The sequence below is a fragment of the Homo sapiens genome, chromosome 4 (assembly GCF_000001405.40).
Source record: "Homo sapiens chromosome 4, GRCh38.p14 Primary Assembly".
NCBI classification, from domain to species: Eukaryota; Metazoa; Chordata; class Mammalia; order Primates; family Hominidae; genus Homo; species Homo sapiens.
This window is the reverse complement of record NC_000004.12, coordinates 126,915,874-127,037,769: the sequence shown is the minus strand read 5'-3', so window position 1 is coordinate 127,037,769 and position 121,896 is coordinate 126,915,874. Positions and strand designations below refer to the sequence as shown.

The window sequence follows — 121,896 nt, the reverse complement described above, 5'->3', positions numbered from 1 at the left end:
CCTGGATTGCCTTAGAAGTTTCTTTATGTTAATTTTCAACCTTATCTTGGATCGCACTGAGCTTCCTTGCATCCATGATTTGAATTCTTTATCTGTCATTTCTGAGTTTCCATCTTGGTTAGGGACCAGTGCTGGAGAGCTACTGTGATCCTTTGAGGTATCACGTCATCAAGATTTTTCATGGTACTAGAATTCTTGCCCAGGTTCCTTCTCACCTGGAGAGACTGGTATTTTTTAATTTTTGAATTATTCTCTTGTGGGTAGGATTATTTTTTTCTTTCTTTCCCTATAATATTACTATTTTTTCTTTTTTCCCTTTCCCTTTCCCCCACTCCTTAGAGGGTATGACTCTAGAAAATGCTGGGTAGCGTCTTTTGACTTTTCTTCCACAGCCAATGGACTTCTGCTGGCAGGTTTTATATTGGACTGTGCAGTTTGACCTACAATCAATAGATAGTGCTATGGGTGAGAGCTGACTGTGGCCAACACATGGCTGGGTATATACTTAATCCTTGTTTACCAGGAGAAGCTCTCTGTTGCTTCAGGCAAGAGGCTTATTTGTGGAGTTCACAGTGGTCTGAGCTCCCTGCTCAGCCCCAGTGGGATAAGGGGGAAGATGTGTAGAGTTGGACTATACAGGTCCACCTACAAGGCCCTGGTTGCAGGTACAAACACCAGGCCTGAGGACGAATCCAGTGGACAGCCACCAAGAGCCCAGAATTGTTCCTTGGCATGGAGCTGGAAAACCTCCTTGGCCCCAAGTTTGCTGCATGAGGAACAGGGGGTGGCCTAAATGACTAATCCAGGTGAGTGGGTGCTCCAAATGCTTGGAGATCTACCTGACTGTGGAGTGAAGAGGGTCTTATTGCACCAAAATCTATACCCAGGTAGTGGGGGTTAGCTCAGGCTGTCGAACCAGGTGAGCAGGTGCTCCTAATTCCTGGAGATCTGTCTGGCTATAGAGTGGCCCCTATGCAGAGGATCTCTGCACAGGATGAGTAGGATGACTCAGGCTGCTAGCCTGTGTGAATGGGTGCTCTGAATGCCTGAAGATGTGTCTGGGAGTGGAGCAAAGAGGGCCCCATTGCACCACAATCTATGTCCATGAGGGTGGGTTAGCTTAAGCTGCTGTTCCAGGCAAGTAGATGCTCTAAATGCCTGAGGTTCTGCCTGGAGTGGGGCAGAGAGGGTTTCTCTATACCATCTCAGGGGAGCAGGCTGAAGCACTCAACAATGACACACACAAACCAGTTCCAGGTCACTAACCTGGCCCTGGCTGCCAGTCGTGTCATCCAGGAGAGACTGTAGTTGTAGCAGCTCTCTTCCTGCCCCAGGCCTGTGATGGAGAAGAATACAATTCCACTGCCATTGCTGAGTCACTTTCCACGGTTCTGGATGTGGAAGCCTCTAATCTGCTTCAGAGCAGGTGCTCCAATCTCCTGCCCAAGACTGAAATGCCTGTGCAGCCACGGTGCCGGGTTGACTTTATTTGCACCTGGATTACAAATGGTGTCCTTCTCTTGGTCCTGGTCTAGGAAAATGTCTGCAGCTTTTCCGAGTGTCTTCCCCTCACAGCATCTTCAAGCCTCTCCCCAGGTAAGCTCCAGGGCTTGGGAGAAACAAAGTGCTTTCCCTCAGCCTGGATTGCTTGGATCCTCAGTGGAAAGGTGAGTCACAGAGGCAAGCTCTCTGTCTCTCTGATGTACTGGGGCTTCACTCACCTCTATCAGTCAGACACTGTCATGGGGTCTGTTTTCCCATGTTCTCCTTCCCAGGATCTGGGTGTCCTTCCTGATTCCAGTGTACTCCTATTTTCCTTCTTGACATAAAGCTCATGGAGTTGGTCTTTATGCACTGTCTTGCTATTTCCAAGTGGTTGAAGCATGCTAAAAGCCTCTAATCTGCCATCTTGAAACAACAACAAAAAAGAGCAAACAAAACTGACGTTCAATTTCAAAATGGGAGTGATTCTAGATTCTGCGGAGGCTAAAGCTTATACAATTTAGATATCTGTCCTTCCCCCTCAAACCCCTTTCCTCTAAGTCATATATTTAAAAGTTAGGTATAAAGTAATTATTTAGAATAAAAAAGAAACTACAAAAATTACTAACTTAAAAAAACTGACAAATCATAATCATCACAAATTCATGAATATAACATAATATTTTATTAACTACCTGACATACCTATATATATATATATATATATATACACACACACACACTGTTTCTTACATTTTTTGACCTGCATATGCTTCAAATGAAAACAATTTTTGTTATGTTTGCAACAGAGAGAATGAAAGGATAACTCAATACTTCCTCTAGCATGGTTGATTATATATGTGAAAAGTACATATATATGTGTGTGTGTATAATATATATATATAATATATATATATCTGAAAGAGGTTTTTCTAAACTGCCAATAACGTATATTGATAGTTTAGAAAATATACATTACCAAAAGTTTTGAAAAAACTATTTTATCTAAACAATTCATTATTTGTTATTTGTCATCAGTTTTTAAGATCACTGTAAAACTGGGAGAAATACTATCATAGGTTTGTGCATATAAAAACAATAGAGAATTTTTAAAAGATAAATTTAGAGATGACAAAAAAAGTACTCTAGGCTGGGCATAGTGGTTCATGCCTGTAATTCTAGCACTTTGGGAGGCCGAGATGGGAGATTTGCTTGAGTCTAGGAGTTTGAGACCAGCCTGGACATCACAGTGGGACCCAATTTCTGCAACATCCACAAAAAAGCCTGGCATAATGGCATCTACCTGTGGTCCCAGCTTCTCAGGAGGCCTAGGTGACAGAATTGCTTGAGCCTGGGAGGTCGAGGCTGCAGTGAGCCATGATTACAACAGTGCACTGCAGCCTGAGTAACAAGAGTGAGGTCCTTTATTATTTTTATTAAATAAATAAATAAATACAAGAAAGCACTCTTCATACCAGGAGTCTTTTTTTCCTCACGTGATTTAATCAGACATTCCTAATCTAAGGGTCTTTCCAAGTTTCTTCTGATGTCATAATAATTTTATTTTATACTGATAAAAATTCCAGAAACCTGTGATCACAGGAACATATTGCTAGGCTTCCTCCCGTATCTTTAGAAGGGGTCTGTGCAGGTGAGGGGTCCCTGAATGTCATAAGATTCAAGGTAAACCCTAATAAACCTACTTCTGGATCTTTGTCACTTTTCTGTTATTTCCGTCTAAGAAATCAACTGAATTTGCTCTTCCGCTCCCGACTGACATCTTCCACAAAGCACTCTGGGCCTACAATGGCCTTAGGGACTCTCTAAATGCTGGACCTTTTTCACTCTGTGGGCTTAACCAAAATTTTAGACTCTTCATCTAAAATTAGGTCTTTGATGTCCAGTTTTCATGTTGAGTATACACACAGACACATTATGGATTTGACCCATTAACCCTGCTTTTTGTTTGCAGAGACCATTGTAGATTTGGCCTTTTCCCCTACATTTCCTGAGATACAGCCCTCCCTTCCAGTTTCCCCTAAACAACTGTAGTCAGTGTAAAAGCCTGGGTTACCCTCATGCAACAGTGTCCATTGGCCAGTGAAGGGCCAGTTTGAGCTTAGCTTACAAAACTACTTTGTACATTTTGATTTGAGCTGTTGGCCAAGTTAACTGGGGTTAGCATTAAAGCAGGGTTTATCTCTTATACTTGGCTCTGTCCCCACTTTCTTCCCTTTTGCCTATATTTTTTTCCTTCTGGGATTTCAGCACACCACTCAGCTGAGAACCCGCATGTAATAGGAAGTTTGAAAAACAAAGAATACTCAAGTACATTCTGGAAGAAAAGTATGTGATGAAAGTATATCTATACTGAAAAGAAAAGATGTTTTAAAAGGAACAAATAACATGTACTGGGAATTTTTTTTTTAAACTGAAGAAATATGCCTTTCTATTCCCTTGAATCAGATGGTACTACATGGCATTACTGACATATTTATCTGTTAACAGGTTAATGGGAATAAATACTTCTTCCACCTAAACCTGGCTGATCATCATACATCTGGTTTGAGATTATTTAGTGTGAGCGAACAAAGGAAATATCTCAGAAAACTGTCAGAAACTAGGCCAGTAAGAATTCCAGACACTGTAACATGATAAATGGATGCTTTGTTTATTTTAGTTATTGGATGGGATGTTGGATGGCTAAGTCTTCATGTTGTGTGTGAAGGTTTCTGTTTTACATTTCTTTGGGTTTTGATCTCCTCTTTTGGTCTAGTTTCCCAATACGACAGACCTCAGGTTGTTCATAGTCTAATATGGTTCCTGATATTACTTGCATACATTTTACTGCTGTTAGGTAATTGGATTATTTGATACAGATGGTAGAAACAATATTCCTGCAAGATAAATTACATGTTGTAATTTCAGCCAGCTAGAGATGGGCCAGTACAGGGTAAGTTGCTGTATGTTGTGTTTCACACATTTTACCTGGTGTTCCCAGCATTCCAGAAGCTCGACTGAGTCTTACATTCTAGTACATGCTCAGTGGTATTCGGAAACTGGAAGCAATTCTCTGAAAGTGCACTGTAGGAACATGGAAAATATGGGATGTTATTTTCGTCTGTTTTCTGTGACTATAACTGAATGTGTGAGGTGGGGCGATTGATAATGAACAGATATTTATTGGCTCATAGTCCTGAATTCAGGGAAGTCTGAGATAGAGGGGCTAGCCTGTGGTGAGGCCTTTCTTGTGGTGGCATCCTATGGAAAAGACAAAAGAGTAAGAGAGAAGATGAGAGAGGGCAAGAGAGTGAATAGAGGACAAAACTTGCCCATTTATAATGAACACACTTTCGCCATAATGACATTAATCTGTTGATGAGGATGGAACCCTCCCAGCCCAATCCCATCTCATTAGGCCTTCCCTTCCAATACTGTTGCAATGGGGTTTCCAACACCTGCTTTTTGGGGGATATATTCAAACTATAGAAGACGCTAAGGAGTGAAAAAAATAGCATTAGTATGAACAGAAAGCTTCTACATATAAATTGCAACTTGAAACTGCAATGTGATAGCCTCTTTTCTCCTAATGAAATATGAACAAAATATTTGCTTAATTTTTAAAATATATCACTTTTCAAATATAGGGTTGTTAACTTTGAAAAAACAGGTTTTAAATTTCTGTTCTCTATCATTTGTATCAGGCCTCCAAAGATCTTCTTTAAAGATTCACGCCTTTTCTTAAGAAGGTTATGAATCTATGATTTAAAAAATTTGGAAACTTATATTAGCTTTTTGATTTGACAGATTTTTTTTGTCTTTTCTCCATATTTTTAAAAGCAGTAACCCCAAATACCAAATACATGTGTTTATGGCATGCAGGTCTTTCTGATGAGCCCATAAAAACTGAGGCCCCACATTTCCTTGTGAATTGATGATTTATTACCATAGTTGAATAGTTCTTTTCATTGGCATAGAATATTTTTTTCAAGGTGCATTTGATCATGATTAATTAGTCTCACAGAATCCTAAACCTCCAAAATCATAAGTATGTGATTTATCCTTACCAAGCGTTAATTACATAAAAAAAAACTGAATAAACCTTAATTTGTAATACTTTTCTAGAATTATACCCTAAGAAACTTTTCTATTAAATACAGATAAAGTGAAAAATAATCTTTTCTTTTATGTTATTTATAACTTTAAATGATTTTAAAATAATGATTATCAAAAGTAATTACTGTATGATACATGTGTGTAGAAAATTACTTATATGCAATTATCCATTAAATAAAACCATATTCAAGAATAAAGTTTCAATGTGGCTAGAGTAAATTTTGTAGATTACTGTCTCTCAAATGGTAAACATTTTTAGTGTATTACTTAATTTTAATTTTTGTGATAAATGATAGTGATTCCCAGTGGAACCTTTTTTGGCTTATTTTCTACTAAAACTAAAACACCATTTTCACAGGTGTAATAACCAAGAAAAGACAGAAAAAGGTCAAGCAAATTCAAATAATTATATCCAACAAAGTTTAATTTCTGTATTTATTTTGGCATGAATATTTCTTTATGGAAATGTTTTTGTTTTTGAAATGAGGTAAATAAAGAGTGCTATGTTCTGAGAAATTTCCCTGTGCTGCTAAGGTACAAAATATTTGGCTGTCTTTCACTTACTGGCCAGATATATAAAATAATAATATATCACAATCTATTTAGTTTTTATTATGTCTATGTAATTGGCCTCAAATTAGTGACATATAGTCATAACCATATTAACCTACATTCTAATGCTGTCTATTCTTTGGATGGTTTGTTGTACTGTACATGTTGTCCAATTGATAAAAAATGTTCTCTATAAAAATGACAAATATATTAATATAGAATTATACTTAGGATTTCTTAAAACTTTGTTCAATTTGAATTATGATCCATCTGAAAAGAAACATTTTTCAGGATTTCCAGGTTTGGTCCTTGGTGATTCTCCCGTCTAATGACAGAAGTCAAATTTTGTGCTATATTTGGATGAAAAACATTAAGCTATTAAAATTAAAAGAAGAAAGAACAGCAACAGATTTGAAAGGAGCATTAAAACATGAAGAAAGCATTTTCTAAAATCCGTAGTGGGGCTATTTACATTTTGACAGTAATTACTAATAAAACTAATATCTGAGAAGTTGAAATTCAAATGAATACTAATCAGTGCATATTTTTTGCGTTCCTATTTTAAGTCCATTGTTGATTTGGATATTGTGAAAAGAAAAAAAGTGGTAAATGTTACCATATCCACTTTCTAGGAATTTGATATCCATTTAGTGAGACAAAAGTAATCCATATAAAACAGCATAATCCACCTTTCGTGGGATATATAAGAAAATTGTTCACTATTATGGCAGAAGCCTAATCTTTCAAAACATCAGATCTTATCAAAGCAAAAACAAGTGATTACTTGAGGAGATGCATCATGATACAATGGAAAGAATCTGGAATTTGAAATCCAAAGACCAGCTGCATTAGACTCCTTTTATGCTGTTACATTTTTACAGCTCACGTTTATTTCTCCAGCTGTTGCCACAGCACTCAACTGGGGCAGGTGTAACCTGACAGATCCTCACTCTGGCTGAATTGAGTACCTGTCACCATGAGGCTTCTTAGCTGCCTCCAAGTCGAAGACCTTAGTAACCCACTCATCTCATCTGGTGTGTGCATAGCCCTGAAAGTGTGAAAAGTTAACACTGAGTTCTGAACCTTGGATTAATGGGGGACAAAAGCTGGCAAATAAATAATTCCCTCTTCTGTTCCTTGAATAGACAATTCTGAGATGCCTTCTCCACATTCCTTAGACATTATCCCGTGGGATAAGATCCTAGTTCTTTTCAGTGAGTACAGCTTGATCATAAATCCTTGGACTGGCTCCTCCTTCTGTTTTCATTATTCCAAGTCCCCTGTTCCTGCTTCTTAGGATCAATACTCAAAATGAACTACTTGCACACAAACGTTTTTCTTAGGCTCTGTTTTTATTGGGGGAAACACAGATTAAGACACTATTTTTGACATTTAATAAGTGTGCGAATGTGGAAAAGAAGACACTTCAAGTCAAGATGCACCCTAGATTGCCTGGGATCAAACTCAGGCTTTGTCAACGATTAAATGTATGACCTTAGACAAATTACTTTAATTCTTCGTATCTTGGTTTCCACACTTCCAAAATGGGTAGAAAGCTAGTACCTACATTATAAGTGTTGTCGTGAGGACTACATATAATATAAAGTAGTCCCTGACTCACGTTAGTGAGGCTAAAATTATTTCATTCATGCGAAGCACTTATGATAATGCTGGCATACTACTGGCTTAAGAGAGTGCACATTTATTATCGTACAGTATGGAGGTCAAGGTGTTGATAGGGCTGTCTTCCTTCTGGAGGTTCTAGGATGAACTCACTTCCTTGCTTCTCCTAGCTTCTGGTATTGCCCACATTCTTTGCCTTGGGGATCCTTCCCTGCAACACTGAACTCTGCTTCTCTTGTTACGTCTCCTTCTCTGACTCTTGAGTCTTCTGCCTCCCTCTTATTGGGCCCACCTGAATAATCTTCCCATCTCAAGAAATATATTTAATCTCCAAAGTCTTCTTTGCCATGCGAGGCAACATATTTACAGGTTCCAGGAATTATGATATAGATATGTTTGGGGAGCCATTGTTCTGTGTGAAACAAAGTGCTCAACAAAGTTGGCTTGATAAATGTCTCTAGGTCCCAATTACATTATCTATTAAAACCAGAATGATTACAATCAGAATGGCATGACTATGGTAAGATAAAACAAGAACCATCTCTATGTAGTATTTAGATTTGTATCATTACAAATTCATGCTTTAGAATTGGGCCTTCAATAATGCCTCTTAATCCTGTACTGTAATCATGGACAGCTCTAATAATACTTCATGTTAAGCTACTATAATCATGGACAGCCCTAATAATACTTCATGTTAAGCCCTGTACCCTGGTCATACTAAGAGATTTGTAGTTTCCCAGATGCTCATGATACTTAATGCCAGCCCTTACTGTGCTGTATTTTAACTGATTACTTCTCTTTCTCCCTTAGAAGACTACAAGATTCTTGAGGAGCCATGTCCTGTTTATCTGTGTGTGTCTCATATGCACATGAAAAAGTAATATTTCCTACTTTCTCTTGACTGATGGCGTTGCTGACAATTCATATGCACATGAGAGAAGGCTAAGCACATAGAAGAATACTTAAAGGATAGTTATTAACTCGGATATTATTCAATCTGTAACTATTGAAAGGGTCAATCATGAATCTTTTTGCATATAAACCCCTACACAGCAAAGATGTGACAATCAGTATCATATTGCAATTGTTTTAAATGTTTTGGTGGTAATATTTTGGATCAATGTGTCACAAGAAGTATTTTTTTTAAAGTATGTGAGCTGCAATTAACCCCTAAGTGCTGTGGGCAGAGCAGTTCGAAATCACCCAAGGTCAACTTTTCCCTGAGACGAGAAAGCAAATACAGAGCTGATGATCTCAGAATTTTATTGTGTGAGCACTGAAAAAAATACAAGTCCTTTGAAGTTTGAAGCCACTTATCGGGTAACATGCAAAAATGCAAGCAAATATCACTGTTGCACTCTTTATCTTTGTAGCAAAAATATGCAACTGTATTGGCAAATTAGGTGGTGCTCTTGGCAGTTTGGAATTTTGCTCAGAGTGCCTCAGGTGACATGAGGTTTTGATTATGCCCTGAAACTACCTGCCAGAATACTAGCAGTTTCCAATCCTAATTTTGTAATGAAATCGGGTGTGAATGTGAAGACTGCTGCAATGGATGCAGTACTATCAAATTTATATTTGACATTCATATGTTGTTTCTGGTTACACTAGTGACTTTCCCAATTTTCCTGCTCCTTGTCTGTAGGAAGGAAGCCATCACAGCACCATGACATTAGGCCAAGGCTCTCTTTCCCAAAGCTCAAATGGCATCTGTTGTAGGACACTGCAATATTTTGTGTGGGCCACAAATTCAAATTCAAGCCTTAATATCTCACAGCTGGTGTGAAAGTAGTGCGTTATCGAAATTGATTTTTCACAATCAGTTATTAATCGAACTCCTTGTTCTACCCTTTCCCCTCCTGTCACTACTGCAATTCACTAGTCTAAAATAGGGGCTTCATTTTACATTAGTGGTGTTGGTTGCTCAGTGGAATTGTGTTTATTATGGGAAAAATGTTTTTGTTTGCAATTATTCAAGATATGATATGTTCAGCTTTACAGAATCATTGAAACTTTAAGACACACTACTTAGGATTTAAGATGGCAAAACCAATTCACTAATTGGCCTTCTGTAATTTTCACAGTTTCTAAAATTTAAAATTTACGTACGAGCTGCTGTGATGGTTAATTTTCTTGTGTCATCTTGGGGAGGTTATGGTACCTAGTTGTTTGGTTAAACACCAGTCTAGATGTCACTTTAAGGGTAGTTTTTAGATGTGATTTACATTTAAATCAGTAGACTTTGAGTAAAGCAGATCACACTCTGTAATGTAGGTGGGCCTTGTATAATCAGGTCAAGGCCTTAAGAGAGAAAACTGAGATTCCTCTGAGAACGATGGAATTCTAGCTTCAGACTGCCTTAAGACTCAAGACTGCAACATCAACTTTTCCCTGTGTCTCCAGCCCTGGCCTGACTTGCAGACTTCGGACTTGCCAGACGTCAATCATCTGAGTCGATTCCTTAAAATAAATTTCTCTCTCTCTCTCTTTTGTTTCCCTGGGAACTCTGAATAATACAACAACCGACAGACTAAGAGAATCCACCAAGCAGGGTAAGGCAGAAAGGGAGAACAGGGCAGTTTTTGAGACGGAGTCTCGCTCTGTCGCCCAGGCTGTAGTGCAGTGGTGCAATCTCGGCTCACAGCAAGCTCCGCCTCCCGGGTTCATGCCATTCTCCTGCCTCAGCCTCCTGAGTAGCTGGGACTACAGGCGTCCACTACCACACCTGGCTAATTTTTTGTATATTTTAATAGAGACGGGGTTTCACCATGTTAGCCAGGATGGTCTTGATCTCCTGACCTCGTGATCGGCCAGCCTCGGCCTCCTAAAGTGCTGGGATTACAGGCATGAGCCACCGCACCTGGCCAAATTTCTACTTTTTAATTTAATATTTTGGCTGGATAATGCATACAGGTTAAAAATTTTTGAATGTACACAAAAAAGTAATGGGAATCGAATATCAGAGAGTTAAATATTATAGTATCTGGCAATAAGATGACTTTCCAAGATACTACTGTGAAATGCTGTAAATGTGCTACTGTATAGCTGTAGTGGAGAAATTAAGTATTATATTAGTTTTTTTCCAAAACAATTTTTTTTTATTTTATTATTATTATACTTTAAGTTTTAGGGTACATGTGCACAATGTGCAGGTTAGTTACATATGTATACATGTGCCATGCTGGTGTGCTGCACCCATTAACTCATCATTTAGCATTAGGTATATCTCCTAAAGCTATCCCTCCCCCTCCCCCACCCCGAAACAGTCCCCAGAGTATGATGTTCCCCTTCCTGTGTCCATGTGTTCTCATTGTTCAATTCCCACCTATGAGTAACAATATGCGGGTGTTTGGCTTTTTGTTCTTGTGATAGTTTACTGAGAATGATGATTTCCAATTTCATCCATGTCCCTACAAAGGACATGAACTCATCATTTTTTTTTTTTTTATTATACTTTAAGTTTTAGGGTACATGTGCCATGCTGGTGCGCTGCACCCACTAACGCGTCATCTAGCATTAGGTATATCTCCCAGTGCTATCCCTCCCCCCTCCCCCCACCCCACCACAGTCCCCAGAGTGTGATATTCCCCTTCCTGTGTCCATGTGATCTCATTGTTCAATTCCCACCTATGAGTGAGAATATGCGGTGTTTGGTTTTTTGTTCTTGCGATAGTTTACTGAGAATGATGGTTTCCAATTTCATCCATGTCCCTACAAAGGATATGAACTCATCATTTTTTATGGCTGCATAGTATTCCATGGTGTATATGTGCCACATTTTCTTAATCCAGTCTATCATTGTTGGACATTTGGGTTGGTTCCAAGTCTTTGGTATTGTGAATAATGCCGCAATAAACATACGTCTGCATGTGTCTTTATAGCAGCATGATTTATAGTCCTTTGGGTATATACCCAGTAATGGGATGGCTGGGTCAAATGGTATTTCTAGTTCTAGATCCCTGAGGAATCGCCACACTGACTTCCACAATGGTTGAACTAGTTTACAGTCCCACCAACAGTGTCAAAGTGTTCCTATTTCTCCACATCCTCTCCAGCACCTGTTGTTTCCTGACTTTTTAATGATTGCCATTCTAACTGGTGTGAGATGATATCTCATAGTGGTTTTGATTTGCATTTCTCTGACGGCCAGTGATGATGAGCATTTTTTCATGTGTTTTTTGGCTGCATAAATGTCTTCTTTTGAGAAGTGTCTGTTCATGTCCTTCGCCCACTTTTTGATGGGGTTGTTTGTTTTTTTCTTGTAAATTTGTTTGAGTGCATTGTAGATTCTGGATATTAGCCCTTTGTCAGATGAGTAGGTTGCGAAAATTTTCTCCAATGTTGTAGGTTGCCTGTTCACTCTGATGGTAGTTTCTTTTGCTATGCAGAAGCTCTTTAGTTTAATTAGATCCCATTTGTCAATTTTGTCTTTTGTTGCCATTGCTTTTGGTGTTTTGGACATGAAGTCCTTGCCCATGCCTATGTCCTGAATGGTAATGCCTAGGTTTTCTTCTAGGGTTTTTATGGTTTTAGGTCTAACGTTTAAATCTTTAATCCATCCTGAATTGATTTTTGTATAAGGTGTAAGGAAGGGATCCAGTTTCAGCTTTCTACATATGGCTAGCCAGTTTTCCCAGCACCATTTATTAAATAGGGAATCCTTTCCCCATTGCTTGTTTTTCTCAGGTTTGTCAAAGATCAGATAGTTGTAGGTATGCGGCATTATTTCTGAGGGCTCTGTTCTGTTCCATTGATCTATATCTCTGTTTTGGTACCAGTACCATGCTGTTTTGGTTACTGTAGCCTTGTAGTATAGTTTGAAGTCAGGTAGTGTGATGCCTGCAGCTTTGTTCTTTTGGCTTAGGATTGACTTGGCGATGCGGGCTCTTTTTTGGTTCCATATGAACTTTAAAGTAGTTTTTTCCAATTCTGTGAAGAAAGGCATTGGTAGCTTGATGGGGATGGCATTGAATCTGTAAATTACCTTGGGCAGTATGGCCATTTTCACGATATTGATTCTTCCTACCCATGAGCATGGAATGTTCTTCCATTTGTTTGTGTCCTCTTTTATTTCCTTGAGCAGTGGTTTGTAGTTCTCCTTGAAGAGGTCCTTCACATCCCTTGTAAGTTGGATCCCTAGGTATTTTATTCTCTTTGAAGCAATTGTGAATGGGAGTTCACTTATGATTTGGCTCTCTGTTTGTCTGTTGTTGGTGTATAAGAATGCTTGTGATTTTTGTACGTTGATTTTGTATCCTGAGACTTTGCTGAAGTTGCTTATCAGCTTAAGGAGATTTTGGGCTGAGACAATGGGGTTTTCTAGATATACAATCATGTCATCTGCCAACAGGGACAATTTGACTTCCTCTTTTCCTAATTGAATACCCTTTATTTCCTTCTCCTGCCTGATTGCCCTGGCCAGAACTTCCAACACTATGTTGAATAGGAGTGGTGAGAGAGGGCATCCCTGTCTTGTGCCAGTTTTCAAAGGGAATGCTTCCAGTTTTTGCCCATTCAGTATGATATTGGCTGTGGGTTTGTCATAGATAGCTCTTATTATTTTGAAATACGTCCCATCAATACCTAATTTATTGAGAGTTTTTAGCATGAAGGGTTGTTGAATTTTGTCAAAAGCTTTTTCTGCATCTATTGAGATAATCATGTGGTTTTTGTCTTTGGCTCTGTTTATATGCTGGATTACATTTATTGATTTGCGTATATTGAACCAGCCTTGCATCCCAGGGATGAAGCCCACTTGATCATGGTGGATAAGCTTTTTGATGTGCTGCTGGATTCGGTTTGCCAGTATTTTATTGAGGATTTTTGCATCAATGTTCATCAAGGATATTGGTCTAAAATTCTCCTTTTTGGTTGTGTCTCTGCCCGGCTTTGGTATGAGGATGATGCTGGCCTCATAAAATGAGTTAGGGAGGATTCCCTCTTTTTCTATTGATTGGAATAGTTTCAGAAGGAATGGTACCAGTTCCTCCTTGTACCTCTGGTAGAATTCGGCTGTGAATCCATCTGGTCCTGGACTCTTTTTGGTTGGTAAACTATTGATTATTGCCACAATTTCAGCTCCTGTTATTGGTCTATTCAGAGATTCAACTTCTTCCTGGTTTAGTCTTGGGAGAGTGTATGTGTCGAGGAATGTATCCATTTCTTCTAGATTTTCTAGTTTATTTGCGTAGAGGTGTTTGTAGTATTCTCTGATGGTAGTTTGTATTTCTGTGGGATTGGTGGTGATATCCCCTTTATCATTTTTTATTGTGTCTATTTGATTCTTCTCTCTTTTTTTCTTTATTAGTCTTGCTAGCCGTCTATCAATTTTGTTGATCCTTTCAAAAAACCAGCTCCTGGATTCATTGATTTTTTGAAGGGTTTTTTGTGTCTCTATTTCCTTCAGTTCTGCTCTGATTTTAGTTATTTCTTGCCTTCTGCTAGGTTTTGAATGTGTTTGCTCTTGCTTTTCTAGTTCTTTTAATTGTGATGTTAGGGTGTCAATTTTGGATCTTTCCTGCTTTCTCTTGTAGGCATTTAGTGCTATAAATTTCCCTCTACACACTGCTTTGAATGCGTCCCAGAGATTCTGGTATGTTGTGTCTTTGTTCTCGTTGGTTTCAAAGAACATCTTTATTTCTGCCTTCATTTCGTTGTGTACCCAGTAGTCATTCAGGAGCAGGTTGTTCAGTTTCCATGTAGTTGAGCGGCTTTGAGTGAGATTCTTAATCCTGAGTTCTAGTTTGATTGCACTGTGGTCTGAGAGATAGTTTGTTATAATTTCTGTTCTTTTACATTTGCTGAGGAGAACTTTACTTCCAAGTATGTGGTCAATTTTGGAATAGGTGTGGTGTGGTGCTGAAAAAAATGTATATTCTGTTGATTTGGGGTGGAGAGTTCTGTAGATGTCTATTAGGTCCGCTTGGTGCAGAGCTGAGTTCAATTCCTGGGTATCCTTGTTGACTTTCTGTCTCGTTGATCTGTCTAATGTTGACAGTGGGGTGTTAAAGTCTCCCATTATTAATGTGTGGGAGTCTAAGTCTCTTTGTAGGTCACTCAGGACTTGCTTTATGAATCTGGGTGCTCCTGTATTGGGTGCATAAATATTTAGGATAGTTAGCTCCTCTTGTTGAATTGATCCCTTTACCATTATGTAATGGCCTTCTTTGTCTCTTTTGATCTTTGTTGGTTTAAAGTCTGTTTTATCAGAGACTAGGATTGCAACCCCTGTCTTTTTTTGTTTTCCATTTGCTTGGTAGATCTTCCTCCATCCTTTTATTTTGAGCCTATGTGTGTCTCTGCACGTGAGATGGGTTTCCTGAATACAGCACACTGATGGGTCTTGACTCTTTATCCAACTTGCCAGTCTGTGTCTTTTAATTGGAGAATTTAGTCCATTTATATTTAAAGTTAATATTGTTATGTGTGAATTTGATCCTGTCATTATGATGTTAGCTGGTGATTTTGCTCGTTAGTTGATGCAGTTTCTTCCTAGTCTCGATGGTCTTTACATTTTGGCATGATTTTGCAGCGGCTGGTACCGGTTGTTCCTTTCCATGTTTAGCGCTTCCTTCAGGAGCTCTTTTAGGGCAGGCCTGGTGGTGACAAAATCTCTCAGCATTTGCTTGTCTGTAAAGTATTTTATTTCTCCTTCACTTATGAAGCTTAGTTTGGCTGGATATGAAATTCTGGGTTGAAAATTCTTTCCTTTAAGAATGTTGAATATTGGCCCCTACTCTCTTCTTGCTTGTAGGGTTTCTGCCGAGAGATCCGCTGTTAGTCTGATGGGCTTCCCTTTGAGGGTAACCCGACCTTTCTCTCTGTCTGCCCTTAACATTTTTTCCTTCATTTCAACTTTGGTGAATCTGACAATTATGTGTCTTGGAGTTGCTCTTCTCGAGGAGTATCTTTGTGGCGTTCTCTGTATTTCCTGAATCTGAACGTTGGCCTGCCTTGGTAGATTGGGGAAGTTCTCCTGGATAATATCCTGCAGAGTGTTTTCCAACTTGGTTTCATTCTCCACATCAGTTTCAGGTACACCAATCAGACGTCGATTTGGTCTTTTCACATAGTCCCATATTTCTTGTAGGCTTTGCTCATTTCTTTTTATTCTTTTTTCTCTAAACTTTCCTTCTTGCTTCATTTCATTCATTTCATCTTCCATTGCTGATACCCTTTCTTCCAGTTGATCTCATCAGCTCCTGAGGCTTCTGCATTCTGCACGTAGTGCTCGAGCCTTGGTTTTCAGCTCCATCAGCTCCTTTAAGCACTTCTCTGTATTGGTTATTCTAGTTATACATTCTTCTAAATTTTTTTCAAAGTTTTCAACTTCTTTTCCTTTGGTTTGAATGTCCTCCCGTAGCTCAGAGTAATTTGATCGTCTGAAGCCTTCTTCTCTCAGCTCGTCAAAATCATTCTCCATCCAGCTTTGTTCCGTTGCTGGTGAGGAACTGCGTTCCTCTGGAGGAGGAGAGGCGCTCTGCATTTTAGAGTTTCCAGTTTTTCTGTTCTGTTTTTTCCCCATCTTTGTGGTTTTATCTACTTTTGGTCTTTGATGATGGTGATGTACAGATGGGTTTTCGGTATGGATGTCCTTTCTGGTTGTTAGTTTTCCTTCTAACAGACAGGACCCTCAGCTGCAGGTCTGTTGGAATGCCGTGCCGTGTGAGGTGTCAGTCTGCCCCTGCTGGGGGGTGCCTCCCAGTAAGGCTGCTCGGGGGTCAGGGGTCAGGGACCCACTTGAGGCAGTCTGCCGGTTCTCAGATCTCCAGCTGCCTGCTGGGAGAACCACTGCTCTCTTCAAAGCTGTCAGACAGGGACATTTAAGTCTGCAGAGGTTACTGCTGTCTTTTTGTTTGTGTGTGCCCTGCCCCCAGAGGTGGAGCCTACAGAGACAGGCAGGCCTCCTTGAGCTGTGGTGGGCTCCACCCAGTTCGAGCTTCCTGGCTGCTTTGTTTACCTAAGCAGGCCTGGGCAATGGCGGGCGCCCGTCCCCCAGCCTCGCTGCCGCCTTGCAGTTTGATCTCAGACTGCTGTGCTAGCAATCAGCGAGATTCCGTGGGCGTAGGACCCTCTGAGCCAGGTGTGGGATATAGTCTCGTGGTGCACCGTTTTTTAAGCCGGTCTGAAAAGCGCAATATTCGGGTGGGAGTGACCCGATTTTCCAGGTGAGTCCATCACCCCTTTCTTTGACTCGGAAAGGGAACTCCCTGACCCCTTGCGCTTCCCAGGTGAGGCAATGCCTCGCCCTGCTTCGGCTTGCACACGGTGCGCGCACACACTGGCCTGCACCCACTGTCTGGCACTCCCTAGTGAGATGAACCCGGTACCTCAGATGGAAATGCAGAAATCACCCGTCTTCTGCGTCGCTCACGCTGGGAGCTGTAGACCGGAGCTGTTCCTATTCGGCCATCTTGTCTCCTCCCCGAACTCATTTTTTATGGCTGCATAGTATTCCGTGGTGTATATGTGCCACATTTTCTTAATCCAGTCTATCATTGTTGGACATTTGGGTTGGTTCCAAGTCTTTGCTATTGTGAATAGTGCCACAATAAACATACGTCTGCATGTGTCTTTATAGCAGCATGATTTATAGTCCTTTGGGTATATACCTAGTAATGGGATGGCTGGGTCAAATGGTATTTCTAGTTCTAAATCCCTGAGGAATCGCCACACTGACTTCCACAATGGTTGAACTAGTTTACAGTCCCACCAACAGTGTTAAAGTGTTCCTATTTCTCCACATCCTCTCCAGCACCTGTTGTTTCCTGACTTTTTAATGATTGCCATTCTAACTGGGGTGAGATGGTATCTCATTGTGGTTTTGATTTGCATTTATTCATTTCAGCTAGAGGGGTAAAGAACACACACATTCATTTATTCAATTGTATGTATAAATTTAAAAAGAATAGTTTTATGAGTATTGGACTATAGTTAATTCAGGTTTAGTGAGAGAAATTTTGTAAAAAAAGATTTTGTTTTTAGATAATGGAGAGTAAGAGGTAAATAAATATTTATGGATGTATAAGATATAAAAACAATACTGTAGCAAACAGTTAAGTGAGTGAATTTGGGAGCTAGGTTTGGATTCTAGCTATGCTACTTGACAGTATTGAGCATCATAAGTTTACTTAACCTTCTCATCTACAAAGCAAGGATAAGTACGGTAAGTAATACTAGAGGATCTTGAATATTAAATGGATCACCATGTGTGAAGACAATAGAATATTGGCTAGCACATACTAAATGTTCAGTAAAATAATGGTTCTCCTTACATCTTTGTACAGCTTTTAACACAAAATAAAAAAATTCAAAGGCTGGAAACAGGTTATTTTAATTTAGTCTGAATATTTTAAAAATGTTTAGCTAAAGCTGACAGTCCTGACATACTCTGTGAAAGTCATATTTGTGCTACATTGTCTAGAACTAGAAATGGAAGTATCAAATTGTATTGCATAAATCTTTCTTCATAAGCCTTTAAATCTGATTTTTTAAACTGTTAAAATTTTATAATTCCATTTTGGAATCCTAATCCATGTTGTTTTAATTGTTTATGAAATGCTAAATATGCACAGCTGCTATAAGGAAGACTGAAATAAAAATAAAGGAGATTGAGTACAATTCTCAAAATGCATTGGAACTCAGAGACATTAAAAATAAATTTGTTCAGGCTGGGTGTGGTGTCATACATGTTAATCTCAAGACTTTGGGAGGCTAAGATGGAAGGACTACTTGAGGCCAGCCTGGGCAACATAGTGAGACCCCAGCTCTATAAAAAATTGAGGAAACAATTAGCCAGGTGTGGTGGTGTGCAGCTGTAGTCCTAACTGCTTGGGAGGCTGAGGCAAGAGGATTGCTTGAGCCCAGGAGGTCAAGGCTGCAGTGAGCTATGATTGTGCCACTGCACTACAGCTTGGGTGACAGAGTGAGACCCTGTCTCAGAAAATAAAAATAGTAAATAAATCTGTTTGGAGATAGAAACATAATCTAGGTGTTAATATATTTCTCTCTTTATACTCAACACACACTGTATTTATGAACCTTCGTTCATCCTTTCATATCAGAATCCTCATGTATTTAGAATGCATTTTTGTTTCTGTACATTTTTGCAGAAATTACTGCATGCAAATGAGGGTGAATAATGCTATGTTCTGTTTTCATTTCTTACTAAGGACCTATAAGGCCAGAATACCCTAATGTGAATTACATCACCAATAGTACATTTAAAAAGTATATTTTGCCCCATGATGACCACTTATTGGTCTGACAATTTCACTTCATCCTTCTTCTTGACCATCTCTTGAATGGACCCAGTGTTTATGCCGGAATAATTTTCTTTGGCCAGATCAACTATGCATGTATAATTCTTCGTATAGGACTTCCTGCCATCTGTTTCAGATTTTATTTCCCATGTATGCTTTCTTGTTCCATCATCTGTATTAGTTTGGAACTAATTCTTGAGTAAGAAGTAATGTCCTTTCCTGAATCTGTTCTGAATTGCCAGGGGGTTGGGTATTTGAAAAACTTCTTATGTTAAAAAAAAAAAGAGAGAAAAGAAAAGAAAATAGTGAGCACTGTGACTATTAGTTAAAATTATTCTACATTGACTATTTTATGCTGAATTATCTTTCAGATTTATGTTCACTTGGTTTTAGACAGTGTTTACTAACATTGACCTAATTTGAAAGTCAATGTCTGTTTAAGAATATACAGGAGAATTACATGATTGCAATATTTCATAGCCATGGTGAGTTCACAGAGGGAAATTTGGAACTTATACTCAGATGTTTCATAAAGAACCATTTTATATCTATTAATGGGAAAAAAAAGCTGATAACCAAGGTTTTCTTCACCCTCCCTCTAAGAGAAAAACACAACATATTGTGGTATCTGCTTATAAGCAGAGAGGAGTAATAGATGACTGGTAGTTTCTTCACCTTTGCCTGTGGCATTTTTATCAAGAAATGAGACCAACCTTAGTGATTAGCCATGAGCATGAAGGGTAACTGGGCATTAGCAAGTCTATACTTCTTACTGAGTTATAGGTTAGCACACTAGTTATAGAAGTTTCCAGGTCAGTTTTTTGCAGTCTGTTCAGCTTCAGGAGACTTTTGGGGAAGTTTTACAGGATGCCAGTAAGTTTATGGCTTGAAGACTCGATGGATGTCTTTGTCTGCCTGAGTAAATTGGGAAATAATGAAAGCCAAGGACAGCATGTCCTTTGCAATTACCAGAAGCACTGATTGCTGGATATACTGGGATTTTCAGGAGGAGAGAGGAGTGAGAAGGATGCGAGCACATCCTTAGTCTTCTCTCTCTGAAAGGATGCCTCAGACTTTTGAGTAGAAGACGACACTTCCTCAGAGTAATTAATTTAAGTTTTACATCCTAATTTCAAAAGAAAATTAAAGATAACTTACACTCAAGGACATGTTAATTTTTTGCTAAAGTTGAACTGTAATAAAAAATTTTTATTAGCTATAGTCAGGTTTTTTGGGAATTTTCTGAACACATTCAAAATGTTCTACAATGTTTAAGACACCTGGATAAGAAGGAAACCTGAACAGTCAGTTTGGACTGTTTATGAGCCCCTGAACAGCAGAGAGTGCTGGTGAACCCAGGGCAACAATCTGATTGTCCCATGCAGGCATAGCTTCTGTAACCTAAAATCATGGCCATTTTGGAAGTAGAACCAATTTAGAAACAAAGGGATTCAGCCACCTCTGTTTCAATTAACTATATTGTGATATCTGAAGTGTCATTGTTTTCTAGTTAACAATGTGGATTTTTAAGAAAACACATTCATTAAGAGCATATATGACACCAAGCAGTGTGGTCTTGTTCATGAAACCTATTTCCTAGTAGAAAAAATAAGATTATCTTTGTTCTTGTATAATGTAAGAATTTCTCAGTAGTAAAGCCATCAACTCTAAGAAATGTTTAATTATTTCTGCATTAATTTTAATGAAATGTGCCACATTATAACCTATTTCTATACTCTTGACTGCTCCATCATTGAAAAACACTTTTTTTAAAAAAATGAGTTTTTCCTCCCTGTGCATAATTTGCTTAGCATATTAAACATACATTTTGTCACACCTCTGCTGTTACAGGATGCTTTCTTTGTTATGCAAAAGGGATTGAATGCTAAAATGATAAAACTGCTTTATGTAATTCAGCAAAAAATTTATCTATTTGTGTTTGGCTTAGGTGTCTTTAGAATAAATCAACAAGACATGCTACATGTGTAATTATTTCAGAAAATAAAACAGCCTTAATATTGTTCTCTCTATTCTCTTTCCTGTACAATTTCAACTGTTTCTAAGTTTCATAAACTGGGAGGCATAAACAGTTAAGTGTCTGCCTACAGGGTTATAGTCTTATTGGAACTCTCATAACTAATGTATATAGAAGGGCTCCTAAGTACTTATATACTGCTAATGGTTGTGAGCTAGAGGAGTGTTATAACAAGATTTGTACATATATGAGTACGTGTGTGTATATATATATACGGTACATATATGATATATATTATATTTATTTTTTCAGCTTTGCTGAAGTTACTAATGACATTTGTAATGTGATGAAGGGAGAATATACTATGCGCTGCTTTCCATAATGGCTAAGATAAATGACTATTACTTATAGTCCTCAAATGCAAGCCATCCCAATCCGAAAGCAGCTCTGCAGAAGAGGAATGCGCACCTCATTTTGGGGCAAAGAATTATGCAGAATGTGCTCAAGACACCTGCAGAAAATTAAAGACTTTACTTCTCTGTATGTGAAATTCTCATGAGGTAATTACCCTCAGTGTCAGACATAATACTGCTCCCATTAGATGGAACACATCGAGGGAAAATTGAATAGACTTTTTGTCGGGAGTGCTCCTAAGGATTAATAGGGCTGTCTACAGCAGTAATTGGAAGGTTTCCCTCCACTTTGCATGCAACCATCCTCACTTGTGTCTTTCAGGTTTATTATTAGGCCATTGCCATTCTATTTACCATGGAGGCTCAAGCGTCTTCCTTGTTAACGTCTCCTGCCAGCACCTTTGTTTCTTTGGAATGGGCTGCTGCCTTTAACCACTTCCCCTTTTGTGCTGGCCTTGCCTTGCCTCCCTTTATGTCTCTGCCTGGTCACAGTGCCAAGAGCTGGCAGGAAAGCAGCTCCTTTTCCATGCATCGCAAAGATGAAAGTGACCAAATAGGGCTTGATCAGCTAAAGCATCTCACTTTGTTCGAGGCCTCTTTCATCCTTCAGGGAACTTCCTCAGCAGGGCTGGAGCTGAAAGCTAATCTTTCTGACTGTGTTTTGGCATCTGTAACGCCAATATCCAGTTTATAGATCTATACAGCGAGTGGTCTCTTTGTTTGGATTTTTAGTATGTCTCTAATTATTGCATATGATTTCTGAGTTAAAAGGAGATTCAGAAATCTGCATCATATTATTTTCTTTACTTCTCTAGCATATGGGGCCATATTAAAAAGATTCATACTTGTCATGCATTGTATTATATTATTCAGTGATAGTGTTCTGGCTTAGGTTAAACTGAAAGTAGACATAAAAGGACTGGATATAGAATCAGGTTGCTGTATGTTAGAATAACTGATTCAGGTGTGTGGTGAAGGGTGTGTGTGTGTTTTCTCAGGAGGACACAGGGAGATTGGGATGAGGAATGAGGAAGGGGAATATTTATGTGGGCTAACGATTTGAGATTTTCCTTTTTAGGTATTGCATTTGGAGCTAGAGATTTTAGTTTATTAACTTTGCCTTTCAATGCATTTTTGCTGGCTCTTGTATTAAATGAAAAATACAAGAATAAAAAGTTTTCTGCCAATGAAAAAACCCAATTTGATGAATTGTGCTGAAATAAATCAATGAAAATAAAGAGACACCGTTTGTGTCCTCGCTTTATTCTTAGGGGTCAGTTTAGTGACTCAATATTTGAAACCACTCTGAATTTGAGTTGACTTTTGAGAACTTAGAAATATTAGTTTACCATTGCTGAAATATCAATTTAAATATATTTTAGATTAATTTTAAATACACTACCTTTTCTATTTAGAACTTAAAGAAAAAAATTCTGGTCAATTCTCAGTATCTTCTATTTGTGTGTTTTTATTCTTCTTAGTAGATAATAAAGTCCTTAAGGGTACTGTCTGATCTCACTTCTGTATAGCTCCTGCTTTCTTAGCACAGCCAACTTTCAATAAATATCTGTTAAATAGAACCCTCCAAAGTAAATTGTTTTTGTGAGACTAAGGGTAAAAAATAAAATGTAAATAATGGCTAAGAAAAATTTTTGTTTTAAATATTGACCATGCAATTTTTTTAAGGTTTAGTAAAATTATCATCTCTTAATATATAATACTGTTTTTGTAGCTAATTTCATTCATGTGTGAAATAACAGAAATAATTATTACATGATTATGTGTAATTATATAATAATTTAATTGATTATAACAAAATTATAAAATATATGTTCACTATATAAAATATATACACATGTAAACTATCTTTTATATATGGAATATATAATTATACATTATGATTAATTATAATACAGTTATAACATATTTTAAATATATAAATATATAAAATTATTAAAAATGAGTTGCAAAATATGATGAAATTAGTATAATGTAAAAATATATAAGCACATATATTTAATATTTAATTTATATATGTATATAAAATCAATACAGTTATGCTCCAGTTAGAGAGCAAAACAAGGACATTTAAGTTTAGAAACTGATAAGAAATCTTTATTGTAATCAATGGATTAAATAGAGAAAGTTCTTGCTATGTGTTTTAATATAATTTAATATTTTCAATTCAGACACAGAAGTACCAAATGTATAATACAATGCTTCATACATACTAACTGCTTAATAAAAATGACAGCTACTACCACTATTTTCTTTAAGTTGAGTCTGCTCTCGCTCTGTTGCCTAGTCTGGAGTGCAACTCACTGTAACCTTGAACTCCTGAGCTCAAGCGATCTACCTGCCCCAGCCTTCCAAGTAGCCAGGACTACAGGTATGAGTCAAGGTCCCTGGCCAATCAGTATCCTTGTTACTATGTTTAAGCATCTGTCATGGAGAAGATCCTACAATAGATTATTAAAAAAAATTCCACTTTTATTTTAGATTCATGGGGTACATGTGCAAGTTTGTTAAATGGGTATATTGCATGATGCTGTGGTTTGGGGTATGATTGATCCTGTCACTCAGATAGTATAGTACACAATAGGTTTTCAACCACTCCTTCCCTTTCCTCTCTAGTAGTCCCCAGTGTCTGTTGTTGCCATTTCTATGTCCATGAGTACCCAGTGTTTAGCTCCCATTTATAAGTGAGAACATGCGGTGCTTGGTTTTCTGTTCCTGCATCAATTTGCTTAGGATAATGGGCTCCAGCTGCAGTCATTGCTTCTGCAAAGGACATGATCTCATTCTCTTTATGGCTGTGCAGTATTCCATGGTGTATATGTACCACATTTTCTTTATCCAATCCACTATAGATGGGCACCGTGGGTTGATTCCATGTCTTTGGTGTTGCAACATTAGACTTTAACTTATGCTCAGAATATGTCCTGGCTCAGTCCTGTACTATCTTTGTGAGCTCAATTTTTTTTTTATTTCTGAAATTAAAATTTTCTACCTCTAAGGGTATGTGAAATCATTTGAAAATTGTAATATTTTGTATAAATGAAGAATATTATTATTTTGAGAACGTTATTTTCCGCCTCATTTCTAGAACTACATCTGTAGTGTAAACCAGTTGCCTATGGAGCACATCCTACTCGTCTACCTATTCTAAGATTCTGCTGATCTGTGGCTGATAGACTTTTGACCAGAATATACCACGACATATCATGTGAAATGTCAGCTGTAAAATTTATGGGACTGATTCAGACAAAGTTTTGTTCCTCAAAGCACCTACATTTGTGAAATTTCGTCCTCTCAACTAAATGCTGGTAGAGGAGCCAGACTGACAGCAATCCAAGGTAAAACCACTCTGTTATACTGGATGTAATGATATTTACCAGCTGGCCTTGGCCTGGAGCCTTCTGTTCCTACCTGGATAGGGCCACTGCAGGCCATGAATGGGCTGTTCAGTCTCCAGACCCTCTTGCTTTCTGGCTCCCTAGCAGATTTTAAGCAAAAGCCTAATTAGTAGTGGTGACACCTGCCCACCAAGGAATGATGGAAGGCCATCAGCTCATGGCTCAATGATCACCAAATGTGTAGTAAGTTGTGAAAATATTTGGTCATGACTCATTCACCACTTGGACAAGGTTCAAAGTGAGGAAAACTCAAATGTAAGAGACCTTATATCCATTTCTAGTTTCATCAAATGTCCAGCTGCCTTCTCTGAATAAAATCCATACTACCACCAAAAAAAGTAACTCTTTAACCCTCTGGAATTTGGGTCTTTTGGATGATTTTTTTTTATTATTGTACACACTTACATAAAGAATTGTTCTTTTATTATAACACATCTCTATGTATGTGTTTATTACATGACAGCAGTAAAAGATTAGTACATTTTTAAGTGCATTTATGTTAGAATATTATTTTCTTCTCTATTTTTCACACAAATGAAACATCATTTATGAAAACACAGGGTAAACTTTTTCCCTCATGAGTACTTGCAAACTGAAGTTAGTTATTTTTATTTGCTTTTTTAAGAAAAATACCTATTTTTCCCTCTATCTGTGTTTTTTGGAATCTTTAATGTATTATATTTTTGGAGGCAACATAAACTGGCATGTAGAAAGCAGTGTGCCAATTTTTTTAACACTTCGTTGAATAATTTCTTAATCCTTTCCACCTACTCCTCTGCTTTTTGCCTATTTAGAGCCCTTTTTTTTGGTAATTTTCGCCCTCATAATAGTTTTGTTAGATTTTTTTTCTTTTCTTCCTGGCTCAGTGATTATTTACCACTTCCCTACCTTATGTTGAGGTATTGAAATCATAATGTTCAAATGATCAGATAAAATTCATTGGTTAATTTTTTTCATCAACGATTTCCTATTTTTAAGGCATATGATATTTTCTTTAAAGAGATTTGGAAAATACACTATACATACAAAGGAGTACGTGAAATGCATACATGTACTGTAAAATTACAACAAATAAAATTAACATCCATGTGTCCACTATCTAGCTTAAGAAATAAAACATGATCGTGATAGCAGTGTATCCCTCTGAGATCACATTCCTTTCCCTTTCTATATTTTATGTCCAACCACATGTATATAACCTAAGAGTAGGATTAATTTATTGATATTGAATTTTATGAAAATCAAATAATAACACATGATATATGTATTCTATGCCTTGCATATGTTGCTTAATATTGAGATTCATTTTTATTGATTTATAAAGTACTATGTCATTTCTTTTCATCACTTTAGATGATTTCAGTATATTAATATACAGTAAGTTATTTTCTCACTTCTCATATCACACATAACTGTATGAAAACAATAGTACAACACACTTTGTTGAGCATTTGTTTTGGTAAACATTTGTGATTGTTGTTGTTCGGAACAATGTTGCTATGCATTTTCTTACATAAATCTTCTAATATATAAATATAAAATATTTTAGTAGTAGAATTACAAGGCTGCAGCATACACACATGTTCAACTTTATGTGACAAATAGTTTTTGAAGGGGTTGCACCAATTTACATGTACACTGGCAGTGACTAAGAGTTCTTCTTGTCCCATATTTTTACTAAAATTGACACTGACTTACTTTAAAATTTTGCATGAAATTGTATCTCATTGAGGTTTGAAATTGTATTTCCTAATTACTGATGAGGATGCAGGTTTTAACAAGTTTATGGTTCATTTGGCTTTCCTCTTTTGTGTAATGCTTGTTTATGTCTATTGCAATTTTTACTTGAGGTTATGTGTCTTTTTCTTACTGATTAAAAATAACTTTTATGTATCCTAAATGCTAATCCTTGTTATTTATAGATACAGCAAATATTTTCATTCAGGTGGTAGCTTGTCTTTTTATTCTCTTCATGGTGTATTTTAAGAAACAGAAGTTCTTAATTTTAATGTAGCTAAATATATCAATCTTTTTCTTTATGTTCATATCGTTTGTGTCTTGTTAACAAATCTTTTCTTACCTGAAGTTCATTAAGATACTATTCTATTTGACAAATTAGAGGTTTATAGATTTTTCTTTATAAAAAGAAAGTACTTCATGTATCTAGAATTTAAGATTACTATAGAGTGTGAGGTAAAGTTCATATCTTCTTTTTTCATATGAATAATAACTCTCCCAACATTTTTATTGAATAGTTAATCCTTTCCTTACCAATCTGCAATGTCAGCTTTGTTAAGACTCATTTATATATGCTTGGCTTTATCTCTATTATTTCTATGTCTATCCACTCATATTATTTCTATATACTTACACCTCTTATCTATTCTATTTATGATATAATGTCTTAATATTTGACAAGGCATGACATCTGACCTTTTTATATTTTAGGCATATTTCTGCTGTTTTTAAGCCTTAGGAATGCCATGTGGATTTTAGAATTACCTTTTTATATTCATAGAAAAGCTCTATTCAGATTTTGCTGGAATCGCATTTAATGTATAGGTTGATTTAACAGAATGTGCATTTAAGTGATTCTTGGTGTTCCTATATGAAAGCATCATATACCTTTCCAAATAGAGAAGATTTTCAAAAATATCTTTCAAAGAAGATTTATAATTTTCTTCACACATATTTTTTGTTAGACTTATTCTTTTACATTTCTTTTGTGGCCTTAAAGTGATACCTTCGTACATATTTTTTAATTGGAAAATACTATACACCAACCAACAAACAAAAAGTGCACAAAACATAAAGTTTAGCTTTTTATTTGAAAAGCTTCATTTTATTAGTTGAAATACAAACAACCATGTAGCTATATACCAGGTTAAAAAATAGAACATTGGTAGCTTTCTAGAAGCCCTGTTTATGTGTTTTCCTAGCCTTGTGTTTTCCTAGCTGGTGTTTCCTTCCAGCTACCACCCGCTCTCTCTCTTCTCCTTCATAGTTAAACATATGAAAAGCATTGCCTAAATCTGCTACTTCACTTTGTTTCTTCACTAATTTCTCAACCTTCTGCAGTATGGCTTCTGCCCCCACCCCAGCTGCCATCACCACAATTGGCAATGACAATAAATCTATGGAACACATTTTAGGTTATATGTATTTTTTCTTAGTACGATATAATTGACCATTCTTTTGTTTATGAAACCTTCTCTTTGCTCTCTCATGATCAAACACTCAACACACTGTATCCAATCTACTTAAGCCACATCTTCTTAAACTTTTGTTGTTGTTTCGCAAAATTCTCATGCTCTACCTAGTGGATTCCATTTTAGGCCCTTCCTCTCTGACTCTAAATATGCAACCTGGGGAATCTCATCCACTCCAATTCTAGCAACCACTATCAGCAGACTGAAAAGTCATCTTTATCTCCAGTCTCCTGGCCTCAGGTGGGCCTATCCAGCTGCATGTTCTACATGTCACCTGGATGATCCTCAGGTACTAGACAGTCAGTATGTTCTACACTGAACTCATCACTTTTTTCTCCCTAACCCGTTACCACTCCATGGTCCCAGTCAGAGCAAATGCCACCACATTCATTTCGTTTCATTTCATTTCATTTCCACTAACATTACCGTAGATCAGCCTCCATCATCTCCTCCCTGAATTTCTATACCAGCTTCCTAAGTAGTCTCAGTACCTCCAGTCTACTTTTCTTCTGTGCAGCCAGAGTAGTCTTTATACAGAAAAGCATTATTTTCTCATTTTTTATTTAAAACATATAATTTCTCCCTGTTTATCTCAATTAAAAAAACACAAAGAGTAATGAAACTTTTTACATGGCCAACACGGCCATGCATGACCTGGCATTGTCTCCTCTTTCCATTCTCTCTTTATTTCCCCTTTATAAAATTTCCTACCATGATCGTCAGGTCTGACCATAGTAGATATCACCTTCCATGGTAGGCTTTCCAGGAGACAGTCTCCATCTCCACTCCATCGTCATATCATGTTGCTTCCCTAACATGCTATGTTTCCTTTATCCTAGAACCCTGTTGTTGTTAGAAGTTTACTCGTCTGAATCTCCTCTTCATTTAGCTCTGTGAGTAGGATTGCAATTTTTTTTTAACAAAAATAATAACACTACAGTTTAAACTACTTTAAAAAATGTCATTCTATAGGAAATTCATTGACAATAATCTATATTATATCTGTGTTTTGCATTAGTTTGCATTGCCTGATTGTATATCATCATATAGTATACTTTATCTGGGGAGAGAAACTCTTATAGTCTGATATTTTTTCTTTATCTATAAATTCAAATATGAGTTCAAAATTTGCATTTGGCAAACTTTTCCTGAAAATAGATCAATGTCCATTTGTTTATTTTTGTGTACCAAGTGTCTAGCATGGGTACTTATTAAATAAGTGTTGAGTGAGTGAATGAATGAGATAATGTAGGAGAGGAAAACAAAATAATTGTGTTAATATTTATCTGGGGAAATTATGTGGATTACTATATATTTATAAAAATCAAACATACAGCAATAACTTGTTTATTACTGACCTCCTTTTCAAAATAGCAACTTAGTGAAAGTCTCACTTTTGAAAGAAGTTATTTTATGTAAGAATAGACATTTTTCACTTTTTATGATCAAGCTGTCCCTTTTTTCTTGCAATAATATTTATATAAAATTTCTTCCTTCATCATGCTAGGCATGCACCACCTCTGCCTCTACCTACCTCTGTTTGACAGGGATTACTACTGAGGCAACTGTAAATATTATCTGGATCCGTGGTAGGCAAACCTTATCTGCAAAGGATCAGATAGTAAATATTTTTTTAGTTTTGCAGGCCCCAGCATCTCTTTGCCGCTACTCAAATTTTGCTGTGGGAAAGCAGCCATAGACGATATGTAAGTAAGTGGGTGTGGTTGTGTTCCAATAAAATTTGTTTACAAAAGCTACCTGCAGGATACATTGGCCCATGGACCATAGTTTGCCAATACCAGCTGTAAAGGAAATATTAAAGGGAGGTGAAAGTTTTGAGAGCAAGCCTAAATTAGAGCTCTGCTGTATATTTCCAGTCATTATTCTTCTTTTATAAAGAGCAGGTAAATGTGAACAGCAAGTCCTACATCGTGGGAAGGAGGGAAGGCAATTGTGCCTATAATTCCCATTCAGCGCAGGCGATCTCACCAAACACGGCTTTGCATTTCCAACTTCCAAGGCGATGCCCTTGACGTTCAATTTGAAAAGAAACTGGCTTAGAAAAATAGTTTCTCTGAAATAATGGTTTCAATATTTATTTTGCATGAGCACGATATGTTTGAGATAAATTTGGGCTACTTCCAAGGTAACTCTAGGGACTTCTGTGGTATATCTGTAAGTGTTTACAAGACAAAGTTTGCAAATTACTTAAAACCAGGAATAGTTTGGTAACTGAATGCTTCCTCATTGAGAGGGAAATAGATTTCCCCAAGAAAAAACAACCACACTAAGAACAGTCTGACCACTTCAACAGAATGTTAATAAGTTCCAGCATATGTGGCATGTGGATGTGGCAAAGAAAGAAACTTTTTCTACCATATGTGTCTGCCCATGTGCTATATATGTAAATGTGTCAATACTGTGTCATCAGCACTATTATCTTGTTTGGGAAGAAATGTCAATAATAATTCTTAAACTAAATTCATATTTTATGTTGCAACATATTTTCAAAAAACCCTACCCCATGATGTTTATTTCTTGATACAACAAGAATTTAATTTTTTTTTCAAGTTCTATGCCTGGCAGGGCATTTCTCCAGCCTCTATCCATTCCCTTACTCTACCCATTTGGGTTCCATGACAGCCTATAATAAGAAACTGTTCTACTTCAAAAAAGATTCTGTAATTCTTCTTCAGGGGAACTATTAGATTGGTGCAAAAGTAATTGCAGTTTTGCCATTACTTTCAACCAACCTAATACATCGGCATCTGAGAGTTATGTATACTGAAGACTTCAATACAGTGAGAAAAAAATTGAAACGGTGGCTTTTAAAATTTTAGGGTATATAAAAATCACCATGTGAGCTTGTGCAGATGCTTGGTACTTGCCTCTAGAAATTATGATTGTGTAACTCTCAAGAGGTGCCCAGGAATCTTCATCTTTTATTCATCACTGCAGTTAATTCCAAGGCAGTTGTTTCACAAGGCAGTTGGACTTCACTTTGAGAAGCACTGCTCTTAAAGCTTACTTCAATTGTGCCTTATGGGTCTGCAGCAGATAGCTCATTGCAGTAGATGTTGTGTTTCACTTTGGGTTGCCTCCAAAGTGTTCTCTTGTGTATGAAAAATTTTATGATTTGAATTGCAGATTTCATTCAGCAAGGCCCCACTGGCTTACACATTCAACAATAATACCATGGAAGCTACAATAAAGAGGCAGATGCTTGGCTCCTGCTGTTCATGTGGTAGAAATGATCATATTCAGCAGCAAAATCCAGAGTGAGACTGGATGAAACTTAATCAGTCAAGTCAGTTTCCAGAACTATAATCCATTCCTAAGAATGAAGAACTACAATATGCAAGTCATTAAAATCATTACATCAGTCAAGTATTTGAAGAAGGGATTTATGTTTATGCCTTTGTTTTATATATAGCCAGACCACTTAATACTATAATTTTCTCCACTGATTGCCAAGATGACACTCTTAGAATGAATTAAAATGACATTTTGTGAGTTTCGCACTTGAAATCCTTAGGCAAATTTGGTGATAATATCTGAATTACTAATAAGCAGTCTGGAGACATATACTATTGTTTTGTGGTTGAAGAGCTGTCATTATTTTTCCTAAATGCTTTATTCTTTGAATAATTGTCTAGTAAATATTTAGAAGAAATGTAGCTCATCAAGTTGTAGTCTCAGATGCCTTCCTCCCTGCCTTCTTTCCTTCCTCTCTTCCTATCTTTTCCTTTCCCCTTCTCCTCCTCTTCTTCTCCCCTCTCTCCTTCCCTCCTTTTCTTCTTTTAAATGTACACATTTAAGAAACAGCTTTGTTGAATTTTGTAATGGCATGGGCTAGTGATGTTCTTCTAATTTTCATCTTATTGTTGACTAAGAATTTTAAACAATGATTTTAATTTCTTAATGACCAATTTCTTCATTTTTCTCAAGAGTAAGGTGATACTGATTACAGTTCAATATACATAGAAAGTTGAAATAACACCAAAATCTTCACTTATTTCAAAGTAATGGTGGGTAAGCACAGACATTTGTGTCTTCTATGAAAGAGTATGTTAATTTGAAGTAATATATTTTGAAACAGAGTTTTGCAGATTTGTTTAAACCATCATTTCTGAGGATGAATATAGCATGTGCCAGAGAAGTCCCTTCCAGAGCTTTACATTTAGTTTAAATGATGCCTGACCCTCTTGTGAATAACTGCTCTTAAAAATAAATTGTTGATGCTCCTGAGGAGAATACAGTCTTTCAGAGCTCTGGCAAACTCCATAACTTACATCTGATCCACCTTACAACTGGGTCTCTGTTTGTTACATTTACAATATTGGCCATTTACTTTTCTTTTTAGTTTCTTATCAATATTTTGAAAGTATTTAATTATATTTTACATTAAAAATAATATGGTAATTTTATTTTTCCAGCACAGACATAGCTTGAGCTAATCTAGATGCAAACCATAAAAGCATCTGTAAATTCTTCTTTCTTCATAAGAATCTCCGCATTTCTTTCTGACACTCAGAAGGCCAAAACACATGATTCTGAGAACCTGCCTTGTGACTCCCACACCCCTCTTGCAAGTTTTGATGAACAGCCTAACTATGACTTTAAAGTTCTTCTATAATTTATTGTCACAGAGATATCAGGAAGAAGATAATGTTTAGATGAAGAAAACAGCCTGTAGAGAAATTGTCAGAGTCATATTGTCAGAGTCACCTTGTTGATATTATATTGACTTAATGAAATTAACATTAACCCCCAGCATGAGGTAGAGAGAAGAATATTAAACTAGGAACCAGAGATCTGACAGTGTCATTAATGACCCAAGGAAAGTCACCTAGTCTCTCTGAACTTCATATTTCCTAACTGTAACTTGGGATAATAAAATAGTTTTTTTGAGGATCATATCAGATAATCTTTTTAAAGTACATTATGAACTATGAAGTACTAAATAATGTTGAGTTTGTATCTATTAGGTTAAGAAAGACATAACTCTTTTATTTTAGACATAGTCATTGTCTAAAATGACACAGTCATTTTAGACATAGCCTAAAAATGACTGAGTTCCAATGAGTTACTAGCTTACTAGATTATTTTTAGCAAGAAGTTTATAAAAAACAAGTTTGTATCATTAGAAAATGACATTTTCTCAAGTGAGAAATTTGACATGTGTTAATTAACTGGAAATTGTTGAAAACTTTGTTTACTGGAGAGATACACAGCAGGTAAATATGCTCCTTCTGTGAAACTATATTTGTAGTTCTTATTTGCTGAGATAAGGTCAATGATGAGAAACAGTAATGCCTGGGCTATGCTAAAAAAAGCTTATTCAGTAAGATAAAAAATATGAATTTTATCAAGATATTATGTATGACAGCGTTAGAAGTCATGAAATTCCACTGTGCCTTTATTTCCCTCCATTCCTAAATACTTGCAAGCAAAAAGCAAGTAGTGTTTCAGCAGATAAGTCACTGGGTACCACCAGGACCGTTAGGGCTAAGTTTTTTTATTGTGAGGTTTAGAAAAGAGCTTCTAGAACTGGAAGAATAAAAATGGAGGAAGAAACAATGGTAGTACTATGGGGAAGAAGCCAGAGGCTTTTTTTTTTCTCTTCATCCCATGACAGATGGTATACGGTATACCTATGCCAATTTCAACAAGACTATGTCATGAAATGAGGACTCTGACAAGGATTAGGGGTTAGCACCATGATATTGAAAGCAGGATTCATTGCTGAGAGTTTGGGCTGGGTGCTGCTGGGGTAGAGATATTCTCTAAATCCTCAGGAACCAGGGGCATTATATCATATGGATTTTTTTCAGAGAATTCTGTTTCTGTATTCCTTCTGTAGATTCAATGTTTGATTTATTTTGAGGTTTCATTGAATCTCTTTGTATAGTATCATTGGAAATAAGAGGACAGTGTTGGCTACGCAACAAATTATGTTTTCTGGATGACATGTGTAAGAACAATACTAACTGAACTGAGATAAACTAAAAGGGTGATCAGGGCTTTTATGTTACATGGTGCAATTCTACAGGAAGGATTCAAGTAATTAATTATACTTTCTTTAGTTCTAAATGATTTAAGGTAATTTTGTATGATTTTGAAGGTTACATAAAATTGAGCCAATTAGAATACAATAAAAATGTTTGCAAAAGAAGGAAGTTAAGCAAATGCAGAAAATGATATAAAATAAAGAGAGTGTAGGCACGGGGCAGAAACAATTCTATCAAAAGTTAATCGGTTGCTCTGCTTGAGTGCTAAGTGTGTCTCTACAGTTTCTATTGGCCATTAAGAAAAGTATAATTCTCACAAAGCAAACGTTTAGAAATAATAATACCTATGATTTTCTTTTAAGGATATATTTTAAAAAGAAAAGTACTCATTTTTAAGTATCCATTAAATAAATCATAAAGATTGCTTGAGGGAGTTATAATGTCAGACTTACAATATAGCAACAATGGAAGTACTCTTCTTCCTTACTTTTTTTTTTCTAAAATAAAAGACTGGAACTCTAGTCTTCAAAATAATGTCATTTTTTTGCAACTTGGAAATCACATTCACCATGTGAGGCTGTGATGCTGAGGTAGTAGAGTGATCGAGCACTCTAAATCAGAACCCTAAAATCCTATCTACGTGTTAATTCTTGACTTTATTCTCATCATTTCTTACTAGTTAGCACTTTTTTTTGTGTGTGTTGTTATAAATAGGAATAAAAATTAATTAGCATTCATAATTTAGGAAATTTGTTGAAGTTATTCAATAAAGCTTCATAGCTTTTTATAATAACTTCTAATGAGGGATGATACAAAGTTTTTTTAAAACAAGTTTAATATTCACTTGAACAGTTTTGTCTGCCTGATATTCCATACATTCATTTATGACCCTTTGGGATGAAAGGCTGCCTGACATCTGTTTCAAATCACATTTTCCCTAATTTTTATGTATGCCCTCTTTTTCCATCGTCTGCATTAAAATTCAAAAGCAGACATGATCTATTCCATACCGGTTTCTTCTTCTGTATTGCAGATCTATAAAACTTATCATTACTGCCTTGTTTTGAAGGTTTCTTTTGTAAGCATTGTCTTCTTGGCATTTCTTTCTTTCACCTTTGACCTGAAATCAGGCATAGTTTTGGGTCTTTCTTTTGGCAGGTCAATGGTTAAAGCATCTTTTTGTAAAGGAGAAGAGCTAATCAAGTTGGCAATGCAAGAGAGGTCTGTGTATTCTCACTTCTCAGATTTGCAACACCTTCTCATGATTCTCTTAGTGCCTTTTCTTATTTCTGTGGAGTTATAAAAATTATTCCCCTACATGGTGAAGACATCTGGACTTTCTGAATATGTGTCTGGTTGTACATTGTGTATGTTGTTCTTTCAAAAAGAGAGGAATTCCAACTCTTCTGCTCTTGTTCATTCTCATAGGTTTGGTAAAATTCTTGCTTTGAATGGAGTCATTCTTTCTCAACAAGGTAAACCTTGTGGAAATTTTGTTGGAAACATCTGTGTGACATCTCTTCTATTCTGGAAAGCAGCCTGCTCATGCAGTGCTCAGGGATTCGTTTAATTAAGAGGGACAGGAGTCTGCTTTGAATTGCCTAAGGGCGGAGCTCTGAATTCTCCAGTCTTCTCATAAGAACTCTGGTCTTTGCAGCATCTCACTTAGAGATAGAAGATAGAGTATTACACTTTCTGGGAATATTCTGCTAATTTGTATGAGTGAGTTTTGAGATAACAATGAACAACTTTGTGTCCTTTCCTTTCCTGTCCTATCCTTTTCTTTCCTTTCCTCTCCTCTCCTTTCCTCTTCTTTCCTTTCCTTTCTTTCCTTCTCCTTTTTCTTTCCTTTCCTTTCCTTTCTCCTTTCCTTTCCTTTCCTTCCTTTCTTTTTCTTTCTCTCTCTGTCTCCCCTCCCTCATTCCCTCCCCCATCCCCACCTCCCTCCCTCCCTCCCTCCCTTCTTTCCTTCCTTCCTTCCTTCCTTCCTTCCTTCCTTCCTTCCTTCCTTCCTTCCTTCCTTCCTTCCTTCTTTTGAGACAGGGTCTGGTTTTGTCACCCAGGCTAGAGTGCAGTGATGATTATAGCTCACTGCAGGCTCAAGCTCCTGGACTCAAATGATCCTCCAGCCTCAGCCACCCGAGTAGCTGAGACTACAGGCACATGTCACCATATCCAGCTTATTTTTACATATTTTGTAGAGATGAGGTCTTACTATGTTTCCCAGGCTTGTCTCAAACTCCTGGCTTCAAGCAATCCTCCCGCCTCAGCCCCCAAAGTGCTGAGATTGTAGGAGTAAGACACCATGCCTGGCCTACTATGTGATTTCTATACTCCATTAGGGCTAGTAAATGTAACTGATTAATAATTAAGGCCAACTAATTTTGGCCAGTATTCATATATTATTCATGTACTTATGAAGATGAATAATACATCATTCATACCTCTGAGTTTATAATTTAATAACAGAGAGCTAATTGACCAATTTGAAAAATAATATGAATTGATTGTATTCATGTTGATTTTTAAAAAGACCTAAGTAAAATGGAGAAAACTATTTAGCCATCTTCACATAATAATCTTTTATTTCTTTTAGCTTTGTTTTCAAGTTCTGTGGTTTGTAACATGCTTTGTGGAGGACGCTTACCAAATGTTTTGTAATATCTTTGATCTCTCCATTTGTTCAAACATCTAAAAATTCCTTTGTGTTTGTAGGATGAGTGATATTTAATTCTTGGGCTTAATCTTATTGCAAGTGTGTGGATAAATTTAAAATATTTTGTTTTGGTTTCTCATGTTGTCTTCAGCTACTATAGTTACCTAGTGACAATTTCTCCTGTTCTTGACTGGTTATCGGCATGACTTGTAACTGGCATTACAGTTAATAACAGTGGTATTGATGATATGAAATGTTTTTTTGATTGAATGGAGCCTTAATCTATGGTCTTTGGGATTGGAAGATGCATTTATATTAGGTCTGTATATTAGTGAGGAGTCACGCCATTGATTATAAATGTTGCCATCTCCTGCTCTTAGTCTACTCTTCTATATTTTTCTATTAAACTTTTTAAGGAAAAATATGATTAGAATTTATATATAATTTTAAATATGCAATTGTTCTTTTAATATATTCTCTAAACATCTACATATAGTCTTGGTTATCTTGCTAACAGGTAAGAAATATCAGGAATATAGGAATCATGCAAGTGATAATTGGTGAAGTATTAAGAGATGATCAGTATAAAGATCAGCAGGAGCTGGAAAACTACAGCCTTTGAGCCAAATCTGGCTCACCATCAATTTTTGTAAATATAGTTTTATTGTAACACATCCACATTCATTTGTTTATCTATTCCTATTGCTTATTTGTGTTATGAGGGCAGAGTTGAGTTGTTTCAACAAAGACCATATGTCATGAAAAGCCTAAAATAGTTACTGTCTGGTCTTTGCAGAAAAAGTTAGCCGATCCCTGGTCTTGAGATGGCTCAGTGTATCACTATGTAATTTCCCAATGCAATGGTAAAGGCAGAGTTCATTTTTTTTTTTCTCTTAACCACACCTGACCACTTAATTGTCTTGAGTAAATTAGGACATAAGAAAATCTCCCAATGTGGTTTACAAAGTCAATTATTTCATTTGAATGAATATATTTGATTTAACTAAAAAACATTTTTTAGTGACAGAGTCTTGCTGTGTTGCCCAAGCCAGAGTATAGTGACACAGTCATAGCTCACTACAGACTTAAAGTCCTGGACTCAAGTGATCCTCCTGCCTCAGCCACCTGAGTAGCTATAGGATTACAGGTGTGTGCCACCACTCCTGGCTAACTAAAAAACAAAACTCGTTCTTTAGTTAGCCAGGAGTTTTTTTCAAGACCCAGCTGGTCTTGAACTCCTGGCCTCAAGTGTTCTTCCCAACTTAGCCTCCCAAAGCACTGAGACTGTAGGTGTGAGCCACCATACCTGGCCCTAAATGAATATATATTAAACTCATTATAGCCTGCTGTGAAAAGATGGCCATCTCTCGACTGATTTGGTATTTTGATACTCTTAGTAGGTAATGATATAATGATGTAATTAAATCATTCATTTTAATGACTTCCCCAGGAATGGAAGTAAAATCAGTAGAGTACCTCCTATGATTAGTCTCTATGCTAGTTTCCTGCATCCAGGTGGCAGCTTAATTCCAGAAAGTAGTACATTAACAACCTGGAGAACAATGTTGCCCATGCTCCAAAAGAAACATTTAGCTTCTCATACACTCTCTTGCCCAAATCTCATTTTACTGATAGGAACATTAAGTTCATTATGGCTAAATTGCCTGATTAAAACTAGAAATTTTTAGGCCGGGTGTGGTGGCTCAGGCCTGTAATCCCAGCACTTTGGGAGGCCGAGGTGGGTGGATCACAAGGTCAGGAATTCAAGACCATCCTGGCCAACATGGTGAAACCCCATCTCTACTAAAAGTACAAAAATTAGCCACGCATGGTGGCTGGCGCCTGTAGTCCCAGCTACTTGGGAGGCTGAGGCAGGAGAATCGCTTGAACCTGGGAGGCGGAGGTTGTGGTGAGCCGAAATTGTGCCAGCGCACTCCAGCCTGGGCGACAGAGTGAGACTCTCTTTCAAAAAAAAAAAAAAAAAAAAAAAAAGTAAAAATACTAAAATACTAGAAATTGTTGTAAGGGGTTAAGCTAGCATTTGATTGTAGGTCTGCACGGTTCCAAAGCCATTGCTTCTTGGCAAAACTCTACTGCCTAGTATACTACATCGAGACTCAGTGTCTTCAGAAACATCTACTTGAGAGTTGTGGACTTTTTTTTTTTTTTTCAAAATACCACCAGGATCTTTCTCAAAAGTTATCAGCTACTTGCAGAATCTTATTAACTAAACAGGTAAAAAGGAATTAAGTAGGTCTGATGCAATCTCATCTGTGTAGGGGGAAAGTGAAATACTAAAATCATGTGCACTTCAAAAAACCAACGGTTTTACAGCAAAAGTCTGCCTGGAGCTAAAAACAATCTCAACTGTGTCTGCCATTCATCCTATTTCTTTGGCAAATGTGGGAAAATGTTCATTTCCCTCCCAAGTTCTTCTGTCTAGGCCACTCTTTCTTATAAAGCTAATAATATGCAATGACAAAGGCCGTAGTAGATAATAACATGAAAGCAAGGTATGATATTATTAGTAAGCTAGAAGAACAGTCAAGAAGTTTGCGGGTTTATTATAGGCCCTAATGGAATGCTGAATAGACTCCTTAGCCTGCCATATCCTTTGATGTTGGTTCCTTTGGGTTCCTTACAATGGCCAACTCCTGCTAGAGTAATTATTGTTACTCCACTCCTTGAAACTAACTTCATTTGTAAAATAATTGACAGCTATACAAGAACCTCAGATTTGTAATGATATTTGGAATGTTTTAGTTATTTTGGTACAAGTCATTGGATCTGTTTAACTGAAAATGAAATTAACTTCTCTAAGAATTGTGAAATTTTCAGGGATAACATATCTGTGGAGTGTCTCTTTTGTCATCTTTTGTCCTGATATAGCTTTATATAGCTTTAACTTGGCTCACTGATTTATACCCAGAGGCAATTATAAACTGTTTTATAAATATTTGAATGGAATTTAATTTGCATATATGCACAGCTTGGGTATTGAAATGGATAAATGTATTGAATTATGATCCCAAACTATTTTAATTATAATTTCTCTTTTTGCATATAGATGTCAAATAACCATGATCACAAGAAATACAATTATTAATTTCTTACTTATGGTAATATAAAGTGTATTAGATGAAAATAAATAAAACATTGAGGAACAGATGCTTTGTTTACTGATTTATATAACAAATTCTAACTTATTTATGGGTTCAGTGAAATCCAGTAGCTATGATGTGAGAAAAATAAGATAATTGATTGTTTTGGCTCAACTCTTTAGGTAGTACTAAGTATAAGATTGCATCGGGGGTACAAACTGTAGGGAATGTGGATAAACAGAGTTGAAAAATATGTATTCCACATATTCTACATGTAAAATTGTAACCATATCATAACAGAAAACATATGTGGCACTATTAGCTTGATTTGAACATGCATATAAGCTCTTTCTTCCAAAATTTTAAATAGGAGCATGCAATTATAAAGGTTATTTTAGGTATGTAGAGTACACTGCATACCAACCTCATGATTAAATAGTATCAAAAAATAAGGAACAATTTTAATTAGAAGACTAGTAGAAAATAATGTTATACAAAATTGGACCTTAAGTGGATAAGTTAGGAAAAAAATTAATTAATAATTTAGCTTGAATAAAGTACTGTTTCTAAATGTAGGAATCCTGATAATCTTATCTGAATATGATTAGCCTATTAGGAAAATACCGTGATGTCATTAAGAAAATTAACATACTCCAGGTGCATAATTCTACTGGCACAATGCTATTGTGGAATGTGTTTATTCATCTGAAACCAAGAGAAATATAATTTAATTCAGATGTGCAAGATAAAGTTCTGTTGAAAACTACTAGTGGCACTTTCGCCTACTGGCACCAAGAAACAAAACCTGGGCTTTTAACAATATGTTTTAGCAAATCACAAATCTATTTCACAGAAGCAGTGTTTTCAACTCCAAATTCCATCAAAGTAGTGAATGAGGAGTAAAATACATTTTTGGATGCTAATTTGAATATTTTCTGCAGGGGAATAAACATATTTCAAGTTTATAAAACAAGTTAATGAACTTATGTTCACACTTATACATATTATTTATTAGTGATAAATTTTTTGGAGTGCTTGCTATATGTCATGCTCTGTCTTAGGTATGTATTGATATGTAAATACCTACCAAAGTACAATACCTTGTATATTAAGTTTGCTTGGAAAAATAAAAATTTTGCTTGTGAATTAAAACTAAAAATTAAAAAAAGTTTTATCCTCCCAATTATTTGGTTAAGTTTTATTTAATTCATAAATTGAAGTATTTTGGAAGACACTCAAATATTTTAATTTGAAGTGTACTAATTTTTTTAAAAATAGAGGAAACAGTATTGTTATTCTTAAGATAGCAATAGCATAAAATTAAGAAGGTGTATATCTTGCTTTAATCTGAAATTGTTCATGAGCACCTCAAAATAGTTTCAGCCTTTTAAGTCTTTTCAGTTTAACAACTGAATTAATGTTTTTTTCATTCAAAATGCTTTTTAAGATTCTCCTGTATCTTATTTTCTCAGTTTCTCACAATAAGAAAGGAGGAATTGACATTAACAGAAGGATTCTGTGTTTCTTGTCGTATAGAAAAATAACATTTTTCTATAGCACAAAGTTTTCCCTAGTAAAGTATTCATGAGAGTGCTAGGTTTGAATATGCCTGAAATTTTACTATATGTACTGTTTGCTAAATCAAGCCTGTTTTTAATTATTTTAAGTCACTTTTATCTGTTTTGGTCTAACAGTGATTGGCAATTGGAAAGAAAAGAAAAAAATATCCAGCTGGAATAGTTTTCACTAGATTCAGTTGGGAAAAGTTTTCCTTTTGAAAACATAGGTGCCTTTTAAATTAGTATCTTTGCATCACACGGTATTGATACATCATATTGAAGCCTAAAGAATGTGATTCAGAACTATAGTCTGACATACTTCCAAACTTTTCTCATCTTAAAATTCTTGATTAAATCTATGATATCCTGTTTCTGTTTCTCCTTGCATTTTCAGGGTAAAATAAATATTCTGCTTGCTAAGTATCAGCCAAACCTAGATATTCAATTCCACCTCCCCCTTCTATTTCTTAAATAATAATAATAATGATAAAGGTGAATGTGAGTTAGTCACTACTATGGTTTCAATGTCCCCTCCAAAATGTTGAAATTAATGTAATTGTGTCAGTATTGTCAACCTAAATAACAAACAGAGAGGGAGACTCCATAAAAGAAAATGATGTTTATTTAGGAATAAACATTGCAGAGGGAATACATGTGTCATAATAAACTATATGCATATTCAGGGAGTAAAAAGAAGATAAAAATTTTAAAGAAAACATGAAGAGAATTACATAATTGTTTTGAAATAGTTATCCTTGGCTACAAGGATCAATAACAAGGATGATGCCAGCTTGAATTTGCTCAGGCAGTTGCTGGACAGATGTCCTCACAGAAGTGTTTTTGTGTGTGTGCAAGGTTTTGATGGCCTTTGTGCAGGGTTATATTTTTGCAGTCTTTAGTAGTAGTTCTTGTTATCAGGCATTCATGCATGAGAACCCTTCCTTTAGGCCTCCCCTAGCTCTATTTGTCAGAGTTTTGAACATAAGTGACTCCATTTTGATTCTGACAATTTGCACATTTCCCTCTTTTGATTAAGATCTTCTCTGAAAGCATTGCTGATCAATTAATTATCTCTTACTGAAGTTTCTGTTGTCCCTTTATGTCAGGATATACCTGTCCAAGTTTAGTCTAGTGTGGTCTCACATTGGAGGGAAGTGATTGGTGACTAAGAGTCATTATCAAAAACGCTTTTAGCCACATTTGAACAACAAGGGAGGGTGGAAGGAAGTGACTTTCAGGCTAAGTCTACTTGGAGTTTATTTTTAAGTTTAATCTGTTTGTTCCGTAGGCTTTGTCCTTAATTTTAAAGTGTTGAGGGAGTATTATTTTGTTGGGAATTGTATTTTTGTACAAATTTAAGAAGTAACAGGTATAAAGTTTTTAAAGGAAAATATAAAGTAAAATAATAACCTCAGTTTGTATAATAGTTTTGAGCCATGACCCTAGGCTTGCAGGCAACTAATCCAATAATTTAAATGACCTTGGGGAATTAGGTGAGACTTAGTATAAACATATGGCCTTTACAAAAAAAAAATGTGTATATGGGTCTCACTTTTCCCAGAGGAATTTAGCCAGATATAGTATGTAGTATTAGCAATAGTACAGACATTTTCTTATTTAACTAATTAGAAATTTTAACTAATCAGTAATTTTATCATCTAGCATCCAATGACTGAGTTGAATTAAAGGTTTCAATCCAATTGTGTTAAATATGTTTTCATTCTTAGGTAGACTAAAGGATCTCTTAGGTTAGGTTTTGTCAAGTTACCAGCAGAAGCTACTGATTATAAAATTTCAGTGATAATGTTGCATTGTTAAATTAAAAAGGAAACTTTGAACCCAGCCATTCTATGTACATATTTAAATATAATATTTTAGTCGAAGCCTTGATAATATAACCAATATTTTAAATTGTATATTGTTATAAAGAGAGCAGATTATTAATAAATTTATATAAATAACCATATTGTTATAAAAAATGGGAATACACTTGAATAATTTTTGAATTTTGGAGATACTAAGTAGGGAGAAAAAGTGTTTTTATCTTTGTTTACAAAAGTATACTTTACCAAATTATTGTAAACTACAGACATGTTAAGAGAGAAAAATATTTTTAATCTGGGAAACAAAATATTTAATTAAAGAACCAACAATGTTTTAAATAAAAGTCATGAAAACATACTTAATCTGTCATTTAATCTCAAGTAATTACTTTTTGTTTTGTTTGATCTTGGTAAAACTAATAGTTGAGATCAACAAAACAAAATTTAACATTAGGGCTTGTTTACTCAAATTGTATTTTTAAAATCATTAGTTAATAAATAGTCTGAAAATCTTTTGAATTATATATACATGTATGTGTACAAATTTTGAATCTGCAGTTGAAATAGAATTTGAATATGTTTGTTTAAAAGCCTCCACATCTGTTTAGAAAAATACAAAGCTACAAAAGTTTATTATTTTATTTTTTATTTATGTATTTTATTTATTTTTTATTTTTTGAGACAGAATTTTGCTCTTGTTGCCCAGGCTGGAGTGCAATGGTGCGAACTCGGCTCACTGCAACCTACGCCTCCCGGCTTCAAGCGATTCTCCTGCCTCAGCCTCCTGAGTAGCTGAGATTACAGACATGCGTCACCACACCCAGCTAATTTTGTATTTTTTGTAGAGATGGGGTTTCTTCTTGTTGGTCAGTCTGGTGATTTATTTAAAATATATCATTGAATAATACAAATAACGCCAATGAATTCAGTTTAATTGTTTTCAGAATTAATGACTATTAACATTGCCAAATGAGGAAACTGAGACTCAGAGGGGCCACATGGTTTTTTTGATGAACCAGCATAAAGTTTGTTTATTGCAGAGCAGAAACAAAATGGGAGTTTGAATATTTTTACTATTGTGTTCTTACATCAAACTAGACTATAGAATTTTAATGTATGTATACTTTGGCCTCCAAAGATGCCTGTATCTCAATTCTGGGAACCTTTGAATATATTAGGTGACATGGCAAGGTGAATTAAGGTAGCAAATGAAATTAAGGTCGCTAATCAATTGAACTTAAAATAGGGAGAGTATTCTGGTTTACCTAGGTGTGCCCAATATAATTACAAGCCTTTTCTTAAATGTGGAAGAAGGAAGCAGAAGAGTCAGTGTCAGAGTGATTGCATGTGAGAAGGACTCCACTGGCCATTGCTGGCTTTGAATATGGACAAATGGGGCAATGAGCCAAGAAATGCAGTGGCCCTCCAAAAGCAGGAGAAGCCAAGAAAACAGATGCTCCCCAGAGCCTCAGGAAGAATGCAGTCCTGCATACACTTGATGTTAGCCCAGAGGCCTATTTCAGACCTCTGACCTCCAGCAGTGTAAGCTACTAAATTTGTATTGCTTTAGGGCACTAAGTGTATGGCAATTTGTTACAGCAGCAATAGGAAGCTAATACAAGTTAGAAACAGAGGTATAACATTTTAAATTGTAAGCGGAAGTGATTGATTTTTATATTTTAGGAATGAAGGATCTTGGTAAAGAAAAGCTGACAATATAAAGGACATATGTAGACTCTTTCCTTTGGAATTCACCAACGAGTTTGTTTTCTCTCTCAGAAGTTCTTTCAGATCAGTGTGCATCATCCACAGGGAAGATTTGTATCCGCAATTGGACATCAGCACAAATTTTTGTGTAATCTCCTTGAAGATTCCTTTAGAAGCAGTGTGGTGTGATTTGTTAAATAAATATTAGTTTCTATCAGCTCATGGTTTTGCCTTAAGGACTTTATTTCTTTTTCTTTTTAATCTGTGAAATGGGAGTGATGCTGCTCATGCCCTAGACAAGACTGGGATTTTTCTCTTTGAAGACTTAATGTGGTAAAAGCATTCCTTTTCATGTTTATTTTCTACAACTAAAGAGAGCTAGTCTAAAAGAAATTCCTGATGCTTTGATCTTGTTCATTGACAAACTGGTTTTCAAGGCCTACATTGTTTTCTTTTTCTTTGTTTTTGTTCACAAAATTAAATTTGCTTTACTTGGAATTATTTGGGTTCACTGCTATTTTCATGACAGCTAAAGAACTGTGGTTGTGACCTCCCAATTTCACTGTGGCTATAATAGCTTCCATTCTTTGTTTCCTGGGTCCCTCTCAGCAGTCATGCTGAAAGCAGTTTTAAGACCAGGCATATTTGATTTCTTGGAAGGGTTCCTGGGAACATTGTCACATGGACTTTAGCAAAGTCTGTATCTGATAAACAAGGATCTTATTCAGGCTCAGGCAAGAGGGTGAGTAAGCTGGCACAGCTGGAAAACAGGCCAACATCATACAACACGGTATCTAGTTATTAGCCCTTCACAATGGCTGATTAGTTTTCTTCCAGGAGTCATGCCAAATGGTGTCACTAGACTGAGGGTTAACCACCCAGTGGTGCTTAGATTTGGAGCTTTTTGTCTTTGAAGTAATATGGCGCACTTTTAAAATTGAGTCTAAATTTCGGTCAAAGATACCTGCCTTTCTTTTGTATCTGACAAGAGAGACAAAAACCTTAAAATCAGTAGAGACTCATTACTCTACTCATTACTCTCATGTTAATGGTTAGATTTACAACTGATAGTAGTCTCAGTAACAGTTGACTCATGAACATATGATATTATGCATTTAAAAAATCTAAATTTATTGATGGCTAGGAAATTATATTATTTAATATGTCAATAATTTACTTGATTTAAATGTGTTTCAAAGGTATGTTGGACAATTTTAGTTAATGCCAATGTTGAATACTAAAGTATTTTGCTGACCTTTGTCCCTGGTTCTTGGAATTTCCCCAGTGATAGGAATGTCTTTGTTATGAATGGTGGACACCTGGGACCACAATTGAGTTTATACTAACAAGGTGATTCATGGTGGACCCCAGATAGTTTCATATGGGGGTTGGCATGGCCATGCTAAGACTGACCAACCATGCAAGTAAAAGGTTTTGACTTATTTATTTATTTATTTATTTATTTATTTATTTATTTATTTTTTAGAGACACAGAGTCTCACTCTGTCACCCAGGCTGGAGTGCAATGGTACCGTCATAGTTCACTGCCACGTTGAACTTCAGGGCTTAAGTGATCTTCATCCTTCAGCCTCCTGAATAGCTAGGACTATAAGCATGTACCACCATGCCAGGCTAATTTGTTTGTTTGTTTATTTATTTATTTTTTAAAGACAGACAGACAGGGTCTCGTCATGTTGCTCAGAGTGGTCTCAAACTCTTGGCTTCAAGTAATCCTCCTGGCTTGGCCTCCCAAATTGTTAGGATTACAGGCATGAACCACTATATCCAGCCTAAGGATTTGACCCTGAACCAGGTGCTGCAGGCCTGATATCCTTACCTCTGAGGAGTGGAGGGGAGCAGAGCTGGAGATTTAGTTCAATCTTATGGCCAGTTATTCTATCAATTATGCCTACATAATGGAACTTCAATAAAACTCTGGACATCTGAAGCTTGGGTCAGCTTCCTAGTTGGTGATATGCGTGGTTGTACCGGTATGATGACATCTCCTGAAGACACTGAAGCTTTACATTTGGGATCCTCTTGGATCTCACCCTATGCATTACTTCCTTTGCCTGGCCCTGATTTGTATCCATTATAAGACAACTGTAATCATAAGTATAGTGTTTTCCTGAGTTCTGTGAGTCATTCCAGCAAATTATTGAATCTAAAGGGTGTAGTTGGAATCTCCAGATCTATATTCAGTTGGTCAGAAGTGAAGGTACCTTGGGAACCCTAGACCTTGCAGCCAGTGTCTGAAGTGAGAGGAGACTTGTGGAGGACTGTGCCATTAACCTGTAAAATTTGACTTAACTCCAAAAAGTTAGTCTTGTAATTGCATTGTGGCTGATTAGAACTTTCATACATAGAAATCTATATCGAGATATATATATATATATATATATATATATATATATATATCTGAATCATAGAATTCATTTTACTATTTTAATTTAGAAATTTCATGCATATTTTTATCCTGCTACATAATATACTGAAGTAACATATTTTAAAATCATTTTCATATCAATGAATTTTAAATAGTTCTTCAGTGATAAGCCATATGGAAAGGAATTATCTTAGTCTTTTGATTAAATGAAAATTGTTTGTTCTTTGATTATCATCCAAATGTTTGCTTCCATTCAGTATAAAATGTGACTAAGAAAGCTGGGATGGTTGCTGATAACCCTAATAAGACACTGATGTACATAGCATTGCTAGGTTAAGCAACCTACCTGGTGATATTTTAGGTCATATCTATATCTTGGACTCAGGAATTATTATGATGACAAAATTGTTTGTCCTTTGATTATCATCCAAATGCTTGCTACTTTTCATTAGAGTAGCAATAATTAAGCACTAAAAATGTGTCTATACTCTTTTTAATTGAGACAAAGTGTTCATGATGCAGGCACTAGTATTCCATTTACTACTGATGAGGAAACTGAGGCATGGAAAGTTCATATAAATTGTGACAATTACATAAGTAGTCATTACCAGAGCCGGTAGTAATCCCAGCATTCCCTACACTTGTCCTACATCACTAAATATAATCCATTCATCAATTGTGATTATGTCTCAATGTGAGGCATCACAGATGATGCTCACTCTCAGACATTATTGTAATTAGAATATAATTGGATACATGGGATTTGGTATCAATTCATTTATGAGTGATATTTATAGAGGACCTATTATGTGTCAAATACTGGGCAAAGTACTGGGGATACACTTCTGAATAGATAGAATTGTTTTACTTCATGTCAGGGCAAGGGCAACTGTAACTGTGGACCAACAAGGGTGGGGACAGATTCCCTGGGGCAGTGCCCCAGGGGCTCTTCTCAGTTCCAGACTCTTCCAAAACACTCACTCACTGAGAAGAACATCCTGGGCTTGGCTTTTTCTGTGCACTCATGTCTGTAGGAAAGAGGCATCAAGAGCCAAAAAGGGAAGCTGAAAGGAGAAAAACAATTCAGTGAGACTAGAAAAATAAAATAAATGCATAAAACTGGTAAAACTTTTTTTGTTGTTTACATTTTCATGTTCTATTATTTTAATCATTTTCATTATAAAAATCTATAGCTATCTAAATTTATTTTTATATTTTATTTATTTATTTATTTACTTATTTATTTATTTTTGAGACGGGAGTCTTGCTCTGTTGCCCAGGCTGGCTGGAGTGCAGTGACGCGATCCCTACTCACTGCAAGCTCTGCCTCCCGGGTTCATGCCATTCTCCTGCCTCAGCCTTCCGAGTAGCTGGGACTACAGACGCTCGCCACCATGCCCGGCTTTTTTTTTTTTTTTTTTTTTGGTAGAGACGGGGTTTCACCGTGTTAGCCAGAATGGTCTCGATCTCCTGACCTCGTGATCCACCTGCCTCGGCCTCCCAAAGTGCTGGGATTACAGTCGTGAGCCACTGCGCCTTGCCTATTTTTTAAAGAAACAGAGTCTTGTGCTGTCACCCAGGTTGGAGCGCAGTGGCATGATCTCAGCTCGCTGCAACCTCCACCTCCTGGGTTCAAGCGATTCTCGTGCCTCAGCTTCCCGGAGCAACTGGGACTACAGGCATGCACCACCAAGCTGGGCTAATTTTTTGTATTTTAGTAAAGACGGGATTTCACCATGTTGACCAGGCTGGTCTTGAACTCCTGAACTCAGGCAATCTGCCAGTCTCTGCCTCCCAAAGTGCTAGGATTACAGGCATGAGATACCATGCCTGGTTCTATCTAAATTTAAATGGGATTTTACCATTTTGGGAGGCTGAGCTGGGTGGATCATTTGAGGTCAGAAGTTCGAGACCAGCCTGAGCAACATGGTGAAACCCTGTCTGTACTAAAAAATGCAAAAAAAAAAAAAAAAAAAAAAAAAAAATAGCCGAGTGTGGTGGGGTGCACCTGTAGTCCCAGCTACTCAAGAGCCTGAGGCAGAAGAATCACTTTAACTCAGGAGTTGGAGGTTGCAGTGAGCTGAGATCACACCACTGTATTCCAGCCTGGGCAATAGAGCGGGACTCTGTCTCAAAAAAATAAATAAATAAAAATCAAATAAATAAATAAATGAAATTTTAAAAATTGAGATTTTACAATTTTGAGATTCTTACCAGAACATTTTTGTATTGAAGATTCCTAAATGTTAATTGCCTAGATAAAATCATTTCATTTCTATTTATGTTTTCTTTCACTTGCCAGTTTAAAATTACTGAGGCCCCAAATTCTGTTTTTGTTCTTCTATAACCCCAAATTCCTTTTTGAATTAGTATAATCTACTAGTTTTGACTTACAAACATACAAACATACACAAAAATACATTGAAGAGAAACTGGTTTTCAGGCAAGACAAACATATATAGTTGCCTTTGCATCTCTACAGGAGCTTAATGTGAAATTTATGACAGAAAAACTTGAAAATAAAGCCATACTATATTTAAATAATTATATAATAAATTATATGTAAGAATATGGGTCAATGTTATGTACATTCTCAAATTTTGTGCTTTCATATGAGATTGGGGCTTCTTTTCAATGTGAATACAGTAGTCATGTGTGACAGTGATTATTATAAATATTTGACTAATGAGTTCATTTTTTAAGATAATATGTTTAGTTAGAATTTGGGTAATTGCTCAGTGTTGGCATTGAGAAATTTGGCCATTAAATGGACATTTAAAAGAAATCACCAATTTTATCTAATGTGTGTCAAGAATCTCTGAAGATATTTTGTGATTATTAAGCTGGGATTGGCACATGTAAACTGAAGTGAATAATTAAGATAATTACCTGAATAATTTAAGAAAAGTATTTTTTATTATATTGTCTATTTTTTTCCATTCTTTTTACCTGTTTGGCCCAATTATTCTGAATAATATTTTTATTTATTTATTTATTATCAATCCTTCTATATATGAAAATATTTTTATATTATATGGTACTGCATTTAACTATTAGTATGAAAAGAAATGAATTAAAATTATCTTAAAGCTATAAATCAAATAGAAAGTGCTTTAGAAATATTGTACTTAAGCTTCCTTCTCCATGTGTTAAATAGTAAAACTTTAGGAGGGGATTAAAGTGTTAAAACAGAATAAGGAGGAGGCTGTTAGCCTAAGTTTGTCTTTGTACCTACGGCACCTTACATAAGCAAACTAAAATATAGTTTGGAGGCATTTTCTATAACTGATTATAAAAACAAAACAAAAATTCTTAACCAATCACAAACATCCAGCCAGCTGATTGATTATATGACAAGGGACCTCCCATTGGTCTGTACTCAAATGAGGCAAATACCTAGCTTTTACCAGGAAAGTAGTTTCTTTACTTTACTTCCATGTTCAACCTAAAAAAACCTGCTACTCATGCTGTTGGAATGCAGCTCTTCCTATTCTGACTGCTGCCTGATTCATGAATCCTTTAATACTCAAACACTGTTAAATTTATTTTGACTAAAGCTTTTCTTTTAAAAATGTAAGATGTATTTCTTATTTCTGCTCCCTTCAACTTTCCTTTCATGTTAATAAAAACTGAGTATCTATGTCCTGGTGGTGTGGGTGGGATGTGTTCATGGAACCTAGAAGACTTGCTCACTGCCTTGAAGTTAGGTAGCTCAGTCATTTTTGCTAGCAAAACTTATTAGAGTGTTGAAAGAAACAATTTGTTTATATTATGTTTTCCTCCTGCCTCCAATTCTTGACTTTGGTCCCCTGAAAAGTAAAACTCTTGGCTTTTTAAGCTGACATTGCAACCCCTTTGAATATTTTAAACATTCCACGTCCAGGATGTTTATACATAGATAGAAAGAATACATTGATTTTTTTCCCTCATAACAAAATTATGTCTTTGTATCTTGAAATATGTCTTTCAAGAAACAAACAAACAAAAAAACCCAAGGAGATATAACTACACAAAAATAACACAATAATCTCCTAGTTACTGACCCCAAAGAAATGGAGATACACAAAATGCTTGACAAAATTAAAATAATTGTTTTAAAGGTGCTAAGTGAACTTCAAAAAATACAGAGAAATAATTCAATGAAATCATGAAAACAATACATAACAAAAACTAGAAATTTAACAGAGAGATGGAAATTATATAAAAAGCAAATAGAAATTCTGAGCTGAAAAATACAATGAGTGAAATGAAAAGTGCATTAGCTAGCATCAACAGTAGAACTGATCAAGCAGAAGAATCTGTAAACTCGAAGACAGATTATTTGAAAATATGCAGTCAGAGGAGAAAAAAGAAAAAAAATGAAAAGAAATGAAGAAAGTTTACAAAATTTACAGTTTGCCATCAAAAGAGCAAATGTTTGAGTTATAGACATTTGGGAAGGAGAAGAGAAGACAATAGAGTATTTTTATTATTACAAAAAATGGTAAAAATCTTTCCAAATTGGAGAAAGATATACATATCCAGGTATTGTGAGCTCAAAGATCTCCAATCAGATTCAATCCAAATAAGACTACAGCAAGCCATATTATAAGCAAACTCTTAAAAATCAAAGACAAAGAGAGGATCCTGTAAGCAGCAAGAGAAATGAAGCAAATAGCATATAAGACAGTTCCAATATTGGCAGATTTCTCAGCAAGGACCTTTTAAAAAGAGAGAGGCCAGGAGAGAATGTGATGATATATTCAAAGTGCTGAAGGGAAAAAATGGTGACCAATAATACTGCATGTGACAAAGCTATTCTTCAGAAATAAAGAAGAGATATAAACTCCCAGACAAACCAAAGCTGAATGAATTCATCAGCACCAAATCTGCCTTACAGGGAATGCTAAGGGAGTTCTTCAAGCTTAAAAAAATGATGCTACTTTGTAACACAAAAACATGAACATACAAAACTCACTGGTCAAAGTAAGTACATGTTCATATTGAAAATACTTTCATGTTTTAATATTGGTGTGTAAATAATTTATATCTTTATTATGATAAAAGATAAAACTATTAAAATAATCATAGCTACAATAATTTTTAAGGGAGATACAATACAAAATTGTCAATTGTGACACACAAAAAATAAAATGCTTTTGGAGAGTTTGGAGTAAAATCATAGGTTAAGCTGTTATCAGCTTAAAATAGCCTATTATAATTATAAGCTGCTTTTTGTAAGTCTCATGGTAATCACAAAGCAAAATCCTGCAGTAGATATACACAAGCTAAAAATTAAGGAATCATACTGCCATAGAAAGCATACCACTGGAGAAAATAATTTAGTCAAAAAGGAAGACAGCAAGAGACGAAGAAAGGAACAAAGAATCTACAAAATAACCAGAAAACAATGAACAAATTACAGCAGCAAGTCTTTATTAATAATTACCTTGAATGTAGATGGATTAAACTCTCCAGTCAAAAGACAGAGTGGCTGAATGAATAAAACAAACAGACAAACAGACAACAAAAACAAGACACAACTATATATTGCCCATAAGAGGCTCACTTCACCCGTAAGGGCACACATAAACTGAAAATGAAAGCATGGAAAAATATATTCCATGCAAATGGAAACCAAAAGAGAGAAGTAGTGGCATACTTATATCAAATAAAATAGACTTTAAGTCAAAAACTGTAAAATGAGACTAAGAAGGTACTTATATAATGATAAAGGGGTCAATTCAGCAAGAAGATATAACAGTTGTAAATACATAAGCACCTCATATTACAGCACTTAAATATATCAAGCAAATAGTAATATATCTGAAGAAAGAGATAGACTGTAATACAATAGTATTTGACTTCAATACTCCACTTCTAGCAATGGAGATAATTCAGACAGAAAATCAATAAGGAAACACCAGATTTAAACTATGTGTTAGATCAACTGGACCTATCAGACATAAGAACATTCCATCCAACAGCAGCAGAATACACATTCTTCTCATGTACACACAGAACGTTCTCCAGGATAGATCATATGTTAGGCCACAAAACAAGACTAAACAAATTTAAGAATATTGAAATCATATCAGGTATCTTTTTTGACCACATTGGGAAATTTGGGGGTAAGTAAAAACATCTATTTTTCTAATGTTGAAATTGGTTTCTGACAATGAAAAGGATATAATCCTCTACATTCAACAAATTGTGGCATTAAAGCAAAGCAAAACTTTGGTATGGTTGTTAACTCTAGTTAACCTCTAGGGGAAGAAGGTAGGATATGACTGGAAAGAGACACATTGGAGGGAGAACTTTGGTGTAATGGTAACGTACTGTTTCTTGACCTAAATGGTAGTTACAAAGGTGATGAAGCTTTAGTTATTTATGACATTATATATTTAAATATTGTTTACTTTTGCCTTCATGTCTTAGTTCTTCTTAATTTAGAAAAGAAAGCAAAATTGTAATCTTAATAAAGGATATAAAACAAAAACCAGCCAAACTGAGAGATGCTGATGGTCCTGGATCAGAAGACTTAGCATCATTAAAATAGCAATCCTTTTAAATTAATTTATATATTTAAAGCAATTCCATGGAGAATATCAATGGTTTCAAATAATGGATAGAACTATTGATGAACAAGAAACATTTTTCTAAAGAAAAAATGTCTTAGAATATTCAAGAAACAAATGAAAAAAATGTTAAATGGACACTTGCCTTGCCCAATACTGAAACTACGAAACCATTGTAATGAAATCAGCATGGCACAGGTACAGGAATAGAAAAGCAGATTAGTTTAACACATATGAATCTAGACATAAAACCAGGATACAAAGATTGTTAAAATAATCAAAAAATGATATTACAATGTAGTAGAAAAAGAATAGTTTATTCAATAAATGTGCTGACATAGTTGGTTATCCATCTGGAAAAGACTTTAACAAAGCTAGGATTTCAGATGACTAAAGTTAAATCTAACAAAATAATAAATTGTATAACTGTTACCCCAACTTATAGGAAACCATTTTAAGCAAGATAGAAAACTCTGAGGCATAAAAAATAAGCATATTTGAGAATAAAAAGTAAGAGTAAAAAATTTGAATGACAAGACCGTAAGCAAAGTTAAAAGACAAACTATTGTCTAGAAAAAATTGAATTATCTATGACAGTCTGATAGTTAATATGCATAATATGTAAATAGCTTGTAAATGAAAAGATAAAAATCATAATTTTAAAAAGATGCAATATGTGTATGTAATTTAGAGAAAGGAAATTCAAAGATCAAAAAAATTACAAAAATGTCATTCTTCTCATTAATAGAAGAGAAGTTTAATTAAGCCATCAGTGTGATACTGTTTACCTTCAATCTGACTGACAAAATTTAAAAGAATGTTTACATCCCAGAATGTGGAGAAATGGGCTTCCTCATTAATTTTGGGGTACAAGTATGATTTAATGAATACTGTCTTGAGAAATAAACTTCTAAAGATGATTTAAATTACAATTACACAGGATCTTTGTGCCTGCAATCTGACTTTGGGAATCTATCTTCTAAATAAAAATAAAAGTATTAGGCTGGTAATACTAATGATGAGAGTGTTCAATGTTACTTGCAGTACATAAAAACTGGAACTAACTTGGATGTCAATAGGGAAATGCTGCAGAGCTACTATAAAACAAACAATAATTTATGAATTAGACCTGTATCTTCCAACCTGGAAGGTATCTTTTTTGCCTTGTTTTATGTTACCTGAGGAGTGCAGTTTTCAGAGTTACGTGCACTTATGCTTGTATATGTTTGATCATCATCAGGTGTGAGAGGATAAAGATAGAGTGTTTGCACCTGAGCATGATGAAAATTGAAGTTGGAGTGGTAGACGATTAACAACAGCAACATAAAAGACAAACTTCTTTATGTGCTTGGAATATTGATATGTGTTTCTGGATTTGAGAAGTAGTTAGATTACTGTATTTTTGTTTGTATCTCTATGTTTTAGGGTCATGTAGACTTGCAACTGACTTTTTTTTCAAAGACAATTTTTTTACAGCAGTTTTAGGCCACAATAAAATTGAGAGGAAGGTGCAGCAATTTCCCATATACCCCCGTCTCTACATTTGCATAGCCTTTCCCATTATCAAAGTCTGTTATCAGAGCAGTACAGTTGTTTCAATTAATGAACATATATCATCATTAGGACCAAAGTCCTTAATTTACATTAAGGTTCATGCTTGATGTTGTACATTCTGTGGGTTTAGACAAATGGATAATGATAGGTATGCATCATTATAATATTATGTGAAGCATTTTTACTTCCCCTAAAATCCTCTGTGTTCTCTTTGGTCATCTTTCCTCAAATCTCTTCACTCTCTCTAGAATCACGGATCTTTTTACCTTCAGTTTTGCCTTTTTAAGGATGTCATAGAGTTGAAATTCTGCACATTCACATACCAGGAAGGTGTCCATCCCAACTCCATGGAGACAGAAGCTCCCGTGCTCTGGGCTCTTCTAAATCTCACCATATATATCTCTTCCTCTGGCCATTCATCTGTATCCTTTGTAATAAATCAGCAATAGTAAATAAACTGTTTTCTTGGGTTCTGTAAGCTGCTCTAGCAGATTATCAAACCTAAGGAGGGGATCAAGGGAACCTCCAATCTTTAGCCATGTTGGACAAAAATTGTGGGTTTTCTGGGATCACTTCGTGTGAGTGACACTTGAAGTCGGGGGCAGACTTGTGGAACTGAGCCCTTAACCTGTGGAATCTGATGCTGTCTCTAGGCAGAGAGAGTCAGAATTGAATTAAATTGTAGAACACCTAGCTGGTGTTGTAGAATTGGTCCATGTGAAAAAAAAAAATCCACACATCTGGTCATAGAAGTGTTGGGTGTTGAGATTATAGTAGGGGAAACAGTTGTTTTTCTAGTACATAGAAGTTCCTGTCAGTTAATGGGCATGGGCTAGGGACAATACATTTCCTGTAATGCAGGCCTGAAAAACTATCCATTGTTGGACATAATTATGAACAACCTCAACCTGCTGGATTTACTTTTTTTTTTTTTTCTTTTTTTTTTGAGATGGAGTCTCACTCTGTCACCTAGGCTAGAATGCAGTGGCACGATCTTGGCTCACTGCAACCTCTGCCTCCCAAGTTCAGGCAATTCTCTGCCTCAGCCTCCTGAGTAGCTGGGATTACAGGCACCCACCACCATCCCCAGCTAATTTTTGTATTTTTATTAAAGATGGGGTTTCACCATCTAGGCCAGGCTGGTCTTGAACTCCTGACCTCGTGATCCACCCACTTCGGCCTCCCAAAGTGCTGAGATTACAGGTGTGAGCCACCATGCCCAGCCTGGATATTCTTATATGAAATATTTGCTTATAATAACCCAAACCTATGGCTAACCTCCATTTTACAAACAGAGCACAAAATATTGCTTGCACTGATTTAATATATGCTTGATTTTCTGAGAATGTGGCCATTTTGTGATTCAAAGCAAAGGTGTGTTTTCTGTTCAGAAGCTTCTAAAAATTGTTCACCATATTGGAAGTCACATCACCATTTATGATGTTGGATTCTTTGCATCATTTTTTTGTCCTTTAAAAATGTTAACACTAGATGCTTTAGGAATTCATTACTTTATACTTTGACAACACTTAATCTAAGGAATCAAAGTGCAAGAGTCTAAAATCAATTAAATTCTCAATTATATTTTAAAAATATATGATTAACCCCTTAATTGATAGATTATTTTGTATACTGTACAATGACTCTCATTCTGGACACAGTAGATGGCTCTTTACAGTAAATCTTAAAAACATTTTAAAGTTTGTTAATACTTTCTGTTTGTATTCAACTGATGACAAGAAAGTGAACATCGTAATTGCTACTTTGGTGAAATTGTGAAAATAATTTGAAAGCTTTTGAATGTATTTGGAAAGCTGCAAGGAAATGAGACTAATTTCTCTAAATGAAGGACATTTTATGACTTATGAAATATTAAGCAAGCAAACTTGCTTACCAAGAATTTTCCATTTTCATATTCTAGCAATTATATAAGGATAGATTTAAAGATTTAGATTTGCAGGCCGGGTACAGGGGCTCACAGCTGTAATCCCAGCACTTTGAGAGGCCAAGGCAGGCAGATCACCTGAGGTCAGGAGTTTGAAACCAGCCTGGCCAACATGGTGAAACCCCGTCTCTACCAAAAATTCAAAAATTAGCCGGGTGTGGTGGCGGGCGCCAGTAATCCCAGCTTCTTGGGAAGCTGAAACACAAAAATCGCTTGAACCCAGGAGGTGTAGGTTGCAGTGAGCTGAGATCATGCCACTGCACTTCGGCCTGGGTGACAGAGCGAGACTCTGTCTTGGAAAAAAAAAACCAAAAAAACAAAAAAAAACAGATTTAGATTTGCAAAATGTTGCTTTCACTTGCATATTCTTTAAAAAGGTGTAGTCAGGTTAACAAATCTCCACCTTAGCCTTTCCCAAATCAGTTGATAACAATTCCACCCTTCCAGTTGCTCAAGCCAATAACTTTGGAGTCATTCTTGACACCTCTCTTTCTTTCAAATCTTATAGTTGATACTTTAGGAAATCTTATCAGCTCTATGTCTAGAATATGACCACTTCTCATCACCTCCACCACCACTGCTGTTTTGGTTTGCTTGGATTTTTGCAATAGACTTCTACTAGCTTGGTGCAAAGGTAATTGTGGTTTTTGCCATTAAAATCATGGTTTTTGCCATTAGAAGTAATTACTGGATAATAACTGTTGTCCCTTCTTTTACCCTGTTGCCTTGTTGACTCTCTCTATTCTTAATATAGAAGTCAAAATTACCCTGTGGTAAGTCATGTAAATCAGATCATACCTCTCTTCTGTGCAAAGCTCTGCAGTGGCTTTTAATTTCACCCAAAGAAAAATTCAAATTTCACTCAAGGAAAAATCCAAAAATCCACTTGACCTTATGTGATCTGGGCCCTCTATGTTAATTCTCTCACCTTCCGTCCTATGCCCTCCTCTTGCTCACTCCAGTGCAGCCACACTAGCCTTTCTGCTGTTTCTCTAACAGACCTGATAGTCTCTTACCTTAGTGCCTTTTCTCTAGCTATTCTTTTTTTTTTTTTTTTACTATACTTTAAGTTTTAGGGTACATGTGCACAATGTGCATTCTGCAGCCCATGTATCAAGGAGTGATTTTGACTTTCAAGTGTTATTATTTAAAAAATACCTTTTGTAAGCTGATAGCTCTCATAGATAGTCATTCCTCTGATGGACCTGGGCAAAGTAAATTGAAAACTTTCTAGAAAGTATGTCATTTAGAACATTAGTGATTTGTGGAAGGAAGTCAAAATATCAGAGCTAACAGAAGTTAAGAAGAAGTTGATTCTAAGTTGCTACCAGAAATAACAGTAACTCTGCCATTACTTCCTCCTCCTCTGCAGTTATAGGTGGAAATAACAACAGAACTAGAATTATAAGTGGAGCCTGAAGATGTGACTGAACTGCTTCGCCTCATGATACAACTTTTACAGATGAGGAGTTGCAAAGAAACTTGGTCATCTATTAATGAATAAAGAAAGTGGTTTCTTGTGATGGAATCTACTATTCTGAACATTGTTGAGATGACAACAAAGTGTTTGGAATATTACACAATTGATAAAGCAGTAGCAGGGTTTAAGAGGATTGATTCCAAATGTGAAACAAGCTCTACTGTAGGTAAAATGCTATCAAACAGCATCATGTGCTGCTGAGAAATATCTTGTGAAAGAAAGAGTCGATCAATATGTCAAACTTCATTGTTGTCTTATTTTAAGAAATTGCCACAGCCACCATCTCAGTACGTTTCACCATCCTAATCAGTCAGCAGCCATCAACATCAAGGCAAAATCTTCCACCAGCCAAAAGATTATAACTCACTAAAGGCTCAGATAATTGTTAGCATTTTTAGCAATAAAGTATTTTTAATATGTCCCTTGTTATTTTTAGACATAATGCTATTGCACACTTAATAGACCTCAGTATAGTGTAAACATAACCTTTATGTACATTGGGAAGCTGAAACAGTAGTGTGACTTGCTGTACTGCAATATTAACTTTATTGCAGTAGTCTGAATGGAATCCACACTATCTCTGAGGTATGCATGTACAAATAAATAGAATAATACAATTAATCTTTAGTTTTATTCTATTGTTCATCTATATCACCGCTCTGTAATTTTTCCTAACTTGTACAGAATGACGTTTCTTTTTTTTGTATTAATTACAATATTATTCACTTTAAGTAGGTGCAAGCACATAACTACTTCATGGTGCTGTCTAATATAGTCATTCTCAAACCTTTTCATATTCATATACTAAATTTATTAGAAATATTTTCTTTTTATTTTCCCCTTTATATTGCATTATGACATTATATATGTGGGTAGTTGATATTATCTATGAATTTAATTTCAAAATGGCAAAATATTCATAACATTTAATTTCAGGATAGTGAAGGAGGCATTAGTAAATATTTATAAGAACAAGTAGGCACCTGGATTAGTTTAAAATTTTTTAGGTTGGAATGTAAATGGGACAGTTGAAAAAAATAGAACCAAGGACTAAACTGAATAAAACATACTAACCTGAAAGAAGCCTAAAAAAACTTTAAAAATCAGAGATTAAAGAAAAAACATAGGAAATCATCATAAACCAGGAATAAAGTTCTTTCTTTGAGTACAGATAAGACTGAGATCAGTTTGAATTCCTGATTAAAATAATCATATGCATATGCCAAATATGTATTGTAGAATATTGTTTGTTTTCCCCTCCTTTGGCAGCCATGAGAATGTGCCTCACGGACTCCCAACTACAGAGAATATAATTGACAGAAGGTGTAGCTGCTCTGCCCTGAAATTTATCAAGGTATTTGCACTGAGGCCACACTTCCTGTGGGATACTTTTAGCCTGTAACTGAGTGCAGCAGGAGCACTAAGGCAGGCCAGTTCCTGACAGACGCACGACTCCTTTGATGAGTGACTGTGGCTCCAGGACTCCCTGACAGTTTTGCTGAAGCTTCCTTGAGCTGCATGGCAGTTGAACAAGCTTCTGTCTAACTTTTTCTGTATCTCCTGTGCTTGGAGCCAGTCTTGCATCAGGTTTTGTTGTTTCTCCCAGCTTTCCCTGGCTCTCTTTCTATTTCCTCACACAGGCATTTTCCTTAACAAAATTCGTTTACGTTTAATTCTATCTTGGCTCTATTTTTAGGAGGACCTGATTGAATATTTCCCGTTATATCAATTAAATTGCAGATTAGAGTTGTCTCATAAATGTCTAACACAAAAAGGATTTTTGAGTATTTTTAATTTCTTTGACCTTTAAAGTAATTATTTCAACTGGTAGTTTTAAGCCTTTGCTCATTCTCTAAAGGAATCTAATTACATTCCTGGGATGGCAAATATCACTCATGATTACATGTTTTTTTTTTGGCTCAGTGTAGTAGATTCTATTTTTATGTCCTTTCTAAAAGTAGGGGGCAATGTCTTTTCCAGTTTGCTACTAAGTCATCATCACCATTCATTACATATACTGTAGTTTACACAGTTTTAAATTACATTGAGGGGTATTAGTTTATACAATGATTGCTCTGAAATAATGCTCATTATTCTTTTCAAAGCAATGCCAGCATAACACTATCTAACGAGATACCAGGAAACATCAATGTGGATTTAGCTATAAACAAAGTCCTCAATGAGGTAGATATATTTACAAATAAAATTATTTTCTCTTCAATTGGGAAATTAAAATAATTTCCATTTGTATTAGTATGTTCAGAGTTCTTGGAAGAATTTAGAGCACATTTTAGAAACCAAATACCCTGTTCCAATCTTTTTTTTTCCATGATGATACTTACATTTTCCTCAGTGTCAGTGGGATATACTCATTTCCCCTTTCTTTTTTATTAATATAAATGTCAGAAATACTGGGATGAATCTAAGTGAGAGGGTAAATGGATATTTCAGGGCATGTAAGGTGAGAAAAATATTTAGAGATTCATTAGATTTAAGAAAGAGAATACCATTGATAAGAATTTATGAAGTCAGTTTTAGTTTTGTAGTTATCTAAAATCAAATTCTAAGTCTTAACTAAGTAGCTGTTGATAAAATTAAGCATTATCCAGGAATAGGAAATAGCAAAATGAAGTCTACTACATGGTAGAAGAGAGAATGGCAATACTTTCTAACTCTTAGTTTGTAACCACTTAACCTTCCCTAAGCAATGAGAGATGGTAAGGAAGTGAGACAGTGTTTCCACCCACATGTCAACAATGTGGTCATGTCATGCTGGAGTAACTTTGATTTACTGATTTAATATTCTTCATATTAGTAGCATGTTGATTATGAGCAGCCTCCTTGTAGATCTTATAAAATTATGTCCTTCAGAGAATATAAATTTTCATTATGAAAAATTATGTGATTCTATTATTTCAATGGATGGTACCCATTTTTGTAACTCTGCATTCTGTTTAATGTCCAAGTTAAGGTTCCCACTGTAATGCCAACGCAGAGTTAGCACCTGAGTGTGAGTGCCTCCTTAAATTCTGCATGTGGGTGTTTTGCTGTGTCTTTCTCTCCTTCGTGACACTATCACACTTATTTGGGAGATCAACTTCCTCAAAGATGGCTGATTTAATACGAAGACATCTCAATTCCTTAACTTGATGCCCTTTCTAATCAATCATCTTTCTCTTCAGCCATTTGTTTCTATGTTTACACCATAGATCTTGTTACTACCAAAGACTACACCATTTCCAAGGCATATTAAGCTTCCTACTTTTTGATACCTCTACTAACTTCACAGCTCAGTCTCTCTAGCACCATCACTTGACCAATTCTTATGCCCAGTTGAAAAATCTAATGTTCTTTCCCCATCATGCTCCCTCTTACATTCTTTTCACTTTACATGTTTAGAACCCATTATTAAAATCTTTCCCCTGCATGCATCTATATTTCTCTATCGTCTAAATTTACCAAAACTCAGATCCCATTTAAACCCAAGAGGTCTGCTGCACACCTGAAACCAACAGATGAACAGACTGAATAAAACCAACCAGCTGGAAAACAGAAAACACAGTGGGCTTGTCCCATTTTTTATAAGTTTCAAGCTTTCCACTCAGCTCTGTACAAATGTTCCACTAATTTCTCTAGTCAAATTTTTTCCTTATGCTCAAAATATCTATATTAGACTTTTTCCGTCTCTTCAAACCTTCACCATCCATTTCTTATTCTTCACTCTCAGCTGATAAGACAAGCAGAATAAAAAACCTTTTCCTATTTATTACAGTTCCCAAATTTATCAGTTCCACTGTATTTGTGCTCATTTCCTTATTCTTTCAGTATAATGGATAAACTGCCTCTGACTTTACTTAAGACCAACACTTTGTTGGATCCCCCATCTTCTTTCTCAAAGATTTTACTTCTGAATTATCTCCTCTCTGTTCTCATAATCAATTTCTCATTTTTTCTAGGTTTATCCCCTTAGCATAGTGATATGCCTTAATAATTCTTATTTTAAAAATTGAAGAGACCTGTCATTGAATCTACACCACCATCCAGCTGTTCCATGTTTCTCTCTTTCCCTTTAGAACAAATTTCCTTAACAAGCTTTATACTTGCACCAGTTTTATACTTGTATTCAAGGAAGTAGAACAAGTATAGAATAAGAGATTAATTATTGGAAATATAGGGGGAGAATATAGGAAATAAGGCTACAAAAAGGGAGTTAAAGGATCAGGGAAAGTCACCAATCACTCTCCAGAAGCACTGGTGTGGGTGAAAAGTCAGAGCCTACAGGGGAATCTGCAAAGCCAGGCATGTCCAGCTGCAAAATAAGTCTATGAAAGGCTGCTGCCTATGCACCTGGTGGTGTGTCTGGAATTGTTGTTGGTCCACAGTGCATTCAGGAAGAAGATCTGCAAGCGGAATTGGAAGAGAATGAGGACAAGCTGGTACAGGCTGACAGATTCTATGTCTGCCTCTCACTATATCTAATTCTGATAACTTTCAGAGAGTAACAACTACTGCTTCAGTTCTGCATGCAGATATATCTTTTGTTCAGCTCTAATCTAGAACCATCCAGAGAAGTGGTTTTATAACACATAGTTCCAGCTTACTCCAATCACCACAGTGCAAAAGTACCACCATATTCACTGTATCAACTTTCTCACTTTCCATTGTGCTTGAGTTCATTCATGTCGGAATTTTATCCCAATGTCATTACATCAGTTCTTGTAAAATTGACTTATGAATCCATGTCATAAAATTCAGCGATAATTTCTTAAACAATGTGTTGATTAACCTTTAAACTTTATTTGATGCAGCTCTTGAAATAATTTCCCATCTTGTATCAGGGACATAGAGTCTTTCCTGTATTTTCTGCTTCCTCGTGGTCTAGTCCTCTTCATTCTCCTTGGCAGACTTCTCTTCTTAACCTCTATATGCTTGAGTGCCTTATAGCTTGTTGAATCCCCATCCTCCATGTTTGTTTTCTACCAGCTTCATTCTTCAGGTCAACTTACCAATTACTGTTGTTTAAATAATATGTATATACTGAAGACACCCACATTTATATTGTTAGCCATGACCTCGTCTCTAAACTAGACTTGTTCATATTGGTTCTTTCTTGATACCACTACCTCAGTGCCTAATAGACATCTCAAACTTGGCCAGTCCAAGAAAACTGCTTTACAACCTTTCTTAAATCCGATACTCCCCAAATTGTCCTCCATAATCAAACAACACAATTATAAGACCAAAAATGTCCATGTCATCTTTAGTTTCTCTACTCCCCTTACCCTTCATAACCAATCCTGCCAGCTCTATTTAAAAAATATTTATTTTAACCTGATAATTTCTCACTACCTTTTCTTATACCACCCCAATACAAACCAGTACCAACTTTCAACTAGATCCCTGTAACAGCCTTCTCAAATGTTGTCCTGTTTTCCCTCTGCCCCTCATATTCTTTTCTCTATCACACAATAGGAATGTGCTTTTGAAAATGGACAGTAGTTCATTTCATTCTTGTACTCGAAATCTTCCAGTGGATTTTCATCATACTTATTCTGGCTTACACAAGAACATAATCTTACATAATCTTCCCTTTTCCTGCCTCTTGGAGAGGATACTCCTATTACTCTCTTTTTTGCTTGGCTCCTACCATCTTGAACTACTTCTTGCTCCTCAAACACATCAAAGTCATTATTATATTTTGGTTTTTAATCTCTCTTGAATTTTGATACTCTTGATCAACCCATTCTTCTTGAAATTATTTCTTTCTTTGGATTCTGGGATGCCATTTCTTCCAGTTTCTACCTATTGTTTTTGGCCATATTTCTAAAATATCTTCTCCTATTCTATTGAGTGTGTCTCTAGTGGGCTAAGTACAAAAGATAACTGAAACTGGTTCCATATTCCACAAGGTAGACCCTTTGTTAGTACTGGAGGCATTACTTTGACATGGTGAGATTGGATTGGGTGAGGAAAGATATAACAGTAAATGAGATCTTAAACTATTTTGATATTGTGAATACTCTGTCCCATCTATATTTGTTTAGTTTGAATTAGTTAGGGTAGAAATAGTATAATATTTAGCAAGCTCAAGAAATCACCAGAACTCTTCAGTGATTTCCTATTCCAGAACCATTTGTAATTGACAGAATATAGCCCAAGAAATATACCTGGAGCTCTTATGATATTCTTATTCTTTCAAATTAGTGCCCTATGCATCAGGCAAATTCTCATGTCCTCCCTTCTCAATAAAATCTATTATTACTTCTACAAGCTTTCAAAGGCTATACAATTGAGTAAAATAGTTCAAACTAAGATATCACAGGTTCAATCACGGTTAAATATATTAACATTAACTCATCTAACCAGGTAATAATCTTAAAATTGTTTATATGCTTTCAGTTTTCATATTTCAATTTCATATAAAATTGTTTTATATGCTAATACCTATTAGCAACAAGGAAACTTATCCACAGGGAGCAGGGAGCAAACAATGTCAGGATTTAATTCATTGTGGTGAGGCTGGTGGAGGAGATATTTTGTAATTTTTAGTTTTTATTCTTTACTATGTGGCCCTTTGAGTCTAAACTTCCTTTTCTTACAATTTTCTTTCTCTTTTTAGTTTCCCCAAAGCAAGAGAACTACAACGGTTGACTAGTATATGGAAATAAACTTGACTTTGGAATTTAAAAAGGGGAACTTCTATATCTGCAACAATAGTCTTGGCAATCAGACATTCAGGTGTAAATAACATTAATTTTATTTTAAAATAATACTGGTAAGTATTGTTTCTTATAAAGGAAGACAATATCACGTTTTAAAAGATGAGCTATTATGCCCTGAAGAAATGGCTTCCTGTGTTGGCAGTTCATTCAGTAGGCCCTCTATCATAATGCGAACTGTCAGCAAATATATTCTAATCAGAGTGCGATTCTTATCTCTGAAAATGCATCTCCTGCAGCATTTGCCTAGCCACTATGAGAGCAGAGGTGGCAGAATCCCTTAGAAACTCTCTACTCATTCCAGAAAGAATGGTGTACATTTTGGCTCCCTGAACTCAAGTTGTTTCTGCACCACATCACTGCTTTGCAAATGAGCAGCATTTTTTTCTGCTGTGGTCTTGTGGCCTAATATTAATACATTTTTACAATGGAAACCCAATGGATTAGATCATTTTCCTAGGTTTGTATCCCAAGGGATAGCTAACCTATGTTACTTGTTTTAATTAAATTACCACACTTTCCGTGTGATTAAATGACTGAATAATAAAGACTTATGAGATTAAATTTTAATGCACCATACGTTAATATGACCAATGGAGGAAAACATATGATTTTACCTTAAGTAAAATTTTTTTGTAGCAATTGTTTCACCTCTTCCCTCCCTTGGCGTTTTTTTTTTCCCCAGAGGAAATCAGAGTTTCAGCATTGCAGAGAACTAAGGAATGGATCCTCCTGCAGTGGCACTCAATGAATAGGAAAGAACATCTTTGAGATTTTTCTAAAGAAGACTTTGGGATATGGATGGAGATTCTGGGTATGGGCCAATGCTTTTGGAGAAGTAATATTGGCTGACTCCCATTCCTATTCCTGCTGGAATAAGAATACTTGCATTTTTTTTTCATCCTCACGTGTCAGGTATACTTTACATCAGCTATGTAGACCTAGCAACCTATCAGTATGAACAGTCATGGTCACCTAACAGGAAAATTATGTACAACCACCTTAAATTTCAATGCAGAAGAGTTTGTACAACCTTGTTTCTTTTCCTAGTATCATCATGATAGCCTCAAAGTCAGAAATCATTAGGCAAAAAAGGGAAAGAATATCTCTTGATTTGTACTTCAGAAACATTCCCTAAACTATGATTAAGAAACTAAAAATATAAAACCTCCAAAACTATAGTAAATGTTGTGCATACTTTTGCCAGAAGTTATTATATTTAGTTACATCTGAGACCAGTTAGATGTTTTATTTTCTATTTCATTGTTAAATAATGTACATCTAAAATAATACATTTTGCTATCTTAGCCTGAATTTAATTGTGTAGAATATGAGAAGGACTGCAAATATATTGAAGGAGGTTTGTTCGCTTAGTCTGCATTTAAAAAGAAGAAGAAATGCCAGAATCTTTGAAAAGTTCTAACACAGTACTTCTTTTTACTTTGGACTTCTCTGAGAAAAAAACATTGAAAATGAAAACAAATCAGGAAAATGCTTTTTCCTTTTTTTTTTTTTGAACTGCGAGCATAGTATACGGAAGTAAGTACAGAAATTTGGCTTCAAATTCTGGTACTCGCTAGCTATGTGTGTTGGGGATCTGTTTTTTAATTTGCATAAAGGAGTTATCAGTACTTATCTCACAGGATTACTCTGATTAAATGAAATATCATTTTTGAAGGATCCCACAAGCGTCATGTAGTAAATGCTCATCAAATGTGAGGTTCTCTTTTCTTCTGGAAACTTCCACCATGTGTGGGTAAAAGAAAAAAGAAAATTCTTTTATTTATTTTTTGTTGTTGTTATTTTCTACCCTTTTAAAACTGTAAAGTATTTAGGGAAAATACTACACTAAATTCAGAAATGGATAAAACACTCACATTTGGTTTATTAACTTTCTAGTTAAGAGATTTATTCTCTAGCTCATTTAAATATTTTGAGAAACATACTGTTACATTTAAACAAGAAATCTGTCTCCCCTATACTTTATGAAGCTTTTCCAGTTTCCTGTCTTCAAGTTAGGAAATGAGGAGATTGAATGCATTCTGGCCTCAACACACCAACATTTCTGAGCTGACCATGAACGTTCGTTCAGATTCTCACAAATACCTCAGGACCTTCAAATGTAAAGCATTTGGGCAATAGACTTAGTCCAGGGACATGATGCCAGCCTCCTTCGTTGTGCCGTTTGCCAGACCCTGATTTGTAGAGTACAAACTTTCCAAGCTGGACTTTTCTTCTTGGATGCTGCAAGCCATTCAGAGTATCTCATTCCCTGCTGTTTGTGTTCCTTCTTACTTCCTATCCTGCTCTGCTGTATATTGTCATAGTTATTTTGCCTGTGGTTTTTCTTCTGCTTTAAGACCTTTTTTTCTGTCAGTATTTAAGGTTGTTGAAGGAAATATAAAGTCCAACTCATTTAGATAGGCTTCAATTTATATTTTTGACAAATATTTGCCCCAAATAATATCAGTGGAGTACCATTATCTTAGTATATCTCTGGTTGATAATAGCCTCAGTTTTAACCTCTTAGTATAAATAAATAGGATCTCATAGCTTGTAACCATGGAGAAAGCAAGAGTTTACAAACATTTATACACAGTTATAAAGCTTCCCTGGAGGAAAATGGATGCAACAGAAGGGAAGATAAATTATCTTTAAGTATGTTTCTCAGATTGGATTGTTCTTAATAAATAACTCTGTTCAACACATTTTCTCCCTTTGAGCCAAATTCTGCCTTTGGTTGTTGGCCTGTTCTGTTTGCTCACAGAGGGAGGTCCACATGGGAAAGCGTGCAGTTGCCTCAACTTTAAAGAATTTAGAAAAAGTAAAAACACGCATTGCTGTGAAGGTTCATTCATTTCAGTCAACTGGTATTTATTGAGTTCCTACTATGTAATCATCACTGAGTAGGAGGTTATTAGGGAGGCAGGCACATGGAAAAATTAGACAGTGACAGGGACAACAGATATAAAAGTACCAAATGACCACATATTACTGTAGAACGGTGGTTCTCAACTGGGTGATTTTTGTCCCCCAGTGGCATTTGGCAATATCTGAAGACATTTTTGATTGTCACAGCTAGAGTGGAGGTGTCGCTGGCATCTAGTAAGTTGTAGCCTTTGTAAAATTGTTAGTAGTATCCCACAATGCATAGCACAGTCCTTATAATGATGAATTGTCTGGTCCCACAATGCTGATTAAAAATAATGCTGAGGTCGTGGGCCATGTGCAGTGTCTCATGCCTGTAATTCAAGTACTTTGGAAAGCTGAGATGGGTGGATTGCTTGAGCACAAGAGTTTCAGACCAGCCTGGGCAACATGGCAAAACCCCATCTCTACAAAAAATACTAAAAGTAGCGAGGCATGGTGGTGCATGCTGTGGTCCCAGCTACTCGGGAGGCTGAGGTGAGAGGATCGCTTGAGCCCAGGAGGCAGAGGTTTCAGTGAAGGGAGATCCTGCCACTGCACTCTAGCCTGGGTGACAGAGAAAGACCTTGTATCAGAACAATAATAATAGTAATAATAATAATAATAATAATGATAATGCTGAGGTTGAGAAACACTGATGTAGAAATATCAAGAGAGAGCGAGAGACCCCAACAGGTACAAAGGCCTTTGTTTTGCAAAATTCTGTCAGGATATGATAATATAAATAACAACTTTAAAAAGTTCTTTATTTTCTTTGAAGAAGTTGGAGTATATCTGTCTGTCACTAATATCCTTGTTCTTGAGTAGTAAACAAGCCTTTTGTTGTTAGCTGGACATCAGAGTGGCTCTTCTTGTGTGCTTCTGAGTGTAAGAGATTTTCAGGAAAGAGCTCCCTGAGCTTCAGTTTACAGCCTTTTCTTTCTTTGAGCCCAGATACGAGTCTATGAGCCTTGGTGAAGAACCAATATCCATGACTTACACAATTCTGTATTTTCCCATGGTTTCCTCTACCTATTCCAAAACTTTCACATAAATCATCTCAGTCCTCTGGTGGGGTTCCAGTGTGTCTTGGCAGGTACCCCACCAATCCATCATACCTAAGACACACTGGAACCCCACCAAAGGACAGAGATAAGGCCAAACCTGGGAGCCCTGTCACTTACTTTAGGGTTTTGTAATATGGGAAACATGGAACGTGAGTGAGACGGGGTGGGGTGTGGGATGATGGAGAGAGAGAGAGAGAGAGAGAGAGAGGAGAGAAGGCAAAAGGGGTGACACGCACGACCTCAGTTTACAATTGTTCTGATGTCCCAGATCCTTTGGAAGGGCTGTGGTTTGGGCCATGTTGGCCCTCAGCTTTCTTTTTCTTCCTTTTCAGAGAATCCTTCCCAAATTTAAGTTTAGGGGGCCTTCTTGCATCATCCCACACAGTCTCAGCATCCCTCTAACTATTTATGTTGTAATTGTCTCTTTAGGTGTTCATTTTCCTTAGTAGGCTGAAACCAACAAGGTCAAGTGATATGTAAGCTCCCTGTTGCTAGGACAGTGGCTAGTGACTGAGAGACACAAATAACTGTGAAATTAATGAATAAGCCGGTACATATTCTATTGTGCTTAAACCAAAAATTAGACCGGGAGAACACTTACAAAGCTTTCAGTTTTCTGGGTTGCTGGAGGTCCAGTTCTGCCTGGCACCTTTTCCTTGGTGGAAGACAAAGGGACATTGGGTATGTTTTTTTCTTATTTATTCACCTGTCAGCACAATCACAGTGCAAGCTTCACATCTCTCCATGTCTATCTTGCAATTTCTCATTATTTTCTCTACTTTTGTTGATTGTGTGTTTTATCTCCTCATTGAATTTTTGGCTCTTGGATGGTGAAAGCTGTGTCACGTATTTGGTTTTTATATCCAAAGTGCTTCATTTCCATTAATGAGTCTATACTCTGCTGCTGTTATTGACAAAAGGCATATGAAAACGTCTGGAGTTGCTGTACACAGAATCTCTCTTTACTTCCTTTGCCTCATGTACTGAATGGTGGATTTTGCTAAGATCGATGTCCTTCTTCATTAATATAAGACATTTTTTCTTTTAAATTCTGGTTTCTGATGACTAGGAGATGTGAATTCATATTAGTTACATTTGAGTTTATTAATAAATAATTTATTCTTTCAAATAATTTATGCTATAGAGTAAAAAAGTCCCTAGTCTCTGGTTTAAATCCTGAGGTAATACTTAAGTAAATGCATTAAGAAAGATGACCACAGCTGTGGGTTCAAACTTTGTTTACTAATCCAGAATGCCGTGAACTAATGTTTTCCTTTTTTTTCATTATTTTGAGTGAAAAGGAGAAAAATAAAAATGAGAGGAGTTGGCAATAAAATAAAGTTTTAGTGAAAATGGAAAAAAATGATGTTTCAATTGGAAGTGAAAGAAAAGAGTTAAAGCTGATAATATAAGTTAGAGATGTAAGCAGAATGAAGGAGATAGAGAAAGTGAGTGAGAATGGAATATTAAATGGCAGGATACATATGCCCTCAATATGAATTTGTGTATGGAATCTTAGGTTTCCACTCATTTTGTTTTTAACAAAAAGACAAGTAGTAGATACAAAATATATATCATATTGAAGGGCAATTATCTCAAGCCTTTAGTCTCATTTCTATCCTGATAGAGAAAGATTTCATGTAAAGAACGAATGCCGCTTTTCATGCTCAGTTCTATAGTGCTGGTTATATTTGTTAAGGCAAGATCTGATTTTTCTCAGATAACGATGGGGAATCCCAAGTCTGGGCTTTGTAAATCTGTTGCTCGTGTTCTCATTTTATGAGCTTAGGTATCATTAAGTAAACTTAGAGATGACCACTCTTCTCTCTTTCTTTTTCTCTCTTTCTACATATATGATATAAAATTTATCATAAGTTATTATACCTTGACAATTAGAGTGAACATACATGGCCTGATTTCAAAACAAAATAGACTCGGTAATTGCTTTCTTATAGCTCAAGCTTTGCTCAGGGATTATACATCAGTAGATATACTCTTTCCTGTTGGAGAACTATTGAATTGTAAAGTAAATGCAACATACTTATACAGTTATGATGAGCAACTGACAAGAGGGATTAAATCAGGAGGCAAGGAGCTCTGCAGAAATTGACTGGAGGCCCTGCTGTTGAAATGCCAGAGCACAGTCTGTGCATATTTTCCCTCTCTGTTTTCACTGCCTAATTGAGAGAGGCGTTAATGCAGTGAAGAGTGCCGGAAGCAAAATGCCAGCTTTGTAAAATAGGAAACAGATATATCTAATTATTTTTTTAGTGGAGCTACTGTCTAGGATAGAGCTGAACAAATGTGGTTGATGCTTTGCCTGTATGATAGTTATGAACAAGAGAGAAATCTGGCATAAATTCAGCGGTCGATGTCATCAAAAACCCCAGAAAATTCATGGTTCTAGTTACTCAGATGATAAGAGCATCATTAGATAAGAGTTGACTAAAAATAGTGAATATACACTTGGTCTTCTGCATTGACAGATATATGTTGAAGGAGGATAAATATTGATTCTCACATTTCACTAGTGCTTTCAAAATTGGGAGAGTGAGTCTTTCGTATTGCCCTGATCTACTTTGGATGAAGCTCTCTCTAAAAAGATAAAATGCAATTATGGAATAATGTTTAGTGTTAACATGAGAGAAGATGGTACAGGCCAAAGTATCATCATTAAATACAATGCACGTAACATACTGGCTCATGTTAATTAGTCCGTCAGTGAAAAGCAAGGAGCTCCAAATGACTGTGGGAAAATGACTTGGTGATTTGCGATTGCTGGTCAGTCTCACAAAAGGAGAATTGTCTATTGTGAAAAAGTAGAGAATGAGAAATCAAAGAATCTGTTAGAATTGGATATGGTGGTGGTAAGAGAGGTGACTGAGAAGAATCTGAAACGTATTGGGTTAATTTTCTGAAAATACAATTTGATTTTACCTTTTTGGGGTTCCAAAGGAGTCTCATGGTTAGAAGATTGGTATTTTATCATGTAAACTGTTCTTTCATACTTACTCACATTATCCCGCTGAGCAAACTTTGAATTTGACAAATGAAGAAACAAACCACATTTTAGATACTAGAATATATTTTCTATAAAGCACACAAAAATAGAATGCAGAGCAGAATCACAGGAAACTGTGAACTTACTATGCAAATCCTTTATTTGCTTGCAATTTCTAGGAGCCGCTGATCCTGCATGCACATTGCTTCCTTGGTTTGGACATATGTAGACCGGACATCATAAATACAGAATACAAATTTAAATTATGTTAACAAACAGCAAGCATACTCAAATATTATATTCTGACTTTTAGTAATGATGTAAAAGAATTAGATGGTAAGATAAAATACAAGAATTATCACATTAGGATCTGCTATAGACAATGTTTACGTTAGTTACCCAGATTTTATTTCTTAGTACAATCAACTTCCATTAAATGGCTAATGACCAAAATGTAAAGAAGGAAGTAAAGCACAAATTTTGGGGGCAAACATGAATATTTTACTATGGAATAGAGGAATAAAGAGCAAAGTACTTTATTCTGCTAATTGCTTTTATTCTATTGTGTGTTTCATGCCCCAAACACCTTGAAATAAATGAATTACTGAGTTCCTAGGGCAAATTATTCCCTCCTTCCCTTGCTCCCTCCCTCCTTTCTTTTTCTTTTTTCTTTTTCTCTTTTTTCCTCCCTCCTTCCTTTCTCCTTTCCTATTTATTGGGCAGCTAACCAATTCCAGGCACTTGGGTAGATACTAGTAATATAATGGTGATTAAGGCTGAAATCATTTTTACCCAAATGGATGTAACATTGATTGAATAATCTTTAACATACCCCTCAGATATAAACCTTTGACATTTTGAAGTTTTAGCATGATGAGATAAGGTTTCCTCTTACTGGGAGAGAAAAGAAGTATTTGAGTACTGAAAGGCAAAAAACAAGGCATCAACCCATTTTCCTCCTTATCTTAACATCTCTAAGATACATAAATATTTTTTATATAATTGAAGAAGTCTGAATATTGATTGCTATGCAACCAGTTAGTGTGGTGGGGTCAAGAAGCTGGAAGAGATTGTTAGAAAATATTAGTTATAGTCTGCTTTCATGAGATGCATAACATTCAAAGTAGCTGAGTGAAGTGGGTGGGGAAGCGTGGAGTGGTTAGTGTCCATAACCACATTTATCTATTTAAATGAGCCAAATGTAGTTTGTTTTTTTTAGCTAGACATCTTTGTTCTGATGGGACTGTCTCCTTGGGTTTCAAGTTCTCTAACTGAGCATGACTGGCATAGAACTGTAAAGATAACAGAAAATACTAACTATGGCTGTGCATCTATAAGCCAAATGCCTTCCAATCACATTGAATTCTTTCTCCTGAATATTGTTGATAATAGAAGAGCCTTCTTTCTACACTAAAGAATACAGTATGACATGCTTGGATGTGATTTTCTTGTTTTTCTTCAGAGAACTTTCTGGGATTATACTGTTAAATTAGCGGACCAATCAAACTAAGTATAAATTATTGCATTTGGGATTGAGGTCCATAGAAATCTTTTATTCAAGATAGCATGTTCCTGTTCTATGACTTGTCTTTTCAGTTACCAATTCAGAGGGAGTGTGGGGTAGTAGGTAGTGTGTTAGATTATGACTGAGAAAACCTCATCCTGACTCTTCCACACTCTAAACATGCAAAGTTGCCCAAGTCATTAAGGCCTTTGAGTTCCAGTTTCCTCATCTTTCTTAACTTCCTCATAGATTGTGAAGCATAAAAGAGATGATCTGTATGAAAGTATCTTCACAATTGTGAAACATTATAAGTATGTAAAGTGTGGTGTTGGTATAAACACAGACTATATTCCTGACTTTAAAAAAAGTTACTGTATATTTAAAGTAAGCAATAAAAATAAGATTCAGAAATTCTTATACATAATGGAAATGCAGATATATAGTACTAGCTACTCCTGAAATTCGTGTTAATACATTTATCTTTTCTTGTAATTATAGATCCTTATTAGGCAGAATGAAGCCTCGGCAGAAGTCAAAGTTCTGCCTAGAAAGGTTAATATTTTTGAGCTCATTTATTCACTAATAGTAAGCTAGAGGGTATACAGGTTAATAGGACATGAAATCTGTTATTTGAGGTCTCAAAAAAAAGTTGGAGTCAGCCATATAAACAAATAATTTTGCTTTGATATAATAAGACCTATAGAACAAAGAGCAAATTATTTAGTTAGCACAAGAGGGAAAGACAATAAAACCCACATTTTAAATAACTATTTTCTTCATTATATTTTCTCTAAAGAACAGTTATTCCAGTATTAAAACAAAATGATTTAAGAAGAAATAAAAGAGTGTTTACCATGTCTAAATGGCAGAATCCATATTTTGTCCTGAGAGGGATTGCATCTGCTAATTCAATAACCTAATAGACTGTGTTTCAGACATTGCCATACTTTGTTTATAATAATGAACAATATTCAGTGGGACACAATGTTTGAGATGAATGAGAATGGGAGAAGGTAACTTTTTTTTTTAACCATTTTACTACCTTCCTGTGTGAAAGCTCTTAATGTTTTCTTTTCCAAAATATCCCCAATGCTATCTTCCTTTCCATTCTGCCCTCTTATCCTTCCTTTCCCGTTTCTAAATATATCCATCTATTCCTCGCATTTTGCCTTCCTTCCTTGCAATTCTCAGATTCCAGCCAGATATGATGAGCCCGGAGTACTGAATAGATTGGGCCTAATCTAGATAGAAATCATATTTTCTTCTTTCCTATAAACTATCTTCCAAATAAACAAAGCGTCAATGTCTCCTCAGCTTAGAAACTCTTCACTTCTTTTTATATATGCCTGGGATATGTTTAATGTCTAAAGAATCATAATTTTTGTCTATAGGCATAATATGGACTCTTCACCTAAAATCAACAACAACAACCATCAGAACAACCTCAGACTGATAATAATAATTAAGAAAAAGACAACTACCACCACACTCAAAAGATGGGGTTTGTCGCTGTCCCTATTGGGAATTGCTGTGGCTGTTTCTAGGAGGAAATAACAATTTTATGAATGGGGCTTCCTTCTTTTAAATATTCTATCTTTAGTTGAAATGGTTTTCTAATACTATGTTTAAGAAATTAAGCATGTAAACTGCAGAAAGAGTAAAGGGAATACTGTGAATGTGCTTGAGTAAAGATAAATGATATGAATGTTTGACTCTGGGCCTCTGTCTGTTCTCAGGAACAAAACTGTAGTGAAGAGGATAGATACAGTCTAATTAGTTTTCCTACTTATAATCTGAGAATTGAAATGAGTCTTTTAAGCACACCCTGTGAAGTTTGTGAGTGGGTTTGAATTTGGGTGGGTGTGAGGAAAGTGGTGAGGTTGTTCCTTACTACATAAGAACTAGCAAAGTGAGCAGCTGGGTGAGGCTTTATGTGTAGAGGCTTGGATTTTCCTGGAGTTCAATTTGGCACATGTATAGTCATATGGAGTCTTCCTTTCATGTTTACGCCTTTTTTTGTTGTTGTTGTTGTAGCAACAATGGGAAGATGAGTATATGCACTTGCTTAAGGAAGTGCAACAGCTCTCAAACATAGGATAGGGCTGGAAGTCTTTGTGTTAAGCTATACCCAGAGAGAACTATTATTTATAGATCACATCTTCAAGGGCAAAGCATAGAGTACACTTCAGATATCAGGCTTACTCTGTGAATTTCCTGTCGTGATACCACGGCTGCCTTGAATATATGACCTTCTGAAGGACTTGCATTGATTTTGAAAATTAAAGATTGGCTTAGGCAGAAGAAGCTATCCAAGTCATGATATGTTTTTCTCTGTGATAATTAGATGAATATATTCAAGATATTCTCAAAAGAATCAGTGGAATTATAATAGCAGAACCAAAAATAATGTTCTTTATTGAGAGTCTTCATTCTAAGGAATTGAAAATACATTGACATCTTTTCCCTCCTTCATCTTTATAAAAGAGACAGGGTAAGTGGAGGTAATTTAGAAAAAAAAAAATTTAAGACTAGTGTAAGCAGTAGAAAATAACCTAAAATTAGATTGATCTGGAATAGCATGGGCTCTACCCCAAAATGAGAGGGAGGAAGTTTCCTTTGGGCCATCTTTGTCCTATTCATGGCTTCCCTGTGTCTTTCAGTATTTCTTACTCCAAGGCAGAGTTCTCCTGCAGTCTCTTGAATGCCCAGGGAATCCTGTAGCTCCTTTCTGGCTGTTTGATAACTTTATGAACTCTCCTGCCCCTGGTTATTCCATTTCCCCTGCAACTTAATGTTTGACTGGCTGGATAAGGTGCTTGCTTTCTTCAAAATAAGGCCTGCCCTTCCTTCCTTCCTTCCTTCCTTCCTTCCTTCCTTCCTTCCTTCCTTCCTTCCTTCCTTCCTTCCTTCCTTCCCTCTTTCTTTTCTCTCTCTCTTTCTTTTTCTTTTTTTCTCTCTCTCTCTTCCTTCCTTCCTTCCTTTCCTGTCTTTCCTTTTCCTTCTTTTCTTTTCTTGTCTCTCTTCTCTTCTTTTTTTTTTTTGAGACAGAGTCTTGCTCTGTCCTCCAGGCTGGAGGGCAATGGTGAGATCTCCACTCACTGCAACCTCTGCCTCCTGGGTTTCAGCTATTCTCCCACCTCAGCCTCCTGAGTAGCTGGGGGGATTACAGGCACCCACCACCACACCAGGCTAATTTTTGTATTTTTAGTAGAGACGGGGTTTCACCATGTTGGCCAGGCTGGTCTCGAACTCCTGACCTCAGGTGACCTGCCACCTCAGCCTCCCAAAGTATGAATGAGGCCTTTTCATGCAGAACGCATGAGGCCAGCCAAATTTTATATAATCCGACATCATTATTTTCTTTATATAGTGGAGTTGAGCTACATTATGTCAAGAAATCTGCAGATGTATCTCAAATCTACTTCAGCGTACTCTGGTTTATCTGTTTGGAGGGTAAGAATTGGTTTTGACTGTAGTGTTTATTAAATTATATCTAATTCTCATAGTGTATGTTGGTTTAGTATATTTCTTCAGTTGAACTAAAGAGATTCTTTGGGTAATGGGAAGTACAGATAGTATCGTTCGTAGGACCGTCTTAATCACCCATGTCACATTTTACTTATAAAATAACTGGTTCCATTTACTATCATGTGGTAGCTTTATAATTAATTTTGAAACAGTATGTTGATTCTTTTTAATTTTTTGGTGATTTTTCTGTTTTAAAGCTATTTCTGACAATTATATCACAATTATATCAAAGAACACATACTGTTCAAGCCAATCATTTTGTTTCTTGTTTCTTTGGCACAGGATGATGTCAATAATAAAGGGCTCTGATATTATAGGAGGGATTCAAGTACCCGGTTATTCTTATCAAGCCCATTCAAAAGAATAAATGATATGTAATATATCATACCTGTTAATACTTGTTTGAACATATTTTTCAGGTACACATAATCTATGATTTGTGCAGTGGTGATTTATGTGGTTGGCTTAAGAAAAGGAGGTTGTTCAGGGCTTAAATGCTCCTGTGGGTTTATTATGCATAAAATCCTGAGATTTAAACATTTTATTGAAGTGGTTCCATGATCATGCAGAGCAAGTTATTCTTGGCTGCCTATAAAGAAAGTAAAACACATTTTTGGTCTTATTTCTGTCTTTTATTCCTACCTGATGTCATCCTCAAATAGCACAATATCCTCAAACCAGGAGGTTACAACTAATTCCAAACAAACTTTATTGGGGACTTTCCTTCCTGCAGACATTTCCTAACAGAATATACTATAAACATTCTCAGAGCTCCCCGACAAGAGACGGTCCTAATGTTTGGTTCTTACTACAAACCTTCAGCTTTGGTCTACTACACATGATTGTCAGTGAGAACCCTTCCTTCCCCCAGCAAAACCTTGTGTGGAATACTGAAAGACTTCCATGAAAGCAGACTCACACAGATGAATGCTGATATACCAGAGAAATAAACAGAAGGAAAAATGGCACATTTTCTGGGAGGCAATCAAAAGCAGTTGGGTTGCTAAGGAGGAGGAAAGCACATAAACATTTTTAGATACTAAATTCTATTTGGATATCTGAATGAATACAGTTGAATTCATGGAGTAAGTGTAAAATAAAACAGGAAAAAATTTATAGGCCAAAAAGAAATTATTGATGCGTGTCAACTCCCACCCTTCAAGTTTTGCTTTCTTTTGGTTTCCAAGTTTCCATTCTCCTAAATCAAACTATATAATCACTTGAGATAGTTTGCATTTGAGATTTCTTTTCAGTCTTTGTCAATAGTTATAATTTACATGAAAAGAAGCTGCAGTGCAGTTGCACTTTATCTTTCAAATAAGGATTTCATTTAGCTTTAATAGGACAGTTATCATATGTTAATTAAATACTGATGGATTATGAGAAACATATTTATTGAGGTTTACCAACAAGGTACAAAAATATGTTTTTAATCTGAGTTTGGCATTTAGCTGGTTTTCAGATTCTTCTGTAGAGAGATATAGCTCTTCAGAATTAATATTATGACTATTTTACTAAGATAAAATTGTATGTGGCAGTTAAAGTATTTGTATCTGCAACTGAGGTTTACAGTTATGTTGCAGAGATGTGTGTGGATATGTTTTTGATCAGCAAACACTGAATCTTCCAACATCAATTATATATTTAGAAATCCATTGCTCCTTATTTATAGCTACATTTGTATTTTTAGAATTGGACTGTATCAGGTAGTTAAAAACTCTGACCCTGATGGAATCCTTTCCTTTTTTTTTTTTATCAGTTTTTCAATATGCTATTTAACAAGAAATGATATAGTTTAAGAATGTTTTCTTCAAATCAACGCTTGTCATCTACAGGACTGATTGTATTCCCTCGAATTGAGCTCATTTTCCCTCACCATAGTTTTGAATACACTTGATTGAATCCACCTTTTATTTTGAGAGCCAATACTTCTCCTCATTTCTCTTTTTTGTATGAGTGATTATAACCCTCTTTTTTTTCTGTCTCCTCTTCTGTCATTTTATCCCTAAAGCCTGCCCTAAGGACTTAAAACCTGGCTTTCCACCAAAATACATTGTCTGGAGTCAGAGATCTTAAGAGTGCTGAGTTAACTTATCTCCTGAGTTTCTAGGCACTTTATAAAGACTACAGAGTTAAACAATGGGAGCCAGTAAAAGTGGAGTTGAGGAATTATCTGAAAAATGTGACCAATATGCACAGCAAATCTGGATCATTTCATCTCTATTTTTCCCCTTCAATAACAGGATTATTCGGGTCTTGACGCTTGCATTAAATTTCTACTTCTTTGTACATACTGAGATGCAGCCAAAGGCAAGAAGTAATTTTTGAGTTTTCTTTTTATTAAAGCAAAATATATGAAATCCTTGATTCATAAGCTTTTATAACATGTCTCATTAAAAAAATAAGAAGATGAAGAAGCTGAAATTACTTGTGTGCTTAAGAAGAGAACACAAGGTGGCAGGGCCACAGCAGAAATAATGTTACTTCTAATTGTATTATCTGGTGTTTATTGCACAGTAATATGACTGTGGTTAACAGTAAAGTGTTGTATATTACAAAATAGAGAGGGAGAAGCTTTTGAATATTCTCACCACAAAGAAATGATAAATGCAAGAGGTGATGGATATACTAACTACCATAATTAGATCATTACACAACAGATATGTGTATCAAACCCTCAAATTGGACTCTATAAATATGTACAATTACAATGTGTCAATTAAAAAATATAGTTTCTATTGTCAGGGTTCACATTCAAGATAGTTTAAGATATGAATAGCCTTAAATTCCCCGTGAAGTACATTTTTTTATTCAAATTTTACATACTATATTATTTTCTTCACCAATAGCAAATCACTAATTTCTCTTGAAACACAATAGATCTTAGATTTATTAGGTTAAAATACATAAGGACAGCAAGCAGACATTCCTGACATGGTAAATTATCTGAAGTCTGTTGCATTATTTTTCTTAGCTCTGTATGGCATAAGCTGCACTTTAATTAAAAAAATCCTTTAAAAACTATTCTGTAGGATAAAATTATGTATTTTTCAAGGATCTAGATTATTTCAATAATCTTGGTCTTCATTACATTTCAGAGTGTTTTAGTTCTTTGAAAATTATTGGCATCTTGGTAAGTGATAAGATAGGCTTAATATCACTGAACTTTACACTATTCAGTCAAAGGATATATAAAACGGTGATAGATACTTCAAGCTTTTGTTGGTAATAAACTGGAATATTCATATTATGGGAAAAAATGTAAAGTGCTTGTGCCAGTTAAGGTAATATAACTTATATAAAATATAAATACCACAATTTTAGTGACTTAACACAATGGAAGTGTCACGGGATCCTTGGGGTTGTGGCTTCGCCAGCCGGAAACCTCTGTGGCCAGCGGCGCCTTCTGCCTGAGTATTACTCCAGCCCACTGGGTTTGTTCCTTTCACTCGGACCGGCAGGCTGCGCTCAGCTCACATTACCAGCCTGGATCCCATACCTGCCAAGGGCGAGCCAGATGCAGAGCGACAGAGGTGTGTGGGTGAGTGAGAGCGGGGTCCAGCCACTGCGCAGAGCCAGGCATGCTGGCTGCTGCGGCGGGTGGGCACCTCCACGCGCAGGCACAGGTGCCGGTTCCATGCAAGGCTGCGGCTGTGCTAGATATACAACACATGGCTTCCTCTGTGGGCATCTGTGTCTAGATGAGGGAAACGTGGCGACGCAGTGGTGCCTGGAAGCTTGGAGATGCCAGGAACGGCAGAGCCCCAAAGGGGGTGTCACAGCCCTGGCTTTGGGGAGCCCCGTGTCTGAGATCTCTGAAGGCCCACAGATCTTCTCCTTGCCCACGACATGATGAGTGGGTGGAAGGGGGTGGTGTTTCAGCTTTGTTTGTGTTACAGCTCTTTCAGTCGTGCCATTTGGCATGTCCTGAGTTCTTGTCGCTGTGTGCAGGAAGAATGAAGTATGCAGACAATTGGAGGGTGAGCAAGGCGAAGAGGAGCTTCCTTGAGCGACAGAACAGCTCTCAGGAAACCGGAAGTAAGTAGTTCCTTTCCACAGGCACGTCTTCCGATGTCCGTGCAGCCCTCCGCAGAGAGCAGACCCAGAGTGTGTAACTCCTACCCACAGGCAGGTTGTCCGCACATCTGTTGGAGTCTGGCTGAGTCAGGGTTTTTAAGGGTTCAGAGGGGAGGAAGTATGTGCTGATTGGTCTATGGGCAGCCATGGGTGGGCCTGGAAAAAACACCTTAAGTTCTCACTCTGGTCTGTGGATTCCACCCTGAACTGACAGCCCAGCCCCCATGCTTTGGGCAGTTCCTCGCTTGAAGGTAGGGCTTCACTGAGGACCCACCCCTTTCTGCCCAGAAGCCTGTCTGCCGCTTGCCACCATCAATCATATTCATGGCGCCCAGGCTGTTTGTGCTGAGGAGCGCCTGAAGGCCTGCAGCGAGCTGGCTCAGTGCCCCCATGCTCGTTGGCACCCAAAGTCCAGAGGGGGCCACGGTGGCAGGGGGCTGACATGTCAGTGCCACCCCAAGCGCTCACACACCCAGCTGGGTTGCAACAGCACTTGGGCTTGGCCTCAACTTTGCTCTGCACCTGGAACAGGCACCGGGAGCAGGGAGAGGCCAGGCAGTGGGAGCAGGCACTTTGAAGCCTGCAGCGGCAGGGGAGCTTTCTGTGGCTCCCAAGAGCGCAGGAAATGCCTGGGTCTGGAGCTACAGCTGTGCATAGTAGGGAGGGGCTTCCAGCCTACCAACTCGGAATGGGTTGGGGCTCCTTCCTGTTCCTGGCTCCTGCCCACTCTACGGAGCACGCAGCTCTGGCCTTGCCTTCCCTGCTGCAGCCAGCGTCTTCAGAGCAGCTTCTCAAGATGGGCAGCCACTGCCATCAGAAGTCCAAAACAAGAATTCCTGACTGGCAAGTAAGTTTCTTGAAAATACTGATTCAGTAACCAATTTCCTAATATCAAATCTGCCTCTCAACACCTGGCTTGTAAAATTACAACAGAAAGGGAAGAAAGTGGGAATTACAAATGTTAGATTGTATAGGCAAAGCCTGGAAATAGTGGCTACCACTTTTATTCACATACCATTGGCCAGAACTCACGTGGTCAATCTAACTTAAGAGGCTGCTGGGAAATGTGGTCTGTATGTGTGTCCAGGAGGAAGAGTAAATGAGTTTGGTGATCAGCTAGCTAGTGTCTATGGCATTTAAAGTAAATTATTACTAAGGCAATATTAAGAATCACAGCTGCTAATAGTTACTGGAGGAGATTCACGTATCAGTCTGGCTTCAACCAGAGAAACAGAACAGGTAGGAGGGAAATACTAAGTGAGCTTTTGCAAGGAATTGGTTTGCATGATTGTGAGGGTTGGTAGCCAAGTCCAAAATCCTTAGGGCAGGCCATCAGAAAGGGAAGGCTGAATTATCAGGTTCAGGCTGACGCATCAATCCACACCAGAATTTCTTCCTCGTTAGAGAGGCCGCAGCCCTGCTCTTAAGGGCTTACAGCTGACTGAATCAGACCCATGCAGATTCTCTAGGATAATCTCCTTGCTTAAGAATCAACTGATTACAGACTTTAATCACATGTCCTAAATACCTTTATAACAATGCTTAATGTTTATTGAATAACTGGGAACTATAGCCTAGCCAAGCCTGGCTAGCCTGTAAAACTGTCCATGATAATGTTTTTATGTGTATGCATGTATAGTTATAATATGTGATAATTAATATAACTCAAAATTCCTTTTCATTTTTTGGTCTTTCGATACTGTGACTTTACACATTTCTATATGTGCTATATTTTGGAAGCCAAAAGTGTTTTTCCCTTTCGCACTTATAATTAGAAAATAAATAAGATGCAGCATGGAATAAGCAGGATAACCAGACTTGAGTTTGAAACTTCGTTCCACTATTTAATAGTAATATTGTGACTTTGGAAAATGTTATTCAGAACTCTAAGGCCAGCTTCTTTTCTGTTGCATGAGGTAATAATCACTATATCTGGATATAATATACTATAGCAGTCCTTGGTTCAAAGTTACCACTTAATAAATGATGGTTATTACTAAATAAGATGGGGTTTAGCCTACAGGTGAGGATGGATGCTCTCTTCGAGATCTGACAAGACTCAGAGGCCTGGAAAAATTCCCATAACCTTGTCTCATACAGTGGAAGTGGCAGGGTGCATCATGCCTGATCCTGTGATCCTTTCCCACAGGTTGGATATTAGGAGAGGCATCCTTAGGGACAATGCCAATGTCATACAGAGTAGCTTCCAAGACTATAAAATTCTTGCCTCAAATCTAGGTCTTTGTGACAAAAATAGTACCTCTTCTCAACATTTGAAGAACAGTCTGTATGTGATAATTTTGTTTACTGTATTCATTGTTTTCCTTCAGCAAATATTTGTTGAGTTGCTACTATCTCCCTGGCACTGTTGTAGATGAGAGGATGAGAGTATAGATGAGAGGATGAGAGTAACATAAACATATTAAAACTTGTAAAGAGGTGGACTTCGGAGGAATAGTTTAAAAATGGGAAGAATTGGGCTAGTAATTAAATGTTTCTGTTAGCGATGTCCCTGGTCAGTGTGGAATTGCTTTCTTCTGTCACAATAAAGGGTGTTTTAAACAGTTTGAGTTTTATTAATGTGAATAATTCTTCTAACTTTAGGATATTAATTTTTTTTTCTTAAAACTCTCTGGGGAATTTAAACTTTTCTACTTGATATTTATGTAATATACTAATTTTCTTATAGAAAAGTCATCATACTGGTTGCTATTTTCTGCATGTACTTGGTAAAATATCAATAACTTGGGGCCAAACTACAGAAATCTAGGTCCTAAGAAATCTGAAAGTATGTAGTATACAAAAGTGGGCATTGATTGGCTGAATTATTTGGGTATTGATAGTTTTCTTAGATATAACAAGTTGAAGATAACTCTTTACTCTCCATTTGTTTGGGATAGTTTATATAGTTTATGAGTTCAGTAGTCAAATTTTCAAAGGTCATGAAGTACCTTAAAAAGACAGTGACTGTCTAAGGCAACGCCTGCCAATAGTTGGAAGGGAAAAACTGGGAAACCACTTCCACAATGGTATATAATCTGGGAAACTCTGTTTTAGAATATCAATAATAATGTGTAGTTGTGTGTGATATATAAAAGCTTACTTTAGATTATATACTATTATATTTTCAGCATAAAGTTTATATTATCCATAGGCAGAATTTCTGATTTTCCCATTTAGTAAATGCCATGTACTGTTTGATTAACTCTACATTAATTTTAAAAAAGGCTCAACTTGTCAAAACACACGTTCTCAGATGACATATTTCATGTTTGGATTAGGAACTGAATGTTTATTACATGTAAACTGAAACACAAAGGTGCATTTTATAGTATCAAGAATAGACCACAGAACAATAATTCCATAAAGTATTTGGCTTTAAAAAATATTTTGGGCCGGGTGCGGTGGCTCACACCTGTAATCCCAGCATTGTGGGAGGCCGAGGCGGGCGGATCATGAGGTCAGGAGATGGAGACCATCCTGGCTAACACGGTGAAACCCTGTCTCTACTAAAAATACAAAAGATTAGCTGGGCATGGTGGCACATGCCTGTAGTCCCAGCTACTCAGGAGACTGAGACAGGAGAATGGTGTGAACCCAGGAGGAGGAGCTTGCAGTGAATGGAGATCATGCCACTGAACTCCAGCCTGGGCAAGAGAGCGAGAGTCTGTCTCAAAAAAAAAAAAAAAAAAAAAATTGGTATTTGTCTCTAAATAAAGATTATAAATATGTTGCAAAAGTAGATAAATCTTTCTTTCTGATAAAAAGACAAAATTGTTTTCTTTTTATTATTTTTCCACATTCTAGAGATTTCTTGATGTGCTATATTAAAATATTGATCAGTTATACACAATTTATAAATAAGATTTTTTTTTGCTATTTTGACGATTTTATATCAAAGAAACCTAAAGTTTAGAGGTGTTTATCACTGCAGAAGGTCAAATATGAACTTGGCGTTTGTGGATGAATCAAAATGAGTATGGTTGTGTGTTACAGAAAGATTCAATAACTAGTTGTTTCCTTCCTTACTTTTTTCCTTCCTTCTTTTCTTCCTTTCTTCCTTCCTTCCTTCTTTCTTTCCTCCCTTCCTTCTGTCCGTTTTTTTGAACAATTAGTTTTTGTTAAAGTTGCTAGAAATTTGTATGGCTTTTAATATACTTGCACTAGCTTCCTTTCTTTAACAAAGTTATAGGTGGTATCCACTTTGGATTTTCAGTGACTGTTTCACCAAATTGGATTTTGATCAACAGTAACAATGTTATTTTTATTTACAGAAAACAGTGACAGAGAATAGATGAAAATAGTAACCTTTTAAGTTAGTCTTATAAAATTTATCATGGCTCTGTCTCCTAAGAACGTTTGTACTAGAATTATTATTTGATTCCTCTTATTACTGACTGCTTTTACTCTTGATCCCCAGAAAGCACCCTCGCCCCCACTGCTGGTACTTGAAAACACCTTTTTTCCCATTTATTTTTATAGTTTTAAGATGGCCAGAAGCGTTTTGTTTCTTTTAGGTATAACAATGTTAAAGTTAACCTAGTGGGTCCGGGCGCGGTGGCCCACGCCGGTAATCCCAGCACTTTGGGAGGCCGAGGCGGGCGGATCAGGAGGTCAGGAAATTGAGACCAGCCTGGCTAACATGGTGAAACCCCGTCTCTACTAAAAATACAAAAACAAAATTAGCCGGGCGTGGTGGCGGGTGCCTGTAGTCCCAGCTACTTGGGAGGCTGAGGCAGGAGAATGGCGTGAACCCAGGAGGCGGAGCTTGCAGTGAGCTGAGATCACGCCACTGCACTCCAGCCTGGGCGACAGAGCGAGACTCCGTCTCAAAAGAAAAAAAAAAGTTAACTTAGTGGTATTAAAGTTCATCGGATGCTACTTTATAAGGTATTTAAAGATGTTTTGAATACATTAATAAGAAAAGAATAACACCTGTAAACTGTAACACAATATGGAAGAGATAGCTCAGAAACGGATATAGTTACAACAGTGATTTGTAAAATTCTAGGAGTTGAAGAGCTACAGTGAACTTTTAGTAATTAGTAGTGGTGTGTAATAATGAATAAATACTATTTTGAAATAATTTTTGCCACAGTGTCACTTTTATTATCAGGAGCAATATAGGTAATTTTAGACTAGCTTTTCCAACACCGTAGAGCTCTGATTGATTTTCTGACATTTGGGATGATCTGAGGTCCTGAGAACTCTCTCCATGTTAATTTTCATAGTGCATATACCAAAAATATGCTAAATGCCTCCAGTGTTCCAAACCTAAAATCACATTTTGCAGCCAGATGATCCTTATAAATTTGTTTCCCAGAAGATCATAATCCAGTATTGAAAAATATATATTTTAATATCTGATGTTTTCCTAGTTAGCATTGGTTTTGTAAGGCTCATAATTTAGTAAAATGTCATGTTTCAAAGTACAGAGTATTTTTAAATAATTAGGAGTGGGTAATCCAATTTGGAAGTGTGACAAATTCTAATACTATAAATGTTAGGAATGTATTGGTAGAGGAGAAAAAAGGTCTGGAATAGGGTCTGTGCTGATATCATAGGTAAGAACAAATAATTTCAGCAGAAGGAACCAAATGAGATATATAGTTATGCGTAAATCAAGACACAGCTGCGTAGCAGGCGCTTCATGTTGAATTCATCTGACTATTGGCAAAAAAAAGAAAAGAAAAGAAAAGATTTGGAAAGTAGGGGAGGGTCTTGAAATAATCAAGAGCAGGTAAAAGTCACATTTTAATGAATTCCATGAGACAGCTAAATTGTTTTGTAGTGACTGGGTACATTGCTGTAAACATTTTCATCCTGCAGGAGATGAGAAAGAACTTAGGCATAGCTTACCCAAAGCAAATTAAGAAGAAAAATAAAAGCATTGCTTTGAACACAAAATTCAAAATGGAGTGGTGAGTACTATTCTTACCATATCCTCCTGGCTCAGTAGTTTGTTTTTGTTGTTCTGTTTTGAAAGTCTACATATTTTTAGAGGATAGGGTGTTGATATACTTAAAGACAGGAGATTTTAGAGACATTTAACCTAGTATCTTTGATAGAGTAAGTTCACAAAATATGTTGAATAAATGAATACAACTTGAAAGATAATTCCTGCTTGAGCCAGGGCTATGGTGACAATGTGAACCTCCACCTTGGCCTGACTCAACTTCAATATTCCCTTTCTTGGCCTTTATTGTAGATAGAGTGCCCTTAGGACTGAGGGAATCTTCTCTTCCTCCAGTTTCCTTTGAACTATTCACAGCAACTTGATGATCAAAGGCATCTTGGATCTTGAATTTACTGAAGAGGCATCCAAGTAGTATAAGTGGCTTTCACCATGGATCCAGCAAAATCTTGAAGTAAATTGCTTCTCTCCTAGAAGTTAGAGACCCTTGTCATACAAATTGTTTTGGCAAACATGGTGGAACATTTGGAACATTATGGTAGTGAGAACAATTAAAATATCTCTTGCATGGGTAGTATTTTGAACTCTATAAATTGATGTCAGATAGAATACATCTGAGTGGTTATGCATCCTCAACTATATTCCTCCTATACTAAACACTAATTACCCCTTAATGTACTGACTGCACTGATAAAATAAGAGGTCATAGCCCTCCAAAATTACCCATCACAAACAGTCCCCATGCAATATCTTGAAAACATATAATTTTGGACTCAGAAGGGTCATTTGGGGTTATTTTACAGAGGAAGCAAATGAAGATCTGCTCAACTATTGTTTTATTAGCTATTAGATCTCAGGCATCCTGTCTGTGTGGGCTTTCCTCCTCTCTCTATAGTTTTCCTACTTCCCAGTTCTTAAAATGCAAGGTTCTAACCCTGTCTTCCTTTGGATTACAGGGTCCTTTCAATCAATATTAATTAAGCACTTACTAAGTCCAGATCAGGCGAGGATTACAGGGTCCTTTCAATCAATATTAATTAAGCACTTACTAAGTCCAGATCAGGCGAGGTAAGCCTGGTTTTTTCCTCATCAGAAATAATTTAGAAGCTCTGGAGAAATATAAATTATCTGGCCCCACGTTAGTTCTCATGAAAAAATATGTGTATTGGTCCCAGAACATTATATTAAAAAATATTCCAAGGTAAGTAAAATGATGAGACAGGTTTGGCATTGTTGATTAAGATATATGTATACATAGCGTGTAATACTATTATTATTGCTTAGAACTGTACCTTGATCTTCCCCTATAACTCTTTCCTTCTCTAGTTCTCCCTGTCTTAGTCAATGACAATTGCCACCTACCTAGGTGTTCAACCCAAAAAGCCTGGAAATGTCTTTGATGCGTCTTGCTCCATCATCTATTCCATTAGTATATTCTACCTCCACAACTTGTAGGATTTCCTTCCAGAATTCTTTAAGAATATAGCCAGAGTGATGAATTTTCAAAGTGCACACATTTATGCTTCTGTCCTATGTAAAGCCTTTTGGAAGCCTATGTTAATATTGCCGAAGTATGTTCTCTGTTACTATGTAATAGGCATTATGTGGGGAAAAAAAGCCCAGTCTTAGTCTACTCAGGCTGCTATATCAAAACACCATAGACTGGGTGGCTTAAATAACAGATGTTTGTTTTTCAAATTTCAGAGTCAGGAGTTTCAAGATCAAGGTGCTGCATGGTCGAGTTCTGATGAGGGTCCTCTTCCTTGGCTTGTAGACTGCTACCTTCTTCCTTTTTCCTCAAATAGTGGAGAGGGGAAGCTCTAGCGTCTCTTCCTCATCTTATAAAGGCACTAATCCCATAATGGGGGCTCCCACCCTCATAATCTAAATCTAATTACCGTCTGAAGGCCCTACCTCCTAACACCATCACTTTGAAGGACAGGAATACAATATATGAATTTTGGAGGGACACAAGCAGAGTCCATAATAAGCCCCATAGTCAAATGAGTTTTCAAAATGTCAGGTTAGCTAGATGAGCGTTTGAAATACTGCTGTATTTAAAGCAGGATTTTGGCTTTTATATGCATTGTATGACAGAAGAGTGGGAGTATTTTGTAGGCACTGTTTTCCTGAGTGACTCAACTGTAGAACTCCTTTTTCTACAAAGTATCCTGAGGAACTAATGTCCAGGAAACACACTCTGATGGGTTGCTTTTTGGCAATGGGCATCTCTAGATGTCTTCTGAAAGAAAAAAATTCCTTTCTCTCCTTCTTTGTATTTTGAAATTAAAGCACCACTGCTTCCTATTTTCTCTCCTAGTTATTCCCATTATTGATGTAGATAGAAGTGCTTTTTAGAAATATTTCTGTCGCTCTTTTGTTCTGCAGTTATTTGTAAATAAAGAGATGGTTTCACCAAACTTGGAAGAGGCAGTTTCAAGTTTCTAGGTACAGAGATAGAGATCTAAGTAGATTGCCGGTAGGGAGAGTGTAAAGGAAACAGACAGCACCTGACAGAGCACTGTGGCAGTCTTCATCCTGAGCCCATTGCTAGATCAGCAGAAGTATAGAGGCCATTTATTAAAAGGGCCAGTCGTGTATTACTGTTTCTTATGGGGCAAAGAGACAAGAGATGTTACATGTTTTCTCTTGCCATGTCTTCTGCTTTTTGGAGACTGAATTTTTTAGAACTTAGAAACCTGCCTATGTTATGAATATTTTGAAAAATGTCTTAAGTGCTATACATGTGAATGGGCTCAGTGCCTCACAGTCACCAATACAGCCAAGTAGATTGTAACTTTATGGTAAGAGCCAAAGCTTCTGTGACAAAAAAGAAATGATACAGTTGATTCCTTATAGACAAAAGAATCAGAATACTAAACTAAATTCTTTAATTTTATCACCAGATCATTGATTGATTTTATATAGTTACTACTTATAGTTTCCAGTTATTGATAAGTAAAGTCAATAAATTCAATTATACGAATTGGAATCCTATTTAGTCATCCAATTACTCCATTTAAATAAGTTCTCATTGAAACTTTTAATTAAATATAAATATTTTAATAACTATGATCTCCGAGGTGAAAATATGTACTTTTCATAAAATGAAAATAAAATTTTTGTAGTTTTCATTTACTTACCATATAATGGAAAAGTACAATTTTAAAATAATAATGTGTAAAATGTAAGTATACTTTTTAACAATAATTTAAAAATGATAAATATTTTTAGTAATGATGAAAATATTGATTTTTCCATTTATTTAATATAATATTTTTAAACATCATTGCTAAATATTTGCATATTTTGAAAAGCAGCATGCTTTTGTTTTGCCAGATAACATTTGAAATTGTTGCTTATTTATTACCAGGAGTGAAGAGAGACACAGACCATGGTGTTACACATTTGCATGTCATATTGAAATAGGTCATCTTTCAAAGAAGTCTAGTATTCATAGCTACTCACTCACTCTGTTGCTGTTTATGGTGACAGTGCTCTCTGGGGCTCAGGTAAAGGAGATGTGGAGAAAAATCAACAATTATAACTCAAGAATTTAAAAGTAATCTTCAGGATATATACAACTTTCATTTGTCAATTATACCTCTCTAAAGCAAGAAAAAGTGTCCAATGTTGGGAAACATTGCATAAACTGTTTTTTTTTTTTGTTTTCTTTTTTTTTTTTGGAGTCACCCAGGCTGGAGTGCAGTGGCGTGATCTCAGCTCACTACAGCCTCTGCCTCCTGGGTTCAAATGATTCTCGTGCCTCAGCCTCCTGAGTAGCCAGGATTACAGGCACATGCCACCATGCTGGGCTAATTTTTGTATTTTTAGTAGAGACGGAGTTTCACCATGTTGGCCAGGCTGGTCTGGAACTTCTGACCTCAAGTGATCTGCCTGCCTCAGCCTCCCAAAGTGCTGGGATTACAGGCGGCATAAACTTATTTTTTAATGTATATTTGTTACATTTTCAGTGATATGCTCAATATGGTTTTTGTTCAAACTCTAGACACTTATTTAAGGTGAAGTATCTCTAAGTTTGAAGCAATGGGTTCAATTGTTAATCTAAGAAAACACAAACATAATACCCCATTTTTCTAGATTTTTTGATACTTTGTAGTGTATTCGTTGTATTTTTTTACACAAATTTTCTTGCTTACATTTTGTTATGTGTAAAAATTTATAAATTCCATGTTAGGCAAAAGATAGATAGCTTCCAGTGAGACAATTTAGGGAAAAATGAAAGTATATTAAGGCACTTCTCATTTTATTAATAATATGGGAGTTTTGTGTTAGACTTAGAAAAATTTAAATGGAGAGATGAAATATATTACATTGCAAAGAAACATTGATTAAACCTGTTGGCAAAAATCAAGGTAATTTTGTATACTTGATTTATTACAAAATATGTATGAAAAAGTTACATTAAGTCAAAAAGATTGTCTTATCTGTTGCAAAGCAAAGTTTCACTGAATTTACCTGCACTCTAGTCTCTATACACAGCATTGTTTGTACTAGGTTTATCTTATGTTCTTTTCTGGAGGAGTGTATTTCAAAAAACAAATAATTATCTCTTGTTTTTTTTAAAAATGAAAGCCAGTGTAGAAATAGTGTAGACATTTTACTGTCACCTTATATATTAATTTTAAAATATTAAAAAAATAAAATAAAAATAAAATATTATTTCTTTTCAAAGTAGAAAACAACTGTTGCTAGAGAGAAGTTACAGCATCAAAGACCCTTTGGGGAATTCTAAATAATATACATCTGTACATTTAAAACAAGTACATGTGCTTAAATGAAACTCAAATCTCACTACTCTTGTTTTTAATGCATAACTAAAGCACATTATCTTTAGAGCTGAAGATGTCATTAAATTCAGCAAATATTTATTAGCACTTTACTCTTATATCTGCAGTATCTCTCCTACTGCCTATTGCATACTTGGCACTCGATTGACCTCAGTATTTGGAGAATGAGTGAGGAGATGGGAGCATTTTGTTAACTGAAGCAAGGTATCTATCAGCATACGTACAAAAGCTTGAATTTCTCAAGCATTTGTTTCTGTTGCTGGCTACATAGCTTGGAGTTTGAGGTGGTTTAGAAATGGGAACTAAGCCTAGAAGTGTGAGTTGATGTCTCATTTTAAAAGATTTTAATACAAACTACATTTTTACTTAAATTGTTAGAAAGTGGGCACACCTTGGAAATGCTTTGATTGGAAAGATTATGCAATTAGAAAGCGTAATCGGATGGCAGTGTTTACCAAGTCAACTGCAGGTTTTCAAAAGGGAGTCTGCCTGATGATGCATACCAGTCCATTCAAGTACAGTCTATGCTGTGTTTCTCGAATTATCATTATTTTTATTTTCTGGATTCTCGTAGGCTAGCTTTACATTTGCTGGAAAATCTAGAATACTCTTTCTCTTAATTTTGCTAATGGTCTCCTATATCATAATGCCTTTCCTCTCTTTCTTAAGTAAAATATTTAGCTATCATGAATTTCTCAAAATACTGTTATTATCTTGCCCATCTCTCAGAAGAATACATTGAGGTTTAGAGACAGTAAATATTTTCCATATGCTAGACAGCTAATAAGTGATAAAGTGAGTACCATAACTATATTAGTTTCAAATAATGCTACTGCATAAATTAATATAATTGAATCCTGGCAAAAATACCTTTATGCAGTCCATATTATTATTCCCATTTAGTTTTAGATTAGGAAACAGACTCATTCATCCAGATAGAAGAGGGCTAAGCTAAGATTTAAACCCATAGTTGTCAGCTCCATATTTCATAAACTTCATGTTATACTACCTTCCTCATAAATTTTAGGACTAAGAAACGAAGTAAAACACAGAAGATTTGTGGCCCCAAACCCCTGTTAATCAGTGACTTTTCCATAATATTACTAGCATTTTTGTTTTAATCATTCATACACCCAGCTTTAGTTCTGACCATTGATCACAGTCTCAGATTCTATGGTTTTTAGTATCAATTTTATCTGTGCATCTATGTTTTTAGCATTTTTTGCTTCTATTAGTGTCTAGAGTTGAGAACTTAAAGCTCTATATTCTTCCCCAGAGCTTTATTTTACATTGTCTCTAGTTATCTAGTGGAAATGGTATGCATGACCGTAGGCATCTTCATGGTAGATTTTCCTGCCACTTCTTTTCTGTCTATTCTATGCAGCTGCCTAATAAGTCACTTCAATTTCCACTTCATATTCCCCAGATGCATTTCATTTATTTATCCAATATACTACCATGCATGAAAAAACACATAAGGTTCTTGTTCAAGAATGCCTTAGATTAGTAGGTGGCTTGGAGAAGAGGGGGGAGGATGACAGAAAGAAATTACTGGATTCCCTATGGAAAGGTAATTCTTTAAAATGTACAATAAAGAATTTCTCATAACCCAAATCACCCTGACAAAATACATAACACAGTTTGAACACACACCCGTCTTAACTGTTGGATCAGTTCTTAATTTATTAAGGTGAAGGTACTTAGCATTTTCTTCAGCTCACACAGAGAGGTAAATTATTGGTTTTAAAATATTTGATAATACAAAGTTAATGAATGGGTCTTAGGGGCTTAAGATTCTTATGCATAGTATTTTAAATCTATATTACAAGTTTTAAAGCACCACCTGCATAATGAAAAAGTGTTCTGGTATTTGAAATATATCAGTATGAATCACCGGAAGTTACTAGAGTGAAGGTTATAAATTTTATTCTGTTTCTTTTCTCAACAAACACAGATTAGGTTTGTATAATGCGTGCCTGGGGTGGTCTTGGTCATTGTGCTGTCAGATAGAAGTAAGCTATGTTGTTCCAGAAACATAGATGTGATGTTGTATTTTGGGAAAAGTTGTTTGTAGCATTCTAGCATCATTTGACCTGCCTTTTGGATATAATTTTACTTTAATACAGAATAAGCAAAATATTGTTAATATATTAACAAAAGAGCTGTCCTGAAAAATTATCTTAAAAAGCTACAAGCACTTCAGACTAATTATACCACGTTAGATTTAAGTGAAATCATTGAATGTTAAATAGAATTCCCTTTAGAAATTGCAAATGGTAGCCCAAAGGCTGGATTTGGCCCACAGATGTTTGGCCCACACTGTGTTTTTAAATAATTGAATTTGTTTCCAACATTCAAATATGGAAATACTTTACCTAAAATACCACGTTTCTGGCTTCTTTTTAAGAGTTTGAAGATCTGGCAGCATTGAGCAAGCCTTCCCACATGGCCATGGTTGACAAGAGCTACAGAGATTGCCCTCTATGTACATTTGCTAAAATATAAATTCCGTGAAGATTCATGAAGAACCATTTTGTTGCTTGATGCAACCTGAACACCTGGAAGAGCTGATGCTCAATACATATTTATCACATGAATCACCCTGTAGTTTCTCAGTAAACATTTGTTAAATTAACAAGGCATAGGTTCTCCAATCTGACACCCAGTAGTCCTTATTTTATTATACTCAAATTACCTCTCTCTTATTTACGTTATTTCTCTGGCCTCATAGGCATTTAAAATTTTTATTTAAAAAATTGTGGTAAAATATACATAAAGTTTATCATTTTTAGCATTTTTAGTGTACAATGCAGTGAGACTAAGTATACTTACAATGTTGTGCGGTTGTCACCACTATCCATCTCCAGAACTTTTTCATCTTTCCAAACTGAAACTCAGCACCGATTAACAAATAACTCTCCATTGCCCTTTCCCACCAGACTCTGTCAATCACCGCTCTTTGTTCTGTCTCTACAGATTTAATTTCTTTAAGTAGCTCATATAAGTAGAATCATACAATATTTGTCCTTTTGGGTGCTGCAAGAATTTAATGTATCATACCTGTTTAATTTACTGCCTTCATATATTAGAGTTGGAAGAAACTAAGGCTCAGAAGGATGAAAGTGAGTGTGCATAGACACATAACACACTGATGGTCCACTTACTCTGGAAAGAAAGACCGTTTCTTTCCTCCAAGATCTGTGTTCTTTGTACTGCAACATGCTGAATTACCCATTTTACCACTTACAGAAGGAAGTGTTCTAGACTTCTAAGTCAAGAATGAGTGAAAACATCACAATTAGACTAAATTTAGCCCAAACTTATGTCATGGCATGGAATTTGAAAAGAATCCTTAATCATATGATAATGTACAAAAAGTCACACCCACAAACTTATAAGTAAATTGTAATCATTTAAAATCTCTCTCTATTCTCTGTTGAATTATCTGATTGCATATATCTCTATTTTTGGCAACCTACTGAAAGAACTTACACTAGCATAAGCATACAAACAAATGTGTGAATGTTCCAAATACATGCTTTAAATCCCTCCGCTGGCCTCAGTTGATTGGAAGTGTCATCAGAACACCATTCTGGGAACTGATTTTTTTTTACTTGTCTATGCATTTACCCTTAGAAGGGGTCAAAAGTGATTTTTTTTTTTTTTTTTTTTTAGAAAGTCACTTTCAGCTTGGACTAATTTAAGGTGTATTTGACTGAATTCTTTTTCTTTTGGTAAAAACTGAAGAGACCTGCCTAACAGCTCTTTTCAGGTTGGCCTTGGCCTGTGAAAGGGTAAAATCTATTCAGGATACTCTGGCCGTAGCAAGCACACGTGAGATTCCTGTGGAAGCCCTGAACTTGTCTCCCGAGGAGAGGTATAAATCAAAAATGTTTCCAATGTCCATTTTCTTAAGCACAGGAATCCAAGGTGAGTCCTCATCCTCAAAGTCGTCCTTGATCATAGGTGGTCTGCCTTTCCAGAGTGTCTCATTTTGTTCCAGATTTCAGAGTTCTCTATTGTTCCTAATGTTTTTTTCTGACATCTGCTGTAAAACAGATTAAAGATGTGTTTCTCCCTCTCTCGCTCTCTCCAGAGATTTGTATGAACTCTATAGATTTTTATACACTAAGTCAAAATTTTCCAAAATTTCTTAAAGCACTAGACTAGAGGACGTGAGTTGTTATTTCATAAAAAATGTTATAGTTAAATAAGTTTAGGAAAAACCAAGTTAAGAACATTTGGTAATTTTTTTCTTTAGTTTGTTTCACAGTTTTAGTATGCCAAAATGTGAACTGTATATTTACAGAAATAATATATAGCATTATTTCCCAAACTTTTTTGAGCAACAAACCCCATTTTAATAGTTTTTGAGGCTAGAATTCATCCTAGAGAACATTCTCTGGAAAACACTGCTTAGACAATTTTCCTGAGTCATTTTTTTCATTAATTCAAATAACATTTCAGATAGCAAATAATATTCAGTGTTGTTTTATGTGGTGTAGAAACATTTCTACCTCTGTTACGGAGGACCTCCTGACCTGGAGAGGAAAGAGACTAGTCAGGCACACTGTGAAAAGTTCTGTGATAGAACCACAAGGGGCTATGGGAGGACACTGGGGGACACCTGCCATTGGGAGATAGGGAAGACACTTGGAGGAGAGGTGATGCCTGAATAGAGACTTGAAAGATGAATAAGTGAGAAGAAAAAGGGCATTGTTCTAGGAAGGTGGAGGTTAAGCAGATAGAAGATGATTTTGATGATTGTTAATGTACTTATCTGTGGATAAAATTATTCAAAATGGTATTCAAGGATATTGAATTGAGTGAATAGAAATGGTCTGTAAGTGGGAATAAGACCATGGCAGTGTAGCAAAATGGAGGGGAAGCATCTTAAACAGAGAGGTTTCAAGTCTCTAGAAGTTAGAAAGTGAGTATGAGCTGGGAGGAGTGAATTCAACAATGTATAAAAGACTGTTTAAGGCCAGGTGTGGGGGATCATGCCTGTAATCTCAGCACTTTGGGAGGCCGAGGTGGGTGGATCATGAGTTCAGGAGTTTGAGACCAGCCTGACCAACATGGTGAAACCTCATCTCTACTAAAAATACAAAATTAGCCGGGCATGGTGGCGCGCGCCTGTAACCTCAGCTACTCAGGTGGCTGAGGCAGGAGAATCGCTTGAATCTGGGAGGCGGAGGTTGCAGTGAGCCGAGATTGCACCCCTGCACTCCAGCCTGGGCAACAGAGCAAGAATCTGTATCAAAAAAAAAAAAAGACTATTTAAGAGGCGTAAGTTCCTGAGAAGTTTACAGAAATGTTAGCATATGGCTGTCAGGTGGGATCCAGAGAGGCAGGTACAAAGGGGAGATATGACAAGAGAAGCAGGGATAGGGCTGATGAAAAACTTGTCAAGTTACCCCTGTGCCAGACTTTCCTCATCCCCAGCGCCTTGCACTCTAAGCACAGAAGAACTTTTTGGTGTTTACTTTCAGGTAAGAAAATCAGGCTCTTCTATGAAGAAAATTAATAACATTCCTAGGGAGAGCCAAGGCTTCTAAAGTGGATGTTGGCATTCCAAAATAAAATTGTCTATATCCTGACAATTGTGGAGCCTCCACCAGGGCTCTACCCTCAAACGGGTCAGTCAGTACCTCCAAGTCATGGATATAGAGTTCCCTGTAAATTTCCCAGTTGAGAGGAAGTCTTGGTGGGAATGACTGCCTGCCATAGAGCAAAACAAGCCAGATCCCTCCACAATTAACACAATCCTTTTCTCAAACATGAAAAGGGAATCACAGTCACCAGGCCTGTACGAGAATTTGCAGCATGAGTCAGAAAAACCAAGATACACAAAAATAACAACTGACTCCCAGAAATAGACAGTAAAGGAATGAGACAGTAACTTGAACATTTTTGTTAATAGCATCACAGGTACAACAAGAATTAACACAATCCTTTTCTCAAACATGAAAAGGGAATCACAGTCACCAGCCCTGTAGGAGAATTTGCAGCCTGAATCAGAAAGACCAAGATACACAAAAATAACAACTGACTCCAAGAAATAGACAGTAAAGGAATGAGACAGTAACTTAAACATTTTTGTTAATAAAATCACAGGTACAAGAAGAATTGTGTCCATAAAGAAAGAAAATTAATGAGGGGAAAAGAAACATTAAGAGGACAAAACAAAGTCCTTTATTTTAGAAAATCTAGCATATAAATTTTGAGAATAACTTCTAGAACATGAAGTGGAAAAGCAAGAAGATGAAAACAGTAGAGAAACATTTACAAAGGAGGACCAACAAGTTACTAATTAGCAGGGAACTTGTATATATTGCCTAAATAACAGAATCAGGAAGGAACCTCATACTTAGTTGTGGAAGCAACAAACAAAAGCACATAAACAGGAAATATTTAAGAGTTATTATCTCTGGGACTTGGCCTTCTGTTGGGGTATGGAAGAAGTGTGTAGAGTGGGGAAGAAGCTGTTGCTTTTCACTACAAATTTTATGTTAACTTGTACATGTATTATTTGCGTTAAAAATAAAGTAAGAAAAATATTATGTTCAACATTAGAAACAATTCCAAAGATAGAATTACTATATCATTGTTGAATTCTCCAGATTGTATATATTTTCCTTTCATAGGAGGTTTATCCATAATTCCAAAAATTTGAGACTTCTTTATCCTTTTGACTTAAAAATTTTTCCAAAATTTTTCCTGAAGTACCACTTCAGAAATCATACTTACTTTGTGATATTTCAGATTTATAATCACAGAATTTCATAATTGGAATATAGGTCATATGTGGAGTATCTTTCCAAAGACAGTCTTCTAAGTCATTGTGGAGATTTTTATTTAATTTTAAATGATTTTTGGAAAAGAAGTTTGGCCACTTTACTCTGATGAATGTTTAAGCACCACTTGAGCAAGTATAGATAGAAAAATCTTTTATGTTTTAAAATGAGTTTTGGAGATACACTAACCGAATGAAACCTAGCTAAACTGAGATTTTATCTTTACAAAGCAACTTTTTCTTACCCACTCATTCTGTTTTAAAATTCATGTTCTCCTAACAATCTAGGGATGTAGGTTCATTTGCTTATTTTAAGAATCTGTGGCTATGAGGTTAGGTGACTTACTCGGATTTTGGGTCAAGGTTCGTAATCAGTTTAGTGCTTTTCTCACTACACCAGTGATTCATGACTGTGGGGATCTTGCAAAATCACCCAAAATACATATTAAAATATTTTGGAGAAATACATATGTTGTACATTTATTTTCTTCTCAATGATAAACAAACTCTATAATAATCTTAACATGTTAGCCCAGCCTTGGTGACACACAAACCTCTTGCTATGGGAATTCTTTGGATTTGTGTTTAATTAGTGAATGGCATATGTAAGACAGCTGTTTTATAATGGAAAAGGCTCATAAACCTTGTTAAAGAATAAACAGATCAGAAACAATAAAGATTTTCTATCAAGGACATTATATTTGCAAAGCCAAGATTTTCTTTAAAAATTAGGTGTCTTGCTCTGACAATGGAATTTAATTAAGTTCTGCAGACTGCATATTTTGCAGTTGAGAGCCAGTGAGGTAATCTAATATTCTTTTCTCTTCTCGCTCTATCAATTCGTCCCCCATCTCCTTTTTATAAACACCCTAAAACCACATAATAGGTTCAAATGGCAAAGAATGTTATATTAAAGGTATTTACTTATTTTTATGTTTCATTTCAAACAAATTAATAATATTTTTCTTAGATATAATACTTAATGAGTCCAGTGATTCATCTCTTGAGAAACTAACACATAATTGATAATAAAGGTATAAGATTTTGACAAAAATCCTTCCTCTGACTTTATAATGATGTTTGAGAAAGTCTAGATGTGTATGATAACCAAATTATTTTGTGGAAAGGCATCTTTATGTCAGACATAATTAGTGATGAAGCCTGTACTTAAGTTTATTGCATCCTCACAGTTATGACATACATTTCCTAAGCTCTGACCTTTTATCTTGATTGCAGCTTGCTTATTATTTACTGTTATTTTATCTGATTAGCCCTGTGGAATTTTAATCTTTGTGTGCTCTGAACTTTCTCTAATATGTTATTAGGTTTTCATTGATTCCTTAGATTACTTTAATCTTAAATTAACTTTTTACATTTATTAAAACATTTAAAAGTTTTACAAAGTAAATAAATGCTTAAAATGCATATATTTGCTTGATAAACCCATAGAGCAATGTTTTGTATAGTGTAAATGACCCCAAAAGTGGATAATTATAGAATACTCCCTTCTCTATATGACACATTTTTTTGGGTAATAATAATTGAAATGAAACAAATACTAACAGTAATAATAACAGAAAAAAGAAATGCAGAAAAGGAAACTTTCTTTTATTAAATTTTGTATATTTAATCACACCAGTAAAAAAAACTAATACTTTTCAATTTCATTAATATATTTTGAAAAATAAGAAACATGATGAAATGCATCCAAGGGAATAAAGTCTGCAAGATTCAGAGAATAATTTTTACCTAGAAGGACAATACTAAAGTAATTCAGGTACTGTTTCTTCATCTTTACAATCACTGTGTTATTATAGTTTATTTTGAATTTACAAATGCAGTAATATGTTGAACCACAAGGGATGGAGTTGTGAACTGCACCCAAACTGAGCTCACATTTTTTCAAACCATTATAAATTTACTATTGAAACAAAGGCAGATAACAGAGGTAGCTGATTTGGTTTGTGCCAGGGCCAACTGGGTAACTCAGTTTCTCAAATTAACTTGCCCATAGAGTACTATTTTTGCTAAAGGTAAAAAACGAACATATGCTAATTTGGAACATACATATATATTATTAAAACTCAACAGTAACAAGAACAATGTTTAGAACTTAGAGCGGGAATTTGCAAGTGGTAGCTGTTGGGCCAAATCTAGTCTTGCACCTGTTTTTCTGACTTGCCAGCCAGCTAAACAATGGTTTTATATTTTTCAAGGGTGGGCAAACATCAAAAGAGGAATATTTATTAACACATAAAATCATATGAAATTTAAGTTTCAGTGTCCACAAAAGAACTTTTATTGGAACACATAAACATCCATTCATTTGTGTATATCCATGGCTGCTAAGAGCAGAATTGATTAGTGTGACAGAGACTGTATGGCCCGTGTGTTAGTTAACTTGGGCAGCCATGACCAAGTACCACAAACTGGGTGGCTTCACACAGTAGAAATTCATTCTTTCATAGTTCTGGAGGCTTGAATCTGAAATCGAGTTGTCAGCAGGGATGGTTCCTTCTGGAAAGGTCCAGGGAGCTTCTGTTCCATGCTTTCCTCTCAGCTTCTGGTTGCTGCCAGCAATCTTTGGCATTCCTTACCTTGTAGATGCATCAGTACAATCTCTGCCTGCAGCAGCACATGGCGCTCTCCCTCTGTGTCTTCATATCATCGTCTTATGTGGATGCCAGTCATAATGAATTAAAGTCTCACTCTATTCCAGTATGATATCATCTTAACTAATTGCATGTGCAATGGCCCTATTTCCAAATAAGGTTACATTTTGAGATACTGGGAGTTAGGACTTCAACGTTTCTTATTTTGGGGAAACGATTCAACCCATAACAGTCTGCAAAATTAAAAATATTTATTATCTTGAACTTTGCAGGAAAAGTTTGCCAATCCATGACTTAGACCAACAACATTTTGTGGGGGGGATGGGAGGCGGAGAGAAGAATTTTATCATTTACATTGTTTTTACTTGCTGGTATATGATCATCGTAATAAAAAGCTTCCTGAGTTTTAGTTGTCCTCATTATCATTTTTAATTCCTCTAGCTGCAGTCCACTCCCTTGTAGCCTGCACGGGGAGCACACCGTCTCTTACCCCTCTTTGTTGTTTCATGCTGCAGAAGAAATGCTTACAAATTACTACCTCTTGTTATCCTCATTGTCAACTTTCTCATGATGATTAAAGGCTTCCTCTTTCTTTTTTCTTCTTCTTTTCTGAGACTGAGTCTCGCACTATTGCCCAGGATATAGTGCCGTGGTGCAACCTTGGCTCACTGCAACTTCCACCTCCCAGGTTCAAGTGATTCTCCTGCCTCAGCCTCCTGAGTAGCTGGGATTACAGGCACCCACCACACCACCATGCCCGGCTAATTTTTGTATTTTTAGTAGAGACGAGGTTTCACCATGTTGGCCAGCCTGGTCTTGAACTCCTGACCTCAAGTGATCTGCCCATCTCAGCCTCCCAAAGTGCTGGGGTTACAGGCCACTGGGCCAGGCTTGGCTTCCTCTTTGAGTAAAATGATCACATCATCCCAGCTGAACTATTTTTGAGGAAATTGAGAGGGAGAGCAGGAAAAGACTCAAACACCTATACTGAATATGTACATCTACAATGGGGCTAAATTATTGTGTATGCGAGTGTCCCTCTTAGCAGGTTGTAATTTAATTCACCAGTTGCTATTATCTTAGGTGTTAACTTTCTCAGTAGTAAGTGTGGTTACTTGAGTGTGGTTGACAGCCTCACGTGTCTGCACCTCTGCTTCGTTTTTGGGAGCTATTCCATGGTACAGAATTAAATCAAGGCTGTCAGGGAATTATATTTCTTCAAAAAAATTTGACCTTGATATAGTTTGTTATCTCTTACGTTTTCATTAAAGATAATTTAATGACTGGAAAACTGTTTTTACATAAATATCTGCAAGCTATATCTTTGAAATAATTTCTCCTCTTTTGATCTAACCTTTTTCAAATAAATGTTTGTTAACTATGTAATTAAATTTCCTTGACTTATTCTTCAAAGTGCATTACTTTATTTATAGCATCTCATTAAAAGTTTTCATATATTTAAAAAATTTTAGCCCTGTCATATGTTTGCAGGCAAGAAAACTAACTTGTAAATAAAATCCCTTTGTACTACCCTTTGCTTTAGCCGTATAGACCATCATATTATTACTTTCTCCGAGGAATAGTCTGTGTTGCCTTTTTTGGAGATTATGGATCAATATTTCTAAATTTATGCTGCATTGACTGCAAACTTTGCAGGATAGTTTGTTTGACCATAGTATTTTAATTATGCTTGTTCTTTAGTGATTTTTCTCCATTTTGTGTTTTTTTTTTATTATACTTTAAGTTTTAGGGTACATGTGCACATTGTGCAGGTTAGTTACATATGTATACATGTGCCATGCTGGTGCGCTGCACCCACCAACTCGTCATCTAGCATTAGGTATATCTCCCAATGCTATCCCTCCCCCCTCCCCCCACCCCACCACAGTCCCCAGAGTGTGATATTCCCCTTCCTGTGTCCATGTGATCTCATTGTTCAATTCCCACCTATGGGTGAGAATATGCGGTGTTTGGTTTTTTGTTCTTGCGATAGTTTACTGAGAATGATGATTTCCAATTTCATCCATGTCCCTACAAAGGACACGAACTCATCATTTTTTATGGCTGCATAGTATTCCATGGTGTATATGTGCCACATTTTCTTAATCCAGTCTATCATTGTTGGACATTTGGGTTGGTTCCAAGTCTTTGCTATTGTGAATAATGCCGCAATAAACATACGTGTGCATGTGTCTTTATAGCAGCATGATTTATAGTCCTTTGGGTATATACCCAGTAATGGGATGGCTGGGTCAAATGGTATGTCTAGTTCTAGATCCCTGAGGAATCGCCACACTGACTTCCACACTGGTTGAACTAGTTTACAGTCCCACCAACAGTGTAAAAGTGTTCCTATTTCTCCACATCCTCTCCAGCACCTGTTGTTTCCTGACTTTTTAATGATTGCCATTCTAACTGGTGTGAGATGCTATCTCATAGTGGTTTTGATTTGCATTTCTCTGATGGCTAGTGATGATGAGCATTTTTTCATGTGTTTTTTGGCTGCATAAATGTCTTCTTTTGAGAAGTGTCTGTTCATGTCCTTCGCCCACTTTTTGATGGGGTTGTTTGTTTTTTTCTTGTAAATTTGTTTGAGTTCATTGTAGATTCTGGATATTAGCCCTTTGTCAGATGAGTAGGTTGCGAAAATGTTCTCCCATGTTGTAGGTTGCCTGTTCACTCTGATGGTAGTTTCTTTTGCTGTACAGAAGCTCTTTAGTTTAATTAGATCCCATTTGTCAATTTTGGCTTTTGTTGCCATTGCTTTTGGTGTTTTGGACATGAAGTCCTTGCCCATGCCTATGTCCTGAATGGTAATGCCTAGGTTTTCTTCTAGGGTTTTTATGGTTTTAGGTCTAATGTTTAAATCTTTAATCCATCTTGAATTGATTTTTGTATAAGGTGTAAGGAAGGGATCCAGTTTCAGCTTTCTACATATGGCTAGCCAGTTTTCCCAGCACCATTTATTAAATAGGGAATCCTTTCCCCATTGCTTGTTTTTCTCAGGTTTGTCAAAGATCAGATAGTTGTAGGTATGCGGCGTTATTTCTGAGTGCTCTGTTCTGTTCCATTGATCTATATCTCTGTTTTGGTGCCAGTACCATGCTGTTTTGGTTACTGTAGCCTTGTAGTATGGTTTGAAGTCAGGTAGTGTGATGCCTCCAGCTTTGTTCTTTTGGCTTAGGATTGACTTGGCGATGCGGGCTCTTTTTTGGTTCCATATGAACTTTAAAGTAGTTTTTTCCAATTCTGTGAAGAAAGTCATTGGTAGCTTGATGGGGATGGCATTGAATCTGTAAATTACCTTGGGCAGTATGGCCATTTTCACGATATTGATTCTTCCTACCCATGAGCATGGAATGTTCTTCCATTTGTTTGTATCCTCTTTTATTTCCTTGAGCAGTGGTTTGTAGTTCTCCTTGAAGAGGTCCTTCACATCCCTTGTAAGTTGGATTCCTAGGTATTTTGTTCTCTTTGAAGCAATTGTGAATGGGAGTTCACTCATGATTTGGCTCTCTGTTTGTCTGTTGTTGGTGTATAAGAATGCTTGTGATTTTTGTACATTGATTTTGTATCCTGAGACTTTGCTGAAGTCGCTTATCAGCTTAAGGAGATTTTGGGCTGAGACAATGGGGTTTTCTAGATATACAATCATGTCGTCTGCAAGCAGGGACAATTTGACTTCCTCTTTTCCTAATTGAATACCCTTTATTTCCTTCTCCTGCCTAATTGCCCTGGCCAGAACTTCCAACACTATGTTGAATAGGAGCGGTGAGAGAGGGCATCCCTGTCTTGTGCCAGTTTTCAAAGGGAATGCTTCCAGTTTTTGCCCATTCTGTATGATATTGGCTGTGGGTTTGTCATAGATAGCTCTTATTATTTTGAAATACGTCCCATCAATACCTAATTTATTGAGAGTTTTTAGCATGAAGGGTTGTTGAATTTTGTCAAAGGCTTTTTCTGCATCTATTGAGATAATCGTGTGGTTTTTGTCTTTGGCTCTGTTTATATGCTGGATTACATTTATTGATTTGCGTATATTGAACCAGCCTTGCATCCCAGGGATGAAGCCCACTTGATCATGGTGGATAAGCTTTTTGATGTGCTGCTGGATTCGGTTTGCCAGTATTTTATTGAGGATTTTTGCATCAATGTTCATCAAGGATATTGGTCTAAAATTCTCTTTTTTGGTTATGTCTCTGCCCGGCTTTGGTATCAGAATGATGCCGGCCTCATAAAATGAGTTAGGGAGGATTCCCTCTTTTTCTATTGATTGGAATAGTTTCAGAAGGAATGGTACCAGTTCCTCCTTGTACCTCTGGTAGAATTCGGCTGTGAATCCATCTGGTCCTGGACTCTTTTTGGTTGGTAAACTATTGATTATTGCCACAATTTCAGCTCCTGTTATTGGTCTATTCAGAGATTCAACTTCTTCCTGGTTTAGTCTTGGGAGAGTGTATATGTCGAGGAATGTATCCATATCTTCTAGATTTTCTAGTTTATTTGCGTAGAGGTGTTTGTAGTATTCTCTGATGGTAGTTTGTATTTCTGTGGGATTGGTGGTGATATCCCCTTTATCATTTTTTATTGTGTCTATTTGATTCTTCTCTCTTTTTTTCTTTATTAGTCTTGCTAGCGGTCTATCAATTTTGTTGATCCTTTCAAAAAACCAGCTCCTGGATTCATTAATTTTTTGAAGGGTTTTTTGTGTCTCTATTTCCTTCAGTTCTGCTCTGATTTTAGTTATTTCTTGCCTTCTGCTAGCTTTTGAATGTGTTTGCTCTTGCTTTTCTAGTTCTTTTAATCGTGATGTTAGGGTGTCAATTTTGGATCTTTCCTGCTTTCTCTTGTGGGCATTTAGTGCTATAAATTTCCCTCTACACACTGCTTTGAATGTGTCCCAGAGATTCTGGTATGTTGTGTCTTTGTTCTCGTTGGTTTCAAAGAACATCTTTATTTCTGCCTTCATTTCGTTATGTACCCAGTAGTCATTCAGGAGCAGGTTGTTCAGTTTCCATGTAGTTGAGCGGCTTTGAGTGAGATTCTTAATCCTGAGTTCTAGTTTGATTGCACCGTGGTCTGAGAGATAGTTTGTTATAATTTCTGTTCTTTTACATTTGCTGAGGAGAGCTTTACTTCCAAGTATGTGGTCAATTTTGGAATAGGTTTGGTGTGGTGCTGAAAAGAATGTATATTCTGTTGATTTGGGGTGGAGAGTTCTGTAGATGTCTATTAGGTCCGCTTGGTGCAGAGCTGAGTTCAATTCCTGGGTATCCTTGTTGACTTTCTGTCTCGTTGATCTGTCTAATGTTGACAGTGGGGTGTTAAAGTCTCCCATTATTAATGTGTGGGAGTCTAAGTCTCTTTGTAGGTCACTCAGGACTTGCTTTATGAATCTGGGTGCTCCTGTATTGGGTGCATATATATTTAGGATAGTTAGCTCTTCTTGTTGAATTGATCCCTTTACCATTATGTAATGGCCTTCTTTGTCTCTTTTGATCTTTGTTGGTTTAAAGTCTGTTTTATCAGAGACTAGGATTGCAACCCCTGCCTTTTTTTGTTTTCCATTTGCTTGGTAGATCTTCCTCCATCCTTTTATTTTGAGCCTATGTGTGTCTCTGCACGTGAGATGGGTTTCCTGAATACAGCACACTGATGGGTCTTGACTCTTTATCCAATTTGCCAGTCTGTGTCTTTTAATTGGAGATTTTAGTCCATTTACATTTAAAGTTAATATTGTTATGTGTGAATTTGATCCTGTCATTATGATGTTAGCTGGTGATTTTGCTCGTTAGTTGATGCAGTTTCTTCGTAGTCTCAATGGTCTTTACATTTTGGCATGATTTTGCAGTGGCTGGTACCAGTTGTTCCTTTCCATGTTTAGCGCTTCCTTCAGGAGCTCTTTTAGGGCAGGCCTGGTGGTGACAAAATCTCTCAGCATTTGCTTGTCTGTAAAGTATTTTATTTCTCCTTCACTTATGAAGCTTAGTTTGGCTGGATATGAAATTCTGGGTTGAAAACTCTTTTCTTTAAGAATGTTGAATATTGGCCCCCACTCTCTTCTGGCTTGTAGGGTTTCTGCTGAGAGATCTGCTCTTAGTCTGATGGGCTTCCCTTTGAGGGTAACCCGACCTTTCTCTCTGGCTGCCCTTAACATTTTTTCCTTCATTTCAACTTTGGTGAATCTGACAATTATGTGTCTTGGAGTTGCTCTTCTCGAGGAGTATCTTTGTGGCCTTCTCTGTATTTCCTGAATCTGAACGTTGGCCTGCCTTGCTAGATTGGGGAAGTTCTCCTGGATAATATCCTGCAGAGTGTTTTCCAACTTGGTTCCATTCTCCCCATCACTTTCAGGTACACCAATCAGACGTAGATTTGGTCTTTTCACATAGTCCCATATTTCTTGGAGGCTTTGCTCATTTCTTTTTATTCTTTTTTCTCTAAACTTCCCTTCTCACTTCATTTCATTCATTTCATCTTCCATTGCTGATACCCTTTCTTCCAGTTGATGGCATCGGCTCCTGAGGCTTCTGCATTCTTCACGTAGTTCTCGAGCCTTGGTTTTCAGCTCCATCAGCTCCTTTAAGCACTTCTCTGTATTGGTTATTCTAGTTATACATTCTTCTAAATTTTTTTCAAAGTTTTCAACTTCTTTGCCTTTGGTTTGAATGTCTTCCCGTAGCTCAGAGTAATTTGATCGTCTGAAGCCTTCTTCTCTCAGCTCGTCAAAGTCATTCTCCATCCAGCTTTGTTCTGTTGCTGGTGAGGAACTGCGTTCCTTTGGAAGAGGAGAGGCGCTCTGCGTTTTAGAGTTTCCAGTTTTTCTGTTCTGTTTTTTCCCCATCTTTGTGGTTTTATCTACTTTTGGTCTTTGATGATGGTGATGTACAGATGGGTTTTCGGTGTGGATGTCCTTTCTGTTTGTTAGTTTTCCTTCTAACAGACAGGACCCTCAGCTGCAGGTCTGTTGGAATACCCTGCCGTGTGAGGTGTCAGTGTGCCCCTGCTGGGGGGTGCCTCCCAGTTAGGCTGCTCGGGGGTCAGGGGTCAGGGACCCACTTGAGGAGGCAGTCTGCCTGTTCTCAGATCTCCAGCTGCGTGCTGGGAGAACCACTGCTCTCTTCAAAGCTGTCAGACAGGGACATTTAAGTCTGCAGAGGTTACTGCTGTCTTTTTGTTTGTCTGTGCCCTGCCCCCAGAGGTGGAGCCTACAGAGGCAGGCAGGCCTCCTTGAGCTGTGGTGGGCTCCACCCAGTTCGAGCTTCGGGGCTGCTTTGTTTACCTAAGCAAGCCTGGGCAATGGCGGGCGCCCCTCCCCCAGCCTCGCTGCCGCCTTGCAGTTTGATCTCAGACTGCTGTGCTAGCAATCAGCGAGATTCCGTGGGCGTAGGACCCTCCGAGCCAGGAGTGGGATATAGTCTCGTGGTGTGCCGTTTTTTAAGCCGGTCTGAAAAGCGCAATATTCGGGTGGGAGTGACCCGATTTTCCAGGTGCGTCTGTCACCCCTTTCTTTGACTCGGAAAGGGAATTCCCTGACCCCTTGCGCTTCCCAGGTGAGGCAATGCCTCGCCCTGCTTCGGCTCGTGCACGGTGCGCGCACCCACTGGCCTGCGCCCACTGTCTGGCACTCCCTAGTGAGATGAACCCGGTACCTCAGATGGAAATGCAGAAATCACCCGTCTTCTGTGTGGCTCACGCTGGGAGCTGTAGACCGGAGCTGTTCCTATTCGGCCATCTTGGCTCCTCCCCCCCACTTTGTGTTTATAATACTAAAATAAAACACACATACTGAAGATGCCAACTTTATAGCTTAAACTATATTATTGTATGTATAGTTAATAGAGATATATGACAATATAATCAGTACATTGTAAGTTTCCAAAGCTTCAAGAATGTGTATTTTAAAAAGCCCTCTTATGATGTCATCTAGCTGTATAATTTAGAAGAGTAAAGGCCTAAGGGCTGGCTTGTGTATCCTCATAGACATAAGACCAAGAAGGCAGCCATGGGACTACCATCTGTGTGTTGCATCCATCTTCAATATAAGTATAATCTGTCAACCCCTTTAAAAGAATTAGGAGGCCGAAGTGGGCGGATCACCTGAGGTCAAGAGTTGGAGACCAGTCTGCCCAACATTGTGAAACCCCGTCTCTACTAAAAATACAAAAAATTAGCCAGGCGTGGTTGTGGGCACCTGTAATCCCAACTACTTGCGAGGCTGAGGCAGGAGAATCACTTGAACCTGGGAGGCGGAGGTTGCAGTGAGCTGAGATCATACCACTGCCTTCCAGCCTGGGTGACGAGCGAAACTCCATCTCAGAAAAAAAAAAAAATTAGGTATAGTCCCTGTGGAAAATTTAATTCTAGAAATAATCAAATTCTGATGAAACACAACAAGAAGTGGTGTAAAATGCTTCCCACAATGGCCAACTGAGTTGTTAGGTTAGAGGGTTTAGTACTGACCCTAGATGTTGCCTAATAGCCACCAAATTCTAAGTAAATGAAACATAAAACAAAAATTAATTGATTCTCTCTTGTATTTTATATCAGTAATTACTCCATTTTTAAAAGTGCTTAAGAATCTTCCTACTTTGAAAGAATCAGGCCATATAATTAAATTTCTGGTTTATAATTTTGGAATAAGAAAAGATTCCCCTTTGTTAAAGTGGTAAAGATCAAACTTCATCCCCATTCTAAAGGCAATGTACAGAAAGAGTTAGTTTAAGAGATCAGTAAACACCAGGGATCCAGTATTTAGGAGAGTCAATGGAAAGATGTTCATTCTTATGAAAGGTGGCTTCTTTACCTTCTCTTTTTTCTCCTCCTCTTTCACTTCTGTTTCTGTTTTCTTCCTCTCTTTCACATTCCTTTAATTTTAACAAATTATTATGAAAGGTTGATCAACACATAGATATCTAAATATGTAGGTATCTATCCATTCTTATTGATTGGTTACGTGTGTAACAAATCAGTAAGAAAAAGGTCAGTAACAAAAAATTTATAAAAGTCATGAACAGGCAGTGAAGTTTCCCCTTGGCTTCTCTTCAGGAAAAGGGAACTATTGCTACTTTGTTGCATAAAATGAGGGAAGCTAGTGCTGTGACTCTACAAGGAATCTTTTGCCAGCTACTCTATGTCCGCTATCTGAACTTTATGAATAGTCCTCTTTTTTCTTTTTCTTTTTTCCTTTATTTCTTCTAAAAATATAAAATGGAATATATGTGTAGAATGTGCAGGTTTATTACATAGGTATACATGTGCCATAATAGTTTGCCGCATCTATTGACCCATCCTCTAAGTTCCCTTGCCTTACCCACCGACCCCCAACAGGCCCTGGTATGTGTTGTCCCCCTCTCTGTGTTCATGTGTTGTCAATATTCAACTCCCACTTATGAGTGAGAACATGCGGTGTTTGGTTTTCTGTTCTGTGTTAGTTTGCTGAGGATGATGGCTTCCAGCTTCATCCACGTCTCTGCAAAAGACATGATCACATTTCTTTTTATGGCTGCATAGTATTCCATGGTGTATATGTATCACATTTTCTTTATCCAGTCTATCATTGATGGCCATTTGGGCTGGTTCCACGTCTTTGCTATTGTAAACAGTGCTGTAATAAACATATGTGTGCATGTATGTTTATAGTAGAATGATTTATATTCCTTCGGGTATATACCTAGTAATGGGATTGCTGGGTCAAATGGTATTTCTGGTTCTAGATCCTTGAGGAATCACCACACTGTCTTCCACAATGGTTGAACTAATTTACACTCCCACCAACAGTGCAAAAGTATTCCTGTTTCTCTGCAGACTCACCAGCATCTATTGTTTCCTGACTTTTTAATAATCACCATTCCGACTGGCATGAGATGGTATCTCATTGTGGTTTTGATTTGCATTTCTCTGATGATCAGTGATGTTGAGCTTTTTTTCATATGTTTGTTGGCCATATAAATATTTTCTTTTGAGAAGTGTCTGTTCATATCCTTTGCCCACGTTTTGATGAAAACTTTTTTTTTTTGTTGTAAATATGTTTAAGTTTCTTTTAAATTCTGGATATTAGATATTTGTCAGATGGGTAGATTGGCAAAATTTTCTCCCATTCTGTAGGTTGCATGTTCAGAAAGCCAAATCATGAATGAACTCCCATTCACAATTGCTACAAAGAGAGTAAAATAACTAGGAATACAGCTAACGAGGGATGTGAAGGACCTCTTCAAGGAGAACTACAAACCACTGCTCAAGGAAATAAGAGAGGACACAAACAAATGGAAAAACATTCCATCCTCATGGATAGGAAGAATCAATATTGTGAAAATGGCCACACTACCCAAAATAATTTATAGATTCAATGCTATTCCCATCAAACTACCATTGACATTCCTCACAGAATTAGAATAAACTATTTTAAATTTCATATGGAATCAAAGATGACCCCATATAGCCAAGACAATTCTAAGCAAAAAGAACAAAGCTGGAGGCATTATGGTACCTGACTTCAAACTATACTACAAAGCTACCGTAACCAAAACAGCATGTTACTGGTACCAAAACTGACATATACACAAATGGAGCATAACAGAGACCTCAGAAATAACACCACACATCTACAACTATCTGATCTTCAACATACCTGACAAAAACAAGCAACAGTGAAAGGATCTTCTATTTGGTAGCTGGGAAAACTGGCTAACCATGTGCAGAAAACTGAAACAGGACCCCTTCCTTACACCTTATACTAAAATTAACTCAAGATGGATTAAAGACTTAAATGTAAAACCAAAAACCATAAAAACCCTATAAGAAAACCTAGGCAATACCATTCAGGACATAGGTGTGGGCAAAGACTTCATGACAAAAACACCAAAAGCAATTGCAACAAAAACCAAAATTGACAATTGTGATCTAATAAAACTAAAGAGCTTTAGCACAGCAAAAAAAACTATCATCAGAGTGAACAGGCAACCTCTTTTTTACTTAAAGACCTCCTGAGCTCTTTTCAGTTTAACATTTTAAAGCCAACAAACACAAAGAACAGGTCTTAAGGCAATTATATAATGCTGATTTCATGTGATTGAATCAACCTGACAAATACTCAAAACTGAAACAGAACTCCAAACCAATGCTGCTCACAAGGACATAAGCACAGCCTGGATAGATTTTTCAAGGTTGTGACAAGAACATGATGCAAGACTCCTTCCCCTAAAATGGCAAATCTGAGGAATGGAAAATCAACTGTGACCATGAAATGTATATTCATGTAGTTTCCAGTGTGATTTTTAATATTGGATAACCAACCCACCCAAAAGAAATGCAAGTAGACTACCTTCCCATGAAACTGCATGATTGTGCCCATATTTTGAAGAAGTGAAAATTAAAATAATAATAACTTCAATTTTTCTTATTTTCTCAAATAATAAAATATCTGTTAATATACAGGAGGAAGGAGGAACCTGTAGAGAATGAAGAAACAATCATTCTTATTCAAAGGGGGTCTAATTAGAATTATTTTAATCTGTTTTGATGGCAGTTTGGCAGGATCTATAAAAATATAAATATTTTACTTTGACTCAGCAATTTTAACTTCTAGAAGTTTATCATGTGGATATATTTGCACATGTATTAAAGAATATTTCTACAAATATATTTGCTGAAGTCCTGGTTATGATACCAAAAAACTGGAAGCCACCTAATATTTTTCATGTAATGATGCTATAGCCATACCAGGTAATACCAAACAATCATTAAAAAAGAAAGAAGAGTAGTTCCATATGTTTACATAATAAGGATCTTTTAAATATATTTCGATTTTTTAAATTGATGAATAATAATTCTACATATTCATGGGGTACACAGACATACGATACATATAATGTATAGTGATCAGATTAGGGTAATTAGCATATTCCTCTAAAATCAATTCTTAGAACAGTATTAAAATATATGCGAAGTTATGTTAAAGTGATAAATATGTAGATTATATGAACACTTTCTGAAATGATGTAGAGTAGCTGTAAAGAGTAGATTTCCTGGGCAGGAAAGTGAGGAGTAAAGAACATCTTTTTACTGCATTAACTATGCTATTTGAATGTTTAACATGAGTTTTTATTAACTCTTTTGGTGAATAAAAAGCTAGTAAAAATAAGAGAATAAATGGCATTTTACAAATACTAATGCCAGACATCTCATTGAGATATCTTGCAATCTCATTCTGCTGCATTTGAGGAAATATGTGAAATATTTTAAAAATACATCAAGACTAACAGTATTTATGCAAGGAAGGTTTGATATCAATACTTTATATACTACCTTACTACCAATATTTTGTCACTCTATTAGCAGAATTCTTGATCATCTCAAAAGACACAGAAGAGACATTCAATAACATTCACTATCTTACACACATTATGTATGCATGTATGTGTTTGTGTATGTTTGTTAAGAGTAGAAGAGAACTTTACTTAGCCTGTTTTGTGTGTATATAACAAAGCTCATTGCAACACACTGTACTTAATTTTTTAACTTCAAAAGCATTTTAAAAAGTAATGCCACAATCACCATCATTGCTCAAATAATTAGTCATTTTGGAGGTTTTGGTCAATGCAATGTGATTTTATTTCCTCAACTCTTGGATTACTGATTACTTGGAAGTGATTTTTATGGTCTTCAAATATGTGTGCTTTTGTCCTGTTTGGTTGTTTTGTGTCCGGAATTGGTTCCTTCTGGTGGGTTCTTGGTCTCGCTGACTTCAAGAATGAAGCTGTGGACCCTTGAAGTGAGTGTTACAGTTCTTAAAGATGGCACGTCTGGAGTTGTTCGTTCCGCCCAGTGGGTTCGTGGTCTCGCTGGCTTCAGGAGTGAAGCTGCAGACCTTTGTGGTGAGTGTTACAGCTCACAAAGGTGGTGCGTCCACGGTTGTTTGTTCCTTCCAGTGGGTTTGTGGTCTCACTGGCTTCAGGAGTGAAGCTGCAGACCTTCTCAGTGAGTGTTACAGTTCATAAAAGTAGTGCAGACCTAAAGAGTGAGCAGTAGCAAGATTTATTGTGAAGAGTGAAAGAACAAAGCTTCCACAGCGTGGAAGGGGACCCAAGTGGGTTTCCACTGCTGGCGCAGGTGGGCTGCTTTTATTCCCTTATTTGGCTCCACCCACATCCTGCTGATTGGTCCATTTTACAGAGAGCTGATTGGTCCATTTTACAGAGATCTGATTGGTCCATTTTACAGAGTGCTGATTGGTCCATTTTTACAGAGTGCTTATTGTGTGTTTACAAACTTTTAGCTAGATATGGAGTGCTGATTGGTGCATTTACAATACTTTAGCTAGACAGAAAAGTTATCCAAGTCCCCACCCAATTAACTAGACATAGAGAGCTGATTGGTGCATTTACAAACCTTTAGCTAGACACAGAGCACTGATTGGTGCATTTACAGTCCTTTAGCTAGACAGAAAAATTGTCCAAGTTCCCTACCCAATTAGCTAGACACAAAGTGCTGATTGGTGCATTTACAAACCTTTAGCTAGACACAGAGCGCTGATTGGTGCATTTAAAATCCTTTAGCTAGACAGAAAAGTTCTCCAAGTCCCCACCTGACCCAGAAGCCCAGCCAGCTTCACCTCTCAGTTTCAGTTTTGTTGATGTCTGTCTTCTAACTTTATAAGTCTGTGATGAAAAAGGCAGCCTTACAATATCAGTTATTAAGAATCTGTGGAAACTTTATTTCTGAGGCTTACCATATGGTCAATTTTTTCTTGCTGAAACCTGACCTTTAATTATATTTTTCAGTGAGGGGTTGACTCAACTTATTGTGTTTCTGGTTTAGAGAAATGTTTTCATTCATAATTTAATTGATTTAACTTAACTTTTGAGTGATAGTCTGACCAGGCATTTAATGATGTACAAAGTAATTTTCCCACAGCCATATTAATATATGAATTGACTAACTTCTATCACATATTTCTGTGAATAAGAAGTCTGTCATTAAGTTAATTGGTAAAGTTAGCTTGTAGAAAATTATTCTGTTTTTCTGGATTTTTTTTTATTGGACTTTAAGTTCTGGGGTACATGTGCAGAACATGCAGGTTTGATGTGCCATGGTGGTTTGCTGCACCCATCAATCCGTCATCTACATTAGGTATTTCTCCTAATGCTATCCCTCCCCTAGACCCCACTGCCCAGCAGGCCCCAGTATGTGATGTTCCCCTCCCTGTGTCCATGTGTTCTCATTGTTCAACTCCCACTTATGAGTGACAATATGCGGTGTTTGGTTTTCTGTTCTTGTGATAGTTTGCTGAGAATAATGGTTTCCAGCTTCATCCATGTTCCTGCAAAGGACATGAACTCATCCTTTTTTATGTCTGCATAGTATTCTGTGGTGTATATGTGCCACATTTTCTTTATCCAGTCCATTATTGATGGGTTATTTGGGTGGGTTCCAAGTCTTTGCTATTGTGAACAGTGCCACAGTAAACATACATGTGCATGTATGTTTATAGTAGAATGATTTATAATCCTTTGGGTGTATACCCAGTAATGGGATTGCTGGGTCAAATGGTATTTCTAGTTCTAGATCCTTGAGGAATTGCCACACTGTCTTCTACAATGGTTGAACTAATTTACACTCCCACCAAGAGTATAAAAGAGCTCCTATTTCTTCACATCCTCTCCAGCATCTGTTGTTTCCTGACATTTTAACGACTGCCATTCTAACTGGCATGAGAAGTTATCTCATTCTGGTTTTGATTTGCATTTCTCTAATGACCAGTAATGATGAGCTTGTTTTTCATATGTTTGTTGGCTGCATAAATGTCTTCTTTGAGAACTGGCTGCTCATATCCTTTGCCCACTTTTTGATGTTTTTTTTTTCTTGTAAATTTGTTTAAGTTGTTTGTAGATTCTGAATATTAGCTCTTTGTCAGATGGGTAGATTGTAAACATTTTCTCCCATTCTGTAGGTTGCCTGTTCACTCTGATGATAGTTTCTTTTGCTGTGCAGAAGCTCTTTAGTTTAATTAGATCCCATTTGTCAATTTTGGCTTTCGTTGCCATTGCTTTTGGTGTCTTAGTCATGAAATCTTTACCCATGCCTATGTCCTGAATGGCATTGTCTAGGTTTTCTTCTACGGTTTTTATAGTTTTAGATCTTACATTTAAGTTTTTAATCCATCTTGAGTTAATTTTTGTATATGGTGTAAGGAAGGGATCCAGTTTCAGTTTTCTGCATATGGCTCGTCAGTTTTCCCAACACCATTTATTAAATAGGGAATCCTTTCCCCATTGCTTGTTTTTGGCAGGTTTGTCAAAGATAAGATGGTTGTAGATATGTAGTGTTATTTCTGAGGGCTCTGTTATGTTCCATTGGTCTATATAACTGTTTTGGTACCAGTAACATGCTGTTTTTATTACTGTAGCCTTGTAGTATAATTTGAAGTCAGGTAGCATAATGCCTCCAGCTTTGTTCTTTTTGCTTAGGATTATATTGGCTATGTGGGCTCTTTTTTGGTTCCATATGAAATTTAAAGTAGGTTTTTCCAGTTCTGTGAAGAAAGTCAATTGTAGCTTGATGGGAATAGCATTGAATCTATAAATTACTTTGGGAAGCATGGCCATTTTGAGAATATTGATTTTTCCTATCCATGAGCATGGAATGTTTTTCCATTTGTTTGTGTCCTCTCTTATTTTCTTGAGCAGTGGTTTGTAGTTCTCCTTGAAGAGGTCCTTCACATCCCTTGCAAGTTGTATTCCTAGGTATTTTATTCTCTTTGTAGCAATTGTGAATGGGAATTCACTCATGATTTGGCTCTCTGTTTTTCTGTTATTGGTGTATAGGAATACTTGTGATTTTTGCACATTGATTTTGTATCCTGAGACTTTGCTGAAGTTGCTTATCTGCTTAAGATTTCGGGCTGAGATGATGGGGCTTTCTAAATATACAATTATGTCATCTGCAAACAGAGACAATTTGACTTCCTCTTTTCCTAATTGAATATCCCTTATTTCTTTCTCTTGCCTGATTGCCCTGGCCAGAACTTCCACTACTATGTTGAATAGGAGTGGTGAGAGAGGGAATCCTTGTCTTGTGCTGGTTTTCAAAGGGAATGCTTCCAGTTTTTGCCTATTCAGTAATACATTGGCTATGGGTTTCTCATAAATATCTATTATTTTCAGATACGTTCCATCAATACCTAGTTTATTGAGAGTTTTTAGCATGAAGGCTGTTGAATTTTGTCGAAGGCCTTTTCTGCATCTATTGAGATAATCATGTGGTTTTTGCATTGGTTCTGTTTGTGTGATGGCTGACGTTTATTAATTTGCATATGTTGAAACAGCCTTGCATCCCAGGGATGAAGCCAACTTGATTGTGGTTGATAAGCTTTTTGATGTGCTGCTGGATTTGGTTTGCCAGTATTTTATTGAGGATTTTATCAGCGATGTTCATGAGGGATATTAGCCTGAAATTTTCTTTTTTTGTTGTGTCTCTGCTGGGTTTTGGAATCAGGATGATACTGCTTCCTAAAATGAGTTAGGATGGATTCTATTGTTTGGAATTGTTTCATAAGGAATGGTGCCAGCTCCTCTTTGCACCTCTGGTAGGATTTGGCTATGAATCCGTCTGGTCCTGGACTTTTTTTTGGTTGATAGGCTATTAATTACTACCTCAATTTCTGAAGTTATTATTTGGTCTATTGAGGAATTCATCTTCTTCCTGGTTTAGTCTTGGGAGGGTGTATGTGTCCAGGAATTTATCCATTTCTTCTAGATTTTCTAGTTTATTTGCGTAGAGGTGTTTATAGTATTTTCTGATGGTAGTTTGTATTTCTGTGGGATTGGTGGTCATATCTCTTTTATCATTTTTTATTGCGTCTATTTGAGTCTTCTCTCTTTTCTTCTCTATTACTCTGCCCAGCAGTATGTCCATTTGTTGATTTCTGGAATTTTCGAATATTTTTATTTGCTACCAAAATACCAAACTACGTTATGGTGTATATAGATGTGTATCAGGTATTTGGTGGATTTTAAAAATATTTTTATGTCGTAAGTTTTCAGGAAAATCTCAGCTCTTATATCTTCAAACATGGCCTCTTTGGGGCATTCCTATATGTTTTCTTTATGGAATTAGGCAGGTATTCGAGGTCCTCAAATTTTTCTGCACATCTCTTAATCTCAAATTCTCTCTTTCCCTCTTAGTTTCTGAGAGTTTCCCTTAGTTCTGTCTTTCGATTCATTAATTCATTAATTTGGTCTTTAAATTTCTTTAACCTAAAGTTTTGCATATAATTTGAAAGAATTTTTAAAATTCCCATATTGACTCTACTATCTTTTTATTCAAAAAATTTTAATTTGTTCATGTTCTTGTGGTATTATGTATCAATCTTCAGAATATTTTTTTAACCACTAATCTTTGATTGCCTCCATGTTTCTTTTCAAGCCTGCAATTTGAATCCGCCATTCTTTTAAGCTCAACAAACCTTTCTCTAGTTTCAAAATAAACACTTCTGATATCTTAAGTATTTTTCTGGAATACCTTTAAGACAAAATAGAAACAAATAACACTTTCTATTCTAGATTCTCTTATAAATATATAATACTCACAAAATGTTTCTATTACCTTCAAATATTTTCTCCAATTATTGCCCTGTGATTACCATATTATGAATGAGTCATATCTATTTTGTCTTTCAAACTTGTAGATAACTTTTTTTATGGTTGTGCCTTACACTATTAAACAAAAAATAGTAAAAGTTGCATTAATTTATCTGGATGTTCAGCCTGTATAAAACCAACCATAGGCTTAGCTGACATACTTTCACATTTAATCTGTAGATTTGATGTAACATAATGGCAGTTTTAGTATAAATTTCTAAAGGGACTTGTTATCTTTGTATATATTTTGTTACTGAAAGGTACACAGTGCACAGTAGATACTTTTAGAAAAGTATAGTGATTCTGGGAATTTATGTTGAATTTTTAAAAAGTAAACTTTACAAACCAGTTGTATTAAATTAATATATGTTCACTTATTGCACAAATAATTCAAATCATACAGAATCTTATGAAAAATACTTTGAGTCTCACTTTCTTCCTCTTACCTGTCTGAGATACCCAATTCTAAGGTTAGGGTAATACACTCTGGAAATACTTAAATAGTGCCTTTTCTTTTCCTGTTGTGATCCTTAAAATTGCCCATATTTGCTTGTACTGCATGTTGATTTTCCTTTATGATTTTGCTATTTCTTCATGGTCCTCTTTGGCAACATAATATCGTTTCAACCTTTATATTGTCTTAGTTGATATAATAGTTCTTGGTATATTTTGCCAAATGTGGCGTCTACCCTTGGCAAATCAAGTCAAAATGATAGTACTATTGATCTTACTTTTTATGTGTACCATTGGCTAAAATGCTAGATATTGAAGTACGGTGACTTTACTATGATTTCTCTACTGTAATTTATTGGAGGAACTTCTAGCACTTGTCACAAACAGGTAAATTATACTTTGATGCTTTCCTTCTGAATAATGCTTTAGCCTAAAAGATCTTACTGCAATTCCAGTTGCACCAGAAGAGTCTATTAAACTACTATACTTTTAGAGAAATCAGTACATATTATTATCTTCAGGTTTCACTGAAAAATGTGGAATTGTTTGGATTAGTCTGAGTGTGGCATGATATCTTGCGAATGCATTTTTAAAAAATTAATATTATAAGGATTTAGTCTAAATCAGGCTTATGTATGTGAGAAATTTATAGCTGAGAACCTGAATAAACAACAGGAGAGTCAGCATTTCAACTTTTACGTGTTTAACAAAGGATTATGGAATTGTCCCACAAGCATAAGCTAAATCATGAAAATTTACATTTTCCTTCTGTAGGACAGTTCCTTCTAACATTATCCTCTGAACAACGGCTCATTTTCTTGTGCCAGTATTCTATTCCCTGAACTGCAGCTTGGCAGCAGCCAGGTCTCAAATTTCAACCACATGTATTTCAAAAAATCAAAAGATCCTTATTTGGCACTTCAGTCGCATATCTTTAAAAGCAGTGTTTGTGCGTCAGATTTAGAAATAATTGAAACCAGGGGGTTCAAAAAAAACCAAACTTTTCTTCCAAGATGTTTCAGCTTCAACTGATTCCAAAAACATTGAAAGCAACAGAATGGAAACGAGAATAGAAACCGCATGCAGCCTGCAGCATAATGTAATGACAGTGCAGGCAGAAACGGGTTCGGAACGTGCAATCTACAACGAAGCCCAGATCAGGATGCTTGTAGGGCCTGACCCTGTTTCCTCAATAGCCTGCCTGAAAACAGTCCTAGCGGTCTGCAAGTCTCAGAGCAAGTGTGTCAGCTCATGAGGTCATTTTGTCTAAGACTGAAGATGGGAACATATGTAGAAGTTTTGAGTTAGTGATCCAATCTTGGAAATCACATTAAAAACTATATGCATATATATTTCATGGTCACAATTGATTTTCCATTCCTCAGGTTTGGTGATTTTTTTTTTTTAAAGGAGGGAGTCTTACATCATGTTTTTGTCCCAATCTTGAAAAATCTATTGAGGCTGTGCTTACGTCCTTGTGAGCAGCATAGTTTAGAGTTCTGTTTCAGTTTTGAGTATTTGTCAGGTTGACCTAATCACACGGAAACAGCACTATATAATTACCTTAAGAACTGTTCTTCTATATTTGTTGTCTTTAGAATGTTAAGTTGAAAACAGCCCAGGTGCCTTTAAGAAAAAGGAGGCCTTATTGTAAAATGCAGATAAAGGACACGGAGCAGTTGGCAAGGGGTTTCTTGCAGATTCACAGCACATGCTTCCCTCATTTTGTGCAACAGAGTAGCAATGCAATAATTTTTCCAGTTCAAAAGAGCAATCAGTACTCTCCTCCTAAAGAGAAGCCAGGAAAGAACTTCACTCTGCCTGCAGATGAAATAGAGACTTATAAAAAGGAGTAAATAGAAGATTACTCAATTTTATGTAAATTTGTTTTAACTCTAATGTTACATTACTGTAATATAAACCTTCTTCTGTATTATTTAGGAGCATAAAATTCTGGTTATCCGATCAAACAACCTTTAATTTAGATCATACCACTAATTTAATAATTTGTGGGTCTCCCAGCTTCCATTATTTTTCCAT

General features: G+C 36.4%; 5 annotated features.

The window, feature by feature from the left end:
• Positions 1,876–2,045: an enhancer, noted in NCBI's record as "experimental_73301 CRE fragment used in MPRA reporter constructs". NCBI's record gives its function as "activates a minimal promoter by MPRAs in K562 erythroleukemia cells, with activity observed for both the introgressed and non-introgressed 4:127956965 variant alleles {active_cell/tissue: K562}" and the evidence as "EXISTENCE:reporter gene assay evidence [ECO:0000049][PMID:34662402]".
• Positions 16,907–17,452: an enhancer, noted in NCBI's record as "H3K27ac-H3K4me1 hESC enhancer chr4:127941473-127942018 (GRCh37/hg19 assembly coordinates)". NCBI's record gives its function as "activates a minimal SCP1, AML or CMV promoter by ChIP-STARR-seq in naive H9 embryonic stem cells {active_cell/tissue: H9 hESC(naive)}" and the evidence as "EXISTENCE:reporter gene assay evidence [ECO:0000049][PMID:30033119]".
• Positions 42,490–42,690: a silencer, noted in NCBI's record as "peak5104 fragment used in MPRA reporter construct". NCBI's record gives its function as "represses an SCP1 promoter by STARR-seq MPRAs in K562 erythroleukemia cells {active_cell/tissue: K562}" and the evidence as "EXISTENCE:reporter gene assay evidence [ECO:0000049][PMID:32103011]".
• Positions 86,390–86,559: an enhancer, noted in NCBI's record as "experimental_73219 CRE fragment used in MPRA reporter constructs". NCBI's record gives its function as "activates a minimal promoter by MPRAs in K562 erythroleukemia cells, with activity observed for both the introgressed and non-introgressed 4:127872451 variant alleles {active_cell/tissue: K562}" and the evidence as "EXISTENCE:reporter gene assay evidence [ECO:0000049][PMID:34662402]".
• Positions 109,528–109,697: an enhancer, noted in NCBI's record as "experimental_73198 CRE fragment used in MPRA reporter constructs". NCBI's record gives its function as "activates a minimal promoter by MPRAs in K562 erythroleukemia cells, with activity observed for both the introgressed and non-introgressed 4:127849313 variant alleles {active_cell/tissue: K562}" and the evidence as "EXISTENCE:reporter gene assay evidence [ECO:0000049][PMID:34662402]".